The following is a 121,896-nucleotide window of genomic DNA, read 5'->3' on the forward strand; positions in this document are numbered from 1 at the left end:
TGTAATTAAACTCTGATAAGACAGAAGTGTTGATAGTAGGCTCTCAGCAACAAATTGATTTATCAGAAATACATTTGGGGGACTTAACTCCTAATTTGAAGTCTGAAGTGAGAAATTTGGGTGTTATTTTTTATTCTACTTTAAGTTTCGAGTCGCATATTAAAATGATTACAAAAGTATGTTTTTATCATCTAAGAAACATTGCCAAAATTAGATCATTTCTGTCTTTATCTGATGCTGAAAAAGTAATCCATGCTTTTATTTCATGTAGACTGGACTACTGTAATGCTCTTTTTTCTGGACTTACTAGCCAAGCTTTATTAAGGCTGCAGCTTGTGCAAAATGCAGCTGCAAGGGTCCTTACCAAAACCAAAAGGAGAGCACATATAACTCCTGTACTTGCTTCTCTGCACTGGCTTCCAGTGAAATATCGAATTGATTTTAAAATTCTATTGCTTACATTTAAAGCACTAAATGGAATGGCACCAGATTACCTCTCAGAGTTGCTGTCTCTTTATCAGCCTCGGCGTGCATTGAGGTCGACTAATAGTGGCCTCCTCTGTATTCCGAGGGTGAGGCTCAGGAGGAAAGGAGAGGTTGCTTTTTGTGTTCGTGCTCCGCAGCTGTGGAACTCTCTCCCCGACCATGTCAGAGGTTCACCTACAGTAGCTACTTTTAAATCTAGGCTTAAGACCTATTTTTATCATTTAGCTTTTTGATTTTATATATTGTTGTTTTTAGTTGTTTTAAACTGTGTCTTTTTTCTCTTTTTGCGATATATGATGTTTTTTTTTTACCTGTTTAACTTATTCATTAATTTATGCCGTTTTATTAACTTTGATTTTAATCTTTGTGTTCTGTTACCTTCTTTTTTGTTTTTTGTGCAGCGCCTTGAACCTTGTGGTATGAAAGGCGCTCTATAAATAAAGATTATTATTATTATTATAAATGTGCTTTGAGCAAATGCACAGTTCCTGAACAGATTTGGAAGACGCTGCTCAATCAGCGAATAGCAATTAATTGCGGGGTGTTAAAAATGGGCATCAAGTGAAATACAAACTTTAATAAAAATGTTTTTTTTTTATTTAATCAGTAAATTATATTTCTGAGATAAGCGTCATCGATTCATTGTTTATGTATTTATTATGTATGCAGAAAGTTAACCCATTGAGACCGTGGCCTCATTTGCAAGGGGGTCACTAAGAAATTTAGAAGGGTAGTGACCTCAAACATTAAACTTCAAGCGAGTTTGAAATAACATTCATAATGTTCTTGCCTTGTTGTTTAGAAAATACAGTTTTAGATGAAAAAACTAACATAATTCAAAATTGATTGTTTTATTCATGTTATAAGGCACAGTACACAGTATACACAGTATTTAAACTGCAAATGTAAATCCATGTTTGTCTAATCACAGTTTTTTAAGTGAAAGAAAGAAAGAAAGAAAGAAAGAATGCTTATTAACCGTTTAATATTCTCATAAATCGTAGGAAGGGGTGAACTACCACTTTTTAGAAAACAGGTTTTGCAGACCCCGATCAGCACCAGACAGTTCCGCGCCTGTGGAATAAAGACAGAGGCTGCTTTTTGACATATTGAGAGCTCCACTGGGCTACAGGCCTCGTTTTAAAACACCTTTCTGATTGTTTAGATAACAACAGTTAAATCAAATTAGATACATATAAAGAAACCATAATGAGAACTCATTTTAGAAAAATCACAGTTTAGATTTCGTATGTATTTGCATTTGTTTTTGCAGGGCTTGCTGCTGTGGCATTTAGAATTGCATTGAACACTGTTACACACACACACACACACACACACAGAAGCACTTCTTTGTTTGACAAAATTGTTGCACTTGCCAGAAATAAAGCCTTGCATCTTCAAGCTCTGTTCAGGAACTGTGCATTTGCTCAAAGCACATTTCGCAATGTGATTATATCGCTTTACTCAAAGATCGAAGAAGCTGTCTGTTCTTTTCTGTTTCATTCTTTGCTTGTTTAATATTTTCCATTTCACAATTTGAGCAAAATAAGCCTCTCCCCAAAAAGAACTTGCTCACATAACAAAAATGAAAGATAGAAAGGCTGCCACTGCACATTCCTGTATGTTTCATTCTTACTGGATACCTGCTGGGCTTGCCCTCCACAGAAACACACTGGTGGAGAAAACATATTTTGAGATTTTTTCAAAGTATTCCTGAATACCTTCCTGGCTGTGTTTAGGTATTGAATCCGGAGGAAGGATTATTCAGCCTCCTATCTCTGAATCAGTGCAGTCTTACTATTGTGCAGTGGTGACATGTGGGGAGATCAGTAATGGAAATGGAACCAAGAACAACAATAAGGGTAAGATTTTTTTTTTTCTTGCACACTGCCATGCTAAAAAAAAATAACATTGTTAATAAAAAAAATACTAATGGACATTAACAAAACAATGCAGAACGATTAGAACCAACATGTAAGAAGTGATATGATATATATATATATATATAATGTAATATAGCGGGTTGTGAGAGACGGCAGGGAGGGGGTTAACCTCCCTGCAAAGGAAAAAAACTTGTGAGAATGCACCGTTTTGTATTGCTTTGTTGTTTTATTTAATTTGCTTATTGTTTGCTTTAATTGTTTTATTGTTAATTGTCTTCCGCACCTGGGCGTTATTAGAAATTAAGCCCAGGTGCGGGAGTTTAAAAGGAGTGCAAGCAGTCTGCTCGGGGCTGCTGAGTGGAAGGAGGCAGTAGGTGCGCTGTCTCCGAGTAGCCAAGAGAAGAGAAAGTAAGTGCTGTTTAAACCAGTGTGTTTGTGAAGACGGGTAAACAGCTTAGCTGTCCCGCGTTAGTCAGGGTGTTTCCTGTAAGTCGAGTTAGTGCTCAAGAAGAGCTAGGTGTTATTTTGATTTGGTGTATTTTGTTTGTTCCTGTTTATTAAAAAAATTGCGCAAACGCGCTTTTAAAAATCCATTTCTGTGTGCCGGGTCCATTCTTAAAGGGGCAACGAACTCAAGTGAGTGTGTTTCGTTTACATTTGGTGGCAGAAAGTGTGGGCGCCCCTAAGACCCAGAAATATGGATTTATGGGAACTGATCGAGAAGATCAACCGCAATACAGCCGCTCAAAGAGAGCAACTTAAGAGATGGGAGAGAGAGATGGGGTTGGCCCCAGTGAAGAGAAGGGAGCCAACAGAGTTGGAGCTGTTGCTCCAGAAATGGGAGCAGGCTAGCGCAGCTCCGCAGTCTCCCGAGCCAGAAAGGGAGGAGCTGCCGCTGCCAGAGCCCAGAGGGGAGGAGCTGCCGCTGCCAGAACCCAGAGGGGAGGAGCTGCCGCTGCCAGAGCCCAGAGGGGAGGAGCTGCCGCTGCCAGAGCCCAGAGGGGAGGAGCTGCCGCTGCCAGAGCCCAGAGGGGAGGAGCTGCCGCTGCCAGAGCCCAGAGGGGAGGAGCTGCCGCTGCCAGAGCCCAGAGGGGAGGAGCTGCCGCTGCCAGAGCCCAGAGGGGAGGAGCTGCCGCTACCAGAGCCCAGAGGGGAGGAGCTGCCGCTGCCAGAGCCCAGAGGGGAGGAGCTGCCGCTGCCAGAGCCCAGAGGGGAGGAGCTGCCGCTGCCAGAGCCCAGAGGGGAGGAGCTGCCGCTGCCAGAGCCCAGAGGGGAGGAGCTGCCGCTGCCAGAGCCCAGAGGGGAGGAGCTGCCGCTACCAGAGCCCAGAGGGGAGGAGCTGCCGCTGCCAGAGCCCAGAGGGGAGGAGCTGCCGCTGCCAGAGCCCAGAGGGGAGGAGCTGCCGCTTCCGGAGCCTAGGGAGGAGGTGACAAGTGTACCTCCACCACAGCCCCGACCACCACCCCTACGGTCCAGTCCGGTGTCGCTGCGTCCAGTCCCTCACCCCTTGCTCCTGGACACCCTGTCGGTTAGCCTGGACCTCCCTTCACTTGACCTGGAGCCCAGGAGTCGGCAGGATCGGGCACAGTTCTCCACCTGGTCCCCTGCTCCGCTCCTCCCGGACATTAAGACGTCGCTGTGCTGCTCCCAGACGTCGCGTACGCTCCCCCTGGTCGCTACGTCGCTCCCCCTTGCTGACCGGACGTCGCTGCACTGGGTCCCAGCTGCAGACCTCTGCCCGCTACTGCAGCCTCCAGTGCCCCGGTTGTCGTGCCGGTCGCCCCTGACGAACCGGTGGGGTCCCTCGTCGCTGGTGCGCGGTCCCTACCTGGCTGACCCAGGACGTGGACCGATCCACCCTCGAGTTCGCCCGTGGAGGAGGGCGAAAATTGACATTTATGGACTCGAGGGTGGGTGGTTGTGTTTTAGGGGAGGAGGTGGCCGTCTCATAGCCGGTGTCTTGGAAAGACAAGGGGGGGGAAATGTAATATAGCGGGTTGTGAGAGACGGCAGGGAGGGGGTTAACCTCCCTGCAAAGGAAAAAAACTTGTGAGAATGCACCGTTTTGTATTGCTTTGTTGTTTTATTTAATTTGCTTATTGTTTGCTTTAATTGTTTTATTGTTAATTGTCTTCCGCACCTGGGCGTTATTAGAAATTAAGCCCAGGTGCGGGAGTTTAAAAGGAGAACAAGCAGTCTGCTCGGGGCTGCTGAGTGGAAGGAGGCAGTAGGTGCGCTGTCTCCGAGTAGCCAAGAGAAGAGAAAGTAAGTGCTGTTTAAACCAGTGTGTTTGTGAAGACGGGTAAACAGCTTAGCTGTCCCGCGTTAGTCAGGGTGTTTCCTGTAAGTCGAGTTAGTGCTCAAGAAGAGCTAGGTGTTATTTTGATTTGGTGTATTTTGTTTGTTCCTGTTTATTAAAAAAATTGCGCAAACGCGCTTTTAAAAATCCATTTCTGTGTGCCGGGTCCATTCTTAAAGGGGCAACGAACTCAAGTGAGTGTGTTTCGTTTACAATATATATATATATATATATATATATATATATATATATATATATATATATTGTAAACCAGCTGCACTCACTTGGGTTCGTGCCCCTTTAAAAATACGACCCAGAAATGGCGTTTTCAGCGCTGTCGCGCTATTATTTTAATAAACACAAAAATAAAACAAAATACAAACAAACACCTAACTCCGTTTGGAGCGCTTACTGAACAGGTATTTCCCTGACTAACTTGCAGGACGGCTAAGCCGTTTACCTGACACACAGAACAAACACTAACACGCTTAACAAAGCACTTACTCTCAGGACTGCTTGGAAGCAGAGCACCTTCCTTCTGCCTCCTTCTACTCAGCAGCCATTAGCAGTCTAACTGCTCCTCTTAAATACCCTGCACCTGGTCCCAATTCTCAATTACTGCCCAGGTGCAGGGGATAATTAATATAATAAAATATAATAAAAGACAATTAACAAAACTGATTAACTGAAAAAGCAGAAACAATCAAACAAAAAGTTGCATTCTGCACATGTTTCTCTAGCAGGGGGGTTTTAACCCCCTCCCTGCTGTCTCTCACAACCCGCTATCTCAATATATATATATATATATATATATATATATATATATATATATATATATATATATATATATATATATATACACACTCTCACACCCACAGTGTGCATTTAAAATGGACACTGGCCACGTTTTCATTACATTGTACTGTAGAACATATCATTTGAAATGTGAATAACTACTGAGTACAATGCATGTGTTTTACACTCTATTTTTTTACGCATATTTGCATCATAACAGTTTCCATCAGGTTTATGTGCACCTTGTAGGGTATCACACAGTATGTGAGGTTGGATAAGTGGCATGATTCATGATTTAATCCACTTATAGCTTGTATGCTTTAATCTAAAAAAGGTGGATGGAACATTGCCATTGTCCAATAGAATGACAGAATACATGGGGTCTCCTCCTTTGCTGTGCTTGTGGTTTCCTTGCTGAGATGGAAAAGCTGATCCGATGTTTGCCAATGAATACCAATAGCTCCTCATATTGTATGGGCTGATCATTGGACAGTGGTCAAGGCTAGTTTGAAATTGACTGGCCTAGTACCTGCATGGTAGATGACGTTTAGTTTCATCTATGTATATGTTTTGCTCTCAACAAATGATGTTTGTTAAGTATTGCAAATTACATTTCTATGTGTAGAATGTTTATTCAACTAATTGAGTGTCATCAACTGCAAATTATATGTGCATTTTTAAGACAAATCATTGACATAACAAACGTGTGTGTTAGCAATGGAATTCTGTACGGAGAATTAAGAAATGTGTGTGAAACGTATGAATAGTTTTGCATTTGTGTTAACAGTTTCCTTGTTTTTCTTCTAAAAAATATATATTTGTCCATATTCAGGTCAGATAGAAAAACAGTGAATATTTGGTGAAAATATTACAGAAACCAATTTCTAGAAGACATCATAAAAGATTTCTAGCCAAAGAAAAAGTTTTTTGAAAACAGTAATACTATTGTGATGGTAAATCTATCTATCTATAGATAGATAGATAGATAGATAGATAGATAGATAGATATAAAATGTTAAGTCCCCAAGACAAAATATGACCCCATTGGGATTGAGTCGACCCCATCGGCTTGGGGTTAATTTACATTTTACAACCCCGAAGTCTTTTCGTGTTCGGCTTGGGGTTGTTTTGTGAATGCCCCCATTGTGATGCAGAAAATGCACTTTACCCGAAGCTGATCTTGTTTTGTTTTTTTGGGTTTTTTTCTCCCCCAAATAGTTTAACAAAATTCAGGCTACCCTGTAGAATAATTCCATATGTCCCGCTTTTACATGAAGGGATGAAAACGAAATAAACATGGTCTATGGGTAGAATTGTACACAGTTGTTTTTATATAGTTCTATGTAAGATTTATAATTGAGTGTTTTAAAGTATGAACATACTCTAAATACAGTACAGTACATTCCTTTCATAAAGTAAGTTCTCTTCATACAGCATCATCTTCAGTTTCATACAATATTAATAAATTAATAAATAAAGCAGATGGTTTCAAAATTGTATTTAAAAACATAGGCATGCAATGTATTTATTACCACATTAATTTTTTTTGTTTGTTTTTTTATTTCCAAAGTAGTCTAGTTTGACACATTTGGGGCTACCCCAAGAATAATTCAAACTCAGACCGGTAATTCAAAGCAATCTCACTTTGACATCAAGGGATGGTCAGATCTTCTGGCATCAGATAATCTTCATCAGATCGATTTCGGGTAAAGTGAATTTTCTGCATCACAATGCAGGCATTCACAAGACAACCCCAAGCAGAACAAAAAAAGATGTTGGGGTTCAGAAAATGTCAATTAACCAAAAACCGACGGGGTCGACACAATCCCGATGTGGTCATATTTAGGCTTGGGGTCCTAACATATGCACTGTGTTTACAGCAGACATTTCTTCGTAATATACAAAGTTACAGAAAAAGAATTCGGTAAAAACAGGGCTGATGTTACTTTTGTATATAAAGTAGTGAAATGCCAGAAACATGTAATAAATATAGATTATTCATATTCTAAATGTTATCTCTAACCAGCAGGAGATGAGTCCCTTTTTACTACTCCTGTCATTGTGTTGGCCGTGACAAACATCGTGCTGCTGATTTCAATGACTGTGCTTGTGTGCCTGCGCATCAAGGAAGGGAAATGTAAGAGCTGTTCAGGTGAGCTGATTCAAGTGTATTTAAAGTTATATTCCATTACATGTGAAGCCAACATTTAATATCTCCATGAGGAGCTTTTAAGCTAACATACTGACAGTGAAGTGCAGGGCTGTTTACAAACAGAAACTTGGTTTGCTTCCAGTAATGGGGACACAGTCTGGATTCATTCTTTTATTCTTATTGCTCATAGCTGGGAGCTCATAACAAACACCAAGCCTCAGGAAAACCTCCTGATGATCTGCACTTCTACTTGTTTCCATGTGCAAGTGAACATTGTGATAAGATCACTGTGGGAATTGTGTACTGAAATGGCATGATAATCATTACTTCAACATTAATAAGAGGCTCAATACAAAAACTAATACATGACTGAATCTCTCTCTATCTCTCTCTCTCTCTCTCTGTCTCTCGTACATGTTTAACAGATCAGACCGTAGAAGACCACACAAATGTTGACTCAACAAATGATCAGGTACATTTATTCATCTTGGTAATAAAAAAAATGATTGACAATCCATTAAAAAACATTAATAATAGTACAATATATATCTGAGATAACATATGTGTGTAATTACATTGGAATGAACTATTACCATTGTATTACATCATGTAACAAACTGAAGGTCATTACAGTGTAATTACACTATAAATACCACATGGATTTACCCAGTTGGTATAATGTAATTACATGTCTACGCATGCCCTGCTATCTCTGTTAATAAGTGCTACACAAACATTTAATATAACTGATGCAAATGAATTGATAAGGAATTCCATCGGCATATCATGTCAAATACAACAGTTCCATAATGGCCTCTTCTGCAGAATCAGCAAATGCTGGATTACGCTGCCTTGGATTTCGATCAGAGAAGAAATAAACCTGGAAAAAAGAAGAGAGACATGAATAAAGAAAGTGTGTACACTGAAGTGCGAGTGCAGCAGCGGGAATAATAATTCTGTCCACACATTCAAGCTGCAGTTATAATGCCATTCCAGGGTTATAGCATTTCACATTCTCTGTGTTTTTACTATGAAGATAAACTGTGTGTATTGTGTGTTCTATTGGGTTGATTAAACAGTGGGGACAGTATAGGAATGCACAGTTAAAAGAGCTGTCCTGCACAAAATATGGCAGCAGTGTGGAGTAGTGGTTAGGGCTCTGGACTCTTGACCGGAGGGTTGTGGGTTCAATCCCCAGTGGGGGACACTGCTGTTGTACCCTTGAGCAAGGTACTTTACCTAGATTGCTCCCGTAAAAACCCAACTGTATAAATGGGTAATTGTATGTAAAATAATGTGATATCTGTATAATGTGAAATAATGTAAAATGTGATATCTTGTAACAATTGTAAGTCACCCTGGATAAGGGCGTCTGCTAAGAAATAAATAATAATAATAAAATAACAGCATTTGATCAAACTCTTCAATTGGGAGCCAGAGTATTTAATATTGCTGCAGTTTGTATCATTTGAATAGATCTCCATGCACAGATAGCTCAACAATACTGTACTGCCATCTCATTTGAATAGACCTCCATGCACAGATAGCTCAACAATACTGTACTGCCATTTCATTTACTCTCAGGAAATTGCCTGTGTTCAGCTGTTTAAATGTTTTTGTTCATCAAAGTCAGGCTGGGTTAGACTCTGAACATTGACCTACAACACATTCAAAAGATACTGTTATTAAATGAATACCTTACATATTTTTGTTCTATTTCCATTTTGTGTATTGTATTCCATATTTGATATTGTTAGAACATTGTTTAATTTGACTATATCAATACATGATCATGTTTTATATATACTTGCAACTGCATGGGAAGCTTGTGATTCATGTAAATTAGTCGACTTTGACAAAATTAGTTTTATTTTCAAAGGAGATCCGCTTTTTTTTGGAAACTCCTGTTTTTCCCACCGATTCAGTCTTTTCTAAAGCTGTGGAAAACACAGTGGGACTCTATCCGCTAGTTTGGTTGATTAGTTATTCTGACGGTTTCTTTTGGCGGAATACATAATGATCTAAGAATCCAATTATATTTTCTAAAGATGAAAGTGGTGGACAATGGAAACCTCCACCAGTTAGCTTTCCGCCTGCTTCAGCACGGTCAATACGACTATCCACCAGTAAAAAAGACAGACAAGAAGTCAACCCAAGTCTCCCTGATATGTTAGAAGCAGGTGTGTGTGTGTGTGTGTGTGTGCATGTGTGTTATTATCCCAAACTAAAATACAATCCCATTGCAATGCACACAATTCACTTTACCTCCAGCTGATGTGAAAAAGAGCTGACCATCCCTTACTGTCAAAGGGAGACTGATTTGAATTATTCTCCAGGGTAGCCCCAAATGTGTCAAACTATAGGCTACTTACAAAATAAACATTTTTTTAAAACGTTAATGTGATGATGTTTTTTTCACTGTCTGACATGAAATTTGCTTTCCTTTGTTATCTTGTCTAATAACCCATTTTTAAGTTTCTTATTTAGGTGTACAGATTGATGTTACAATGATACAGGGTGCACATTGCTTTGCACTTCAGATATACATTGGGCTTACCTTTGAAAAGTTACGCTAATGAAAAGGTATGTGCAATTTCCATATTTTGCTGCCTTTAAAATAAATCTTCTCCACGGGAGAAAAGTTAACAGCAAACCTTAAATGACAAAACCCAAGTTTTTGTATTTCTTTTCATTTCTAATATTACGTAGAAATAATTATGAAGTTTTAAAATCACAGATACTTCAAATTATTAATAAATGGTATCTTTTTTATTATTCAAGAAAACATAATAAACATATATATATATAATTACAGGTAGATAAAGATAAAGTTACACAGTTACAAGCTAAATTATAACAATATCCCTTTCATGCATGAATTATGGTAACCTTGAGATTTTTTTCAAATGGTTTTTATTAGTCTTCAGGGCCTATAAAAACATAAAAAAAAGTTTTTTGGGTTTTTTTAGTACAAAATTTAAGAACTTATACATGTGTCCACTTGAGAGGACAACATGCACGTGTAACATAACAAATTGCCCTATTATCTTGGAACAGCATATTATGACTGAAAGTCTTTTTCTTTTATTTGGGGAAAAAGTAGGCTAATACAAAATGCAAAACTAAATGGCTGGAACCGTTCCAACTGATATGTATTTGAATGTTTTCTCATATTTTTTTTTTGCCAGAAACAAAAATGTCCTCAAATATAATTTTTTTTTTTTATGCCCAAATATGGACGTATTCACCCAGAAACAAAAATGTCCTCGATGTTTGTAACAAAAATGTTTTCATTGTTGAAACAATAAGATTTTTTTTTTACTTCAGTGTGTCATACACACCATGTTACCATTCTTCCCTCTGTAGTGAACTGAATTTGGCTGATTTTAGCGCTGGGTGTGGAAGTTGGCAAAGCACCCAGGACACAATGACTCAAGACACTGCATGTAGATGTACTTAGTTTTCCATGTACAAGCCTCATCATGGCACCTGTTAGCACTTTTTGCATCAGTTAGCTTTGGCCAGTGATTCCCCACTCCCTCAACTACTTCAGCATCATCCTCACTATCCTCATCTGTTTCACTGCTGCTGCGTGGGCTCCCTGCTTCCTCTCCCTGCGTGTCTGGCTGCCATTCACAATCATCACTATCACTTGATTGTGATGGAATCTCCTCTACTACCCTGGAGCTCGATGCTCTTGATGTCTGGCTAAGAAAATAACAATACTACTAATAAAACTGCGACTACTACCACAGAGCTGCTGCTAATAATAATTATTCAGAAAATTCATTTTCAATTAAAAAACAGTTAAGAGAAGATAAAATGATCCAAATGAGCCTATTTGTGGACCACACTGCAATATATAGCTCTTATAGGACAAAAAATATTTAGCATAGGCCTGTAGAACAACATAGGCCTAATGTGCATTATGAATCTTAATATTGCATGATGTCTACTTAAGTGGACATATGGCTTAACATAAACTGTGAAAAAAATAAAGTGACTATTTGAACAAAACATATACCATATTATTCCCTAAACATTACTTTCTTTGAATATATTTTTTTCCTGCTCTGCTCTTTTTGTGTAAAAGGATTTTACAGAAATTCCTGAGGTGCTCGATGCTGCCGAACTTTTCTCTGCCATTGTACTGTCACCTTTATGTTTTTTGTAGTACCTATCAAACGTCACTAGATGGCAGGCGTTATAATTGTGGTAGACGTCCACTGAAGAGGACACCATGCATTAGTGATGTCATATATATATATATATATATAGATAGTAATACTACAAAAGAATAAAAAAGAAAAATCAATTAAAAAAAAAAACCTAGGGGTATAAATTTAAAATCTTATTATAATATTTTATTGTAATCAGACTTTTACAGTTTTTTGTTTGTTTTAAAGAATCTAAATACTATTTCAATACTTCTAAGACAAATATTTTAAGAACTGTGAAAAATTAGTAAAGTCGGAAAACTGTCTATAGACGGAACTCTCCCAACCACTATATCTCCCATATAAACCATTTCAATGTTTGAAGCAGACAAAAAATAAATGTACTTACATATATTCACAGTGAATGCACTTTAAAAAGTCAAACAGGCAGCCTCACCAAACCAGCGAGAACACAGCATTACATTTTAAACAATGACTAAATACATTGAAAGTCAGTCAATTACTTACCATTGCCTAGTTAGTATCCTCTCGTCTCCGCTCCACCTTACACAGGATAAAGCGTTGGGCTTGCAGTTATATAGTCATGACACTCCAGAAAATCGCACATATCTCTCAATGGACAGCAATTTTAAGCTACTTGTCAGCATTTGGCCAGCTGTCTTAATCCTGTACACTCAAGCCCTTCTACTTAACTAAACTCTTAAAAGTGTGTGCAGATTTGTTTTGCCATGTTCACCGCTGCACTACTACTAACTTACTTTAAAAATGCACATTAAAATAAACGTCTGGGACTTTTCAACAGACTTTTAACAGATCTGCGCCAACTGCCTCGCAAGCTGTCAATCAAACATGGCTTGCACATGATTCGTTGTGTGAGAGGAAGATCCAACCCAAATATTGCATCACAATTACTACTTTGATTTGATTGACTAAAGTCTGCGGCATTTGAAAAAATAGCCTATTTGATCTAAACTTAAACACCCGCCTTCAGGGCGCACAGTTGACGTTAATTATTATTTTTTTTATAAATGTACTTAAACTTGGCATTCACATAGGCGCAGATTTGGGTGGGCATGTGTGTGAACTGGGTGGTCAACGGCCCAGCAGTCTTCTGCTTGTTTTACAGGGCATCAGGACCTCCTGTCAAATTTCAAACTCAGTCGTCATGTGTTTTTGTAGTCCCGTACGAATCGACCATGTCAGTGTTATGTTACAATTAATATCAGTATTTCTGGGTTATTCGCCTCCATGCTTTTTGTAGAAGAAAAGAGTGAAAAAAAATGGATGCATTCAGTGATGCATCTCAAAGTATGTCTGGATATGAACAAATTATTGTTTGTTTAGGGAAAATAATTTAATTTAATTGTATACATTAAAATTAATGTAATGTTAATATTATTATTTTGTGCAAGTTTTACATCTGGTTCATTGTTCACAGATCACGTGCAAAAGCACCTCCCCTGGCCACAATTTTGAATTGAATTAAAAATGTATCGACTTCTCTTGAATAAAACCAGTCCACATCTGGGAGGTTACAGGACATCCTCTGCTTTTGACCAACTCTGAGGACCCCCTGTTATTTAGTCCTGTGCAAATAGTACTTAAGTCTCACTTTGACACGAAGCGGTGGTCAGATCTTGTTCTTGTATTTGTTCGTATTCAGGTTGGCTTTGGTAAAGTAAACTGTCTGCACAAGATTTCGGGTTTCTAAAAATGTCAATGAGTGGACCTCAAGGCGATGGGGTTGACCTGATCCCCATGGGGTCATATTTCGTCTTCGGATCATAATGTAAAAATAAAAAAAAAAGCTTTCCTTCATTCATTTTATTTTTGTACAGTGCAGTTATACCTCCTTTCAATCCTATAACTCCCATAAGTTGTTTCGATCATCTTTGTTTATTTTATGTTGTCCTAATTAAACAAGCGACTGGTAAGACTGAATGTAAATAAGAATGTGCCCTTGTGTTTGCATTTGCGTTTTGACTCATTTTTCCGCAGGTTTGGTACAATTTTCAATATTGCATTTGCTAACACAATTGAACCTGAAGTATTATTTTGGCGGATAAAAACACTTAAATGGTCATAACAAATTCTGCATGAAATGTGATCCTCCAGCGGATAAAACAGAGGATCATGGAAGAAAATAGGCAGATATTTAACCTGTGGAAAACTCCTGCAGATTTTGCCATTTCCACCGAAAATGAAACCCCTTTTGAAAATCGGGCCTGTAATTTGTAACTACTTTGCTTTAGTAGTTGTTTTGTTTAATATGGTTTAACTACAGTTTGATTGTATGGATTTTTATCATCAAGGGCTAGTTTCAAAGATGCCGATAGGCACTAATCATGGACTACCTAATGTTATTGTAGGTAAGGTAGACCAAGATTTGTGCTAATCAGGGTCTGTGAAGCCAGTCATAAGTGATTATTCAGTCAGGACAATCTTGCGTTAAATAACCACCTTTATTATAATAGAAAATCTTACAGATTATCCAAAAACACTGAACCCAAACAATGGGTGTATAAAAATAAAAGGTAGTTGGAGCACAGCCTCATCATTCGGAGCATCCCGGTGCTGCCTGCTAAAAAACAAACAATAAAATAAAAAAATCTATGCGATGTGTTCATCCCGGTGAACAAAAATGATTAGGCAGAGGAGCATCGTATACTCCACCCCTCAAGACGAGGCTGGGAGTGAGGTGGTGGTGGTTGGGGAGGAGGTGGTAATTCGAAAGCACAGCAAGACTGAGACTGCGAAGAGGGTGTGTATATGCATCTTACATGTTAACACCAGCCGGTGTCCATCTCCCCCGCGCTACTCTCTGCAACCTCCAGGCTCCCGTCAACCAGATCACATCACTTTGCTTCACCTTCCACTTCTGTTCAATGTAGCACAGGAGCTCGCTTACCGGGATGGGTTTGGATCTCGCATCTCCCCATAACAACATCCCCTGCCAGGCGGAGCTCTCGAATCGGATCAAAGAGCATTCCAAATAAGATGCTTTTCAAAGATTGGACCATCTCAAAACTGTTAAAATCGTCTACATCATCTTAAAGTAAGAATCCAGACGATTTCTCTTTCAAATTCTTTTCAAATTAATGTGCAAATCTTCTGAAGCAATTCCTCTATTCCCAAGCAGCCATCTTGGTTCCAGGTCAAAGGTAAAAAAAAGAAAACACATATCTGTCACTCAACAACGTACCGAGACTCAAGCAGCATATTCTGCAACGCCAGTGCTCTCCCTAGTGGATCCTGAGCAAGATGTATTGCCAGAAGTCTTCTTTGTCACTCAAGACAGATCCCAGACCGTACTAATTGCCCTTGTAGCGCCAGGGCTTACCCTAGCAAAGTCTGCTCACACTGCACTGCTGAAAGACATCCATCATCTAACAGCCGAGAAAAGATTTGCAGCAACGGGGACTGGATGGATCTTTGTGATCTTCTCTCTTCCTCAATATCCAGCTTGCACTGTGTTTGTTTGACATACTGATCCAGTGTGTGTGTGTTTGTTAGCATGCTGATCCAGTGTGTGTGTGTGTTTGTTAGCATGCTGATCCAGTGTGTGTGTGTGTGTGTTTTCTTATGCTGATTATGAAAGTGAGATGTGGGAGCAGCCACCTATCTGGCTCTCCATGCCAGCCTCTCCAGTCTCAACCATCAATAAAACTTCTTCTCCGAGGTATCCAAAAAACAGAACCTCCATCAACCTTGAAATGCCTGCCCATTACAACAGACATTGCTTCACACCCTATGAGGACATTTTAATGGAGTGCATGCTATCATGCTTCTTTTTGGATTCATGCAGTGTGGAGAATTCACCTGCAATTCCCTCTTCCCAATTCTGAATTATGCCTTCAAGATTGCATCTAAACAGGAAACAGCTTTACCTTTCACCTAGGATCTTCAAAAATAGACTCCTAGCAAGAGGGTTAACATATTCAGTTCCAACATTAGAAACACACATTGCCAGATTTGTATTGAAAACAATATACAAAAATTCATTGACACAATTCAGTATGAAATATAACCATAAAGTACCAATGAGACAACAAAAAAGAAGAATCGTTTACCAATATGAGACACTATCCACCTTGTGAGAAGTATTACTTTCTCTTTTTTTTTTCGTTAGCACCAATGATTTCTGAAAGTCCTGTGCTGTCAGATGTTCTGATTGGTTCTTGTAAAATTGCCAATAGTGTTCTGTACCTGGATCTGCTTCCATTGCCAGTGCAGAGACTTTGTCTTCAAAGAAATGAAAAAGAAAACAAATGATTTTCTCAGATAGCCAGTACATATTCTAGTCAGTTTATAGCAAGACACTTTTGAAGAAATGAACCCTTTTTTGTTAAGATGGCTTTTTTCCATTTCAGAAAAAAAAAATACTGGGGTACTATGCACTCTGTATAAAATAACAGCATGGTCACTTTTTGAAATAAATGAATAAATAAATAGATCAATAAATCAATAAATAAATACAATAATCAATAGTAATTGCTTAATGCATTGAATGGTTCTCAGACCTGCACCTATAAGCCCCAGCTAAAGGCACCTATGGCTAGTGTCCTGCAGTATATGCAGGCTATACAGCTGTTCTTTATAATAGATGCTTTGAAATGTTGTAAACAGGGCATGGTTTTCCTGATTCAGTTACGCAATCACATAAGATGGCCTGCCTATTGCGTTGCTGAGAGGTACATTTTTCAAGTCACATACTGCATTCCGTTTCATCTTTTGGTCACTCAACAGAAAAGCAGTCATCAGATCAGAGGAGCTGCTAAAATGAACAGACTCTTCTTGCTTAATGTATTGTTCTGCATCGTATGTAAGTGTGAACCTGTTTATTTATTCATTTAATCAGTAAACTACATCAAGTAGAAAACTGCTACAGAAAACCATTTTAATATGATATACATTTATTTTCATACAGAAATATTTAATTTGTAACTTAAACAAATGATCAGACACAAAAACAGCAGCCAGCACTTTAGTAGAGTTGTATCTTGCATCTATTTTTTTGCTTGTAATTTGCATAAACATAGACAGAATCTGAATCTGCACTGACATCCAATACTACAAAATAAAATATCAAGGGGTCTCATCCCTGCACTTGTATTATTAATAATTAAAACAGCTCCTGCTAATCCAAACATACTAGGACTGGAGCTTGTTTAGATTAGTGATTTGATTAGTCCTGATCACAATCAGTGCCATGCTGGAAATACCTTGTTTTATGTTTTTGATACTCAGATACTTTGACACTAATTGCCTGAAGACCCTCACAGCGATGTTTTGTAATTTACAGATGAGATTCCAGCACAGCTCATTGTCCAGCCACGTCTCTCAGTGACAGCCCAGCTTGGAGAGTCTGTGACCCTGGAGTGCTCTGTAGTTAGCACTCGTCAAATCATTCAGGCTTGGTTCAAGCAAGTCATTGGACAGCCTCCTATGTGTATACAAAAAGAAGATGGACAAGCAGAGCATACCTTTAATGAATTCGATAATAAATCACATTTCCAAATAAAAAAAAACGAGAGAAGTTTTAACCTCAGAATTTTAAAGATGGAAACATCGGATATGGCTGTTTATTACTGTGCAGCACTGAGAGGCAGTCATGTGGTTTTTGGGAATGGAACTGCACTGCTGCTTAAAGGTAAACTCAAAGGTTTATTAAATTATATTTTGAATGTTCCTTTAAAATGTTTCTTGGGATGGGAGTAAAAACTGAAATATGTTTTATCTGCACTTCTCACAGTCAATGCATGCCATGTATATTATCATTTCTCTTAAGAAAAGACGTAATAACATTTAATTTAAGAATGAGAGGAGGCCATTTAGCTAAAAAATATTATTAGAAAAAGACCTTGGAGAAAAAAGTGTTGACAACAGCAGTAAATGCAGCCAGGACAAGATAGTGAAGTTAGAGAGTTACAGCAGTTGCTAAATGACTTGAAGAAATTCAAATTGAGCATTTTGTAATTACTTTATAACATGGACCTTTATACTAGTAATGTGTCATGAAGATGTTGCTGTAAGCGTCTGTTCCTTGTTAATAATGATCACAATATTTAATAACACATATATAAATGTTTTATAAATGGATCCCTAAACTAAAGTGCAGTCAAACTAAAGTTTAATTCCCCGTCTGTTGATCTTGTCCCTTCTTTTGTCTCAGACATCTTTAAATACAAAGAATATCCAATAGCAGCCAGACCTTCAAGAGAATATTCTATACTGGGTAATGTTAAATGTAATAATTGCTGTTATTATTCAGGGGGTTGTGCTCAGCATTGCATTGAAACAGTCTGGATGGTGATCTTGTTGTGGCAGCAATGCTCCATCCGTTACCATTCTAGTGTTCTTGGACATGGGCTTGAATCCTTCATTTTATACAGTAAACTAATCAGAACTAATCTGTATGATATTTAAATCAGCTAATCTTCAATCAACACATCTCAACACTGCAACTGACATACATAAAAGTTGTTTTAAAATGTATATTTTAACACTCTTCATTGTAAAAAATGTATTTTTTAAATGCCTTTAAAACAATCACAAATATAAAGTTGAAAAATAAATACGATATTGCACATGGAAACTCAACACATACAAAATGTAGTAAATAACTAAACAAACAACACATACCTGTGCTTCAATTTGAAATCACATTGCACATAACAAAGCAGCTGCAGCCTGTGCAGCCCAAAAAGAACTTGCACACATAACAAAAAAGAACACGTGAAAGACTGCACATTTGCAATGTTGACATAAACTAAGATTCTTAATACAGTTATGACATATTTACAGACATGCCTATTGATTATTATAGGTTATTATTATTGTATTGTTTAGTAATAACTACAATAGACAATTACTGTACGTGTTTACAGCAAGCGTACAATCATATTAAAGAACTCCATGCTTCATACAGGTCACAGGTGAATAACCTTTCCATGTTCAAAACTGACTGCACAAGAACATGAAACAAATCATAGAAATGTAACTTGTGAACAATCCATACTGGTATTATTGTATCATTTTCTTCTAAGGATCATTATAAACCTGCTTGAAAAAGCCTGCTTTCTGATTGGTTAGCTGCGTTCTATCAACCATACATTAATCCCACACAACCTTTCAACGCAGACGCATCACCAAAAGGTTTTAATTTAAATTCATATGCCATTATTCTATAACGTTTTATCTCTGTAAATTATCATTAATTCAAAGGAAAAACTTTCGACGAATGGTATGAAAATCAGTTTCCCGAATCCGACAAAGTACCGGTACCAGCAATTTACTTTACTTTAAAGAGAAACGGCACAGTGGAGTAACAGAAACAGAACTAAATCAACTCAAACCTGAACGAAACGAAAAAAAAACACAATAAAAGCTTCCAAATGGGCTGTGAACATCATACAGAAATAGGTAAACCTGTTACCTTTCATTTACTTTCTCAGAAGAACAGTCTCCTTAGGGAATGTTATGCTTCTGTAAGAAATAAAGATGGAGAGCAGTACAGCATTTCCAGCTTTATCGGTCTGCGAGCCGGTATCAATCGCTTTGAATGATCCCCCATACAGCACAAAAGTGAATTTAGCGAAAGATTCTGCATTTAACACAGCTAACAATGTATTCTAGCAGTAATTAAAAAACTGAGATGAAGTGGAAATGACAAAGCAACACACTATCCCCAAATAATACCTGCAGACCTGGAGAAGCTAAAAAAAATCATGTTATCAGACTTATTTATGTAATTTATAAAGTTATATATGGCCATTAATTAATTAGTGAAGGTCTGGAACCAACTCCCCAGTAATGTTGTTGAAGCTGACACCCTGGGATCCTTCAAGAAGCTGCTTGATGAGATTCTGGGATCAATAAGCTACTAACAACCAAACGAGCAAGATGGGCCGAATGGCTTCCTCTCGTTTGTAAACTTTCTTATGTTCTTATGTTCTAGTATAATAGGTTAATGTAACTGATATACAGAAAAGTACTTAACTTTTTAATAAATACATGCTATATTGAACTTTTTTTTTATTTGCTGTGTTAATTTAAAAAGTAAGTAAATATAGTAATTTTAAATCTGATTTATAATAGCATTAAGGCACTCCAGGGGGTGGGTTCACATCGGGCCCCCTGTCGTACCTCAGTGCTTCATTATACAGTATACAGTACGTTTCATTCTTACTTAATACACACTGGGCTTGCCTTACACATACAATTACATTTTGTGGTGAAAAATAATTTTTTGCAGGTATTTATCAAGCCCAATTCTGATGACCCTGAAGATCCAAACATTAATTGAATTATCTTTGTTTTAATAGAGATAGTCGTTGTTTATTTGAATCTGTATGTTGACTTAGCAAACGGGTTGAATAGTTTGTGTATGTGGACCATGGATCTCATAAAGATTAACAGAAATGTTAATAATTAAAAAAATAATAAATCCTGAATACCTTCCTCGCTGTGTTTAGGTACTGAATCCAGAAGAAGGATTAATCAGCCTCGTATCTCTGAATCGCTGCAGTCTTACTATTGTGCAGTGGTGACATGTGGGGAGATCAGCAATGGAAATGGAACCAAGGAGGACAGTACGGGTGAGATTTTGTTTTTGCTAAAAAAAAATAATAACATTGCTAATAAAAAATATATAATAATAATAAACACAGAAAGATTAGAAACATAGGTATAATTCCATTCTCCGGGAAAAGCATTTCAGATGTGTCACACACAATTTTCAAATATTGCTTACAGCTGCAAAATGAAGTATACATTTCAAATGTATCAAACACCTTATCAAACAAAATGTTTAACTCTTTAACTTAAATACAATCACTCTAGTAAACTTTAAACACATGTGTCATTGTTAATTGACACTAGGTTTAAAAATTAATGTTTATTTTTAAGTTTATATACTGTATATTATTATTATTATTATTATTTATTTATTAGCAGACGCCCTTATCCAGGGCGACTTACAATCGTAAGCAAATACATTTCAAGTATATATATATATATATATATATATATATATTAGGGCTGTCAATTAATCGCAGTTAACTTCTGCGATTAGCAGGTTAATTTTTTTGGAGATTATTTTTTTTAACACGTGTTAATCGCATTGCTGTGTCTTTCGGCACACTGTACTTCAATCCCGCCGCAGCAGCATTGGATTGAGTGTCTCAGTGCAGTTACTGTCTAAATAGAAAGTTAGTCACTGACCCGCGTAATGGAGCAAAGCATTAAAAATGAATGGGAGGTTTTTAATTTTTATTTTTTATTTTCTGACGGCTCACTGCACAGAAAGACGCTTACTTGTCTACTGTCAAAGTGAGTTCCAGTATCACACTCGAGTACATCTAGTCTGCTGCGTGCTGAACATGCCTTCACTTCTCAAAATACACTTGCAGCTCTTCTGCTACAGACAGTAGTATGTAAAGCCGACCAATTTTTCTTGCTAGTTTGCAGTTTTTGGATATGATGACAATGTTTTTTTTTATGTTCTCTTCACAATGAACAGTTAATTTCTTAGAAGTGCTTATGTAGGTACATATTTATAATTTAATTTTCTGCATCACGATGGGAGCATTCACAAGACAATCCCATGCCGAACATGAAAAGATTTCGGGGTTCTAAAAATGTCAAATGCCTAACTTATGTACTGTGTTTACAATGCACATTTCTACAGAATATTCAAAGTCACAGAAAAGGAATTAGGTAAAATGGGCTGATGTTACAGTTGTATATAGTGAAATGCCAGAAACATATAATAAAAGTGGATTATTGATGTTATGAATGTTATCTCTAACCAGGAGGAGATGAGTCCCTTTTTACTCCTCCTGTCATCGTGTTGGCCGTGACAAACATCGTGCTGCTGATTTCAATGACTGTGCTTGTGTGCCTGCGCATCAAGGAAGGGAAATGTAAGAGCTGTTCAGGTGAGCTGATTCAAGTGTATTTAAAGTTATATTCTATTACGTGTGTAGCCAGCATTTAATATCTCCATGTGGAGCTTTTAAGCTACCATACTGACAGTGAAGTGCACGGCTGTTTACAAACAGAAACTTGGTTTGCTTCCAGTAATGGGGACACAGTCTGGATTCATTCTTTTATTCTTATTGCTCATAGCTGGGAGCTCATAACAAACACCAAGCCTCAGGAAAACCTCCTGATGATCTGCACTTCTACTTGTTTCCATGTGCAAGTGAACATTGTGATAAGATCACTGTGGGAATTGTGTACTGAAACGGCATGATCATCATTACTTCAACATTAATAAGAGGCTCAATACAAAAACTAATACATGAATGAATCTCTCTCTCTCTCTCTCTCTCTCTCTCTCTCTCTCTCTCTCTCTCTCTCTCTCTCTCTCTCTCGTACATGCTTAACAGATCAGACCGTAGAAGACCACACAAATATTGACTCAGCAAATGATCAGGTACATTTATTCATTTTGGTAATAAAAAATATTGACTATCTATTAAAAATAATATTAATAATAGTACAGTATATATTTGAGATAACATATGGGTGTAATTATATTGGAATGAACTATATTACCATTATATTACATCACATAACAAACTGAAGGGCATTCCCGTGTACTTATACAATAATGATCACAGTTATTACAATGTAATTACAGTTAAACTCATGCCCTGCTATCTGTGCTAATAAGTGCTACACAAATATAGCATATAACTGATGCAAATACATTGATAAATACAACAGTTCCATAATGGCCTCTTTTGCAGAATCAGCAAATGCTGGATTACGCTGCCTTGGATTTCGATGAGAGAAGAAATAAACCTGGAAAAAAGAAGAGAGCCATGAATAAAGAAAGTGTGTACACTGAAGTGCGAGTGCAGCAGCGGGAATAACAACTCTGTACACACTGTTTCCAAACACAGGATACTTTAACACCGAATCTGCAGTTATAATGGCATTCCAGGGTTAAAGCATTTCATATGCGCTGTGTTTTTACTATGAAGATAAACTGTGTGTATTGTGTGTTCTATTGGGTTGATTAAACAGTGAGGACAGTGTAGGAATGCACAGTTAAAAGAGCTGTCCTGCACAAAATAACAGCATTTGATCAAACTCTTTGATTGGGAGCCAGAGTATTTAATATTGCTGCAGTTTGTATCATTTGAATAGACCTCCATGCATAGATAGCTCAACAATACTGTACTGCAATCTTATTTGATTAGACCTCCATGCACAGATAGCTCAACAATACTGTACTGCCATCTCATTTGAATAGATCTCCATGCACAGATAGCTCAACAATACTGTACTGCCATCTCATTTGAATAGATCTCCATGCACAGATAGCTCAACAATACTGTACTGCCATCTCATTTGAATAGATCTCCATGCACAGATAGCTCAACAATACTGTACTGCCATCTCATTTACTCTCAGGAAGCTGCCTGTGTTCAGCTGTTTAAATGTTTTTGTTCATCAAAGTCAGGCTGGGTTAGACTCTGAACATTGACCTACAACACATTCAAAGATACTGTTATTAAATGAATACCTTACATATTTTTGTTCTATTTCCATTTTGTGTATTGTATTCCATATTTGATATTGTTAGAACATTGTTTAATTTGACTATATCAATACATGATCATGTTTTATATTATTATTATTATTATTATTATTTATTTCTTAGCAGACGCCCTTATCCAGGGCGACTTACAATTGTTACAAGATATCACATTATACATTATTTCACATTATACAGATATCACATTATTTTTACATACAATTACCCATTTAAACAGTTGGGTTTTTACTGGAGCAATCTAGGTAAAGTACCTTGCTCAAGGGTACAACAGCAGTGTCCCTCACTGGGGATTGAACCCACGACCCTCTAGTTAGGAGTACTTGCAACTGCATGGGAAGCTTGTGATTCATGTAAATTAGTCGACTTTGACAAAATGGGTGTTATTTTCAAAGGAGATCCGCTGGAGGATCGCATTATTTCAACCGTTTTTTTTTTTTTTGCACTCCTGTTTTTCCCACCGATTCAGTCTTTTCTAAAGCTGCGGAAAACACAGCGGGACTCTATCCGCTAGTTTGGTTCATTAGTTATTCTGACGGTTTCTTTTGGCGGAATACGTAATGATCAAAGAATCCAATTATATTTTCTAAAAAGAGTCAGCCCAAGTCTCCCTGGTATGTTAGAAGCAGGTGTGTGTGTGCGTGCGTGCGTGCGTGCGTGTTACGATCCCAAACTAAAATACAATCCCATTGCAATGCACACAATTCACTTTACCTCCAGCTGAGAGCCGACCATCCCTTCCTGTCAAAGCGAGACTCATTTGAATTATTCTCCAGGGTAGCCCCAAATGTGTCAAACTATAGGCTACTTACAAAATAAACATTTTTTTTTAAAAAAACGTTAATGCGAGGATGTTGAAGTTGGCTTCTTATTCGGTCAGCTTCTTATCCATATGTATTTTCCACTGTCTGACATGAAATTTGCTTTCCTTTGTTATCTTGTCTTATAACCCATTTTTAAGCTTCTTATTTAGGTGTACAGATTGATGTTCAGCAATGATACAGGGTGCACATTGCTTTGCACTTCAGATATACATTGGGCTTACCTTTGAAAAGTAGAAATAAAAACTTCAACAAGGAAAACATGCTTTCTGTATGTTGCAGAATAAAGTAGTAAACTTGGACAGGCGGCTTTACAACATGTTATTAAATTGACTTTCCTGTTGCTGTTTAGTTTTAAGTCGGATGTATAATTGTCTAAAGCAGGGGCGTAGCTAGGAATGGAAATTTGGGTGGGCCCCAACTTCGGGTTAACGGGCAAGTACTAAAGGTCTGACGTCACAGGAAATAGTTTACATTACAAACATTTTTTAAATCAATTCAAACTCTAAATACATCAAATATCTCCCTGGGGTTTCAGCAGAGCAAAGTAGCCAAGACTGAAAATATATGGTGCCGAGTGAAGCCAGGAGAACATGTTTTGCAGTTTATAACAGTAGTTGCACGTATACACTACAAATACAAAGCACGTATGCATACATACAACCCACAGAAACAAACACACTGTGCACAACAAATGCAAAAACCGTTTCATTTGACAAAGTGCAAACAGAAACTAAAAAATCCCCAAACAAAAAAGTTGTATTGCTTTTTTCTTAGCTGTATTGTAATCTCTTAGCTATATTGTAATAACTTGTTACCTCTGTAAGTCACCCTACATAAGGGCGTCTGTCAAGCAAAAATTATAAATCATGCTAAGCTCCTGCTGCCTTCAAACCAAAACTAAAATCTTAGCTGTGCTGAGAATACCTTGTTTCCAGCTAAATATGGCTGCTTTCGTTTCACTGCATTTTCTCAGGTACAGCTAAACAAAAATATTGCGTTGGCTGAAAAAACGTAACAAGCAGACAAAAATAGATTTTTTAAAACACGCTAATGAAAAGGAAAATGCAATTTCCATATTTTGCTGCCTTCAAATAAATCTTCTCCATGGGAGAAAAGTTAACAGCAAACCTTAAATGACAAAATCCAAGTTTTTGTATTTCTTTACATTTCTAATACTATGTAGAAATAATTTTTAAATCACAGATACCTTCAAATTATTAATAAATTGTATATTTTTTTATTATTCAAGAAAACATAATAAACATATTGTAACAGGGCGAGGAGACCTGTACAGTTATTGTTTATTTATTTTTAGAACAGGGTCTCCCCCTCCGCCCCCTGCAGTGTTATTTTGTATGATTTATTTATGACGGCAAAGCGCCGCGGGTTTTGTTATTGTTTTGTTATTTATAAATGTGACGGCATAGCCATGTGTTTTATTTTGTTTAGTAGCGTGGATGGGAAGCCCCATCCACAGCATTTTAAAAACCTTGTGCAGAAAGTGGCCATCTCCCGAATTAATTAAGTGATTAATTTTTTGCTAAATCGGGAGATGGTAACCAGCATAAAAGCCTGCAGCTCGCTGCACTCAAGGTGGGTGTATGAGGAGTGAGAGCGGAGAGAGCGAGGAGAGAGAAAACGAAACTTAAAGTATACAGGAGCACTGACAGCGACTGCCCAGCCTGACCTGTATGGTTTATTATTTTGTGTTCGTGATTTGTTTTATTTAAACCTTTTATTGTCGCTCTGTGAGCAGGTCTTTTTGTGTTTGAATTTTTTATTTATTTTTGTTATTTAAAAATTAAACTGCGCACGCCGCCTTTAACTGCAGTACTGCTTGGTGCCAGTGTTTCCTTCCTGCTTCTGACCTGACGTCACCGCCCAGCCACCCTGTCACACTTGGCGGCAGTGGTGGGATCACCAGCGCCTCCTGGATGCAGGCAGAAGAGGATACTGCAGTTTTGTTTTCGTTATTTTCGGGGGGTTTTTTATAACGTGTGGAGTGAGAAAGGAGAGTGAGGAAAAAGGAGGTTGGGAAGGAGACAGCAACAGCTGCAACTGCAGCAACAGCAGGCACAGGAGGAGATCAGCTGGGAAGCCCTCCTCCACAGCATAAGTCAGGCGTACTGTTGCTGCATCTGTGGGGAGCGGGGGCATTTTCCAGTTAATTGCCCCCTCCCTGAAGAGTGGGATTACAGCTGCTGGAGGAGAGACAAGGGGGAGGAGTAGGTGTGTCCACAGCCCAAGAGGGAGGAGGCCGAAAGTCTTGCGCCTGAGAGGGAGGAGCCCGAACGTCCTCTGCCTGAGAGGGAGGAGCCCGAATGTCCTGTGCCTGAGTGGGAGGACCCCGAACGTCCTGCGCCTGAGTGGGAGGAGCCCAAATGTCCTGCGTCTGAGTGGGAGGAGCCCGAAAGTCCACAGCCCAAGAGGGGGCAGTCTGTGCGTCCACAGCCCAAGAGGGGGGAGTCGATGCGTCCACAGCCCAAGAGGGGGGAGACGGTGCGTTCACAGCCCAAGAAGGGGGAGTCGGTGCGTCCACAGCCCAAGAGGGGGGAGTCGGTGCGTCCACAGCCCAAGAGGGGGAAGAAGGTGTGTCCACAGCCCAAGAGTGGGAAGGCCGAATATCCACAGCCCAGATATCCACCAGCAGAGTACCTGCTGGTTCCACCTCCACCTCCACCTCCGTGGGAGGACTGTGTGTAATATTTTATTGTAATCAGACTTTTACAATTTTTTGTTTGTTTTAAAGAATTTAAATTCTTTAAAACAAATTCTTTAAAAGAAAACTCTGCATTTGGGAATATAATCTGAAAACTTAGATTTGTGTATATGAAACTTGGCAAGCATTAAAAAGAGATTTACAATGAATTCAAGACCCTTGCTAGAATTATTTTTATAAAAGCAAATGATCCCTTTGCCTGTTAAGGTAATGTGAAGACCTGTTCCATAGATATACATAAATTTTAACATCTGACTAGCTAGGTCATTGTAGTGTGACTCGAACACCAATCACGAAGTCGGTATTTGTTTGACCCCGTTACCATAGTAACCAAATGCATGGCACTGATAAAAGCATTAATTCACAGTGTGAAATACTGTAAGGAAAATAAATGCTTATTTTTTCACGGTAAATTGCAAGAAGTTGAAAGCAACTTTAATTTTTTGCTTACGAAATCAGCTCTTGATTCGCCAATGCCCGCCATTGTTACAGTACACATTCCAAACACACACTGATTTTTCACGGTTCCCAAAATATTGATTGGAAAACAGTCTATAGATGGAACACTCCCAACCACTATTTAAAATGTCTGAAGCAGACAAAAAATAAATGTACTTACATATATTCACAATGAATGCACTTTAAAAAGTCAAACAGGCAGCCTCACCAAACCAGCGAGAACACAGTATTACATTTTAAGCAATTACTAAATACAATGAAAATCATTCAGTTACTTACCATTTCCTAGTTAGTATCCTCTCGTATCCGCTCCACCTTACACAGGATAAAGCGTTGGGCTTGCAGTTATATAGTCATGACACTCCAGAAAATAGCACATATCTCTTCAAAGGACAGCAATTTTAAGCTATTTGTCAGCATTCGGCCAGCTGTCTTAATCCTGTTCACTCAAGCCCTTCTTCTTAACTAAACTCTTAAAAGTGTGTGCAGATTTGTTTTGCCATGTTCACCGCTGCACTATTACTAACTTACTTTAAAAATGCACATTAAAATAAACGTCTGGGACTTTTCAACAGACTTTCAACAGATCTGCACCAACTGCCTCGCAAGCTGTCAATCAATCATGGCTTGCACATGATTCGTTGTGTGAGAGGAAGATCTGACCCAAATATTGCATCACAATTACTGCTTCGATTTGATTGGCTAAAGCCTGCGGCATTTAAAAAAATAGCCTATTTGATCTAAACTTAAACACCCGCCTTCGGGGCGCACAGTTGACGTTTATTATTATTTTTTTTATAAATGTACTTAAACTTGGCGTTCACATAGGCGCAGATTTGGGTGGGCATGTGTGTGAACTGGGTGGTCAACGGCCCAGCAGTATTCTGCTTGTTTTACAGGGCATCAGGACCTCCTGTCAAATTTCAAACTCAGTCGTCATGTGTTTTTGTAGTCCCGTACGAATCGACCATGTCAGTGTTATGTTACAATTAATATCAGTATTTCCGGGTTATTCGCCTCCATGCTTTTTGTAGAAGAAGAGAGTGAAAAAAAATGGATGCATTCAGTGATGCATCTCAAAGTATGTCTGGATATGAACAAATTATTGTTTGTTTAGGGGAAATAATTTAATTTAATTGTATACAGAAAAATAAATGTTATGTTAATATTATTATTTTGTGCAAATTTTACATCCGGTTCATTGTTCACAGATCACGTGCAAAAGCACCTCCACTGGCCACAATTTTGAATTGAATTAAAAATGTATCGACTTCTCTTGAATAAAACCAGTCCACGTCTGGGAGATTACAGGACATCCTCTGCTTTTGACCAACTCTGAGGACCCCCTGTTATTTAGTCCTGTGCAAATAGTACTTAAGTCTCACTTTGTCACAAAGCGGTGGTCAGATCTTGTTCTAGTATTTGTTCGTATTCAGGTTGCCTTTGGAAAAGTAAATTGTCAAGGCGATGGGGTTGACCAGATCCCAATGGGGTCATATTTCAGCTTGGGATCATAACAAAAAAATGAAAAAAAAAGCTTTCCTTCATTCACTTTATTTTTGTACAGTGCAGTTATACCTCCATTCAAACCTATAACTCCCATAAGTTGTTCTGATCATGTTTGTTTATTTTATGTTCTCCTAATTAAACAAGCGACTGGTAAGACTGAATGGAAATAAGAATGTGCCCTTATGTTTGCATCTGCGTTTTGACTCATTTTTCCGCAGGTTTGGTACAATTTTCGATTGTGTTTATATCGCATTTGCTAACACAATTGAACCGGAAGTATTATCTTGGCGGATAAAACCATTTAAATGGTCATAACATATTCATTTAGATCCGCAGAAAATTCTGCATGAAATGTGATCCTCCAGCGGATAAAACAGAGGATCATGGTAGAAAATAGGCAGATATTTAACCTGATGAAAAATCCTGCAGATTTTGTCATTTCCACCGAAAATGAAACCCCTTTTGAAAATCGGGCCTGTAATTTGTAACTACTTTGCTTTAGTAGTTGTTTTGTTTAATATGGTTTAACTACAGTTTGGTTGTATGGATTTTTATCATTAAGGGCTAGTTTCAAAGATGCCGATAGGCACTAATCATGGACTGCCTAATGTTATTGTAGGTAAGGTAGACCAAGATTTGTGCTAATCAGGGTCTGTGAGCCAGTCATAAGTGATTATTCAGTCAGGACAATCTTGCGTTAAATAACCACCTTTATTATAATAGAAAATCTTACAGATTATCCAAAAACACTGAACCCAAACAATAGGTGTATAAAAATAAAAAGTAGTTGGAGCACAGCATCATCCTTTGGAGCATCCCGGTGCTGCCTGCTAAAAAACAAACAATAAAATAATAAATCTATGCGATGTGTTCATCCCGGTGAACAAAAATGATTAGGCAGAGGAGCATCATGTACTCCACCCCTCAAGACGAGGCTGGGAGTGAGATGGTGGTGGTTGGGGAGGAGGTGGTAATTCGAAAGCACAGCAAGACTGAGACTGCGAACAGGGTGTGTATATGCATCTTACATGTTAACACCAGCCGGTGTCCATCTCCCCCGCGCTACTCTCTGCAACCTCCAGGCTCCCGTCAACCAGATCACATCACTTTGAATTACCTTCCACTTCTGTTCAATGTAGCACAGGAGCTCGCTTACCGGGATGGGTTTGGATCTCGCATCTCCCCATAACAACATCTCCTGCCAGGCGGAGCTCTCGAATCGGATCAAAGAGCATTCCAAATAAGATGCTTTTCAAAGATTGGACCATCTCAAAACTGTTAAAATTGTCTACATCATCTTAAAGTAAGAATCCAGACGATTTCTCTTTCAAATTCTTTTCAAATTAATGTGCAAATCTTCTGAAGCAATTCCTGTATTCCCAAGCAGCCATCTTGATTCCAGGTCAAAGGTAAAAAAAAGAAAACACACTTCTGTCACTCAACAACGTACCGAGACTCAAGCAGCATATTCTGCAACGCCAGTGCTCTCCCTAGTGGATCCTGGGCAAGATGTATTGCCAGAAGTCTTCTCTGTCACTCAAGACAGATCCCAGACCGTACCAACTGCCCTTGTAGCGCCAGGGATCCCCCTAGCAAAGTCTACTCACACTGCACTGCTGAAAGACAGCCATCATCTAACAGCCGTGAAATGATTTGCAGCAACGGGGACTGGATGGATCTTTGTGATCTTCCCTCTTCCTCAATCTCCAGCTTGCACTGTGTTTGTTTGACATACTGATCCAGTGTGTGTGTGATTGTTAACATGCTGATCCAGTGTGTGTATGGTTGTTAACATGCTGATCCACTGTGTGTGTGTTTGTTAGCATGCTGATCCAGTGTGTGTGTGTGTTTTCTTATGCTGATTATGAAAGTGAGATGTGGGAGAAGCCCAGCTGTGATCTTGTAACCTTTGGTTGCTGCAGCAGTCCAAAGATTTTCAACACTCTGTCTGATGTGTTGTGCTGGATCCTTCCAAATACGCATAAACTAACTTTCGTGCTTACACAATAAAACCTTTAGTTAGCCACCTGGAGGAAGGGCGGTCTGTTTAGCCACGGATTACTGCTTACCCCAAGAGAAACTGGATCACATCAGAATTCTCATTTCCGAATTTCAAATTCGTTCATCCTGCTCCAAAGCAGGTTGAACGATCATGCTTCTTTTTGGATTCATGCAGTGTGGAGAATTCACCTGCAACTCCCTCTTCCCAATTCCGGATCATGCCTTCAAGATTGCATCTAAACAGGAAACAGCTTTACCTTTCACCTAGGATCTTCAAAAACAGACTCCTAGCAAGAGGGTTAACATATTCAGTTCCAACATTAGAAACACACATTGCCAGATTTGTATTGAAAACAATATACAAAAATTCATTGACCCAATTCAGTATGAAATATAACCATAAAGTACCAATGAGACAACAAAAAAGAAGAATTGTTTACCAATATAAGACATTATCCACCTTGTGAGAAGTATTACTTTTGTAAGCACCAATGATTTCTGAAAGTCCTGTGCTGTCAGATGTTCTGACTGGTTCTTGTAAAATTGCCAATAGTGTTCTGTACCTGGATCTGCTTCCATTGCCAGTGCAGAGACTTTGTTTTCATAGAAATGAAAAAGAAAACAAATGATTTTCTCAGATAGCCAGGACATATTCTAGTCAGTTTATAGCAAGACTAAGTTGGCTTTTTTTCCGTTTCAGAAAAAAAAAATACTGGGGTACTATGCACTCTGTTTAAACTAACAGCATGGTCACTTTTTGAAATAAATGAATAAATAAATAAATCTATCAATCAATAAATAAATACAATAATCAATAGTAATTGCTTAATGCATTGAATGGTTCTCAGACCTGCACCTATAAGCCCCAGCTAAAGGCACCAATGGCTGCTGTCATGCAGTATATGCAGGCTATAGAGCTGTTCTTTATAATAGATACTTTGAAATGTTAAAAACAGGGCATGGTTTTCCTGATTCAGTTACGCAATCACATAAGATGGCCTGCCTATTGCGTTGCTGAGAGGTACATTTTTCAAGTCACATACTGCATTCCGTTTCATCTTTTGGTCACTCAACAGAAAAGCAGTCATCAGTTCAGGAGCTGCTAAAATGAACAGACTCTTCTTGCTTAATGTATTGTTCTGCATCGTATGTAAGTGTGAACCTGTTTATTTATTCATTTAATCAGTAAACTACATCAAGTAGAAAACTGCTACAGAAAACCATTTTAATATGATATACATTTATTTTCCTACAGAAATATTTAATTTGTAGCAAATGGTCAGAAACAAAAACAGCAGCCAGCACTTTAGTAGAGTTGTATCTTGCATCTATTTTTTTGCTTGTAATTTGCATAAACATTGACAGAATCTGAATCTGCACTGACATCCAATTCTACAAAATAAAATATGTGAAACATTGAAGGGGTCTCATCCCTGTGCTTGTATTATTAATAATTAAAACAGCTTACATACTAGGACTGGAGCTTGTTTAGATTAGTGATTTGATTAGTCCTGATCACAATCAGTGCCATGCTGGAAATACCTTGTTTTATGTTTTTGATACTCAGATACTTTGACACTAATTGCCTGAAGACCCTCACAGACATGTTTTGTAATTTACAGATGAGATTCCAGCACAGCGCATTGTCCAGCCACGTCTCTCAGTGACAGCCCAGCTTGGAGAGGCTGTGACCCTGGAGTGCTCTGTAGTTAGCACTCTTCACACCACTAGGGCTTGGTTCAAGCAAGTCATTGGACAGACTCCTATTTGTATACTAAAAGATGATGGACAAGTAGAGCCTACCTTTTATCAAGAATTTAATAATAAATCACGTTTCCAACTGCAAAACAATGGCAACAGTTTTAACCTCACAATTTTAAAGATGGAATTGTCGGATATGGCTGTTTATTTCTGCGGAGCACTGAGAGGCAGTCGTGTGCTTTTTGGGAATGGAACTGCACTGCTGCTTAAAGGTAAACTCAAAGGTTAATTTATATATATATATATTGAATGTTCCTTTAAAATGTTTCTTGGGATGGGAGTAAAAACTGAAATATGTTTTATCTGCACTTCTCACAGTCAATGCATGCCATCAATATTATCATTTCTCTTAAGAAAAGACATAATAACATTTAATTTAAGAAAGGAGAGGTTGCTTTTTGTGTTCGTGCTCCGCAGCTGTGGAACTCTCTCCCCGACCATGTCAGAGGTTCACCTACAGTAGCTACTTTTAAATCTAGGCTTAAGACCTATTTTTATAATTTAGCTTTTTGATTTTATATATTGTTGTTTTTAGTTGTTTTAAATTGTGTCTTTTTTCTCTTTTTGCGATATATGATGGTTTTTTTTTTAACCTGTTTAACTTATTCATTAATTTATGCCGTTTTATTAACTTTGATTTTAATCTTTGTGTTCTGTTACCTTCTTTTTTGTTTTTTGTGCAGCGCCTTGAACCTTGTGGTATGAAAGGCGCTCTATAAATAAAGATTATTATTATTATTATAAATGTGCTTTGAGCAAATGCACAGTTCCTGAACAGATTTGGAAGATGCTGCTCAATCAGCGAATAGCAATTAATTGTGGGGTGTTAAAAATGGGCATCAAGTGAAATACAAACTTTAATAAAAATGTTTTTTTTTTATTTAATCAGTAAATTATATTTCTGAGATACGCGTCATTGATTCATTGTTTATGTATTTATTATGTATGCAGAAAGTTAACCCATTGAGACCGTGGCCTCATTTGCAAGGGGGTCACTAAGAAATTTAGAAGGGTAGTGACCTCAAACATTAAACTTCAAGCGAGTTTGAAATAACATTCATAATGTTCTTGCCTTGTTTAGAAAATACAGTTTTAGATGAAAAAACTAACATAATTAAAAATTGATTGTTTTATTCATATTATAAGGCACAGTACACAGTATACACAGTATTTAAACTGCAAATGTAAATCCATGTTTGTCTAATCACAGTTTTTTAAGTGAATGAAAGAAAGAAAGAAAGAAAGAATGCTTATTAAACGTTTAATATTCTCATAAATCGTAGGAAGGGGTGAACTACCACTTTTTAGAAAACAGGTTTTGCAGACCCCGATCAGCACCAGACAGTTCCGCGCCTGTGGAATAAAGACAGAGGCTGCTTTTTGACATATTGAGAGCTCCACTGGGCTACAGGCCTCGTTTTAAAACACCTTTTTGATTGTTTAGATAACAACAGTTAAATCAAATTAGATACATATAAAGAAACCATAATGAGAACTCATTTTAGAAAAATCACAGTTTAGATTTCGTATGTATTTGCATTTGTTTTTGCAGGGCTTGCTGCTGTGGCATTTACCATTGCATTGAACGCTGTTACACACACACACACACACACACACACACACACACACACACACACACACACAGAAGCACTTCTTTGTTTGACAAAATTGTTGCACTTGCAAGAAATAAAGCCTTGCATCTTCAAAATCTGTTCAGGAACTGTGCATTTGCTCAAAGCACATTTCACAATGTGATTATATCGCTTTACTCAAAGATCGAAGAAGCTGTCTGTTCTTTTCTGTTTCATTCTTTGCTTGTTTAATATTTTCCATTTCACAATTTGAGCAAAATAAGCCTATCCCCAAAAAGAATTTGCTCACATAACAAAAATGAAAGATAGAAAGGCTGCCACTGCACATTCCTGTATGTTTCATTCTTACTGGATACCTGCTGGGCTTGCCTTCCACAGAAACACATTGGTGGAGAAAACATATTTTGAGATTTTTTCAAAGTATTCCTGAATACCTTCCTGGCTGTGTTTAGGTATTGAATCCGGAAGAAGGATTATTCAGCCTCCTATCTCTGAATCAGTGCAGTCTTACTATTGTGCAGTGGTGACATGTGGGGAGATCAGCAATGGAAATGGAACCAAGGAGGACAGTACGGGTGAGATTTTCTTTTTGCTAAAAAAAAATAATAACATTGCTAATAAAAAATATATAATAATAAACACAGAAATATTAGAAACATAGGTATAATTCCATTCTCCGGGAAAAGCATTTCAGATGTGTCACACACAATTTTCAAATATTGCTTACAGCTGCAAAATGAAGTATACATTTCAAATGTATCAAACACCTTATCAAACTAAATGTTTAACTCTTTAACTTAAATACAATCACTCTAGTAAACTTTAAACACATGTGTCATTGTTAATTGACACTAGGTTTAAAAATTAATGTTTATTTTTAAGTTTATATACTGTATATTATTATTATTATTATTATTATTATTTATTTATTAGCAGACGCCCTTATCCAGGGCGACTTACAATCGTAAGCAAATACATTTCAAGTATATATATATATATATATTAGGGCTGTCAATTAATCGCAGTTAACTTCTGCGATTAGCAGGTTAATTTTTTTGGAGATTATTTTTTTTAACACGTGTTAATCGCATTGCTGTGTCTTTCGGCACACTGTACTTCAATCCCGCCGCAGTAGCATTGGATTGAGTGTCTGAGTGCAGTTACTGTCTAAATAGAAAGTTAGTCACTGACCCGCGTAATGGAGCAAAGCACTAAAAATGAATGGGAGGTTTTTAATTTTAATTTTTTATTTTCTGACGGCTCACTGTACAGAAAGACGCTTACTTGTCTACTGTCAAAGTGAGTTCCAGTATCACACACGAATACATCTAGTCTGCTGCGTGCTGAATAATGCCTTCACTTCTCAAAATACACTAGCAGCTCTTCTGTTACAGACAGTAGTATGTAAAGCCGACCAATTTTTCTTGCTAGTTTGCAGTTTTTGGATATGATGACAATGTTTTTTTTATGTTCTCTTCACAATGAACAGTTCATTTCTTAGAAGTGCTTATGTAGGTACATATTTATAATTTAATTTTCTGCATCACGATGGGAGCATTCACAAGACAATCCCATGCCGAACATGAAAAGATTTCGGGGTTCTAAAAATGTCAAATGCCTAATTTATGTACTGTGTTTACAATGCACATTTCTACGGAATATTCAAAGTCACAGAAAAGGAATTAGGTAAAAAGGGCTGATGTTACAGTTGTATATAGTGAAATGCCAGAAACATATAATATTGATGTTATGAATGTTATCTCTAACCAGCAGGATATTTGACTCCTCCTGTCATTGTGTTGGCCGTGACAAACATCGTGCTGCTGATTTCAATGACTGTGCTTGTGTGCCTGCGCATCAAGGAAGGGAAATGTAAGTGCTGTTCAGGTCAGCTGATTCAAGTGTATTTAAAGTTATATTCCATTAGGTGTGTAGCCAGCATTTAATATCTCCATGTGGAGCTTTTAAGCTACCATACTGACAGTGAAGTGCAGGGCTGTTTACAAACAGAAACTTGGTTTGCTTCCAGTAATGGGGACACAGTCTGGATTCATTCTTTTATTCTTATTGCTCATAGCTGGGAGCTCATAACAAACACAAAGCCTCAGGAAAACCTCCTGATGATCTGCACTTCTACTTGTTTCCATGTGCAAGTGAACATTGTGATAAGATCACTGTGGGAATTGTGTACTGAAATGGCATGATCATCATTACTTCAACATTAATAAGAGGCTCAATACAAAAACTAATACATGACTGAATCTCTCTCTCTCTCTCTCTCTCTCTCTCTCTCTCTCTCTCTCTCTCTCTCTCTCTCTCTCTCTCTCTCTCTCTCTCTGTCTCTCTCTCGTACATGCTTAACAGATCAGACCGTAGAAGACCACACAAATGTTGACTCAGCAAATGATCAGGTACATTTATTCATTTTGGTAATAAAAAATATTGACTATCTATTAAAAATAATATTAATAATAGTACAGTATATATTTGAGATAACATATGGGTGTAATTATATTGGAATGAACTATATTACCATTATATTACATCACATAACAAACTGAAGGGCATTCCCGTGTAATTATACAATAATGATCACAGTTATTACAATGTAATTACAGTTAACTCATGCCCTGCTATCTGGGCTAATAAATGCTACACAAATATAGTATATAACTGATGCAAATACATTGATAAATACAACAGTTCCATAATGGCCTCTTTTGCAGAATCAGCAAATGCTGGATTACGCTGCCTTGGATTTCGATGAGAGAAGAAATAAACCTGGAAAAAAGAAGAGAGACATGAATAAAGAAAGTGTGTACGCTGAAGTGCGAGTGCAGCAGCGGGAATAACAACTCTGTACACACTGTTTCCAAACACAGGATACTTTAACACTCAAGCTGCAGTTATAATGGCATTCCAGGGATAAAGCATTTAACATTCTCTGTGTTTTTTACTCTGAAGATAAACTGTGTGTATTGTGTGTTCTATTGGGTTGATTAAACAGTGAGGACAGTGTAGGAATGCACAGTTAAAAGACCTGTCCTGCTCAAAATAACAGCATTTGATCAAACTCTTTGATTGGGAGCCAGAGTATTTAATATTGCTGCAGTTTGTATCATTTGAATAGACCTCCATGCACAGATAGCTCAACAATACTGTACTGCCATCTCATTTGAATAGACCTCCATGCACAGATAGCTCAACAATACTGTACTGCCATTTCATTTACTCTCAGGAAACTGCCTGTGTTCAGCTGTTTAAATGTTTTTGTTCATCAAAGTCAGGCTGGGTTAGACTCTGAACATTGACATACAACACATTCAAAAGATACTGTTATTAAATGAATACCTTATTTCCATTTTGTGTATTGTATTCCATATTTGATATTGTTAGAACATTGTTTAATTTGACTCCATATCAATACATGATCATGTTTTATATATACTTGCAACTGCATGGGAAGCTTGTGATTCATGTAAATTAGTCGACTTTGACAAAATGGGTGTTATTTTCAAACGAGATCCGTTGGAGGATCGCATTATTTCGACCGTTTTTTTTTTTTTTTTGCACTCCTGTTTTTCCCACCGATTCAGTCTTTTCTAAAGCTGCGGAAAACACAGCGGGACTCTATCCGCTAGTTTGGTTCATTAGTTATTCTGACGGTTTCTTTTGGCGGAATACGTAATGATCAAAGAATCCAATTATATTTTCTAAAAAGAGTCAGCCCAAGTCTCCCTGTTATGTTAGAAGCAGGTGTGTGTGTGTGCGTGCGTGCGTGCGTGCGTGCGTGTTACGATCCCAAACTAAAATACAATCCCATTGCAATGCACACAATTCACTTTACCTCCAGCTGAGAGCCGACCATCCCTTCCTGTCAAAGCGAGACTCATTTGAATTATTCTCCAGGGTAGCCCCAAATGTGTCAAACTATAGGCTACTTACAAAATAAACATTTTTTTTTAAAACGTTAATGCGAGGATGTTGAAGTTGGCTTCTTATTCGGTCAGCTTCTTATCCATATGTATTTTTCACTGTCTAACATGAAATTTGCTTCCCTTTGTTATCTTGTTTAATAATCCATTTTTAAGCTTCTTATTTAGGTGTACAGATTGATGTTACAGTGATACAGGGTACACATTGCTTTGCACTTCAGATATACATTGGGCTTACCTTTGAAAAGTAGAAATAAAAACTTCAACAATGAAAACATGCTTTCTGTACGGTGCAGAATAATGTTGTAAACTTGGACAGGCGGCTTTACAACAGGTTATTAAATTGACTTTCCTGTTGCTGTTTAGTTTTAAGTCGGATGTATAATTGTTTATAGCAGGGGCGTAGCTAGGAATGGTAATTTGGGTGGTTTCCAACTTCGGGTGAACGGGCAAGTACCAAAGGTCTGACGTCACAGGAAATAGTTTACATTACAAACATTTTTTAAATCAATTAAAACTCTAAATACATCAAATATCTCGCTGGGGTTTCAGCAGAGTAAAGTAGTCAAGACTGAAAATATATGGTGCCGAGTGAAGCAAGGCGAACATGTTTTGCAGTTTATAACAGTAGTTGCACGTATACACTACAAATACAAAGCACATATGCATACATACAACCCACAGAAATAAACACACTGTGCACAATAAATGCAAAAACCGTTTCATTTGACAAAAAAAGTGAAAACAGAAACTAAAAAAATTCCCAAACAAAAAAGCTGTATTGCTTTTTTTCTTATCTGTTTTATTTTGTTTAGTAGCGTGGATGGGAAGCCCCATCCAGAGCAGTTTAAAAACCTTGTGCAGAAGGTGGCCATCTCCCGAATTAATTAAGTGATTAATTTGTTGCTAAATCAGGAGATGGTCACCTGCATAAAAGCCTGCAGCTCGCTGCACTCAAGGTGGGTGTATGAGGAGTGAGAGCGGAGAGAGCGAGGAGAGAGAAAACGAACCTTAAAGTATACAGGAACAGTGACAGCGACTGCCCAGCCTGACCTGTATGATTTATTATTTTGTGTCCGTGATTTGTTTTATTTAAACTTTTTATTTTCGTTCTGTGAGCAAGTCTTTTTGTGTTTGAACTTTTTATTTATTTTTGTTATTTAAAAATAAAACTGCGCATTATGCCTTTAACTGCAGAACTGCTTGGTGCCAGTGTTTCCTTACTGCTTCTGTCCTGACGTCATCGCCCAGCCACCCTGTCACACTTGGCGGCAGCGGTGGGATCACCAGCACCTCCTGGACGCAGGCAGAAGAGGATACAGCAGTTTTTTTTCGTTATTTTCGGTTTTTGTAACGTGTGGAGTGAGAAAGGAGAGTGAGGAAAAAGGAGGATGGAAAGGAGACAGCAGCAGCTGCAACTGCAGCAACAGCAGGTACAGGAGGAGATCAGCTGGGAAGCCCTCCTCCACAGCATAAGCCACGCATACTGTTGCTGCATCTGTGGGGAGCAGGGGCATTTTCCAGTTAATTACCCCCTCCCTGAAGAGTAGGATTACAGCTGCTGAAGGGGAGACAAGGGGGAGGAGTTGGTGCATCCACAGCCCAAGAGGGAGGAGGCCGAATGTCCTACGCCTGAGAGGGAGGAGCCCAAACGTCCTGCGTCTGAGTGGGAGGAGCCCGAATGTCCTGCGCCTGAGAGGGAGGAGCCCAAATGTCCTGCGTCTGAGTGGGAGGAGCCCGAATGTCCTGCACCTGAGTGGGAGGAGCCCGAACGTCCTGCGCCTGAGTGGGAGGAGCCCGAACGTCCTGCGCCTGAGTGGGAGGAGCCCGAACGTCCTGCGCCTGAGTGGGAGGAGTCTTAATGTCCTGCACCTGAGTGGGAGGAGCCCAAACGTCCTGCGTCTGAGTGGGAGGAGTCTTAATGTCCTGCGCCTGAGTGGGAGGAGTCTTAATGTCCTGCACCTGAGTGGGAGGAGCCCGAACGTCCTGCGTCTGAGTGGGAGGAGCCCGAACGTACACAGCCCAAGACGGGGGAGTCGGTGCGTCCACAGCCCAAGAGGGGGAAGGCCGAATATCCACAGCCAAGGTATCCGCCAGCAGAGGGAGAGTACCTCCTGGTTCCACCTCCACCTCCATGGGAGGACTCGCTAGGTCATTGTAGTGTGACTCGAACACCAGTCACGAAGTCGGTATTTGTTTGACCCCGTTACCATAGTAACCAAATGCATGGCGCTGATAAAAGCATTAATTCGCAGTGTGAAATACTGTAAGGAAAATAAATGCTTATTTTTTCACGGTAAGTTGCAAGAAGTTGAAAGCAACTTACGAAATCAGCTCTTGATTCGCCAATGCCCGCCATTGCTACAGTACACATTCCAAACACACACTAATTTTTCACGGTTCCCAAAATATTGATTGGAAAACAGTCTATAGATGGAACACTCCCAACCACTATTTAAAATGTCTGAAGCAGACAAAAAATAAATGTACTTACATATATTCACAATGAATGCACTTTAAAAAGTCAAACAGGCAGCCTCACCAAACCAGCGAGAACACAGTATTACATTTTAAGTAATTACTAAATACAATGAAAATCATTCAGTTACTTACCATTTCCTAGTTAGTATCCTCTCGTATCCGCTCCACCTTACACAGGATAAAGCGTTGGGCTTGCAGTTATATAGTCATGACACTCCAGAAAATCGCACATATCTCTCAATGGACAGCAATTTTAAGCTATTTGTCAGCATTCGGCCAGCTGTCTTAATCCTGTTCAATCAAGCCCTTCTACTTAACTAAACTCTTAAAAGTGTGTGCAGATTTGTTTTGCCATGTTCACCGCTGCACTATTACTAACTTACATTAAAAATGCACATTAAAATAAACGTCTGGGACTTTTCAACAGACTTTCAACAGATCTGCACCAACTGCCTCGCAGCTGTCAATCAAACATGGCTTGCACATGATTCGTTGTGTGAGAGGAAGATCTGACCCAAATATTGCATCACAATTACTGCTTCGATTTGATTGGCTAAAGCCTGCGGCATTTAAAAAAATAGCCTATTTGATCTAAACTTAAACACCCGCCTTCGGGGCGCACAGTTGACGTTTATTATTATTTTTTTTATAAATGTACTTAAACTTGGCATTCACATAGGCGCAGATTTGGGTGGGCATGTGTGTGAACTGGGTGGTCAACGGCCCAGCAGTCTTCTGCTTGTTTTACAGGGCATCAGGACCTCCTGTAAAATTTCAAACTCAGTCGTCATGTGTTTTTGTAGTCCCGTACGAATCGACCATGTCAGTGTTATGTTACAATTAATATCAGTATTTCCGAGTTATTCGCCTCCATGCTTTTTGTAGAAGAAGAGAGTGAAAAAAAATGGATGCATTCAGTGATGAATCTCAAAGTATGTCTGGATATGAACAAATTATTGTTTGTTTAGGGAAAATAATTTAATTTAATTGTATACAGAAAAATAAATGTTATGTTAATATTATTATTTTGTGCAAATTTTACATCCGGTTCATTGTTCACAGATCACGTGCAAAAGCACCTCCACTGGCCACAATTTTGAATTGAATTAAAAATGTATCAACTTCTCTTGAATAAAACCAGTCCACGTCTGGGAGATTACAGGACATCCTCTGCTTTTGACCAACTCTGAGGACCCCCTGTTATTTAGTCCTGTGCGAATAGTACTTAAGTCTCACTTTGACACGATGCGGTGGTCAGATCTTGTTCTAGTATTTGTTTGTATTCAGGTTGGCTTTGGTAAAGTAAATTGTCAAGGCGATGGGGTTGACCCGATCCCCATGGGGTCATATTTCGTCTTGGGATCATAACGTAAAAATAAAAAAAAAGCTTTCCTTCATTCATTTTATTTTTGTACAGTGCAGTTATACCTCCTTTCAAACCTATAACTCCCATAAGTTGTTCCGATCATGGTTGTTTATTTTATGTTCTCCTAATTAAACAAGCGACTGGTAAGACTGAATGGAAATAAGAATGTGCCCTCGTGTTTGCATCTGCGTTTTGACTCATTTTTCTGCAGGTTTGGTACAATTTTCGATTGTGTTTATATCGCATTTGCTAACACAATTGAACCGGAAGTATTATTTTGGCGGATAAAACCATTTAAATGGTCTTAACATATTCATTTAGATCCGCAGAAAATTCTGCATGAAATGTGATCCTCCAGCGGATAAAACAGAGGATCATGGTAGAAAATAGGCAGATTATTAACCTGAGGAAAAATCCTGCAGATTTTGTCATTTCCACCGAAAATGAAACCCCTTTTGAAAATCGGGCCTGTAATTTGTAACTACTTTGCTTTAGTAGTTGTTTTGTTTAATATGGTTTAACTATAGTTTGGTTGTATGGATTTTTATCACTAAGGGCTAGTTTCAAAGATGCTGATAGGCACTAATCATGGACTACCTAATGTTATTGTAGGTAAGGTAGACCAGGATTTGTGCTAATCAAGGTCTATGAGCCAGTCATAAGTGATTATCCAGTCAGGACAATCTTGCGTTAAATAACCACCTTTATTATAATAGAAAATCTTACAGATTATCCAAAAACACTGAACCCAAACAATAGGTGTATAAAAATAAAAAGTAGTTGGAGCACAGCATCATCCTTCGGAGCATCCCGGTGCTGCCTGCTAAAAAACAAACAATAAAATAATAAATCTATGCGATGTGTTCATCCCGGTGAACAAAAATGATTAGGCAGAGGAGCATTGTATACTCCACCCCTCAAGACGAGGCTGGGAGTGAGGTGGTGGTGGTTGGGGAGGAGGTGGTAATTCGAAAGCACAGCAAGACTGAGACTGCGAAGAGGGTGTGTATATGCATCTTACATGTTAACACCAGCCGGTGTCCATCTCTCCAGTGCTACTCTCTGCAACCTCCAGGCTCCCGTCAACCAGATCACATCACTTTGAATTACCTTCCACTTCTGTTCAATGTAGCACAGGAGCTCGCTTACCGGGATGGGTTTGGATCTCGCATCTCCCCATAACAACATCTCCTGCCAGGCGGAGCTCTCGAATCGGATCAAAGAGCATTCCAAATAAGATGCTTTTCAAAGATTGGACCATCTCAAAACTTTTAAAATCATCTACATCATCTTAAAGTAAGAATCCAGACGATTTCTCTTTCAAATTCTTTTCAAATTAATGTGCAAATCTTCTGAAGCAATTCCTGTATTCCCAAGCAGCCATCTTGGTTCCAGGTCAAAGGTAAAAAAAAGAAAACACACTTCTGTCACTCAACAACGTACCGAGACTCAAGCAGCATATTCTGCAATGCCAGTGCTCTCCCTAGTGGATCCTGAGCAAGATGTATTGCCAGAAGTCTTCTCTGTCACTCAAGACAGATCCCAGACCGTACCAACTGCCCTTGTAGCGCCAGGGATCCCCCTAGCAAAGTCTGCTCACACTGCACTGCTGAAAGACAGCCATCATCTAACAGCCGAGAAAAGATTTGCAGTAAAGGCCTTCTACGAGGTATCCAAAAAACAGAACCTCCATCAACCTTGAAATGCCTGCCCATTACATCAGACATTGCTTCACAACCTATGAGGACATTTTAATGGAGTGCATGCTATCATGTTTCTTTTTGGATTTATGCAGTGTGGAGAATTCACCTGCAACTCCATCTTCCCAATTCCGGATCATGCCTTCAAGATTACATCTAAGCAGGAAACAGCTTTACCTTTCACCTAGGATCTTCAAAAACAGACTCCTAGCAAGAGGGTTAACATATTCAGTTCCAACATTAGAAACACACATTGCCAGATTTGTATTGAAAACAATATACAAAAATTCATTGACCCAATGAATAACCATAAAGTACCAATGAGACAACAAAAAAGAAGAATTGTTTACCAATATAAGACATTATCCACCTTGTGAGAAGTATTACTTTCTTTTTTTTTTTTTCGTAAGCACCAATGATTTCTGAAAGTCCTGTGCTGTCAGATGTTCTGACTGGTTCTTGTAAAATTGCCAATAGTGTTCTGTACCTGGATCTGCTTCCATTGCCAGTGCAGAGACTTTGTTTTCATAGAAATGAAAAAGAAAACAAATGATTTTCTCAGATAGCCAGTACATATTCTAGTCAGTTTATAGCAAGACACTTTTGAAGAAATGAACCCTTTTTTTAAGTTGGCTTTATTTCCGTTTCAGAAAAAAAAAATACTGGGGTACTATGCACTCTGTTTAAACGAACATCATGGTCACTTTTTGAAATAAATGAATAAATAAATAAATCTATAAATCAATAAATAAATACAATAATCAATAGTAATTGCTTAATGCATTGAATGGTTCTCAGACCTGCACCTATAAGCCCCAGATAAAGGCACCAATGGCTGCTGTCATGCAGTATATGCAGGCTATACAGCTGTTCTTTATAATAGATACTTTGAAATGTTAAAAAAAACAGGGCATGGTTTTCCTGATTCAGTTACCCAATCACATAAGATGGCCTGCCTATTGCGTTGCTGAGAGGTACATTTTTCAAGTCACATACTGCATTCCGTTTCATCTTTTGGTCACTCAACAGAAAAGCAGTCATCAGATCAGAGGAGCTGCTAAAATGAACAGACTCTTCTTGCTTAATGTATTGTTCTGCATCACATGTAAGTGTGAACCTGTTTATTTATTCATTTAATCAGTGAACTACATCAAGTAGAAAACTGCTACAGAAAACCATTTTAATATGATATACATTTATTTTCCTACAGAAATATTTAATTTGTAACTTAAGCAAATGATCAGACACAAAAACAGCAGCCAGCACTTTAGTAGAGTTGTATCTTGCATCTATTTTTTTGCTTGTAATTTGCATAAACATAGACAGAATCTGAATCTGCACTGACATCCAATACTACAAAATAAAATATGTGAAACATTGAAGGGGTCTCATCCCTGTGCTTGTATAATTAATAATTAAAACAGCTTACATACTAGGACTGGAGCATGTTTAGATTAGTGATTTGATTAGTCCTGATCGCAATCAGTGCCATGCTGGAAATACCCTGTTTTATGTTTTTGATACTCAGATACTTTGACACTAATTGCCTGAAGACCCTCACAGTGATGTTTTGTAATTTACAGATGAGATTCCAGCACAGCACATTGTCCAGCCACGTCTATCAGTGACAGCCCAGCTTGGAGAGTCTGTGACCCTGGAGTGCTCTGTAGTTAGCACTCTTCACATCACTAGGGCTTGGTTCAAGCAAGTCATTGGACAGCCTCCTATTTGTATACTAAAAGATGATGGAAAGGTAGAGCCTACCTTTTATGAAGAATTTAATAATAAATCACGTTTCCAACTGCAAAACAATGGCAACAGTTTTAACCTCACAATTTTAAAGACGGAATCGTCGGATATGGCTGTTTATTACTGCGGAGCAGTGATATACAGTCGTGTGCTTTTTGGGACTGGAACTGCACTGCTGCTTAAAGGTAAATTCAAAGGTTAATTTATATATATATATATATATATATATATATATATATATATATATATATTGAATGTTCCTTTAAAATGTTTCATGGGATGGGAGTAAAAACTGAAATATGTTTTATCTGCACTTCTCACAGTCAATGCATGCCATGTATATTATCATTTCTCTTAAGAAAAGACGTAATAACATTTAATTTAAGAATGAGAGGAGGCCATTTAGCTAAAAATATTATTAGAAAAAGACATTAGAGAAAAAAGTGTGGACAACAGCAGTAAATGCAGCCAGGACAAGATAGTGAAGCTAGAGAGTTACAGCAGTTGCTAAATGACTTGAAGAAATTCAAATTGAGCATTTTGTAATTACTTTATAACATGGACCTTTATACTAGTAATGTGTCATGAAGATGTTGCTGTAAGCGTCTGTTCCTTGTTAATAATGATCACAATATTTAGTAACACATTTATAAATGTTTTATAAATGGATCCCTAAACTAAAGTGCAGTCAAACTAAAGTTCAATTCCCCGTCTGTTGATCTTGTCCCTACTGTTGTCTCAGACATCTTTTAATACAAAGAATATCCAATAGCAGCCAGACCTTCAAGAGAATATTTTATCCTGGGTAATGTTAAATGTAATAATTGCTGTTATTATTCAGGGGGTTGTGCTCAGCATTGCATTGAAACAGTCTGGCTGGTGATCTTGTTGTGGCAGCAATGCTCCATCCGTTACCATTCTAGTGTTCTTGGACATGGGCTTGAATCCCTCATTTTATACAGTAAACTGATCAGAACTAATCTATATGATATTTAAATCAGCTATTCTTCAATCAACACAACTCAACACTGCAACTGACATACATAAAAGTTTAAAATGTATATTTTAACACTCTTCATTGTAAAAAATGTATTTTGAAGTCCTAAGCTTTTTTTTAAATGCCTTTAAAACAATCACAAATATAAAGTTGAAAAATAAATACGATATTGCACATGGAAACTCAACACATACAAAATGTAGTAAATAACCAAACAAACAACACATACCTGTGCTTCAATTTGAAATCACATTGCACGTAATAAAGCAGCTGCAGCCTGTGCAGCCCAAAAAGAACACGTGAAAGACTGCACATTTGCAATGTTGACATAAACTAAGATTCTTAATACAGTTACGACATAATCATAGATATGCCTATTGATTATTATAGGTTATTATTATTGTATTGTTTAGTAATAACTACAATAGACAATTACTGTACGTGTTTACAGCAAGCGTACAATCATATTAAAGAACTCCATGCTTCATACAGGTCACAGGTGAATAACCTTTCCATATTCAAAACTGACTGCACAAGAACATAAAACAAACCATAGAAATGTAACTTGTGAACAATCCATACTGGTATTATTGTATCATTTTCTTCTAAGGATCATTATAAACCTGCTTGAAAAAGCCTGCTTTCTGATTGGTTAGCTGCGTTCTATCAACCATACATTAATCCCACACAACCTTCCAACGCAGACGCATCACCAAAAGGTTTTAATTGAAATTCATATGCCATTATTCTATAACGTTCTGTAAATTATCATTAATTCAAAGGAAAAACTTTCGACGAATGGTATGAAAATCAGTTTCCCGAACCTGACAAAGTACCGGTCCCAGCAATTTACTTTACTTTAAAAGAGAAACGGCACAGTGGAGTAACAGAAACAGAACTAAATCAACTCAAACTTGAACGAAACGAAAAAAAATCACAATAAAAGCTTCCAAATGGGCTGTGAACATCATACAGAAATAGGTAAACCTGTTACCTTTCATTTACTTTCTCAGAAGAACAGTCTCCTTAGGGAATGTTATGCTTCTGTAAGAAATAAAGATGGAGAGCAGTACAGCATTTCCAGCTTTATCGGTCTGCGAGCCGGTATCAATCGCTTTGAATGATCCCCCATACAGCACAAAAGTGAATTTAGCGAAAGATTCTGCATTTAACACAGCTAACAATGTATTCTAGCAGTAATTAAAAAACTGAGATGAAGTGGAAATGACAAAGCAACACACCATCCCCCAATAATACCTGCAGACCTGGAGAAGCTAAAAAAAATCATGTTATCAGACTTATTTATGTAATTTATAAAGTTATATATGGCCATTAATTAATTAGTGAAGGTCTGGAACCAACTCCCCAGTAATGTTGTTGAAGCTGACACCCTGGGATCCTTCAAGAAGCTGCTTGATGAGATTCTGGGATCAATAAGCTACTGACAACCAAACGAGCAAGATGGGCCGAATGGCTTCCTCTCGTTTGTAAACTTTCTTATGTTCTTATGTTCTAGTATAATAGGTTAATGTAACTGATATACAGAAAAGTACTTAACTTTTTAATAAATACATGCTATATTGAACTTTTTTTTATTTGCTGTGTTAATTTAAAAAGTAAGTAAATATAGTAATTTTAAATCTGATTTATAATAGCATTAAGGCACTCCAGGGGGTGGGTTCACATCGGGCCCCCTGTCGTACCTCAGTGCTTCATTATACAGTATACAGTACGTTTCATTCTTACTTAATACACACTGGGCTTGCCTTACACATACAATTACATTTTGTGGCGAAAAATAATTTTTTGCAGGTATTTATCAAGCCCAATTCTGATGACCCTGAAGATCCAAACATTAATTGAATTATCTTTGTTTTAATGGAGATAGTCGTTGTTTATTTGAATCTGTATGTTGACTTAGCAAACGGGTTGAATAGTTTGTGTATGTGGACCATGGATCTCATAAAGATTAACAGAAATGTTAATAATTAAAAAAATAATAAATCCTGAATACCTTCCTCGCTGTGTTTAGGTACTGAATCCAGAAGAAGGATTAATCAGCCTCGTATCTCTGAATCGCTGCAGTCTTACTATTGTGCAGTGGTGACATGTGGGGAGATCAGCAATGGAAATGGAACCAAGGAGGACAGTACGGGTGAAATTTTGTTTTTGCTAAAAAAAAATAATAACATTGCTAATAAAAAATATATAAGAATAATAAACACAGAAAGGTTAGAAACATAGGTATAATTCCATTCTCCGGGAAAAGCATTTCAGATGTGTCACACACAATTTTCAAATATTGCTTACAGCTGCAAAATGAAGTATACATTTCAAATGTATCAAACACCTTATCAAACAAAATGTTTAACTCTTTAACTTAAATACAATCACTCTAGTAAACTTTAAACACATGTGTCATTGTTAATTGACACTAGGTTTAAAAATTAATGTTTATTTTTAAGTTTATATACTGTACATTATTATTATTATTATTATTTATGTATTAGCAGACGCCCTTATCCAGGGCGACTTACAATCGTAAGCAAATACATTTCAAGTATATATATATATATTAGGGCTGTCAATTAATCGCAGTTAACTTCTGCGATTAGCAGGTTAATTTTTTTGGAGATTATTTTTTTTAACACGTGTTAATCGCATTGCTGTGTCTTTCGGCACACTGTACTTCAATCCCGCCGCAGTAGCATTGGATTGAGTGTCTGAGTGCAGTTACTGTCTAAATAGAAAGTTAGTCACTGACCCGCGTAATGGAGCAAAGCATTAAAAATGAATGGGAGGTTTTTAATTTTTATTTTTTTATTTTCTGACGGCTCACTGCACAGAAAGACGCTTACTTGTCTACTGTCAAAGTGAGTTCCAGTATCACACACGAATACATCTAGTCTGCTGCGTGCTGAATAATGCCTTCACTTCTCAAAATACACTAGCAGCTCTTCTGTTACAGACAGTAGTATGTAAAGCCGACCAATTTTTCTTGCTAGTTTGCAGTTTTTGGCTATGATGACAATGTTTTTTTTTATGTTCTCTTCACAATGAACAGTTAATTTCTTAGAAGTGCTTATGTAGGTACATATTCATAATTTAATTTTCTGCATCACGATGGGAGCATTCACAAGACAATCCCATGCCGAACATGAAAAGATTTCGGGGTTCTAAAAATGTCAAATGCCTAACATATGCACTGTGTTTACAATGCACATTTCTACGGAATATTCAAAGTCACAGAAAAGGAATTAGGTAAAATGGGCTGATGTTACTTTTGTATATAGTGAAATGCCAGAAACATGTAATAAATATAGATTATTCATATTCTGAATGTTATCTCTAACCAGCAGGAGATGAGTCCCTTTTTACTCCTCCTGTCATTGTGTTGGCCGTGACAAACATCGTGCTGCTGATTTCAATGACTGTGCTTGTGTGCCTGCGCATCAAGGAAGGGAAATGTAAGTGCTGTTCAGGTCAGCTGATTCAAGTGTATTTAAAGTTATATTCCATTAGGTGTGTAGCCAGCATTTAATATCTCCATGTGGAGCTTTTAAGCTACCATACTGACAGTGAAGTGCAGGGCTGTTTACAAACAGAAACTTGGTTTGCTTCCAGTAATGGGGACACAGTCTGGATTCATTCTGTTATTCTTATTGCTCATAGCTGGGAGCTCATAACAAACACCAAGCCTCAGGAAAACCTCCTGATGATCTGCACTTCTACTTGTTTCCATGTGCAAGTGAACACTGTGATAAGATCATGATGGGGATTGTGTACTGAAATGGCATGATAATCTTTACTTCAACATTAATAAGAGGCTCAGTACAAAAACTAATACATGACTTAATCTCTCTCTCTCTCTCTCTCTCTCTCTCTCTCTCTCTCTCTCTCTCTCTCTCTCTCTCTCTCTCTCTCTCTCTCGTACATGCTTAACAGATCAGACCGTAGAAGACCACACAAATATTGACTCAGCAAATGATCAGGTACATTTATTCATTTTGGTAATAAAAAATATTGACTATCTATTAAAAATAATATTAATAATAGTACAGTATATATTTGAGATGACATATGGGTGTAATTATATTGGAATGAACTATATTACCATTATATTACATCACATAACAAACTGAAGGGCATTCCCGTGTAATTATACAATAATGATCACAGTTATTACAATGTAATTACAGTTAACTCATGCCCTGCTATCTGGGCTAATAAATGCTACACAAATATAGTATATAACTGATGCAAATACATTGATAAATACAACAGTTCCATAATGGCCTCTTTTACAGAATCAGCAAATGCTGGATTACGCTGCCTTGGATTTCGATGAGAGAAGAAATAAACCTGGAAAAAAGAAGAGAGACATGAATAAAGAAAGTGTGTACACTGAAGTGCAAGTTCAGTACAGAGTGCAATAACAATTCTGTACACACTGTTTCCAAACACAGGATACTTTAACACTCAAGCTGCAGTTATAATGCCATTCCAGGGTTAAAGCATTTCACATTCTCTGTGTTTTTTACTCTGAAGATAAACTGTGTGTATTGTGTGTTCTATTGGGTTGATTAAACAGTGAGGACAGTGTAGGAATGCACAGTTAAAAGACCTGTCCTGCTCAAAATAACAGCATTTGATCAAACTCTTTGATTGGGAGCCAGAGTATTTAATATTGCTGCAGTTTGTATCATTTGAATAGACCTCCATGCACAGATAGCTCAACAATACTGTACTGCCATCTCATTTGAATAGACCTCCATGCACAGATAGCTCAACAATACTGTACTAGCATCTCATTTACTCTCAGGAAACTGCCTGTGTTCAGCTGTTTAAATGTTTTTGTTCATCAAAGTCAGGCTGGGTTAGACTCTGAACATTGACATACAACACATTCAAAAGATACTGTTATTAAATGAATACCTTACATATTTTTGTTCTATTTCCATTGTGTGTATTGTATTCCATATTTGATATTGTTAGAACATTGTTTAATTTGACTATATCAATACATGATCATGTTTTATATATACTTGCAACTGCATGGGAAGATTGTGATTCATGTAAATTAGTCGACTTTGACAAAATGGGTGTTATTTTCAAACGAGATCCGTTGGAGGATCGCATTATTTCGACCGTTTTTTTTTTTTTTTTGCACTCCTGTTTTTCCCACCGATTCAGTCTTTTCTAAAGCTGCAGAAAACACAGCTTGACTCTATCCGCAAGTTTGGTTCATTAGTTATTCTGACGGTTTCTTTTGGCGGAATACGTAATGATCAAAGAATCCAATTATATTTTCTAAAAAGAGTCAGCCCAAGTCTCCCTGGTATGTTAGAAGCAGGTGTGTGTAGGTGTGTGTGTGTGTGTGCGTGCGTGCGTGTTACGATCCCAAACTAAAATACAATCCCATTGCAATGCACACAATTCACTTTACCTCCAGCTGATGTGAAAAAGAGCCGACCATCCCTTCCTGTCAAAGCGAGACTCATTTGAATTATTCTCCAGGGTAGCCCCAAATGTGTCAAACTATAGGCTACTTACAAAATAAACATTTTTTTTTAAAACGTTAATGCGAGGATGTTGAAGTTGGCTTCTTATTCGGTCAGCTTCTTATCCATATGTATTTTTCACTGTCTAACATGAAATTTGCTTCCCTTTGTTATCTTGTTTAATAATCCATTTTTAAGCTTCTTATTTAGGTGTACAGATTGATGTTACAGTGATACAGGGTACACATTGCTTTGCACTTCAGATATACATTGGGCTTACCTTTGAAAAGTAGAAATAAAAACTTCAACAAGGAAAACATGCTTTCTGTACGGTGCAGAATAATGTTGTAAACTTGGACAGGCGGCTTTACAACAGGTTATTAAATTGACTTTCCTGTTGCTGTTTAGTTTTAAGTCGGATGTATAATTGTTTAAAGCAGGGGCGTAGCTAGGAATGGAAATTTGGGTGGGCCCCAACTTCGGGTGAACGGGCAAGTACCAAAGGTCTGACGTCACAGGAAATAGTTTACATTACAAACATTTTTTAAATCAATTAAAACTCTAAATACATCAAATATCTCGCTGGGGTTTCAGCAGAGTAAAGTAGTCAAGACTGAAAATATATGGTGCCGAGTGAAGCAAGGCAAACATGTTTTGCAGTTTATAACAGTAGTTGCATGTATACACTACAAATACAAAGCACATATGCATACATACAACCCACAGAAATAAACACACTGTGCACAATAAATGCAAAAACCGTTTCATTTGACAAAAAAAGTGAAAACAGAAACTAAAAAAATTCCCAAACAAAAAAGCTATATTGCTTTTTTTCTTATCTGTTTTATTTTGTTTAGTAGCGTGGATGGGAAGCCCCATCCAGAGCAGTTTAAAAACCTTGTGCAGAAGGTGGCCATCTCCCGAATTAATTAAGTGATTAATTTGTTGCTAAATCAGGAGATGGTAACCTGCATAAAAGCCTGCAGCTCGCTGCACTCAAGGCGGGTGTATGAGGAGTGAGAGCGGAGAGAGCGAGGAGAGAGAAAACGAACCTTAAAGTATACAGGAGCACTGACAGCGACTGCCCAGCCTGACCTGTATGATTTATTATTTTGTGTTCGTGATTTGTTTTATTTAAACTTTTTATTTTCGCTCTGTGAGCAGGTCTTTTTGTGTTTGAACTTTTTATTTATTTTTGTTATTTAAAAATAAAACTGCGCACGCCGCCTTTAACTGCAGTACTGCTTGGTGCCAGTGTTTCCTTACTGCTTCTGTCCTGACATCATCGCCCATCCACCCTGTCACACTTGGCGGCAGCGGTGGGATCACCAGCACCTCCTGGACGCAGGCAGAAGAGGATACAGCAGTTTTTTTTTGTTATTTTCGGTTTTTGTAACGTGTGGAGTGAGAAAGGAGAGTGAGGAAAAAGGAGGATGGAAAGGAGACAGCAGCAGCTGCAACTGCAGCTACAGCAGGTACAGGAGGAGATCAGCTGGGAAGCCCTCCTCCACAGCATAAGCCACGCATACTGTTGCTGCATCTGTGGGGAGCAGGGGCATTTTCCAGTTAATTACCCCCTCCCTGAAGAGTAGGATTACAGCTGCTGAAGGGGAGACAAGGGGGAGGAGTCGGTGCATCCACAGCCCAAGAGGGAGGAGGCCGAATGTCCTACGCCTGAGAGGGAGGAGCCCAAACGCCCTGCGTCTGAGTGGGAGGAGCCCGAATGTCCTGCGCCTGAGAGGGAGGAGCCCAAATGTCCTGCGTCTGAGTGGGAGGAGCCCGAATGTCCTGCACCTGAGTGGGAGGAGCCCGAACGTCCTGCGCCTGAGTGGGAGGAGCCCGAACGTCCTGCGCCTGAGTGGGAGGAGCCCGAACGTCCTGCGCCTGAGTGGGAGGAGTCTTAATGTCCTGCACCTGAGTGGGAGGAGCCCGAACGTCCTGCGCCTGAGTGGGAGGAGTCTTAATGTCCTGCACCTGAGTGGGAGGAGCCCGAACGTCCTGCACCTGAGTGGGAGGAGTCTTAATGTCCTGCACCTGAGTGGGAGGAGCCCGAACGTACACAGCCCAAGACGGGGGAGTCGGTGCATCCACAGCCCAAGAGGGGGAAGGCCGAATATCCACAGCCAAGGTATCCGCCAGCAGAGGGAGAGTACCTCCTGGTTCCACCTCCACCTCCATGGGAGGACTCGCTAGGTCATTGTAGTGTGACTCGAACACCAGTCACGAAGTCGGTATCTTGTTTGACCCCGTTACCATAGTAACCAAATGCATGGCGCTGATAAAAGCATTAATTCGCAGTGTGAAATACTGTAAGGAAAATAAATGCTTATTTTTTCACGGTAAGTTGCAAGAAGTTGAAAGCAACTTACGAAATCAGCTCTTGATTCGCCAATGCCCGCCATTGCTACAGTACACATTCCAAACACACACTAATTTTTCACGGTTCCCAAAATATTGATTGGAAAACAGTCTATAGATGGAACGCTCCCAACCACTATTTAAAATGTTTGAAGCAGTCAAAAAATAAATGTACTTACATATATTCACAATGAATGCACTTTAAAAAGTCAAACAGGCAGCCTCACCAAACCAGCGAGAACACAGTATTACATTTTAAGCAATTACTAAATACAATGAAAATCATTCAGTTACTTACCATTTCCTAGTTAGTATCCTCTCGTATCCGCTCCACCTTACACAGGATAAAGCATTGGGCTTGCAGTTATATAGTCATGACACTCCAGAAAATCGCACATATCTCTTCAAAGGACAGCAATTTTAAGCTATTTGTCAGCATTCGGCCAGCTGTCTTAATGCTGTTCAATCAAGCCCTTCTTCTTAACTAAACTCTTAAAAGTGTGTGCAGATTTGTTTTGCCATGTTCACCGCTGCACTATTACTAACTTACTTTAAAAATGCACATTAAAATAAACGTCTGGGACTTTTCAACAGACTTTCAACAGATCTGCACCAACTGCCTCGCAAGCTGTCAATCAAACATGGCTTGCACATGATTCGTTGTGTGAGAGGAAGATCTGACCCAAATATTGCATCACAATTACTGCTTCGATTTGATTGGCTAAAGCCTGCGGCATTTAAAAAAATAGCCTATTTGATCTAAACTTAAACACCCGCCTTCGGGGCGCACAGTTGACGTTTATTATTATTTTTTTTTATAAATGTACTTAAACTTGGCGTTCACATAGGCGCAGATTTGGGTGGGCATGTGTGTGAACTGGGTGGTCAACGGCCCAGCAGTCTTCTGCTTGTTTTACAGGGCATCAGGACCTCCTGTAAAATTTCAAACTCAGTCGTCATGTGTTTTTGTAGTCCCGTACGAATCGACCATGTCAGTGTTATGTTACAATTAATATCAGTATTTCCGGGTTATTCGCCTCCATGCTTTTTGTAGAAGAAGAGAGTGAAAAAAAATGGATGCATTCAGTGATGAATCTCAAAGTATGTCTGGATATGAACAAATTATTGTTTGTTTAGGGGAAATAATTTAATTTAATTGTATACAGAAAAATAAATGTTATGTTAATATTATTATTTTGTGCAAATTTTACATCCGGTTCATTGTTCACAGATCACGTGCAAAAGCACCTCCACTGGCCACAATTTTGAATTGAATTAAAAATGTATCAACTTCTCTTGAATAAAACCAGTCCACGTCTGGGAGATTACAGGACATCCTCTGCTTTTGACCAACTCTGAGGACCCCCTGTTATTTAGTCCTGTGCGAATAGTACTTAAGTCTCACTTTGACACGAAGCGGTGGTCAGATCTTGTTCTAGTATTTGTTCGTATTCAGGTTGGCTTTGGTAATGTAAAATGTCAAGGCGATGGGGTTGACCCGATCCCCATGAGGTCAAATTTCGTCTTGGGATCATAACGTAAAAATAAAAAAAAAGCTTTCCTTCATTCATTTTATTTTTGTACAGTGCAGTTATACCTCCTTTCAAACCTATAACCCCCATAAGTTGTTCCGATCATGTTTGTTTATTTTGTGTTCTCCTAATTAAACAAGCGACTGGTAAGACTGAATGGAAATAAGAATGTGCCCTCGTGTTTGCATCTGCGTTTTGACTCATTTTTCCGCAGGTTCGGTACAATTTTCGATTGTGTTTATATCGCATTTGCTAACACAATTGAACCGGAAGTATTATTTTGGCGGATAAAACCATTTAAATGGTCTTAACATATTCATTTAGATCCGCAGAAAATTCTGCATGAAATGTGATCCTCCAGCGGATAAAACAGAGGATCATGGTAGAAAATAGGCAGATTATTAACCTGATGAAAAATCCTGCAGATTTTGTCATTTCCACCGAAAATGAAACCCCTTTTGAAAATCGGGCCTGTAATTTGTAACTACTTTGCTTTAGTAGTTGTTTTGTTTAATATGGTTTAACTACAGTTTGGTTGTATGGATTTTTATCATTAAGGGCTAGTTTCAAAGATGCCGATAGGCACTAATCATGGACTATCTAATGTTATTGTAGGTAAGGTAGACCAAGATTTGTGCTAATCAGGGTCTATGAGCCAGTCATAAGTGATTATTCAGTCAGGACAATCTTGCGTTAAATAATCACCTTTATTATAATAGAAAATCTTACAGATTATCCAAAAACACTGAACCCAAACAATAGGTGTATAAAAATAAAAAGTAGTTGGAGCACAGCATCATCCTTCAGAGCATCCCGGTGCCACCTGCTAAAAAACAAACAATAAAATAATAAATCTATGCGATATGTTCATCCCGGTGAACAAAAATGATTAGGCAGAGGAGCATCGTATACTCCACCCCTCAAGACGAGGCTGGGAGTGAGGTGGTGGTGGTTGGGGAGTGAGGTGGTGGTGGTTGGGGAGGAGGTGGTAATTCGAAAGCACAGCAAGACTGAGACTGCGAACAGGGTGTGTATATGCATCTTACATGTTAACACCAGCCGGTGTCCATCTCCCCCGCGCTACTCTCTGCAACCTCCAGGCTCCCGTCAACCAGATCACATCACTTTGCTTCACCTTCCACTTCTGTTCAATGTAGCACAGGAGCTCGCTTACCGGGATGGGTTTGGATCTCGCATCTCCCCATAACAACATCTCCTGCCAGGCGGAGCTCTCGAATCGGATCAAAGAGCATTCCAAATAAGATGCTTTTCAAAGATTGGACCATCTCAAAACTGTTAAAATTGTCTACATCATCTTAAAGTAAGAATCCAGACGATTTCTCTTTCAAATTCTTTTCAAATTAATGTGCAAATCTTCTGAAGCAATTCCTGTATTCCCAAGCAGCCATCTTGATTCCAGGTCAAAGGTAAAAAAAAGAAAACACACTTCTGTCACTCAACAACGTACCGAGACTCAAGCAGCATATTCTGCAACGCCAGTGCTCTCCCTAGTGGATCCTGGGCAAGATGTATTGCCAGAAGTCTTCTCTGTCACTCAAGACAGATCCCAGACCGTACCAACTGCCCTTGTAGCGCCAGGGATCCCCCTAGCAAAGTCTGCTCACACTGCACTGCTGAAAGACAGCCATCATCTAACAGCCGAGAAAAGATTTGCAGCAACGGCCTTCTCCGAGGTATCCAAAAAACAGAACCTCCATCAACCTTGAAATGCCTGCCCATTACATCAGACATTGCTTCACACCCTATGAGGACATTTTAATGGAGTGCATGCTATCATGTTTCTTTTTGGATTCATGCAGTGTGGAGAATTCACCTGCAACTCCATCTTCCCAATTCTGGATTATGCCTTCAAGATTGCATCTAAACAGGAAACAGCTTTACCTTTCACCTAGGATCTTCAAAAACAGACTCCTAGCAAGAGGGTTAACATATTCAGTTCCAACATTAGAAACACACATTGCCAGATTTGTATTGAAAACAATATACAAAAATTCATTGACCCAATTCAGTATGAAATATAACCATAAAGTACCAATGAGACAACAAAAAAGAAGAATTGTTTGCCAATATAAGACATTATCCACCTTGTGAGAAGTATTACTTTCTTTTTTTTTTCGTAAGCACCAATGATTTCTGAAAGTCCTGTGCTGTCAGATGTTCTGATTGGTTCTTGTAAAATTGCCAATAGTGTTCTGTACCTGGATCTGCTTCCATTGCCAGTGCAGAGACTTTGTTTTCATAGAAATGAAAAAGAAAACAAATGATTTTCTCAGATAGCCAGTACATATTCTAGTCAGTTAATAGCAAAACACCTTTGAAGAAATTAACCCTTTTTTTAAGTTGGCTTTTTTTTCCGTTTCAGAAAAAAAAATACTGGGGTACTATGCACTCTGTTTAAACTAACAGCATGGTCACTTTTTGAAATAAATGAATAAATAAATAAATCTATAAATCAATAAATAAATACAATAATCAATAGTAATTGCTTAATGCATTGAATGGTTCTCAGACCTGCACCTATAAGCCCCAGCTAAAGGCACCAATGGCTGCTGTCATGCAGTATATGCAGGCTATAGAGCTGTTCTTTATAATAGATACTTTGAAATGTTAAAAAAACAGGGCATGGTTTTCCTGATTCAGTTACCCAATCAAATAAGATGGCCTGCCTATTGCGTTGCTGAGAGGTACATTTTTCAAGTCACATACTGCATTCCGTTTCATCTTTTGGTCACTCAACAGAAAAGCAGTCATCAGTTCAGGAGCTGCTAAAATGAACAGACTCTTCTTGCTTAATGTATTGTTCTGCATCGTATGTAAGTGTGAACCTGTTTATTTATTCATTTAATCAGTAAACTACATCAAGTAGAAAACTGCTACAGAAAACCATTTTAATATGATATACATTTATTTTCATACAGAAATATTTAATTTGTAACTTAAACAAATGATCAGACACAAAAACAGCAGCCAGCACTTTAGTAGAGTTGTATCTTGCATCTATTTTTTTGCTTGTAATTTGCATAAACATTGACGGAATCTGAATCTGCACTGACATCCAATACTACAAAATAAAATATGTGAAACATTAAAGGGGTCTCATCCCTGTGCTTGTATTATTAATAATTAAAACAGCTTACATACTAGGACTGGAGCATGTTTAGATTAGTGATTTGATTAGTCCTGATCGCATTCTGTGCCATGCTGGAAATACCTTGTTTTATGTTTTTGATACTCAGATACTTTGACACTAATTGCCTGAAGACCCTCACAGTGATGTTTTGTAATTTACAGATGAGATTCCAGCACAGCGCATTGTCCAGCCACATCTATCAGTGACAGCCCAGCTTGGAGAGTCTGTGACCCTGGAGTGCTCTGTAGTTAGCACTCTTCACACCACTAAGGCTTGGTTCAAGCAAATCACTGGACAGCCTCCTATTTGTATACTAAAAGATGATGGAAAGGTAGAGCCTACCTTTTATGAAGAATTTAATAATAAATCACGTTTCCAACTGCAAAACAATGGCAACAGTTTTAACCTCACAATTTTAAAGACGGAATCGTCGGATATGGCTGTTTATTACTGCGGAGCAGTGATATACAGTCGTGTGCTTTTTGGGACTGGAACTGCACTGCTGCTTAAAGGTAAATTCAAAGGTTAATTTATATATATATATTGAATGTTCCTTTAAAATGTTTCATGGGATGGGAGTAAAAACTGAAATATGTTTTATCTGCACTTCTCACAGTCAATGCATGCCATGTATATTATCATTTCTCTTAAGAAAAGACGTAATAACATTTAATTTAAGAATGAGAGGAGGCCATTTAGCTAAAAATATTATTAGAAAAAGACATTAGAGAAAAAAGTGTGGACAACAGCAGTAAATGCAGCCAGGACAAGATAGTGAAGCTAGAGAGTTACAGCAGTTGCTAAATGACTTGAAGAAATTCAAATTGAGCATTTTGTAATTACTTTATAACATGGACCTTTATACTAGTAATGTGTCATGAAGATGTTGCTGTAAGCGTCTGTTCCTTGTTAATAATGATCACAATATTTAGTAACACATTTATAAATGTTTTATAAATGGATCCCTAAACTAAAGTGCAGTCAAACTAAAGTTCAATTCCCCGTCTGTTGATCTTGTCCCTACTGTTGTCTCAGACCAGTAATTTACTTTACTTTAAAGAGAAATGGCACAGTGGAGTAACAGAAACAGAACTAAATCAACTCAAACTTGAACGAAACGAAAAAAAACACAATAAAAGCTTCCAAATGGGCTGTGAACATCATACAGAAATAGGTAAACCTGTTACCTTTCATTTACTTTCTCAGAATAACAGTCTCCTTAGGGAATGTTATGCTTCTGTAAGAAATAAAGATGGAGAGCAGTACAGCATTTCCAGCTTTATCAGTCTGTGAGCCGGTATCAATCGCTTTGAATGATCCCTCTTCCAGCACAAAAGTGAATTTAGCGAAAGATTCTGCATTTAACACAGCTAACAATGTATTCTAGCAGTAATTAAAAAACTGAGATGAAGTGGAAATGACAAAGCAACACACTATCCCCCAATAATACCTGCAGACCTAGAGAAGCTAAAAAAATCTTGTTATCAGACTTATTTATGTAATTTATAAAGTTATATATGGCCATTAATTAATTAGTGAAGGTCTGGAACCAACTCCCCAGTAATGTTGTTGAAGCTGACACCCTGGGATCCTTCAAGAAGCTGCTTGATGAGATTCTGGGATCAATAAGCTACTAACAACCAAACGAGCAAGATGGGCTGAATGGCTTCCTCTCGTTTGTAAACTTTCTTATGTTCTTATGTTCTAGTATAATAGGTTAATGTAATTGATATACAGAAATGTGCTTAACTTTTTAATAAATACATGCTATATTGAACTTTTTTTATATTTGCTGTGTTAATTTAAAAAGTAAGTAAATATAGTAATTTTAAATCTGATTTATAATAGCATTAAGGCACTCCAGGGGGTGGGTTCATGTCGGGCCCCGTGTCGTACCTCAGTGCTTCATTATACAGTATACTACTACGACTACTATTTATTTCTTAGCAGACGCCCTTATCCAGGGCGACTTGTATACAGTATGTTTCATTCTTACTTAATACACAATGGGCTTGCCTTCCACATACAATTACATTTTGTGACGAAAAATAATTTTTTGCAGGTATTTATCAAGCCCAATTCTGATGACCCTGAAGATCCAAACATGAATTGAATTATCTTCGTTTTAATGGAGATAGTCATTGTTTATTTGAATCTGTATGTTGACTTAGCAAACGGGTTGAATAGTTTGTGTATGTGGACCATGGGTCTCATAAAGATGAACAGAAATGTTAATAATTAAAAAAATAATAAATCCTGAATACCTTCCTCGCTGTGTTTATGTATTGAATCCAAAGGAAGGATTATTCAGCCTTGTATTTCTGAATCGGTGCAGACTAACGGTTGTGCAATGGTGACATGTGGGGAGATCAGTAATGGAAATGGAACCAAGGAGGACAGTACGGGTGAGATTTTGTTTTTGCTAAAAAAAATAATAACATTGCTAATAAAAAATATATAATAATTAACACAGAAAGATTAGAAAAATAGGTACAATTCCATTCAAATTCCAATTTAACTTAAATACAATCACTCTGCTAAACTTTAAACACATGTGTCACTGTTAATTGACACTAGGTTTAAAAATTAATGTTTATTTTTAAGTTTATATATATATATATATATATATATATATATATATATATATATATATATATATATATATATATATACAGACGTGCTCAAATTTGTTGGTACCCTTACAGCTCATTGAAATAATGCTTCATTCCTCCTGAAAAGTGATGAAATTAAAAGCTATTTTATCATGTATACTTGCATGCCTTTGGTATGTCATAGAATAAAGCAAAGAAGCTGTGAAAAGAGATGAATTATTGCTTATTCTACAAAGGTATTCTAAAATGGCCTGGACACATTTGTTGGTACCCCTTAGAAAAGATAATAAATAATTGGATTATAGTGATATTTCAAACTAATTAGTTTCTTTAATTAGTATCACACATGTCTCCAATCTTGTAATCAGTCATTCAGCCTATTTAAATGGAGAAAAGTAGTCACTGTGCTGTTTGGTATCATTGTGTGCACCACACTGAACATGGACCAGAGAAAGCAAAGGAGAGAGTTGTCTGAGGAGATCAGAAAGAAAATAATAGACAAGCATGGTAAAGGTAAAGGCTACAAGACCATCTCCAAGCAGCTTGATGTTCCTGTGACAACAGTTGCAAATATTATTAAGAAGTTTAAGGTCCATGGAACTGTAGCCAACCTCCCTGGGCGCGGCCGCAAGAGGAAAATCGACCCCAGATTGAACAGAAGGATAGTGCGAATGTTAGAAAAAGAACCAAGGATAACTGCCAAAGAGATTCAAGCTGAACTCCAAGGTGAAGGTACGTCAGTTTCTGATCGCATCATCCATTGCTTTTTGAGCGAAAGTGGGCTCCATGGAAGAAGACCCAGGAGGACTCCACTTTTGAAAGAAAAATATAAAAAAGCCAGACTGGAATTTGCTAAAATGACAAGCCACAATCCTTCTGGGAGAATGTCCTTTGGACAGATGAGTCAAAACTGGAGATTTTTGGCAAGTCACATCAGCTCTATGTTCACAGACGAAAAAATGAAGCTTTCAAAGAAAAGAACACCATACCTACAGTGAAACATGGAGGAGGCTCGGTTATGTTTTGGGGCTGCTTTGCTGCGCCTGGCACAGGGTGCCTTGAATCTGTGCAGGACACAATGAAATCTCAAGACTATCAAGGAATTCTGGAGCGAAACGTACTGCCCAGTGTCAGAAAGCTCTGTCTCAGTCGCAGGTCATGGGTCCTCCAACAGGATAATGACCCAAAACACACAGCTAAAAGCACCCAAGAATGGATAAGAACAAAACATTGGACTATTTTGAAGTGGCCTTCTATGATTGCTGATCTGAATCCTATCGAACATCTATGGAGGGAGCTGAAACTTGCAGTCTGGAGAAGGCACCCATCAAACCTGAGACAGCTGGAGCAGTTTGCTCAGGAAGAGTGGGCCAAACTACCTGTTAACAGGTGCAGAAGTCTCACTGAGAGCTACAGAAAACGTTTGATTGCAGTGATTGCCTCTAAAGGTTGTGCAACAAAATATTAGGTTAGCGGTCCCATCATTTTTGTCCATGCCATTTTCATTTGTTTTATTATTTACAATATTATGTTGAATAAAAAATCAAAAGCAAAGTCTGATTTCTATTAAATATGGAATAAACAATGGTGGATGCCAATTACTTTTGTCAGTTTCAAGTTATTTCAGAGAAAATTGTGCATTCTTCGTTTTTTGTGGAGGGGTACCAACAAATTTGAGCACGTCTGTATATATATATATATTAGGACTATCAATTAATCGCAGTTAACTTTTACGATTAGCAGGTAAATTTTTTTGGAGATTGTTTTTTTTTAACACATGTTAATCGCATTGCTGTGTCTTTCGGCACACTGTACTTCAATCCCGCCGCAGCAGCATTGGATTGAGTGTCTGAGTGCATTTACTGTCTAAATAGAAAGTTAGTCACTGACCCGCGTAATAGAGCAAAGCACTAAAAATGAATGGGAGGTGTTTTTTTTGTTTTTTTTAATGTTCTGATGGCTCACTACACAGAAAGACGCTTACTTGTCTACTGTCAAAGTGAGTTCCAGTATCACACACGAGTACACCTGGTCTGCTGCGTGCTGAACATGCCTTCACTTCTCAAAATACACTAGCAGCTCTTCTGCTACAGACAGTAGTATGTAAAACCAACCAATTTTTCTTGTTAGTTTGCAGTTTTTGACTATGATGACAAGGTTTTTTTATGTTCTCTTCACAATGAACAGTTAATTTCTTAGAAGTGCTTATGTAGGTACATATTTATAATTTAATTTTCTGCATCACGATGGGAGCATTCACAAGACAATCCCATGCCGAACATGAAAAGATTTCGGGGTTCTAAAAATGTCAAATGCCTAACTTATGTACTGTGTTTACAATGCACATTTCTACGGAATATTCAACGTCACAGAAAAGGAATTAGGTAAAAAAAAAAAAAAAAAGGGCTGATGTTACAGTTGTATATAGTGAAATGCAAGAAACATGTAATACATGTAGATTATTGATGTTATGAATGTTATCTCTAACCAGCAGGATATTTGACTCCTCCTGTCATTGTGTTGGCTGGGACAAACATCGTGCTGCTGATTTCAATGACTGTGCTTGTGTGCCTGCGCATCAAGGAAGGGAAATGTAAGTGCTGTTCAGGTCAGCTGATTTAAGTGTATTTAAAGTTATATTCCATTATGTGTGTAGCCAGCATTTAATATCTCCATGTGGAGCTTTTAAGCTACCATACTGACAGTGAAGTGCAGGGCTGTTTACAAACAGAAACTTGGTTTGCTTCCAATAATGGGGACACAGTCTGGATTCATTCTGTTATTCTTATTGCTCATAGCTGGGAGCTCATAACAAACACCAAGCCTCAGGAAAACCTCCTGATGATCTGCACTTCTACTTGTTTCCATGTGCAAGTGAACATTGTGATAAGATCATGATGGGGATTGTGTACTGAAATGGCATGATAATCTTTACTTCAACATTAATAAGAGGCACAATACAAAAACTGATACATGACTGAATCTCTCTCTCTCTCTCTCTCTCTCTCTCTCTCTCTCTCTCTCTCTCTCTCTCTCTCTCTCTCTCTCTCTCTCTTGTACATGCTTAACAGATCAGACTGTAGAAGACCACACAAGTGTTGACTCAGCAAATGATCAGGTACAGTTATTCATCTTGGTAATAAAAAAATATTGACTATCCATTAAAAATAATATTAATAATAGTACATTGTATATTAGAGATCACATATGGGTGTAATTACATCAGAATTGACTTTATTACCATTGTACTACATCACATAACAAACTGAAGGGCATTCCCATGTAATTATACAATAATGATCACAGTTATTATAATGTAATTACAGTTCTACTCATGTCCAGCTATCGGTGCTAATATGCGCTACACAAATATTGCATATAACTGATGCAAAGACATCAATATAAATATGACAGTTCCATAATGGCCTCTTTTGCAGAATCAGCAAATGCTGGATTACGCTGCCTTGGATTTCGAAGAGAGAAGAAATAAACCTGGAAAAAAGAAGAGAGACATGAATAAAGAAAGTGTGTACGCTGAAGTGCGAGTGCAGCAGCGGGAATAACAACTCTGTACACACTGTTTCCAAACACAGGATACTTTAACACTCAAGCTGCAGTTATAATGCCATTCCAGGGTTAAAGCATTTCACATTCTCTGTGTTTTTACTATGAAGATAAACTGTGTGTATTGTGTGTTCTATTGGGTTGATTAAACAGTGGGGACAGTGTAGGAATGCACAGTTAAAAGAGCTGTCCTGCACAAAATAACAGCATTTGCTCAAAATCTTCAATTGGGAGCTGGAGTATTTAATATTGCTGCAGTTTGTATCATTTGACCTCCAGTGCACAGATAGCTCAACAATACTGTACTGCCACCTCATTTGAATAGACCTCCATGCACAGATAGCTCAACAATACTGTACTGCCATCTCATTTGAATAGACTTCCATGCACAGATAGCTCAACAATACTGTACTAGCATCTCATTCGCTCTCAGGAAGCTGCCTGTGTTCAGTTGCCTGTGTTCAGCTGTTTAAATGTTTTTGTTCATCAAAGTCAGGCTGGGTTAGACTCTGAACATTTACATACAACACATTCAAAAGATACTGTTATTAAATGAATACCTTATTTATTTTGTTCTATTTCCATTTTGTGTATTGTATTCCATATTTTATATTGTTAAAATATTGTTTAATTTGACTCTATAGCAATACATGGTCATGTTTTATATGTTTTATATATATATATATATATATATATATATATATATATATATATATATATATATATATATTTGCAAATGCATGGGAAGCTTGTGATTCATGTAAATTAGTCGACCTTGACACAATATCTGTGACTGCTTTGTTTTAGTAGTTGTTTTGTTTAATATGGTTTAACTACAGTTTGGTTGTATGGATTTTTATCATCAAGGGCTAGTTTCAAAGATGCAGATAGGCACTAATCATGGACTACCTAATGTTATTGTAGGTAAGGTAGACCAAGATTAGTGCTAATCGGGGTCTGTGAAGCCAGTCAGAAGCAGTGGTGTAGTCCTAAATCTTAAAGTACCGGAACGCTAATTAACATATTGATTGTTCTAAAACAAATGATATGAATACACGTTTTATGTGTACATTGAACTTGAGGCAACCTGTAATAGGTCATGCATGCGACTTTGTGGCTACTCCCCCATGATCAGTGCTGCCAAATGTGGCTTGTATTGAAGCATCTAGCGGGTAAATGTTGTCTTTGGTGGTTTGGTTATTTTTTGGTTATTTTTATATTTTTATGCCCTGTATAGTATATCACGTCCTCCCCCTGTCTTTATTCTGGAGTTCTGCATCCAATAAAATTGCAAATCACACAAACACTCAGTTATTTTTTATTCATCACCAATTTAAGGACAGTATCACTACAATTAGAATTGTTTTTAATGTTTTTTAAAGACTATCTGCCACACGTTCTGGACGATTACATTTTACACTACATTCTGAATATCTTTTTTTTCCCTGGCTTACAAGTTTTTTTATTATTATTTAAAATAAATGTAACACTTATTCATACTTTTGTAATATATATTAAATCCTATAAGCAAGGTCAGTCGTTCATTCCAAACCCCGGGTCTCTGCACTGAGCGATATATAAAGCAGCTTTAAACATGTGTTTATGGCCACAGTCATAGGATGCACTTTTGCTGTCTTTTTCGTCAGCATTTTTACTAAATAAATTGTTAGCCTTCTTGGTAACACTATATTAAGGTGCTGCTTATTAATGTTGTATAAATATATAATATATACTTAATAACTATGTTATAGAGTATTAAAAAAGCATTATAGATGGTTCATAACCATGCAAAAGGCATAGACAGAATTATGTTTAAACATCCCAAATTACAATAGGTGGTTAAAAACTGCCCCCTTTATAAAACTGCAATTCAGTCTTTGGCTATTGCATGGTTATAAGCCATCTATAATGCTTTATTAACACTCTATAACATAGTTATTAAGCAGCTCTTATATATTTATAAAACATTAATAAGTACCATCTTAATATATAAAGTGTTACCACCTTCTTAAAGTAGTGCTGTAGTTTGTAATAGAAGTCCCTAATGTTCTCTTCATTCCATCACAAGGACGACTGACTGAAATCAAACAACTGTGTGAGAGATGTGTGTGACTCTTGACTCTGCAAACATTGCGCCAGTTATCAGACTCCAATTCGGAATGTACCATCAAAACTGGGATGTAGGGAATCGGACACTGATTTTTTTGTTCCTAGTACCTATTCAATGGAAAGGCTCATTTAATTTCCCCCACAGAAAACAGATCACTTCATTGGTGTCCAGGCACCGGAATTACACCAGTCAGGCACCATATAAGCATTTTCATAATAAATCAGAAAAGATTATTTTAAAATTAAGTTAATTCTTAAGTTAAGGTTCTGCCTATAGAGCAAAGTACCAGAACAGCATTCCGGCTTGACTACACCACTGGTCATAAGTGATCATTATATTTGAATATACTTTTCAAACATTATTAGTCTAGTCCGAGGGGTCGGAATAACAATAGCTAAGGTGTCTATGGTCTTTTATCTGTAAGCCAGTGTCATAAACTGCTTACAAATTCGCCCTGGGTAAGGGAGTCTGCTAAGAAATAAATAATAATAATGATGATAATACATCTCCCCAGAATACATTATCAACACATCTGTTTGTATATTGAATGATGGCTCCAAAAATACATTTAAAAATATAAGATGTAAGCAACTCATTTTTAATGTAATATGAATTCAATGGTATTATTTGTCAGGGTCTGTGTGTAGGAGGGCTACATACTGGTATAATACAATACAGTGCTCACCCCAGCCATGCCCATGCTGCTGAGAACTGGTTCTGTGGTATAAACAGCTCCTTATAAGGGGAGCTCTGTGCAGAGTAGTTGTAGAGTGTGTTGTGCAGCTCTGAAATGTAAGGCTTGTGCAGACAAAGCACTCTTTCTTCTCAATTCTACATGCTTCAAAAGTGTGCCACTAAATAATGGCTGATGATTCATTCTGTTAAATAAATTATTTTGAAATGTTACTGCACAAGACAGAATGTTGTCCAGCCTGGTTTTACATTTTGTTTTTACGTTAGCTTACTGTTGGTCTGCACCAACCTCTGCTGCTGTGGAATTATTTGTGTTTATTTTATTTTTTTAAACCGATACTGTCCAGTTCTGAACACACACATTCACTGCAGTCTGGTTTGTTTTCACATTAGAAGATCAAACCGCATGCATATACTGATATCCGGTTGGCTTGCAGTCATTTTCCATATGCCTTACCAATCATCAATACCAAGCATTAAGACTCGTGATAGACAGCAACATGCCATATAGACAGTCTTCTTCTACTTTCGTATGGTGTTTCAAAAGCAACTGTTGTGGTAAAACACAAAAAATGTCATCAATTCAGCGACCTCCCGGTCAGAAAAGCAGCTGCAACAATATAGACAGTCGACTGTTAGTTCACATCTGCTTTCAATAGAAGACGTGAGAAAATAAAAAGTGTTTTTCTATTTGTATGTGGTTAAAAAAAGTTACACCGCATACAGTAAAAACACACAAACACAATGCAGGCCTGGTATGAGTGTACAAACATGTTATTTATTTTACTCAATGATTGTTTTTTTAATGATTCTGTGCTTGAATAATTTTAAGACACAGTACTGAATTACATATTAGCCACCATCCAAAGACCTTTCAGTAACACTTTACAATAAGTGTCTCTAGTCACTTTGTATTTACAGTATTTACTTAGTAAATACACACATACACATAATTACAACATTTTGCATGATATAACCCTAAGCCTATCCCTAACCCTTTTCTGATACAATTGTGTGCTTACATTTATCAACAGTGCCAAAGTACATTGTAACTGTGCATAATAACATTGTACTTATGTGTAAGTACACATGTATTTACATATATAACTACTATGTAAGCACACAGTAATTAGAGACACTTAATGTAAAGTGTTACGGACCTTTCTTGAAATTTTTGAGCAGCTCTATACAGTGGACCTGATTTAGTCAGAGTTTGCTCCAGTGCAAAGTGTAATAAAAACACACCCATTCTCACATGTTTGACTGGCCTGTCCTATTGGAAGGGGGAGAATGCAGGATTGTACATTGCAGGATGGGTTTTCAACCCCATCCCTACTAAACAAACATACATGTGCAGAACTCTGCCCTGCCACAGGGTCCTGCACACATTGATATATTTTATTAATTCACTGAGAAAACAGTTGAGCAAAAGCGCCCTGTTCCATCAAAGCTGGGTGGCACAGGGCTTGTTGTATGGAGGCACACATGTCTTCTGCCTCTCCAAGTGTAACCCTGAATATAGATTTTACTTTAACTACTCTTCGTATCACTTGTAATACTTTCTGATGGTGCTGAAACTATTTCAATTATTGTTATGCTCTATTTTTACTGAGTATTAGTGTTAATCCAGCCTGGTTTAGAGATCTCAATCTTATTCGAACATTTCAGTGCAACACATTCCAAAGATATTGCTATTAAAGGAGCACCTTATTTCTCTTGTTCTCTTGTTATTGTTTATTGTATGCCCACTTTTATATTTCTAGAACATTTTAATTGTATCCAATACTGTACAATTATCACTTCATGGTCATGTTTTCTATTCACTGCATGGAGAATTCATATAAACTTGTCAATTGATGTGACTACTTTGTTACTTTGTCATATGCTTTGTTTGAGTATTTGTTTTGTCTTAAAATGGTTTAATCACAGTTTGGTTTTATGTATTTTATCATTAAGTGATAATTATACTTCATATAAATAAATATGTGGGATTTATGCAACTCGGTGGAAGTCTGTCTGTGGGAGTGCTATATGTTGGTATAACATAGCGTAGCTGTACAGATTTTTCTACAGCTCTGAAATTCAGGGGCTGTGGACACAAAGCGCTCACCCTTCTTGTCAGTTCTACATACTTCAAAAATGAGTTCCAGCAGCATAACGTTTGGCTTTTGGTTTAATTCTCTTCTTCAGTTTTACTTTGCAAATACTGCTTGCAAATATTGTTGACTTGCATCAACCTCTGTGGTAAAAAAAAAAAAAGTGCCCAGTTCCAATAATACACGCATTCACTGCAGTCTGGTTTGTCGCTACGTTACAAGACCAAACCGCATTCTTCAAATAAAACCTTTTTTTTCTTGATCAACATGTACTTGTATCCGGTGGTCTACAGCTAATTTTCCATACGCCTTATCAGTCATCAGCCTTCTCATTGTGCGTTAAGACATGTGATGCCCAGGAAATGACGATATAGACAGCAGGCTATCAGTTCACACCTACTTTCAATTAAAAACATATTTGTGTTTGTTTTTCCATTTGTGTGTGGTTCTAAAAAAAGTTATACTTTATACAGTAAAAAAATAAAACAGAACAACAATGTAAGCCTGGGGTGCATGTAAAAAGTTACATATATTTTATTTAAAAAAAAAATATATATATATATTTATATTTATATATATATATATATATATATATATATATATATATAGGGTTTTATTGACTATTTGAATACTTGTAAGATACTATAGTTTGTTATTAGCAACTATAGTATCTTACATAGTAAAGAATAAGTGTGAAATGCATGTCAATGCATTTTGTACACAACCTCTTTTAAAAAGAACTGGCACCATTCTGTTGGCACTACAATATATTTCACTTCACTTTAACCCCTTCAGAGCCAGGGGACTGTGATAGAGAGAGAAAGGATCAATGTTGCAAATATCCCTCCCAATCAGAAAGGGTGCTGTGTAAGGGTGAGGGTATGCTGCCTCCTAGATAGACCACATTGATGGTAGATAGAAACCTGAAGGTAACGATATTAGGAGGAGCGTGTAGTTGCAAGTACTCAGGACGACTCCATTGCAGTCAGCTGCGGGGCGGCCCTCTATTGGAGAAACCATGGCGACGCGTTGATTGCAGGGAGGGGCTGCAGCCACTGAGCCAGCTTCCGACATTTTAAGATATGTGTGGGAGGGTTTAGTCTCTCAAAACCTGTGAATGGTGGATTGATCACGTCAATCAAACAGTGAATGATTGATGCCTAAACTGGCCTATAGGATTTCTCTGTGTCTACAACATTTAGCAGACCCTCAGGAGGTATTTTTGTCAAATTGTATTTTATTTAGAATAGTTATTTTCTGAACTGATCAATCGTTATTGATTGCTGTATACTGTCCCAGGCTATGCTCCACGATCCGCAGTAATATTAATATTATAAATATGTCAGTGCCCTAAAGGCTGCGAGTGAGTGATCGCTTACAACATTTTAGGACACATGTAGGGGAATTTAGTCTTTTGAAATTATATTTTGGATGTAGTTTTTGTCTACATTTAAAGCTATGTATAGTTTACATATTGACCCGACAATGTTTTATTTGAAATGTTTATTATTATTTATTAATACAAATGTTGACTCAGCCATGACAGAATCATACTAACTCCTATTTTTTTTTATCCCTAGATAGTTAACATATTAGCAATGCAAGACACATGCAATTTGTCTAATTACCATGAAGGAAATTACTTTTCCAGGGATTTAAAGTTGCATATAATTTAAAAGAGAATATCATTTTTAATTGTATTTTACATTTAGTATTTTGTGATTTCTCAATACATTAAGTGGATATGCCCAAGTAAATTATATCAACAAAAAGTTCAAATTGTGCTGAAAAAAAAAAACAATTTATAGGTTCCCTGTGTTTCCTTTAGAGATTTGTGAGAAAATTGACTTTTAAATGATTCAGTCCCAAATTCAAGAAAAACCTCTAGCACTGGGCGTTGAAAAAGCCGTAGCAGTGAAGGGGTTAATTGAGACTTGTCAGTAGACATGTGCATATTTAAACAGCACTGACTGTATGAGCAGCCCAGTGAGTGGTGTGATTGTATCTCAGTGCCCCTCTTGCACCAGGGCACTCTTGTAAACAATGTGGAAACACACTGGGGTGTACAAGAACCCGGACTCTGAATCCACACATATTTAGGGGGAATTGTGTTGTGGCCTAAAAAGACACACATAAATATGTCAGTGTCTCCCCCTAGCCCTTAGTTGCCCTTGTGTGTTGTTTGTTACTGTGAAAGAGAAAGGGGGGTTGATTTACTGGATCTGAACTGCAATGATGCTCAATATTTTCTATTAAAATAAATGAAATGGGGCCTTTGCTGTTTTTTAACACTAAACCACCCTGGTTATACTCAGACCTAAAACCACCACTGGCGGTCATTATGACTGTTAAACAACATCAGTATTAAAATGAACAAACTATCAGATACAACTCAGAAGCTTTATTCAAGCACATCATATCCAACATCTGCACAGCTGAAACACTGTATTTAAATGAACAATTAAACATAAAAGGGTTTATTTTCTAAACTTACCACATATTTCAAAAAATGAAAAACTATAGTAAAATAAACAGGTGTAAATAGGTATATGTACATACAAATACATTTAAAACGAAAGTAACATGTTTTCTCTGGGGTGTGTCACTCGGTGCAGCACTGAAGGGTTGAGCTGCAGCACTCTGCTGCTCTGCACTGTTCTGATGGAAATCTTTCTGCAGAAGCGCTGTGGCTTCAAGATGAAATCTCTCCTACTGATATTTCCCCCCTGTGCATTCTTTGTACAAAACAAAAGAATTGATGGCTGCCAGGTCCAGTAGATATAACAACAGGCTTGTATATAAAAAAATAGAATATTATTTATTATTATTAGTTTATTTAGCAGACGCCTTTATCCAAGGCGACTTACAGAAACTAGTGTGTGTGAACTATGCATCAGCTGCAGAGTCACTTACAATTACGTCTCACAAGAAAGAAAGAGCACAAGGAGGTTAAGTGACTTGCTCAGGGTCACACAATGAGTCAGTGGCTGAGGTGGGATTTGAACCGGGGACCTCCTGGTTACAAGCCCTTTTCTTTAACCACTGGACCACACAGCCTCAAAATAAAAAAACGACTGCCGTGGCGGTTCTAGTGTTAAAAACACTACAGAGTGTATAGACACTACAGAGAGTCTGCTAAGAAATAAATAATAATAATAATAATAATAATAATAATAATAATAATAATAATAATAATAATAATAATAATAATGCACCAATCAATGTGCTGGCTTTAATTGGAGCACAGTTTCATGACAGCTACTTTATTCATCTTGTATTTTTCATAAGAGACCAATAAATATATTGGATCCCCTACAAAATCAGCCGTGTCATCTCCTTTCGTGATCAGTTGACCAAGTGCTCATTCATTTCTTAAACAAACCAGGTACTTCAGAAAAGCTATTTTAGCTGTAATTTTTAAAAATAGACTAGTTCACAAGATTACCGTTACTGTATAAGATGTCTTCATGCTGAATAGCCACACATTACATATCCAGAGCATAGGTCTATATTGATATAGAAATGAAATGGTTTATAGGCTAATGGTGAGCTCATTGCTTTGCAGCTCTTTTTCTGACCACAATGAGTACTAAAAATAAAAAAACTAATCTCCGGTGAGAAACCAAGACAGGGTTTAAAAAAAAAAAAAAGCTTGGTGCTGATGACAAGAGCGAACTCAAAAACACCAAGTTCTGTGCACAGACTGAACAAACTCCCACCCACACACACTCTACAAAAGCACCTGCAGTAACTCCAGTAGCAACCTAAGGTCACTTGCATGGAAATTGCTGAAGCCTGGCTGGAAACAGACTGACACAGTGGATCAGTGGAAGAAGGTATGTCATGTAATATCCCATGAGGAAAAACAACACTGCATATGATGCATTTTTATAAAACCCCTAGATTTATACAGGCATGTTTTACATGAGACATTTACAGAGTGAAGCTCCATTAAAATGAAGTCAGTCTGAGGCAATGCTGTATAAAGCAGCTGAGATGCACATTCAAAGACTCCTTTAATGTCACAGAGAGAGAAGACTGACAAAGTGTCCAAACCCTGCATTACAAAATATGAAATGACAGTGTGTGACCCTGCATATCCCTGATACCTGCATACACATGTGAAGCACATATAAAATGCTCATATTTGTTCTTGATCATGGAAGTGAGCTTGTCATGCATACCATTTTATTACATTATTGCCATATTGCAAATGTAATGATAGTAAGAGGTAAGACAATGGGTTGGGTAACACTTTACATCAAGTGTCTCTAATTACTCTGGATTTCCATAGTAGTTACCTAGTAAATACATGTGTACTTACACATCATTACAATGTTATTATGTATAGTTACAATGTACTTAAGTGTAAATCTTTTTGCATGGTATAACCCTAACCCCACTAACCCTAACTCTAAATCTAACCCTAACCCATTTCTGATACAATTGTGTACTTACATATATCATGCAAAATATTAAGTGCATTGTAACTATACACAATAGCATTGTGATGATGTGTAAGTATACATAGATTTACTATGCAACTACTATGTAAATACACAGTAATTAGAGACACTTAATGTAAAGTGTTACCATGGAGTTTGGGTTAATGCTCCTTCAACAGCAATTCTCTGTAGTTCCTAAACATTAATCTATAACTTTAAACCCTCAACCTTAACAAATTCAGTAGTATTGAAAAGGAACAAGACAACATGTTTCTGAGAGGCCTTTGTCAATGTGTTTCCTGGACCCAGTGTTTTATTTCAAGGAGAAGTGTTCTGTAAGGGGGAGAAAGGAAGGAAGGTAACCATTGCTCAAATATTACGTTTCAGAAAGCTGTCTGAAAAACACCCAGTTTTTTCAGTTATAATACAACCAGACTGACTGAGGTCAGATACAATATGATGAATAGACTGTCTGAAGCTTGTGGTCCCTCTGAAACTGACTTCTATGATTTCCTCAGTACAATTCCACACATTGTATTTAACTTCAGGCTAGCACAATATTACTGGCTGTAGAATTTGTATTTTTTTGTCACCTTTGTGTGTGGTAGGTTATTCTCTGTAACTACTATAGTCACACCCTTACTCTCTATCTTGCTTTTTCATTTCCTCCATCCTCCCTTCCTCCTCCACTAGGCCTCGCCACCTGTGCAACGGTCTCCCTCTGGGGGTCAGTGAAGTCATTGATGCATGCAGCTGCCCTCAAGCCTGAGCAAAATGTAAAAAGAAAAAAGAACAAGTATACTGCACTGTGATTGCTTTTCTTTCTGCACAGCTGAAGAAGGTCTTTTGAAAGAAACACTGAAAATAAGATCCAGTACTGGAAAGACACTGAAAATGAGATCCAGCAACAGCAAGACACTGAAAATGAGATCCAGTACAGGCAAGGTACTGAAAATACGATCCAGTACTGGAAAGACACTGAAAATGAGATCCAGCAACAGCAAGACACTGAAAATGAGATCCAGTATCGGCAAGGCACTGAAAATGAGATCCTCCGGTACCAGCAAGGCACTGAGCCTTGATGAGAGGTGATGTTAGGAGAACTGCTGTGGGGGAAATGGAGGGGTCCAACATGACAAGAGGTAAGAAAGAAAGAAAGAAAGAAAGAAAGAAAGAAAGAAAGAAAGAAAGTTTAGCCACGAAACTCAAGTGATAGATTATTTATTAAAACACAAACTAGACAACATTGACCTTTGGCCTCTCCTTTCAAGGTACCCCTGCCCATAAATTAGCTTGCAGATAAGTGGAGAGGTTGACCATAGGGAATTCGTGGGCAGGGGGGCAAGATAGCTGCCCTCCCCTTTAGACGAAGCCAAAAAGCAGGTGGGGATGGGGAGGAGGAGGTGAACTCTGGTGCACAGCAGGGACGCAATGGATTGAGATAAGATATTATTATTTATTTCTTAGCAGACGCCCTGTCACAAAGACGGCCAGAGTGGGTTGCGTCAGACCAGACAGGAATTCAAACACAGACACTGGTTGTGATGAGCTGAGTGCAATGGCTGCACTCAGCGTTTATTAACAAATAAAAGGTTTTAAACGGTACACGAAACACAGGACACGGCACTGGTAGCCAAAATAAACAGACAAACAAAACGAACTAACACTTAACAAACGGTGCACGGAGAGACAAACAAACAAACACGGTGAGTGAAAACAACTACTAATTCTTGCTCTTTTCATTAACATTTACCTCCGCTCCAATCCCGTTCTCCACTCACCGAACACCTAACCCCGACTGAATGAAAATGTGCATCTATATATACTGTTGTGCTGGGATTCAATTACTAATTAATTATTCACTTGAATCCCAGCACGTGAATTAATTCTGTGCAACCCCGTGCTCGCATATTACATTTAACCAGCACGTGAAGTGATTTGTGCCCTCCTCGTGCCTAAATATAAATCTACACTTTTTAAATATACGTGAAACACAGACCCGTTTATATCCCGTGTACCAATCTATACACCAACATTAACATACGCACGCATACATACAACATAGAACACACAAATGCACACAGGGGCGGGGCACTTTGCCACACGCCCTTATCCAGGGCGACTTACAATCACAAGCAAATACATTCAAGTGGTACAATACAAGTAATACAATAAGAGCAAGAAATACAATAATTTTTGTTCAAGTGTGACAAACCACAATTCAATAATACAGCAATACAGATATAAATCCTTTCCTTGCTGATCATTGGACTTATTGTTTATCAAAGAACAAATAAGATACTAGCTATTGCATTTACGATGGATGTTTATGTGATTTGATCTAAGGTTAAAGTACTGAGTTCCCTGTCTGAACCACCGCTTTGCTTAATAAAAAAACAAAGAAAGAAAGTCAGCTTTCCCTTCTGCTCTCTAGCACTCCCAGAGTGGAGCCGGACACTCAGGACTGCACTGCACTCCCCGGCATGCTAATGCCTTGTGAATATGAGTCTGTGTCTCTCCATGTCTTCCTCCTGCAGTGAACAGTAACCCTCCTCTTGCAGTCAGTCTGACAGCATGCCCAGCACCAGTGAGAGACTAGGGGAGTGAGTTTACAGTTCTGAACATCTCTCTCCCTCCACAGCCTCGGTCCGGTGCTGGGGGTATGTGATGAACGGCAAATGCTACAGATTCTTCCAAATGAAAAAGGATTTCAGGGAAGCTGAGGTATGTACAGTACTGTAGATCAGTAATCAGATCTCGATATTCAAATATTCAAGTACGTTTTCAAAATTGATCAACAATTATCTTCTGCAACACACAGGTGCAACTCTTCTTACTCTGGCGATTGAACCCTTTCCTAGTTTAGCTGCTGTGTGGTATGCTTCTTAATATACAAATACACATTCCTCAAACTGCTAGTGGACTGGAATGCTTAAAAACGTTCATTATCTTATAATTTGTATTATTGTTTCTGGGATGCATGTGAATTCCTGGATTCACAAATGCATGCAATTAATGTATAATAATATATAAATTCACACTGCAGTGTTACGGGAAATGCATATTTACTGTGCTTCCAGAGCGAACACATAGACATTGTAATTCAGAATGGTAAAATAAAATCAGTTATGGCAGCTGATTCAGGTATGTTTATTCATTTAAAAGAAGGTCAGGTGTTTTCTTTTTCGTGCAGTCATATTCATAAAGCAGTAGAATGTTAGTAAATGCATTGGGCTTCAGTGCATTTGCTGGTGCATTAATGCTTGATGAATATAGCTGTTCTGTTGTCAAACCACTAGAGTGTGCTGTTGTACACCCTGAAGGCCAGCATAGCAATAACCCAGTTTGACTTTTGTTGTGAAGAGTTTCTCACATATGTAACCAACTCTGTAGGGCCACAGCTTTATTCAAAACAGCACACCCAGAAAGCACACTGAAAATCAAACCTGTAGGGTCATGACTTTATTTAAAACAGCACACCCAGAAAGCAAACTGAAAATCCTACAGAAGTACACACTTACATGTGGTTAGAAAATATACTGTACATAGATACACACACACACACACATACACACACAAAGGTTGTGTACCAGTGGTGTAGTGGTAAATAAAAAAGTGGGTACACTGCCCTGTTTGGTAGAGTTGAACAGATAGATTGAACAGATACATTGTTCTAGGCCCTCACCAATCAGAGCCACCCATACAGCCCTTTACCCTTTCAGGTGCTGTTCACATGAACAGTCACAGACCTGACAGTGCGCTTCACTGAACAGTTCTGTGAGAGTCCTTTCATGGGCTAGGATGAAGGCTATTAACACCACCCTGCATGTCCAGTGTTCCTAACAACATAACATTAACAGAACATAAACAACCAATCATACTCGCTCACACACACGTCCACACACATGCACACACACACAGACACAGAACATGCAGTCCAGTGGCCACGCCCCCCCCCCCGCTCACACAGTTCTAACTGAGAGCTCTCAGCTGTCAGTCTCGCGCCCAGCAACGCAACAAAGACGCTCACCGTTAAAATGTCTTTAACCCAGGATTTCCACATCACTGGAGAGCAGAAGTGAGTAAAATCTGCATCTCTTATATGAGAAGTGGGTAAACACTATATTGCCCAAATTAAAAGTGGGTAAAAGTCATTTACCTGCATATACCTTCGACTACACCACTGGTATGAACCTATTATTAGTCAGTTACATGACAACTATTATAGGTGGAGTTCCACAAGTGAAATGACATAAGAACTTGAGATTCACAAACAAGGGATTCATTGTGCGCTGTTTAGTAGTAGTATAAACCCTTGAATAAGTTTACCACAGTAAATGTGCAGTCTTCCCAAGCATGACTATACTATGCATGGTTTAACATGGTTTGTCATGTTTAAATATGCTTCATCATAACCTCTGTGGATTTTACAATGCTTTACAATGCTTTTAGACAGTTTTCAATAACAAAAAATGCCACCACGACACAGATGTCACGCACACATGCACACATGCATTAATGCAGGTGCCCTCCTTCCCTCCAGGTGTACTGCAGGAACTCTTTTGCTGGTGGCCACCTTGCCTCTGTGAACAGTGCCGCTCAGCATGACCAGCTGGTCGGCTTGGTGAAGGCAGCCAACGGGGAACCCACCCTGACCTGGCTGGGAGCATTCGCCTTCATGGAGGTCAGTGACCTGCACTGCATTGCTCTGCCTGGAAACCTTGCCTCTTATCTCTCTATCGTCTGGTTGCACTGACCCTGAGAAGCACTGATGTTGGATCGCCGTACTGAACATTATAGGAGGACGTCCAAGACTGAGCTGAACCAGAGATTGTCTTTATTAAGTTAATGCACACACAGCATTACTGGTGTGGGAGTCACTTTGCCATGGTGCCTATGCATCCCTTAGTAATCTGTCTAGATTAGGGATATTCACAAATGAATGAATGCAATATTCCAGATTGCTGATTCTCGGAAAACTGTAAACCAATATAAATTTGGCAGGCAGGTAACTCCCACAAAGCCCTTTGTCTGTCATTCGAGGTTAATTAGAAATGTGAACAGGCACTGTGAATGTGAATTGATTTAATGTGCTCTCCTTGTGTTCCGTGTTAGCTGCACTCAGGTTATCAGGCACAAATGGCTAACCGTATTAGTTAATAGATATTACCTATACTATATTTACTTACTAAGTTAACAGTAGACTAAACTGAGAAAAAGTTTTAGGCTAGTTTCACAGATAGATCCCAGTCAGTATTAATCTTGGACTACATAATGTTACCTTTGGGACTGAAGTCCAAGATTAGTGCTGAGCGGTGACTGTGATACTGGCAACATGAGTTTCAGATTTAAGTGAGTTTGGATAGGCATCTGTGGCTGGTATGCTTTGTGTCCAGCCCATTCTGTCCCTGTGTCCCTCTTAGACTGGACAGTACATATGGACTGATGGGTCCAATTGGGGATACAGCTGCTGGATGCCCGGAGAGCCCAACCATGACAAGAAGGGTGATGACCAATACTGCCTGCAAATGTTCATGATGGGTGAGCAATGCCATAGAACTGTAGCATTAGTTTCACAGTATGTTTTATTTACTTGCTGCATGTGGTGTTTATTTTGTACAAGCAAAATACACTACAGAAATGCACTTCCATACAGTTAATTAATAAATGCTGGATTAAAACCATTAATAGATAACCCCTTATGTTCTGTATAATACTTATACTAATACTAATAATTATAATAATAATAATTCATCACTTGTTACCTGCTAGAAGTTGTACACGTTATTTACCACAAAGAAGTGTTTCACAACCTCTCTCTCGCAGACCTGAAGTGGTGGAGCCTTGCGGACTGCTCAGAGAAGAGGTCCTTCATCTGTTCCTACCCGTACCCAGCCTGATGAATCACTAAGCCACGGGTGCAGCAGGAGGATCAGCTGACTCCTACCCTGCAGCCTGCCAGAGAGACCTCCCCATGCCAACTCCTTTGCTTTTCACACCTTTGATGGGCATCAGCTCTAGATTAGCTGATCTGCTGGATGGTCCTTATGCAAGTGACTGTTGATTTATCTGTATTTCAGTACCTGTTCATTATGATTGGGCTACATCAGGATCATTTTTGTTTGGCGTTAATAATAAAACTCTCAATGGCAGTTTTATAATTCACTGATTCTGTTTCGAATTTTCTTTGGTTTATTCTGATCTATTAAAGTAATAAAGAACAGCCAGTGATGCCTGTTCACTACAAGACACCGCTGTGAAGCGTAAATACGTTTTCAAAACTGCTGCTTGTCCCAATCTTTCCAACACCGTGTCTCTTTGAATATGATTGTAAATATTCATACTGCAGAAGCTTTCTCAAAGTATTTGTTAAGCTATCACTTCAGTACAATGGCAGTATTTACCTTTCTTTGAACCAACACTAAACATCACATTATCTGTATTTAAGACCTGATTCAAATCATTGTGTCTTTACTTGGAGGCTCTTTGAGATGCTTTGAAAAAAGGTATGCTTATGAATGAAAAACTAAGGAACATATTTTTTTAGATAGATTGATAACATGTGTATTCAGAACATACATATTTATCATGGCAATGTGAACCTGCATTACAGTATTGCAGAAGAGGTGTTATTTATAAGATGACCTTTAAAAAACAAAAGTGATGCACGCAAATCCTGTGAAGTTTTTGATTCCTGGCCAGAAGTAGTTAATACCTGGATAGGATTTAGACGGGCAAAGTTTGTTATCTTAGTAAATACAAATGGTCAGGTAGGACAGAAAGTGAAAGCATGTTTAAAAGTGTATGAACATGTTCGTGAAAATACACTTTCAATGACTGTGTTTTGAAAAAAGAAGTAACAAGGGATAAGGTTATGGATCTCTTCAGAAGTATGAAATGAAATTGTGCATGTCGGATCTCTTCAGAAATATGAGAACCAAAGACACTGATCCCTGGCAAGCTTCTTTGACCAAATAAGAATAAATTTATGAGATTACAGATTTCTTTATTATCTTCACTATCAGCATAAACTACATTGATCCCACTATATTATTTAAAAAGACAATTCCAATATAAAACAACAAGCAGAGATATTGTATACGGTGATAAAACAATGTGGGAGCTGTGTCTAAATGGTCTCTAGATCAAATTCCATTGAAAAGAATAGTCCCTGAATCCAGGAAGCATCCCATTTTAAGAAAAACACACCTACATTTATTACTTTAGTGATGGCTTACAGTGTAACATTTGTTTTCTTAATCATTTACATTTTTTGGAAATTAAGTGTTATCTTAATATCAGTTTGGATTTTTCTCAAGCTTCTAGCCTTTGCTTCTACAACAAGCAGTGTGCATCAATAATGTAATCTCCAGTTTGATTTCTTTTAAAACTGCATACACTATAGTACATCTACTTTTAACTTCAACTGCAAAAATCGTCTTCTGTTCAACAATTGAAATCAATCAGCTACTTGGACTCGAACGAGCCTCCTCTCCTTGTTCTTCTGATCTTCTGTTCTAACTGCGACACCCCTGCAGGTCTGTTGTCCCGGGGGGGGGGGGGGGGGGGGGGGGGGGAGGGAGATGGGGGGGGGGTGTTGTAGGAACCAATTATGGGGGATCATTCTACATTTGTTTGACTGCCTATCAAAAAATACAACAAAACAGTATTTGAGAAATTGAGATATGAACCACTCAGAATCATTGCAATGCAAAATCCAAATATGAGGAAAAAAACTCGGAGAATGTAATTTGAATTTCTTATTTTCTTACTGTCTACGTTATCGTAATTATCTTGAGGGTGTATGTTTGCAGGTGCATGCCTGGCAATGATTGATCTGTGCCAAGCTAAATGTAAACTGGAGTAACAAATGAAAATAATTTGCACAGCCACCTGTTCAGAAGCTGTCTAAGATCCATCTCTTAAGTGTAAACTGAGCATTAGAATAGCGAGTGGCTCTTACTGACTTCAGATATTCCTCCTTTAAAAAACTAGATGATGCCCTCGGACCCTCTGATATCACTGTGTAACACAATTTTTGTTCCTGGGTAGTAAGTGTTATTTCATAATTGCTTATGCCGCAAAAGTATAGAAAATGGCTATTATTCCCCACAAACTTTGCTTTTGTGACCAGGACAGTGATATTTTGAAATGTACCTATTTCCAATGAGAAATCGGGTGAATTTGTGTCTTTTTGTTCACATAAAGTCAGAAAAAAACAACATATGAATCCAAATTAACATGTATTTATACTAAAGTAATACAAAAATGACTACAAAAGATTTAGAAGTGAGTAGTTTTTCGAGATTTACGATTATACTGTAAATCACTTTCACGAATCAGCCCCCAAATGTAGTCTCCCATCATGTTCTCGTTATACTGTCCTTGGTAGCGGCGTTCAAAGTCCAGTATGTCCTGGTGGAAGCGCTCGCCTTGCTCCTCTGAGTACGCTCCCATGTTCTCCTTGAATTTATCAAGATGAGCATCAAGGATATGGACTTTGAGGGACATCCTACAGCCCATTGTGCCGTAGTTCTTCACCAGAGTCTCAACCAGCTCCACATAGTTTTCGGCCTTGTGATTGCCCAGGAAGCCCCGAACCACTGCGACAAAGCTGTTCCAAGCCGCTTTCTCCTTACTAGTGAGCTTCTTGGGGAATTCATTGCACTCCAGGATCTTCTTTATCTGTGGTCCGACGAAGACACCGGCTTTGACCTTTGCCTCAGACAGCTTAGGGAAGAAGTCTTGAAGGTACTTGAAGGCTGCCGACTCCTTATCTAGAGCTCTGACAAATTGTTTCATAAGGCCCAATTTGATGTGCAGTGGTGGCATCAGCACCTTCCGGGGGTTCACCAGTGGCTCCCACTTGATGTTGTTCCTCCCCACAGAGAACTCGGTCCGCTGTGGCCAGTCCCGCTTGTGGTAGTGCGCCTTGGTGTCCCTGCTGTCCCAAAGGCAAAGATAGCAGGGAAAACTTGGTAAAACCGCCTTGGAGACCCATCAGGAATGCCACCATTTTGAAGTCTCCTATGACCTTGATGCCATCTCAGAAAAATGCAGATATGTATCCACTTAGGCAGCTGGAACTAAACTGAACTGGTGGGCTTAAGGCCCCTGTATTTATACTACTATTTATATTACTGGAAAGTTCTAGAAAGTTCTAGAAGTTACTCCAAGTTTACTCAGCACTGAATCTATCTGGAATGTTCTGGAAAATAGGTAAATTTCAAAATATCACTGTCCTGGTCACAAAAGCAAAGTTTGTGGGGAATAATAGCCATTTTCTATACTTTTGAGGCATAAGCAATTAGGAAATAACACTTACTACCCAGGAACCAAAAAAAAAAAAATTGTTACATGGTGTATTCAGTGTCCTGCTTCTTAACCAAACAGCTGCTGCCCAATTGACTGACATGATTAAAAGCCAGCCATTGTGGCTCTTGGAGCCACATCTTACAATCAGAAGAGGAAACTAGAGGAGCATCTGTATGGAAAGGCATCATAGGAGACAGCCAACACAGATTCAGAAAAGGGTGCTCCTGTCACTGCAAGGATTAACACACAGATATAGGAAGCAGAGAGTACTTGTAAGAGGGGACACCTCAAACTGGGGCCATGTACTCAGTGGTGTGCCACAGAACCCCATGCTTGGGCCCCTGCTGTATCTTAAATACATCAATGACTTTCTTTGGGGGATATTTAGCGAACTTGTCACTCACCGAAGTTAATTGAAGAAGCATGTCTTACCTGATAGTTTGAATTACAAATAGAGCTCCTCTCCCATGGTATTGTGGAGAGTAGATCAATAACCGTCTTCACTGAGTCCTTGTTTTCTCTGCTTTGCACATTTTTCGCTCACTGTTTACTTCAGACCAGTAGCATCCAACTACTGTCGAATGTGTTTGTGATTCCAAAGTATTTTGTATGAGTAAATGATCACAGGCGTGTGCAGTTTCATCATGCGCCCAGCCAATCAAAGCAAAAAAATTAAAAACGTCCAGCAGCCCAAGTGAAGAGGATGACCAAGCTCCTCTAGCAAGGCTACTTTTTTTTTTTTTTTTTGCAGCTTGGAAGGGGAGAGTGAATACGAAATTTAAAAAGTGATCTATAAGCAAAATTAAGTTACATCATTTTTTTTCACTTGCTGAGCGAGTGAGCGAGTGAGTAAGGGGGAGGGGGGTAGAATTTTTGTTTTCCTTAAGTTAGGCATGTAAAAAAACACATTTGCATCTTAAACAACAATAACTAAGTCCACTTTTTTTTATTATTGGTCCGCATGCGTGCCAGTTATGTGAACCAATGTCTATAAGGCTTTGTCTGACCTGCCTGGCACTTGCAGCATCTGTAACCTCCAACACTGGGGCTTCAAGTTCAGCATATGCTTCCCTCAAACCCTGTAATCTTTCCTCTGTAAATTCAACATCCATTATGGAAAGATATGTTGTGTAAAACACAACAAGCCAGGATGATATTGCTAACCTTCGGAGGAGTGCGCTGTAGTGTTCCCCCAGAGACATCCAAACATTGAATTCACATTCTGAGGATTCCAAATGTTTGCTCATTTATAGTACAAGCACATTTAAAGGTACAGTTACACCTCTTTTCGACAGGGTTGAGCTGCGGTGTCAGTAGCCACCGCTTCAGTGGATACCCGTTGTCCCCTATCAACCAGCCTCTCAGACTGTCCTCCTACTGAAACACAGCTGCCACCTGCGAATTAGTGAGGATAAACAAGTCAGCAACGATAGTTTGCATACACATTTGTGATGCAGTTGTTGGCATCACAGATCACACATTGCTTGCACGTTGACAAGATAGGTCCCCTTACGATTTTCGTAGAGTTGCCTATTCTGTGTTGGTGCGTGTACCTTAGTGCCACAAGCAAACAGTGTTCTCTCTACGTAAACTAAGGGGAAGCAAAATGCCCTTGTCTAGTGTCAGAGAGCAATCGTGTCACAGTGTGCAAGGCTGAGCCTGGGGACAGTAGGACTCGTTGCAAACACCTACTGTTTGCAACGAGTCCTACTAAACAACAGATGAATGAACGGGCTTAACAATTGATCCTAGGTGTACAGCACTGCTAACCATCTGTGTATATTGCCTGATTAATTGACTTTCATTATTTTTAGTTGAATAGCAAGCCTATTCATAGCAGTGGACACAAGAGGGCGCTGTTTGGTTATTAAATGGTACTTAATCATCAATTTATAAAAATAAAAAAAACTCTACTACTTAAAAAACGTAACAGTTGCAACACACTTTTGAAAATATGTTTATTTACTTCAAGTACATATACCACGGTTTTAAAATAGCACCAAGCTAGTCTGAGAAGCATCACTATATTTCCCTGTCAGTCCTTTACCAAAGTCAGCGAGACCTGCTGTCTTGCCCATTGTGACTGAAACTGACATGCAACATGGAGATTCAGCTTTTTTCTTAACACCTCAGGGATACCATTTCCATTAATTTACATATACCATACATAGAAATACTGAGAGAGTACAGCATGAATCAGTAAAAACACTTAAGAAAAGCATGTTTTATTGTAACATGCTGGGTGTCCAGCTGCTGTTTACCCCCTTGCTTTGGTATATCATCCTTATAAAGGACAATAAACTTATAGTAAACAATTAGTTACTTAAAAAGAAAAAAAGTCAAATATTTCACAAACTTTATTTGCAGTATAGACATTACAGCAGACTACAATTTAAATGTTGAGATATTACATAATTGAAATTGTGTATTTAAAAACATATATATATAAAGTCAGAATATTAACACATACATTTTATTCAGGATGTTATGCAATCTACTGCTACTTACATTCCTAATTTGCCATTTCACATGATGGCAAAGCGTGTGTTGAGCCCTCTGCGATGGTTGCTAAGTTACGGGCTCCCACATTCCTTTCTCGTGGTGAGCAGTGGCTCGACGGGTGACGCTCAGTACGATGGGCTTCTTGGTCTGCAGCAGTCCAGTGATTGACAGCTCAGGAGGGATTTGTGTCTCACTGCAGGGGGAGAAGGTGAATTCCTGTAGAATCTGAACCAAAGCCGCCTTCATGGAGAGCACAGCGAATCTCATCCCGATGCAGTTGCGGGGCCCGGCTCCGAAGGGCAGGTAGGAGTAAGGGTCCAGGCGCTCTTTGTTTTCTTTGCTGAACCTCTCAGGGTTAAACTGCTCTGGCTCGGGCCACAGCTCCGGGTCCCGGTGCAGGGCGAACACTGGCACAGTGACGGTGGTGCCCTGGGGGATGGTCACCCCGTTGATCTCAATGGTTTTTTTGCACACCCGCTCAAGCCTGCCCGCTGGAGGGTAGAGTCGAAGGGACTCATTGAGCACCATATCCAGGTAGTCCATGCATCGCAGAGCCTCGTAGGTGACAGGGGCTCTGTTCGGGAGGACCTGGTCTATCTCCTGCTGCAGCCGGTGCATGCACTCGGGGCAGGTGGCCAGGTTGTACGCCACGAAGGAGAGAGAGTTGCTGGTAGTTTCATAGCCGGCCATGATGAAGACCATGGCCTGAGCGAGGATCTCGCTGTCAGTCAGAGCCTTGTGGGGCTGCTGCTGCTCCTCGTGGTCTTGGGGGGCTCCCTCGGAAACCTGGGAATCCACCATGAGCTGCAGGAAGTCCACACGATGACTGCCGTGAACGTTCTTCTGGCGGTTTTCCTTTATCTTCCTGATGGATCCTATGAAGAAGTCAGCCAGGTCCCTAGGGAAGAAGCTGATGTCCATTTTCTCCATCAAAGGGATGAGAAAGGGAAACAGTATTAAAAGGATGAGCAAAGGGTTGAAGAGGCTGAACTTGAGCATCTTTTTGATGTTTGTGAAGAAGGGGTCCTGGGGGTTGTTGAGAGAGTCGATGTTGACGCTAAAGGAGGTGCTGGTGACAACATCTACACTGTACGCGCCAAAGATCTGCTTCATATCCACGACCTGGTTGGCTTCTGCCTTCTGCCCAAGGTTCCGCACCAGCACAGCCCCGTGGTGCTTGACGATGGGAAACATCTCCCTCAGCCGGCCGCTGGTGAAGGTGGGGGACAACACTGAGCGGATTCGTCTCCACTTCTCATCCTCCACCACCGTCAGCGCCTCATTCATGGGCCCGTTAATGCGGAAGTTCCTTCGGTTTGTGAAGATGGAGTGGCATTCCTTCACCAGGATGGTCTTAATGATCCCCATGTCCATGACTGCTAAAACAGGCTGCCTGCCATCATAGAAGCCCCAGATTTTCCCATATCTCTGAAAACACTCTGTGTCGAAAGCGAAAAAGCCCTTCCTGTATTCCAAAAGGGTTCCAATAAACGGCCATGGTCTGGGTCCTGGAATCCCCAGTCTCCTAAAGAAATTATAAGGAGCAATGCCGTAAACCATCAGCAAAAATAAAAAGACAAAAATCAGAGCCCAAGTTTCTCTGCACAGAGTGATCAGGAAAGCCATTGTTACTGTAGCTATATAAAAATAACTCTCCTTGCAAAACTTGCCAAAATATACCCTATAAATACAAATATAAAAACTACTTTTTTTTCGGTTTTTAATTAGGTGTCCTTTATGGTCCCCAAACTGAAATATTTTCACTGAAGACCACAGTTCACTGTTTGTGTGTTCTGCACTTATTTCTCTTCCTGGAAAACCTGCAACAACAAGCTCTCCGATATGTTTGGAAAGGGATGTCGTAACTCTGCTGAAGTCGGTCATGTAACTTGATGTGAGTCATCTAAAGCAGCCGTGCCAGTAGTGACTCGTACGACACACTGTATTAACATGCGCACTACGTTAAAGACAGAGCAAGACACAGAGGAGTACATATATAAGCTCTCCTGCTGTAGGTGTTACTGGGAATTCCTAAACATCATACAATAACGTGAACTGCACATAAAACAACGCAGGGGGAAATGGCGAAACTGCCATTTATTTATGTATGTATTTATTATACTATAGCAAAACCACCTAAAACCATAATAAAACATAATACGTGTTATCCCTCAACCATCTAATAGTTGTACTTTTACGGTACTGCAAAATAATAAAGTCACTTCAACATGTCCGCAGCTGACTTCAGCCTATACTCAGTAGCGCGAGTTTATACTCTCAGCGAAATCAATGTAACTTGGTAAAGCAACCCCTTATTTTAAACTCAGGCAACTGGTGTATGAATGATATCTATTATAAACGTTGTTTACTGCTCTCCGCTGTGATGCGGCCTTATGGGAACGTGGAGGACTCACCGAAACGTTTTCGCAATGCATGCTGGTACCGCGCAACTCGGGATGCTGGGATAGCGGAGGACCTCGCGTCTTGCTCTAGGTGTCATGGCGACCAACATCGAGCAGATTTTCCGTGATTTCGTAATGAATAAAATCAAAGAAATTCAAGACGAAGAGCAACACACCGGGTAAATATTTGTCCGAAAAATATTTCTAACCACGCGTGGTTCGTTTAGAAATGAGCGTGTTCGTGTTTTCTGTTATTTCCCTAAAAGTGATCTGCACGTACACGCAGTGTTTAAGGCCGGTTAAAAACTGCGGGCCTTTGTGTTTGTTTTAAGAAATCTGTCTGTCTGTCTGTCTGTGTGTGTGTGTGTATATATATATATATATATATATATATATATATATATATATATATATATATATATATATACATATATAATCATAAGCCTCGGTGCTGTTATGTTAACAACACGCATGCATATATTACCGGATTGTGGTTTTGATTTTTGTTGAATCGGCGTTGCTTGCAGTGCAGATTGTCAACATTAACGGCCAATATATAAACGAATAACTGAAAAGTATTACAACTCTACAACAAACGCTTATTAAACTTAACACCAGCCCAGCAACCTTGTTTTGCAAAGCTGTGATCAGATCTAGTTAATAAAAGCAATGTGTTGTGGAGCACAGTTCCGTGAAAAGCACAATTCAAATAAACTTTATCTACATCGCAGATTGATTTTGTTAGTCCATAATTGAAAATTAACGAAAGCTTCTTAATTTAAGCTTTCAGTTTTATTTAATAAAACCGGTAACTTGCCAGGACTGACCAGTTGTATTTGCCACCACACGCAGCACACCATGTGTTTCACGGATATCTCCTGCACGATGTAAGTGAATCACATACACTGCCGACGATGCATTCTAGCGTCAAATCTCTACACATTTCATAAATCATGTAAACAACCGTTTAAGAAAAAAATTATCCAAGAGCCCAACTCATAGATAGGCCTCTTGTACCGCTTTCTTACCTGTACATTAACAGTATTGCGGCCTATGACAAATGAAAATGCGCCACAGTGTCCGTTAATTATTAATACTGAAAATAATGCAACTACATTGACTTCGGTACGCTAGTTAATAAGGTAAATATGCTTCAGATTGACGGAGGTTGTATTGCACTGTTTACATTATGTAAACCCTGTGGTTTCTGAAATATATCAATTTATTTATATGTATTACTGTGCACTATTTGGCATCATGCTTCTTTCGCGGGTCCGAGTCTGTTTTTTTCACTGAGTCTGGCTGATGCTCTGAGGTTGAAAACGTCTGCCCAGGTCAGGATGACTTGCTTTATGAATCACAGTAAGTCCGAGTTGTATTATAAGAGCGTCTCGAAATTGGCATCGGGATGTTTTCTTGACTCCACACATTGATATATGCAAAGTAACAACATTGAAAGAAGTGTGACATTGGGCATCGTCGACATTTCTGATGATAGCATACGTCAAAACTGTAAGAATGTGTTTAACAGAAGGCATATTCTGTATCTAGTATTAGATAACGGAAAGCACTTTTTTTCTTGTTTCAAGACTGATTCTAATGAAATAACATTGATAATCATAAGTTTCTCCAAAGTTTATTTTTTTAATACAAGAGTAAAATACTGTAGAATATATGAATATTTCCATAATACAGTAAATATCCTTGCATAGGGACATACTGGAAATATGTGTGCATTTCGATGTCAAAGTATCAGCACTTTCAGGTGTTCCAGTGGGTACCTTGTGCAGTAAAATGGAAGCTAGCTTTTAAGATGTGATCAGTGTGTGTTGCAGTTTATTAAAATGTTTTGCATCATAAGTGGGTTTCTGATTTTCAGTGTTTTACTCTGATTTTGCTATTCTCCTTTAAATTCATACCCGTTGAGACAGTCATATCTTAATTACAATTGAGAAACGTGTTCATAGTAAAACATTTGTTTTCTTTGAAACAACTAAGTGGACTTTTAAGTCGGTCAAGCGTTAGTTTTTCATTTACAAGCAGAACGTACAAACAAAATCACAACATGTTAGTAAGCGACTGATCTTTACTAAAGCTATGATGAAAAATAAAGTATTTTAAACTGGACACTTTATTACAATCGTATTTTCATTAATAAAGATGAGTCACTTCTGCTTTGAAATGAAAAAGTAACTCTTAAGATTTAAAAGCCCATTTAGTTGTTTCACAGAAAATCAGTTGTGATTGAGATACACGAATGGCTAAACAGTTATCAGTTAGGGTCTACGTTTTTAAAGCAGAGTAGAAAAGTCAGGGTAAAACAGCGACAATCAGAAGCAATAATCATAAGGCATTTTTGATGACTGTTTTGATCTGTTTTTAATTTAACTAATACACACCATCAAATTGTGGATGGCTTATCTTGCATTGCATTAGGTAAGATAATTTGTCTTTCGAATAAATCCACTAACTGGGTAATTCCGAGCCATATCAACAAACCCAGGCACATTTTCCAGGGTCACCATCTTAGACTTTTGTCATTTCAATTGTCAGTTCATCCTATTATAATTCACAAAACCAGTTTCCTAGCAGCACAGCCTATGCAAATGTGTGTAGGCTGAACTGGTTAACATGGTAATACAGCGTGTGAATGGTGTTCAGCAGGGTGTCCATGTTTGAAGAATATAACATGGAGTAGAATGTAGTCAGTAGTACTATAAGGAGTTACATTATGAAATGTGCATATAAAAATACTGACTCTCCTGTGTTTGGTGTAGTGTGGAGAGCGATGCCCAGCCAAATGGAGGTGTGATCCCTGATTTGGATAAGAAAGATGCCAGCGATGAGGCTTCAGGCATCGAAGGAAACCAGGAAGAGCTGACTCAGACAACAGAGAGCGTTCAATCTGGAACTGTTGAGGCACAAGAGAGCTCTCAGCCTGGCAAGTCTGCTTCTTCAGATAGTATGCCTTCCAGGGCAGACCAGCCCTGATCCGTGTGTTAGAGTGCAGGCTTTTGTTCTTCTTTCCACTACATATATCTACACACATACGCATGCATGACACATTTAAAGGTCCTGGTTAAATCAAAAACATATATTTTATTATATATAATCAATTTGTTCTTGGGCTTTTTTATTTTGTAAATATTTTATAATCGGGTTCACATAACTGGTACGCATATGCATCAATAAAAAGCAGACTTCCGTATTGTTTGACACAAATGCGTACCGTCGGTACGTTTTAACAGGAAAGCATTTTTCATAAAGTCAGCGAGGGTGCTCGCATTCGCAAGGTCAAGCATATTATCTGGCTGTGACCCACACCTGCCTAACCTCCTGATTTTCTGTTGCATCTCAAAGTCTCTGGGATCTGTTAGCGATCTCCGGGTAGCTGAGCTTATTATCGCTAACCATAATTAGGGAGGGATGTGATTTTTGTCAGGGTAAAAATATATAAAAAACACAGCGCAGTCACCGCTAAAAATAGGCAATTTCACAGAATGGTTGTAAATGAGAATTTTACAATATCCTTTTTGTTAATGTCTATTTAAACACAGCTGTGGTGTTGGTATTACAGGATGTACATTTAAAGATTAGAAGGATTGTTTTCATTTACAGTGAGGACAGGTTAAGCACCTCAGGGAACAGCTGCAAATCGGGGTTCATGCTTCTGCAGAACTGTAAACCGTCCTCCCTTTAGGCTTTGCATTATCAAGTGTATGCAGAGGTATATTTTCTGCACAAAAGGCTTCGGTTAATTTGAAGTTTGTTTCTCCTTAAAGCCGCTCCCTCCACTTTCATGAAATTGTTTGGCATATTGCAATGCTAGTTCCTTAGAACTTAATTTTGCCACTTTTTTTGGTGTTTGGATGTTTGGTAACCGCTTTAACTTTGCAAAAGTCAAAGTGAAAACATATAAAAATTCTTGGGTTCTGTGACCACCGTGACAAAATCACATCCCTAACCATAATTAAATACCAGTCCCCATATTTCAGTTATTGCTTAAGGGTTCCAATTCACTAAAAAGTCCATCCCTGGTATCGCTGTCATTGGCTGCATCAAGGTTTTATATAAAAAAAATAATAATGGAGTGCGATAGGTGGAATTGTGTATTTGCTTACGATTGCTAAGAAATAAATAATAATAATAATAATAATAATTGAGGTTGCATCTTTGTAAATGCAGCTTTATTTTGATGTTTAATTTTTTTCAAATTGAGGGTGGGAAATTTGGGCTGCGTCTTAAATTTGAAGGAATATATATATATATATATATATATATATATATATATATATATATATATAACCGCAAATGGATCTTTTTTGTTAAAAAGATCCATTTGCGGTTTGTGTAGAAATACTGTACCTTATTGGTTGATTGTTTATTTGCAGATACAGAAGCCAATGTGATTGCAGAGAGCTCGCAGGCTGGAGAAGAGAGTGGCAGCAAAGAAGGGAGCGAGACCCCCAGGAAGAAGAACAAGAAGCACAAGAGACACAAGAGCAAGAAGAAAAAGAAGAAACGGAAGGAGGAGAAGAGGTCCCGCTCCCGGTCGGGTAGCAGCTCGGAGTCTGGAGTGGAGTCTGACTCGGAACTGCGGTCACGCTCCAGGTCTGCTCTACTTAACATCATTTCACCAGGCATCGCTTTCATACACTGTACTATTAAATATATAGAGTTAGTAGTATCCTCATTTATTGTAATGTGGAAAAAAAAATGGTGGTGGATCCCTCTTGGTTTCCCTTTCTATCCTATACTATGAATGAAGCTTTGTGGGGAGAGATCATTTATAGTGCTATGCAAGGCAGTTTGTGTATGTTGTATGTGTTAATGTATTGCCTTCTATTTCTAAGAAATGTCAAAGTAATTTTTTCTAAATCAGTTTTAGAACAAATATCAAGGTGATCCTGGACACTCAAACAATAATAAAAATAAATAAATAAACACAGAAATGACATGAAAACCAGGATTTCTGTATATATGCTTTCAATTCATTTTGTCACATGTTGTAGTTGGCAGTCATGCTAATGGATTTCTTTGCAGTATTATATTGCATTCCGTTATGTAAGTTACATTTATATTGCATGAAAACATACTAAAATTATTTAAAATGCTCCAGTGCTGCAGTACTTTTAAACTGTATTTAGTAAATACAGTGTGGTCGGACTGACTCTTATGAGCACTGGAAGACCATCATGCAATGTGACCAGCTACAGAAGTATAAATGAATCTTGATACTCGAGCAGCTTCTCTTTAACCTTTGTGCCCAAATAGGAAGTCTGTCTCCAGTTACTGTTCCCATGACTAATGAGAATGTGATTTGTCCCCATTGAGCTTAAGTAATTGAAAAGTGTTCTTTTCTGTAGTGTGAAGAGTGCAGAGGTGATTCCTACTGTGAAGGAGTCTGGGGCCAGCGAAGAGGCTCCCATCGCACACAGGGCACAGAAGGAGGGAGAGATTGAACAGAAAATGGAACAGGACTCATCTGGGACTGTAGAGGAACAAGGGAACACAAAGCCAGGTAAGTGCAAGAGAGCAAGAATAAGGAGAGCAGATTCGTGCTGTCACTTTTGGAGTATTCTTTAGTTAATGACTGGGCTGTATTATTTTTCAATGTAAAAATGGCTTATTTCTAAAAATGGTCCTATTCAATATTGATAATTTCCCTTTACAGTTATTATGCAACATGTTGTTAATTCCAGAATTTTCAGTTTCAGTTCCTCTTTTAACTACATTTGATTTTCACCCAGTGCATTATCAGACAAAATAATAAAAAATGTAAATAAAAATATCCCCAGACAAATAAATTAAATGTCCCTTTCTTGTACTGGACAGAGTGATATTTACCAGAAATATTTCCCATCTTTGCTGCCCCTGGTGTCTTTTTTTTGGTGAAGACATTTTAAAGAAATTGTTCATCCCTATGCAATGTGTTCAATCATTTACTGGAAGCAAACTAAACCGACTGCCATGTTCCTAAATGTGAAAGGTAGTGTGTCGGTAAAGCAAACGTTTGCTGTATTTTTTTTGTTTTTAAGTGATACAAAATATGTATATTTACACTACTCTTTCAGAAATATGGCTTTTCATGGGGAACTACGTATTGTACAGCAGTGGGTACGTTTCACTGGAATTGTGCAATTGGTGATAACTGGGATAAAATACAGCCTTAAAGACATTTAATGTAGGCACTATTTATTTTTGGCATTTGCCTGTTCCTTTTTTTAATGAATATGTTTATTCTACAGCTGGAGAAGAGAGTGGTGGTGAAACACACAGGAGCAAAGCCAAGAAGCAAAAAAAGCATGCAAACAAGAAAAAGAAAAAGAAGAAAAAAAAGGAGCAGAAAGAAGAGAAGAGATCACCATCTCGCTCCAGATCGGTGAGCACTTCAGGATCTGGGACAGATTCTGAATCTGAATTAAAAAGGTTTCCGTTGGATTCTATGTTAAACTCCACAGACAGCCAGATGGACAGGCCTGTTGCTGCAGTTGATAAAGTGGTTGACACTTGTAAGTCGCTGGAGCCAAGGCCTGAGAAGGATTTAAGTCCTCCAACAGGGGTGCTATCTGACACTAGTGTCAGTGAAATGCAACTTCAAGCAGACATTACAGAAGTTTCCACCTCAAAACAAAATGGTTGTTCAGCAGGAGAGATTATCATTGCCCCTATTCATGCAGATATTTTAGACTCTACTAAAGGTAAGGACTCTGAAGAATTTGTTGTGAAACCTGAGGAAAAGCAAATTGAACTTGTTAAAGAGACTGAAACAAAGAAAGTTATGAGTAACCTGTCGGCAAGAGAGAGTCTTTCAAGGTCTCGATCCCATTCAAGATCCAAGAAACGCAGCTCTAGACAGACCCCATCTAAGAAGAGTCGCAGCCGGTCAAGGAGCCGGCAACGTGCTTTAGGAAAGTTTAGCTCAAGAAGGGGTCGTTCCTCATCAAGGAGGCGATCAAGGTCGACTTCCAAAAAGAAGCGAAGTCATTCTTCACCCAAGTGTAAAAAAAGGCATTCCAGATCAAGATCAGTCAAGCGTAGGTCGAGGTCCCGGTCTCGCCTAAAGTTAAGCCGTAAGTCGAGATCAGTATCCCTTAAAAGATCTAAGCGCTCAAAATCTAGATCTCGCACAAGAAACAGAAGGTCTAGATCTAGATCAGCCAAGCGTAAGCGTTCAAAATCTCGATCCCAATCACGAAACAAACGCTCACGGTCAAAATCAAGAAGGTCTAGGTCACCAAGACGAAGAAAGCGATCACGTTCTAGATCCCAGCATAGAACCAGACGGTCAAAATCTAGATCCCACTCAAGAACCAGACAGTCTAAATCTAGGTCCATCACAAGGAACAGGCATTCAAGGTCTAGATCACCCAGGCGAATCAACCGATCCCGTTCCAGATGCATAGTAAGAAACAGGCGTTTGAAATCTAGGTCACCCAGGAGAAACAGGCGGTCTAAATCTAAGTCACCTTGGCGAAGCAGGCGCTCAAAATCTAGATCCCTCAAGAGGAGTAAGCGGTCAAAATCTAGGTCCCCCAGGAGAAACAGGCGGTCAAAATCTAGGTCCCCCAGGAGAAACAGACGCTCAAAATCTACATCCCCCAGGAGAAACAGACGCTCAAAATCTACATCCCCCAAGAGAAACAGGCGCGCAAAATCTAGATCCCCCAGGAGAAACAGGCGCTCAAAATCTAGATCTCCAGCAAGACGCAGGAGGTCTAAATCTCTTAGGAGGAATAGATCTAAATCTAAATCACCCAAACAAAAAAGACACTCAAAATCTAAGTCTCCCAAAAGAAACAAGCATTCAAAATCCAAGTCTCCGACAAGAAACAAACTCTCCAAGTCTAGATCGCCCTCAAAGGACGAGCGGTCCAAGTCTAGATCGCCTTCAAAGGACGAGCGGTCCAAGTCTAGATCGCCCTCAAAGGACGAGCGGTCCAAGTCTAGATCGCCCTCAAAGGACGAGCGGTCCAAGTCTAGATCGCCCACAAAGGACGAGCGGTCCAAGTCTAGATCGCCCACAAAGGACGAGCGATCCAAATCTAGATCGCCCTCAAAGGACGAGCGGTCCAAGTCTAGATCGCCCTCAAAGGACGAGCGGTCCAAGTCTAGATCGCCCACAAAGGACGAGCGGTCCAAGTCTAGATCGCCCACAAAGGACGAGCGGTCCAAGTCTAGATCGCCCACAAAGGACGAGCGATCCAAATCTAGATCGCCCTCAAAGGACGAGCGGTCCAAGTCTAGATCGCCCTCAAAGGACGAGCGGTCCAAGTCTAGATCGCCCTCAAAGGACGAGCGGTCCAAGTCTAGATCGCCCTCAAAGGACGAGCGGTCCAAATCTAGATCGCCCTCAAAGGACGAGCGGTCCAAGTCTAGATCGCCCTCAAAGGACGAGCGGTCCAAGTCTAGATCGCCCTCAAAGGACGAGCGGTCCAAGTCTAGATCGCCCTCAAAGGACGAGCGGTCCAAGTCTAGATCGCCAGCAAGAAGCAGGCTCTCAGGAAGTAAATCACCAACCAAAGAGTTCACAAAGTCTAAATCTGGATCCCCTGCCAAAGACCAGTGCTCCAAATCTATAACCCCATTAAAAGCGGGAACATCTACTTCCCCCAAACCAGAAAGGACATTAGGATCAGTGTCTCCAACAACAGATATATCTACAGGACCTCTCTGTGTAATGATGGAAGAAGATTCAATGCCACAATCTTTTGTGGCAGACAGACTTTCAAAGTCTGGATCTCCCATTAAAGTTGATTGCTCAGAATTAGAATTGCCAGTGACCAATTCACTGTCTCTTGTGAACAGAAAATGCATAGAAGATTCTTCACCGATTAAAGACACAAAGTCTAATATTATGACAGGCCCTACTTGGGCAGCATCATCCCATATGACAGCAAACTGTTTAACAACTGAAAGCACTACAGTAGATGAGCATCCAGTAAGATCGGCATCTCCCTCAGTAGATAGTAGTTACAAAACCAATTCTTTGTTGAGAGAAAAGTCCCCACCATCTGTGTCCTCAGAGATTTCTGAAAGTGGGTCTCCAAAACCACAGCAGCGCTCAAGATCACAATCCCCAATGACAGAAAAGGACTTAACTCCTAAATCGCCTCCATCTATAGACAGACCTTTAACATCCCAGTTGACTCTCACTTTTGACCTGAAACCTGAATTTCCCATGTCAGACAAGTGCTTTAAATTTGAATCTTCCCAGTCAGACAGTAACTCACAATCCAAATCTCCTGCAACACAGAGTCATTCAGTAAATGTTGAGTCCTCTAAATCTAGGTCCCCTGCATCAGATCGGTGTTCAAAATCTGAATCCCCTACAAGGGAAGATACTTCAGTATCAACTCCTGCTGACAGACAATCTGAGTCTAAACCTCCAGTGGCGGATGTTTTTACAGGGTCTAGCACTCCCTGTATAGATCAACCTCAAAATGCTTGCCCCCCTGCAGCAGAGATGCCTTCAGAATCTTTATCCCCAACTCGAGACACTTGTTCACAATCTCTATCTCCGGCAGTGGAGGATTGTCCGACATCTGTGCCCGAGACAGACGGATGTCCAAAATCTCCCATTACAGAAAAGCATTCAAAATCCCCAGGGCTAGAACAGAGCTCAAAATGTAAATCTCCTGCAGAATGTGCATGTACTAAACCTGAAGTACCTACAAAAATGAATCGTTCAAAATCTCGGTCTCCTTTGACGAACACTAAATCCTCCACTAGAAACAAGAGTTCAAAATCTAGATCCCCCTCAGTAAAGAAACACTCAGAACCCTCCAAGCAGAAGAAGCGTTCCAAGTCTGGATCTCCTACTAAAAAGTCAAAATCTCTGTCAAGGAGGAAGAGATCTAGATCCCCGGTGAGAAAGAAGCGTTCCAAATCTAGATCTTCCAGTCAGAAGAAGAGGTCTAAATCGAGGTCTCCTATAAAACAAAAGCGATCCAAATCTAGATCGCCTGCAAGAAAGAAGAGATCAAAGTCTAGATCCCCTACAAGGAGACGATCAAAATCTAGATCCCCCACAAGAAGAAAGCGGTCTAGGTCCGCTACAAGAAAGAAGCGATCAAAATCTAGATCCCCTAAAAGGAAGCGATCAAAATCGAGATCGCCTGTTAGAAAGAAGCGGTCAAAATCCAGGTCCCGTGGAAGAAACAGACGTTCAAAATCGAGATCACCTGCAAGAAGAAAACGGTCAAGATCTAAATCCCCTGCAAAGAAGCGCTCAAGATCAAGATCAGCCACTCGAGCGAGGCGCTCAAGGTCCAAGCACAGATCAAGGACTCGCTCCGTCTCAAGACCCCGAAGGAAGTCGCGATCAGTGTCTCGAGGCAGGAGGTCTCGCTCTGCAGAAAGGAGGAGGAGAGCCAGGTACCGGAGTAGGTCCATTGAGCGCTGGAGGAGGTCCAGGTCCTTCAACAGGAGGAGGGTCTCCAGGTCTCCGGTGCTGCTGCTGAGGAGGAGAAGATCAATATCCAGGACCCGGAGGAGCCCCAGCAAGACCCCTCCACGCCTCACAGAGCTGGGTAAGGACAGCCTCCTCAATACTTCTCTAGCCACGTGACAAGATATGACAAGTCTGACAAGGCTTAATCTGCCTTGACCAGATAGACAACCAAAGTGTGTCTTCTGCTGTAGAGATGGACATGTCCCATTTTGTCATGTGGTTTTTGTAATATACATCAGCTGGGTTTGATTTGGTACATAATTAAAAATCAGGGTTTTTGAATTATGGACACTATGTTAAAAAAAAGAAATATATATATATATATATATATATATATATTATAATAATAATAATAATAATACACATTCACCCTTGGTTGCACTCCAGTATGCAAGTGTCCATGACTAGAATTATTTTCCAGCTCAAGTTGAACTTGTTTTGTCAGCCTGATTTGAATGGTCTTCTTGAGCAAGCAAGGCAGAATTAGGAAACGAAGCCTATGCATCGGCAATCCAGTGACGCATTCATCAGGAGGTAAGGAGAGAGAAAACATTGACTTGGGGATCTCTTTTTTTTCTGCAACTTCTGTAAAAGAATGGATATAGTTTTAATGCAGGTTAATGGCTCTGTATGGCCCCATTCACAAAATAAAACTGGGAAGCAAGGTGAAAAAAAGACTGGAAGTTGTCGGATCCCTGAAAGCCAAGAAGCAGTAATTCAGGTTGAGTGCCAGGCAGTCCATGCACTGTGGGCAGGTTGCTGAAGGATTGTTTTTCTCAGTTTTCAAAGAACTGTTTATGAAACTCAAAAAGCAGTCCTTAAAAAAAAAAAAAAAAATAATAATAATAAATAGATAAATAACATTCCTTGGAATGGTCCTAAAAGTTTTGTGAGAAAGACCGATATTTCTGGATGAAGCGCAGATTTATAACTAAGTTTCAGGAGTATGCTGGCTTCTGTATAACCATTCAGCCTTTACGTGAAATTGTTTGTAATCTGAGAACAAGGCAAGCACTGCATTGTGGTAGAACACCAAATTGATTTTTGTGTTTTCCTTGACAGATAAGGCCCAGCTGCTAGAGATAGCGAAAGCTAACGCTGCTGCCATGTGTGCCAAGGCTGGTGTGCCCATACCCCAGAGCCTGAAACCTACTGTCATACTGCAGCTGCCGCTACCACTGCCAATCCCCCCGCCTGTTGAGGAGAAGAAGAAGATGGTCCAGAAAGTGACCAACAGCACCATTCTGGAGCTCACAGAGGTACGCTGTCAGGGCTCCAAGATTAGGAAATTTGGTGGCACCTGTGGCAATTGTCCTACCAAATAAATTACTGCAATAAAGAGTTATTGTGCTGAAATGTAATACTGCATAGTTTAGGGGAGACAATAACAATGTTTCATTAATGCAAATTGAAAGTAAAGTGTAACACATGCACAGAAAAAAAATCTAAATCTGTGTGACTGAGCAGCTGTTGAGTGGCGAGGTGTGGTGACGTCACGGACCAGGAAGTACCGGAACCAAAACAGTGGATGGACGGGTGAAACTGAACGCTACTGCGGTCAGCGTATTTAATAAATAATAATACAAAACAAATGATTTGAACCAAACAACAAAACAGAAACCAAGGGGCACTTTGGCCAAACAAATAAACAGAAACAAGTATATCTAAATATAGCAATTGTTTGTTATATTCTCCACGCTCTCTCTCTCCGCTCCCCGTACTCTCCTCTCTACACTCACCCTCGCAGCACGGACAGCTGCAGGTTCTTATACTCTGGCCGAGGGGTTAACTAGCTGTTAATTATCTTATTACCCCTCGGCCACAGTCTGCACGAGTTTGTAAGGATGCGTGACTGTCAGCTAGTTAAATAATCAGTAGCTGATCAGCCAGGCATCCTCACAAGGTTTTTAAATATAAACACAATAAGAAATACGCGGCGCTTTTATCCGCGCCGCAAACAATAATATAAATAATAATAAATAAATATATAGGGGCGGGACACTCCGCCACAATCTGTTACTAGGTTTATAGCATTGAATATTCAAAATGATCGGTCACCATGACCTGAGCATTTTCAAAATGAGTTGCTACTACAGGCTTCCCTGCTCTACGCAGTTTCATGGTGAATACATGCATTCAAAAAAAAAAGTGAATGATTCAGTTCTGTTTACTGCAGTATTTTAGATTTAAAAAAAAAAAAAAAACATGGGTTATTAGGTGACAATTGAACTAAAATCATGGCTAGTTTTATGAAGGAAAAATGTGTTCTGTATTGTGAATTTCACAGATTTGTGTCTTTAAAAAAAAAAAAAAAAAAATGTACTACAGTAAAATAACATACAGAATTGCCAGTGTTAATAACTATTTTGTTTGTGCTTTAACAGAAGTGCAAGCAGATCGCAGAGAGCAAGGAGGATGAGAATGAGGTGTTGAACAAGCCGCACGTGTCTGATGATGAAGAGGAGGATCAGCCCTTCGGAGGCCAGGGTGCCAGGCTGGGAGAGCTTAAGGGCATTTCCTTCAGTCTCAGTGTAAGCCTGCTGTTCTCACTACTGCATCCATAGACTGCGGTCCAATCAAGTGCTTGGGTCACAAAGCAGGATCTGTCTTTTAAATGTTTTTACATGAATGGAAAAGCCATTTCTCTTGCTGTCTTATTTTATGGTGCAGTCTTGCTGGGTGGTTCTGGGTTATGTTGCTCCATAGTTGTCATAATTGAACGGTCACATTGTCACTTGGCTTGAATGGAATGAGGAAGACTTTTTTTCAGTCCAGTCACCTAGGCTTCTCCAGACAAGCCCAGTAAAGACAGATTTAGAGAAAAGCGAGAAGTCAATATTGGAGCAACAGAACCCAGAACCACTTGGAAGGATTGCAAACCCCATACAATAGCAACAGAAGTTACTTGCTCTTTTAAATAACTCTTCCCTGTATGTTGCGAGAGCCTTGCCTGTAAGCTCTGCTTGTCTCTGCAGAACCCCTCAGTGAAGCCGGCTGCCAGGACGGAGGTGGCACTGACCAAGGATTTCCCAGTGTCTTCGGGCTCGCAGCACAGGAAGAAGGAGGGAGATGGTGCCTATGGGGAGTGGGTTCTTGTCGACAAGGGGGCCGAGAAGGAAAGCAAGGACGACGTCTTCACAGACACACCTGTGCAGGTGGGAATCACACCTCCGCTCCTCCCCCCTGCCTCTGCAGGCTTGCAGGGGGGTTCAGACTCTTAGATCACTCATCCCCCTTAACAAACAAGCACTGGTAGAGGCAAGGGGAGAGTCCTTGCCTGTAGGACTCACTCCCCTGCCTATAAAAATTCACAAGGCAAACAAAGCGAGAGAGAAACCCACACATGCAAGTACCCTCTTGGAACTGACAGGCTGATTTTTGCAGAGGTGGAAAATAACCCATACATATTCACACAGCTTGTGAACATGCACGGCATGTTAGAGACTCATGAGAAGTCGCAGTGAAAATGATGTTAAAGTTTCCCTGGAAAATACACAAAAACCCACACGCACACAAACACACACGTGTACATACAGGGTAGAAACTCAGAGTAACCAATGGATAAACCAAATGCTGTTTCCCTCCTTCCCAAACCATTGGACATTTCTTTGTTAAAATGGTTACAATGCAAGTTTTCCTCCTCGCCAGTAACTAGACAATGTTTTTGTGAAAGCTGTTTCTGTTGGTTAGTTATTTTAGGGATAAAGGGTGTGATTTGATGTTCCTGCAGTTTAGGAATATATATATATATATATATATATATATATATATATATATTTTTTTTTTATTAAGATTTTTTTTTTTGTTATCACAGATTTTAATCTGCGAGCGTCTGGGCTCAATGGCTAGTGTGCTGCTTGCTGAACCACCAGCTGCCCAAACTATTGTAAACCTAGTTGAAAACATGGCAGGGTTGCTTTTTTTGCAAGATTCTTGAGTCTAAAGACAGTATTTCTTTGTAGAGCCAGTGACTGACGTTTTTTCTGTGTGGACTTTAAAATCAATAATGCTTCAGTAAATCCCTTCAAGGCCAGGTTATGATATTTGCCAACTTCAATGATGTATTAATACTGTCTGTGTCTGGCAGTAGACATTGCGTTCTGTGTTTTGATTGCATAGATTTTTTAATGTAATTCTTTCATGTTTTAGATGTCTTTGGGCTATGAAAGGTTGATGAAGGACGCTAGATAGAACTGGAAGGTCATCCAAAACGTTAAACTCAAGCTATATCAGTGATATACAGCAGAACTAAAACAAATCTTAGTAATATAATTGGACAAACGTTTGGACAAGAAATCGTCTTTCTTGTTATAATGGTTGATGGCTGAGACAATTTGACTGAGCATGTCATTTTTACTTCCACTAAGCAGACATTACAAGTGTTGTGTAATGTGAAAGAAATACAAAATGTTTAAATCTCAGCCTTAACAAAATCAACAGGAATTAATTAAAAAAAACACCCAGAAAATATGAGCTGTGCTTGGCTGGTGTTGGTCAATACACCCTGCTTGACTGAAGACTGATTGCTGTCATTAAAGCCTCCAGAGCTGAGGTGCACAACATGTAGAGATGTGAGGCCGCTTGTTTCTTTGGGGTTTGTAGACCTTTGGGTTGACCTGCCTATTTGAAGTCTATACATACATACTGTAAACACTGAGCCACAGATAGAATAGGTGTTTAGAGTGATGTGTAGCCTAAATGCTCATTCTTTGTAATCTCAAGCAGGGAGTCACACTCACAGATGTACACATCGTTTGTCAATTCTCCTCTTTCTGCATTGCAGTGTTGTGAGCACTGAGCTCTTGTTGAATTCAGTACAATAATGAAATGGTCTCCAATAAATTACTTATATCCGTATTTGTGTAAACAGGTGCAGCATAGAAAAACACATTCCTGTAGACCCCCCCCCCCCCCCCCACCCTCCCCAATGTAACCACATTTTTGTCTTTTTATATAAAAATGACCTTTTAGTACTTTTTTTTTTTTTAGTCGGCTGTTCTTTTGTTTGCTTTGTACATAATGCAATGTTGATTATTAAAGGAAGCTCCTAAAATCAATCTAGCTGGTTTTTTGTATGATTTTGTTCAGTTTCTTTGTAAGACGACTTGGTTCATTCCCCAATAAAATCTGCAGTTCATAGATTGTGTGCAAGTCATCTGATTGGCTACTTAAGCGGCCCAGAACTACCTGAAAAAAAGAAAGACATTGGTTGCAAAACATTACCCAGGACAAGTTAGTATTGCAGTCTTCCACAGAGTGCTTATCGGTTGTGTTACAGCCGGTTTTCAGGAGTGGAACATTACTCTTCAAACCGAATGTCTCAAAACTACAGAGACTCTGCTCTTTGCAATGTGGTCTTCCTGTTATACTTAACCTGTTTTGTTCATGCGTTTCGATGGAAGCAACATCTCTTGGTTGAAACGGTGCCTGTTGAGCTTTTTACCTGGGTTACTTTGGAACTGTTACGAATGCTCTTGGGAACCATTTGCACTTAATGGAGTGTGTAAAAATGAATATGAAGTGATATTCCAGCTGAAATCCAGTTTACTAAACTAATACAGGTTAACTTGGAAGTCCTATTGAATCTCGTTGACTCATTTCCACTGCCTGGCGCTGCAGGCTTCGGCTGCCCACAGCTAGGCGCTGAAATCAAAACAGCTTTTCGGTGCTTTTTTCCAAACCTGGACAACCTCGGAAATTCTTGTCATGCGTGAAATTGTTCAATTTAACAAAGTGCTTTACCAGTTTGCCTACAGAGTATGATGTAGCCGCTTGGGCGAGCAGTGCAAACACCCTGTTTTGTTGCCAGGAGCACCAGGCAGTGAAAACGAGGTCTCTGATTCAGGCCATGCCCACTTCTCTATCCAGTTGCACACAGGCTTGTACTAGAGCCTCATTGTGCTTCAAGGGGTTTCCAACTCCACTTTCAGTTAAAGACATCATTGTTTGTGTGAGTGTGCAGTGGTTTATCAGTAAAGATGGAGACCGCAAAGTACATGGCTTCAATTCTTTACTTCACGTAATTCACTGCAGGGGCACAAAGCAATGACATCAATTCAAAATATCCTGGAAAAAGGTGGAACAAAAAAAGGGAGCAATTGGGAACCAGTTGGCGTGGAGGGCAATTGAGATCTTCAAAAACGATACTGACAATCCTCTGGAACCAAAGCAGGGAGGAGGAGTTGGAAAGCGGTTTTAATTCTCGCTGTAATGCAGATGACTGTATCCAGCAGAGGGAAAGCCTCTTAACATCAGTAACACTAAAAGAAAGTCAGACAAACATGTAGTTTCTTTCAGTGTCTTTTAACTATAGCACAGAGCAATGCTATATTACTTGAAATTGCATTAGTTCAATGGACCTCTTGAAACCATTCAAGGGCAGTCGTATTTTCTTGTACATCTCTTTAGAACCAGTTTTTTATGAGAGGTCTAGAAGGTCAATATAGCGGTCAAGTGGTTAATTCAAATGTAAGTGCCAACACATAAAAGTGCCATGCCTGATTGTGCATTAATAGTATCTATTGAAGCAGGCAGCTTGGTGAGTCTCCTGGCTACCCCTTAGCTGCAGTGTGTGTGTGTGTGTGGCACTGAGCTTGATTTGAATGCCATCTTGACTACTGAGGGGCATCTTCTGTTGTACCGTGGAAACAATTGGTTGTCTTCGTGCTACACAGTTTTGCAAAACACATGAGGTACATATGCATTGCCCCCCCCCCCCAGGTACTTTGCAATAACAATCTACAACTCCTGAAGTATAAGGGATGATCTGCACAGACGTGTGTGGACTGCACTGCACTGAAAGGTAACGGCTCCGAAGAGACATCATGTTTATGGGTGTGATGTGTACCCAAGCCCTTGCCCAGTCATCCTTGACAAGCTGTTCTATAAAGCATCACAGTGTATGTGTGCTTGACCTGATTCTACCCCAAGCAGTGGTGATGCTTGGTGCGTAGAGCCCCGTGCCGGGAGCCCAGCGGGAGGAAGGAAGTGGATCTGTTTCCGTTTCTTTTAGTGATTCGTGGTGCTTTCTCTCCCAGCCTGTGGACATCACGCTGGCAATGAACGAGAGAGCCGTGGCACAGAAGAAGCTGGCAGAAAACCCCTTCGATGTCAACGCCATTTGTATGCTGAGTCGAGCACAGGAGCAGGTAAGCCCTTGACAGCTTTTACCATGTAGTTCTTAAATTGTGGATATTTCTTTTATATTCTATGTTAATTACTTTTTTTGTTAAGATTACAAAAAAAGGAATTAGTTTGCCAAATAGTCATGTCAACTACTGTACATTGGTAACGTAGGATACTCTGAACTCTCCATAAAACAAATACATGCCATTACCGTTTCTCAAAATGATTGAAGAAACTGAAGGCATTGGGGAAAATGTTAAATTATGCTAATAATGTAAGCTTTACTTACTGTGCTGTGTCCTTTCTGAAATGAAGCATCAAAATACACTTATAGATTGTTAATTAAATAAAAAAGTAACGTGCACAGTCCTTGGTCTGTCAGCAGATTCGTCTTTAAACAGGTGAGTCAGTATGATCCAAGTACAAATATATTCTGTCTCTATTCAATGTATTTTGTTAGCAATCCAGTAAGAGTTAATTTAGTTGCAGCTCTGGGTTGCAACAAGGTGAAATTAGGATTGGTAGTTCTGCTTCATTTCCCATTGCAATACATTGGTAATGCCTTTAGTCCAGATAAATTGATTCTTACCTACTATATCCAAGAATAATTCCAACAAAAAGGAAAATCATGCTAAATGAATCTGTGTTGTACTTTATAATGTATGATGTTATGTGCAGACGATGACCTTGATAGCAATTAGAATTACCTATGTATAAACCTGTGTTTACCCACTTGTTGTTTTTAATGGCAAACACAGCTACAGTAATGTGTCGAAGCGGTTGTGATGTGAACGGTCGGTCTGCTGTTGCCTCCCCAGGTGGACGCGTGGGCCCAGTCCAGCAACCTGCCGGGCCGCTTCACAGGTAGCACCGGCGCCCAGGTCCTGTCTGCAGAAGAGCTCTCCTCCAGCGGACCCCAGGCCTGGATACGAAAGGTAATCCTCCACTCCACAGCCAGCCAGGCTTCATAGGACCTTTGATCAGTAACCCCCCACCTGCAACTCGCAGGGCACCTCCAGTGGTTGGCACAGCCCATAGGCATCTGGAACAGATCTTCAGATGCTCAGTAAAGAACAGGGCACACATCTTGAAAACAGCAGGGAAGCACAGCTTGATGACACAGGCAGCACACAGTGCTTGCCATGCAATAACTACATAATCGTCTCACGAATTTAGTGTTGGTGCAGTGAAATAATAATAATCTTTATATTGCCTTGTGTGAAACGCATCCTGTTTAAAACGGGTTGCTTGTGCACACTAACATTACTAAGTTGGAACTGGCAAGATTTATTATAAAACCTGTCTTTGTATAGAAGAGTACTGGTAGTGTGAAATTTGTGTTTTTACTCCTTTTAAATCTGGGTTAATATCTCTTGATTTGAAATGGGATTTTGTGAAATGAATTGGGGTGAGAAAGTAAGAGGGGTGGTGAAGGGGATAAATCCTTCCGTCCAAATAATCTGTTACAATACCTGCATCTCACTGTGTTTTAATTACAAAATCAATTTGTGATCAGCAGCACACATTTAGATTTGAGAATAGAAACCTCTTAGTTTTCCTGTCTCAGTTGAGCACCCCACAGCTGTACCTCAGAAACATTCACTTCAAGTTAGTTTGTTCTGTTTTTACCCAAGCTGGGCCTCTGCTCAGCAGCATGCTGAATGCTACCTGAACCCAGCCCATGTTCAGTGGTGTTAAACCCTGTCTTGAGAGCGTAAGGATCTCCTGATGTCTGTTTCAGATATTTTCATTGATGTAAACACTTCACTAATCTCTGGATGTACTTCAGTTTATTAAAAAAAGTCAATTTAAGTTTGGTTTTCATGAAAGAAGAGCAGAACTCTAGAACTTTGGTCAAATATTGCACTTAGGTTGTTGCCAAGTGCATTGAGATTCTATCACTGGAAGCAATTGCATGCCCCTTGTAAGCCTTCAGCATATTACAGTTCAGTTCCTGTTAGAAGCTGAGCTGCTAACGGCCAAGTTGAAATATTTCCCTTGGTTCTTTACGAATAATTGGAAGCAAACCACACTATTACTTATTTGACTCATCAGTTTAGAACTGATTTGAAGGGCCCAACTGAAACAACTATAATCTTTTTAAAGCTTTAACCACAGAGATTAGACATTCATGTGGGTGACATTCATGTGCCACTTGATGCCATTTTAAAGATGCGTCTGTGGTTTCATGAAGACCAACATTTCTGATCTCCCAGAGATGTTTTACTTTGTGAACTGGCTACACCACTGAAGATAATAAAACAGATGTTGATGTTGAAATTCTATCAAAGCAGGTACAAAACAGGATGGGAACCCCTGGGCCCCTGTGACTGGGGGTTTCTATCAGGCTCTGCATGGTGGCCTCTTTGGTATAAAGAGGTTCCTTGGGAAAGAGAGGGGAGGAGGAAAACTGGAAGTAAGTACCCCCGTAGCACCGCCCACTGCCAGCTGTACTGACTGAGGCTACCGCAGCTGCTGTGAAGATGACGGGGTTCCTAGCAGAGCGCCAAACTGGGCAAGAGGTGGACCCGACCTGAACTGAAAAGGCATCCTGTGTTTCCATGAGCTCTGATCCTCCTAGTATTCCCTCCCCCCAAAACAAAGATCATCCAGGCTTTTTGCTTTATGCTTAAGAGAGTGTTTTATATGCACACCTTGTATTGTGCACTCAGCTTTGCACCGGTAACATGAAGACCTTAAAATCTAACAGACATGCACTATAAACAGCTTCACTACGTGCGGTTTATGGAGTTTTCAATTAAATGTGGGTTGTCCGCGTGTATGACTATAAAGAAGAGACGCCTGGCTACCTGGTAATTTTAGCAGTGGTTTCTAGTAAAGGGGGCGTGTGTCTGTTTGGGGTGGGTTGAGTAGAGGAGAGAGGTGAACGTTCACAGACTGACCTGTGAACTTTCACCCCTCTGTATGGAAACTTGTTGCAGGGTCAATCCTTGTAGCTGCCTTGTTGCCATGGTCACTGTCAGGCCCTTCTAATCACAACAGACCACGGCCGTTGAGGCCTAGGTACGTACGCAAACAATAAATCATTATATATATATATATGTGTGGATGTATATATATAAATTAATAGCTATGCATTTTGAGGATTTGTGGAGTGCCGTTTTACTGTGTTAAGACTTGATTCAAACATGTCTGCTTACAGTATTGCCACTTGATGCCTGGACCCTCTCCTTCCCCCATGAATTCCTCTTTCCAGCCAGGACAATGCTGTAGCTGTCTGTTTTTTCCGGTTGTATCTCATCTGGATTCAGTAACTACAGTAGTCTGTCGCATATCCTACTGCGGTGGGACCAGATTAAGAGCGGATATGTCAGATAAATGAATCCTGTTTTAAATACCATTATACACAGCTGTAACAACTACTATATTTACACAATTATTGTTTTGAGATTCAGCTTTCATTAGGTAGCGCTCCAAAATCCTTTGTTTAGAAAGATACAGGGTATTAATGCTTGTGACAGGGTAGCTGTCTGCCATGTGGGTGGGTGCATTTGCTGCTGACTCAGAGGCAGGAGATCGAGACGGAGGTTGAAGCTGATATACCCCACAGGCAAACAAGATTTATTTACATGTCAACACACTGAACAGCTCACGTGACACTACCAGCAATGGTAGCGCACAAAGTACATACAACACGGTGTATGAAGATTTTGGTGCGATCTACAATCTCTGAACTAATCTTCTCTGTTCAATAGTAAACTAACTCTGGCTACTCACCCAGCTGTAGGCGGTTTCGACTCGCTTACTCACGCTTCGGTATCCAGCCCTAGTTGTGGTTCTTACTTGCTCTCTCTTACACACACAAACACACATAGGCGAATTTCAGCATTTTGTTTAGCCCAGCTGGCTTTGGTTTCGCAGTAGCCACAAGGTGAATAAGTGGAACCTTTTTTATACGTGATGCCTCGCTGTAACAGACCTACCTGCTGATTTAGAGTCCACACCTGGCAATCACACACAACAGGCAGGCTCTGCCAGGAGCGTCAGGTACTTCATTCATTAATTACAACAAATATACACTATTTACAATATACATTTCCCTACATGGACCAGGGCTGAGATCACTCTCCGGGTCATAGATGTGTAGCCACATCTTTATAATGATCTTTATCCCTATATTGCAGCCCTCCTCTTACACTGACTTGTACACGCACACAAAAAATATTATTCCAGCCGATGCCACAGAAACATAAGGAATGATGTCAATGGGAAGTAAAGTGCAGGAATTCTATCTCTAAGCACTGAGCTGTTTGCAGTAATTACGATGCCTGTCTAGACATGTGATCCCAGGGTCAGGAGTGAGAGGAGGGGAGAGAGGTCCTAGCATCAAGGACGAGCTTCCATACTGACAGCCAGAGATTCTTTGAGATTAACAAAGCAGTGTCTTGAAGTAGCAGCTCTGCTTACATTGTAGGCAGCAGAGTGTAAAGCACTGACCTTTGAAGAACAGTGGCTTTGTTCATTTTAAATGAAGAGTTCAAGGTTTAGTTAAGTAAAAAAAAAAAAAAAACCCTAGTTTTGCGGTTTTTACCGATTTGAAATATCAGGGCCGCCTAAGCTTCACTTGCATGTTCTCCCAGTCTGAAGTCATGATTGTAGGTGGAGAATTCTATTGAGCTGTGGATATGGGTGAGGAGCAGTTCTGATTTTAATATTTCAGCTTAGTTATTGCATTGCAGTTCAAGGTGAATGTTAGCTCTTTTTCTAAGGAATCGCAGAGACAGAATTTTGTGTCAAAGTGCTCTTGAATTGCTCTCTTTCCCCAGATTGCCCATTGAAAATTTAGCAATTGAATACACTTAGGTGTTGATTGATAAAGCAAAAAAGCAATCGCCAGGAGCAGGCTTAATATCGAATGTTTGAAACTTTGACATGAATCTCTGAGCCCGTATGAACCCGATTTGTAGAGGTGTGTGTGGAGACTGGCTGCTAACTTTGTGTTTCTTCCCTGTGTGCCTCTCTCTCTCTCTCTCTCTCTCTCTCTCTCTCTCTCTCTCTCTCTCTCTCTCTCTCTCTCTCTCTCTCTCTCTCTCTCTCTCTCTCTCTCTCTCTCTCTCTCTCTCTCTCTCTCTCTCTCTACCCCACGCTCACCCACTCAGGACCAGTTCCTGCGGGCGGCCCCAGTGGCTGGAGGGGTGGGCGAGTTCCTCATGAGGAAGATGGGCTGGCGAGAGGGGGAAGGTCTCGGCAAGTACAGGGAGGGGAACACAGAGCCCATCCTGATAGACTTCAAAACCGACCGCAAAGGTGAGGGCAGCCAAGCTGGAGCCACACGGTCCTGCTGTTTAAAAACAAACCCATTAAGAAAACGTTTTTCAAGTTATCTTGCGCATGATTTTGGCTGAACTCAGAAGAGGTGTTTAGACTCATCTTTCAGCAAGCAGGAAGTGTGTTCCTGGCCACCCTGTTAGACTGCTGCAGGGAGGCTGACCTGACTGTGCCTAACTAGGCTGTGGAGGGCAGCCATGGTAACTAGCCGTTTCCTGTCCATGCAGGTTTGGTTGCTGAGGGGGAGAAGACTCAAAAGTCTGGTAACTTAACCGTCATGCAGGATCTCTTAGGTAGGTGCTGTTTCTATTTGATTTTATTTCCAGTTAACACTGCTGTCTGTACTATTGTTACTGTTCTCAGTGATTTTAAACAGGCCACATCAAGGGCACTGCTAGTAGCAGGCAGTGTAGATTCATGAAGCCAGTCATGTCAATGTAAATAGAGGAACATGTCCAAACAGGATGCTCTCCCTAATAGCCTGTCTTTGCTTTAATGGAAATCCAGTGTGTTAAAATGCTTAACATCTCCATTTGCTTTTCTGTGGGTTACTTTTCTTTCAGAACCCCTTAATAATCGCTTCTCAATTTTACATCAAGTGTTAGAATTTGTTCGGGAAAGTGATGTGAAAAATGAAAAAGCAATCCCGAGATAGTGAGTTGAGATATTAGGGAGAACATCGTGTTTAGTTCCCGGTCTGTCTCCCCTCCTCCACTCCAGGGAAGCACCCGATCTCTGCACTGATGGAGATCTGCAACAAGAGGAAGTGGTCACCCCCCGAGTTCGTTCTGGTTCATGACAACGGCCCTGACCATCGCAAGAACTTCCTGTTCAAGGTGAGCAGCTTTCCATTCCATTCCAATAATAGAAAGTATGTGCAACATCTACAATATAAACCCCAGGTGCTGGGTCCTAGAATGCAAGATTCCATCCACTGCAGTCTTAGTGTGTGTGATTTTAAATGGGTGCATTACAGGGACTGTAGTGAGTTGCTGACTGGGTTACATCCATTTAAACGGGTGCATTACAGGGACTGTAGTGAGTTGCTGACTGGGTTACATCCATTTAAATGGGTGCATTACAGGGACTGTAGTGAGTTGCTGACTGGGTTACATCCATTTAAACGGGTGCATTACAGGGGCTGTAGTGAGTTGCTGACTGGGTTACATCCATTTAAACGGGTGCATTACAGGGACTGTAGTGAGTTGCTGACTGGGTTACATCCATTTAAACGGGTGCATTACAGGGACTGTAGTGAGTTGCTGACTGGGTTACATCCATTTAAACGGGTGCATTACAGGGGCTGTAGTGAGTTGCTGACTGGGTTACATCCATTTAAACGGGTGCATTACAGGGGCTGTAGTGAGTTGCTGACTGGGTTACATCCATTTAAACGGGTGCATTACAGGGACTGTAGTGAGTTGCTGACTGGGTTACATCCATTTAAACGGGTGCATTACAGGGACTGTAGTGAGTTGCTGACTGGGTTACATCCATTTAAACGGGTGCATTACAGGGGCTGTAGTGAGTTGCTGACTGGGTTACATCCATTTAAACGGGTGCATTACAGGGACTGTAGTGAGTTGCTGACTGGGTTTTCTTCTTCCCTAGGTGATGTTGAACGGAAGTGAGTACCAGCCCAGCAAAGCAAGTCCCACCAAGAAGATTGCCAGGGCCATGGCGGCCACTGTGGCTCTGCAGGCCATGGGCGAGTTGTCCAAAGAGGGCATGGGAAACGGGCCAACCTTCACTTCTGCCAGCAGTTAAGAGCCAGCTCCCCACACACACACACGGGGTGCAGCAGGGACACCAACCCCCACACATGCATCGCTCCTGCTCCTAACAAAAAGGGAGAGCCAGGGGATTATGACTTTCAGTTATTCCTTTTTTTCCAAGTTGAAGCATTGTTGTAATTATCATGCTTTGTAATGCTCACATCTGCAAGAAAGAATAAGATTGTTTTTTCGTAGATCCCAGGTGCATACAGTGTTTTAAAATTACAGTTTTTGTTTCAGTTGTCCGCTTGAGAGGAAAAGCCACTTGACCGTGTGTTGTGGCTTCGATCAGGCATCGTCAGTAGAGGTAGGAGAGAAAGAAATGCACAGAAATCAGGGTCAAATGATGATTTCAGACCTTTTTATGCCCTAGATTTGTGTCGTTATACCGCCACCTTGAGTACACACAGTGCAGTCAGATCTGTGCATATTGTGTTGGGAACCTTTGTACTCTGAATTCTCAGCACTTTGCTTTTTCCTCTGCTAAGCTGCAGTGACTTTAACTCTGGCTGCTGCATGACCTAGACTAGCCTGTCTCTGATGTACTGTGCCAGCAACTTATTTCAGCCTGAATATTTTACCTTTGTGTGGCTGTTTCACCATCTTCATGTGTAGAGGATTTTTACTACCTGTGTTTTGAATAATCCTCTAATTTCTAGTTGTTTTGTAAATAAAATATGTTGGTGTTTGTAATGTCCCCTAGTTCACACAGTGGTTTTAAATAAGGAGTGAAAACAAAGGAATTCCCTTTACCAGCAAGTGATGGTTCTGTGTAAGGGCTTGGGATGACTAGGGATCAGTCTGTATATTTTGTTATCTTTGCAAGTGACAAAAAAATTAATAAAATCTTGGTAGGTCTTTGAAGGCTGCCTTTGGAAACTGCACATGTGTGTTATTTTTGGAATCTGTTAACTATAAATAATGTAATGGTTTTCACCCAGAAACAGCTCATTGCAGCTTGCTTTAAGCAGGCAGTATGATTAAAATATGCAGAACTAGAGGTTGATTTGTTCAACCTGTACGCGGATAAGTCACTACACCAGGGAATCATCATGGATTGCACCAAACACCATCTGTGGATTACTAAAAATAGGTGCTAGATGAAACTCTAACAGTTCAGACTTGGATAATCTGTGCAGGTTTTAATTTAATCAAAAACCTATGTCATTTAGTGCTGGTGATTAGATTAAATTGTCTATTTGACCGTGATAATCTAACGTAATTCCAAAGGGTGTCATTTTGAAAGTAAATGGCAGTAAAGGTTATTACAGTAGTGTGTTTTTTTTTTTGTTGTTGTTTTTTCCATATTACTTATGTCCAGAAAATCTTTGTAGGCCAAAAATGTGGTCTTAAATGCAGTTAATGGCTGTTTTCCATATGATGCCATTAGCCCCACTCCAGTTTGCTTTATGGCTGTACTGGACAGTGTACAGCATGTTTCACACATGTTTAATTGCACACATTAGTTATGTTTGTCAGTCTGTTTTGTTAATTTGACTACTTTTTAAAGGAAATGTAGGAGAGCAGCAAATTCCAATCTCTGCTGCAGTGCATGCCACACATCAAATCTGTCTTGACTTTCCACATTCTGTTTATCTGGAATCATTCTGTCGCTATAGACATATTATGTAAATATAGAAACTGGTTTTAGCTTCTAGGGAGCTGGAATTGCATGCATTCAGCACCAGAAATCACAACTTTCCACCATGGAGTGCCTCATACTGCCCTGTTTTATCGCAAGACATAAACCTCAATCGGAAGGAATGAGAAGTACTACAGGAGCTTAATGGAAAAAGGAAGATGCCCTTTTAATTATCAAAAGTAAAATGATGCAGTAGCACTGTACAGTGTACAATGACATTATACATGTACAGTCCTTTCAGTGAGAACGTATATAAATACATAAGCATTGCTGTATGTATAATTCTTTCAAGTGAAAGCTCCATTATGCAGCAAGTTACCAGAACATCAGATCTGTTAATAAACCGATCATTAGCAGCAGTGGGACTAAAATAAAAACACTCCCATTATTTTATAAAGAAGTACTACTGTAACTGAAAGAAAACTGAATTCTAGCTTGCATCCCACAACAAGGGAGTTTAAATAAAATGAAAAACAAGCAGCAGCTCCAGGAGGCTGTTCAATCACACAGATCGACTGAATCATCCATACCAGAGGCACTTCTTCACCAAAGCATTTCAGAAGCACAGAGGAGTGGGAAAGTATTTAGTTTAATTAAAATATACCCAGATGATGAACAGGGCATGTGAAATCAAATACAAATTTCATAAATACGAAAACAAAAGTGAGTTAAAAAATTGGATTGGAGAACAAAGACCTTCCAAGTTCATTTTAAGACTGGCATGTTCTTCAATTCCAATTCACATTAACCACCTGCTCTATTCATATGTGCCCTGGGCTTCCAGGAGGCAGGTTCTAATACCAGCGTGCACAGGATGTAAAAAAAATGGTGGTGTGCTTTGAAGAGCAGGTTTACTGGGCAGGTCTCAGGTAAGACAGCCAACACTAGCAGGCAGCAGTCCAGTCAGTGAGAATGCTACAGTATACGGCAGTATGTAGTTCTGTCTGGGAGAATATCTGCTGGTAGGTCCAATTTCATACTGGCAAGCAGTAAGCCTGCCTGTGGAAACACCTGCAGTCAATACATCTACAATACAGCTTGCAGTTGATCTGCCTGGGAGAACAGCAGCTAAGCAGTAAACCTGTGCTTTAATTAGTCTGTCTGGCAGCTGGATTTACCATTCCATTGGGAATACTGGCTGTAAGCAGCTCTTTCCACCGCTTTGGCGGGCAGTCTGGCATAGCAGTTTGTCACATTATAAAGGCAGTGCTAAGAAGGGAAAGCCAGTTGATTGTGTGTCTGGCAGGAGCTGCTTCTGGGTGAGCACCGTTTGGCAGTGTGTATTCAGCATAGGAGTTGTGTGTGTCTCAGGATTTCCAGCTGTACTTGTACTCGTTCATGTCAAGCTGTCTCAGAGCAGACTTCCCCAGTACGGCCGGCTCCACCAGCTTCTGCAGAGTTTCAGGGTGCAGCCCGCAGCCCCCCAGATCCTGCAGCACAGACTCCTGCAGGGACAAGAGGAGGGAGACACACTCAGTGTAGCACTACAAACTGTTTATTTTGAGTGCAAGGCGATTTCTTACTGCACCACAGGAAGAAACACAATATAAATACAGGTTTTAAATTAAGCTTAGTACATGGTAATTCCCAGAATGTCATGTGTCCCGTTATTAAACATTGCCCGTTCTAAGGCTCTCCCCCATGGATCATGGCTGTTAAGTGTCACCTTCGTGCATTCTCCTTGGGTGCGGGGGTCTGTGTTGAAGACAGCGGTGGGTTCGTGAGTGTACAGCCCCGTGGAGAAGGCTCCTTGCTGGGCTGATTTCAGGAGGAGTGTCAGATTGTGCAGGGAGTGAGGCATGACCGGACCTGTGATTTCCAAGCTGAACTGGTCCCTGTAGCCAGTCTGCACCTGCATCTTCACATTGGAACTGCGCGCCTGCAGGGGAATACGAGGTACCGTCACACACACGGCACCAGACACCCACAACTCAGAGAGACATAGCATTACATTGAAAACATGGAAAATAGCATTTGAGAAAAGTCATAGTCTAAGTAAATGTTCTTGAAAACTTCTGTGTTGAACACTCGGTCAAAAAAAAAAAAAAAAAAAAAAAAAAAACGCATGCTACATTAACATTCAGACAAATATTCAGATTTTCTTCTGTTTAAAAGGAGTTACAGAATGGTGCATTCAATGGGAAAAATACTATTTGCCACAAACAGTCTATTACAATTGCCTGTTAGCCTTACTGAATGGGACTGACAATATATATGTGTATGTACATATGGTTTTGGTGTGTGTGGCGTAGCTGCTTACCTTGAGGGTCTGCATGGTGGCTCCTCTGAAGGCAGCAGGAGCCAGCAGGGTGGGGGGCAGCCCTGCCTGTGCCCCGGCCGCTGCCACCACGCTCTTACAGTTGATGAGGAAGTTGAGCAGAGTGAAGGTGTTGGTCCCTTTCACCAGCACCACCGACTCAGGCTTGTGATCCAGACGAACCTCGCTGTGCTCTTTACAACTGGGGGAGTGGGGGTCAAGGAGGAACAGCTGCACAGGAACCCATTCAAATCCCACAATGCATTGCCACGGCACATACAGAGCCCTAACAATGCTTGCATCCCCTCGTTCTCATGACATCACACAAACACCTTGTGCAGGAGCTTCCTTTTTAAAAGGATACAGTTTGATTGAAATGGTGTCAGGTTTCTTGATCTTATCCTGAACCCCCATCTCCTCCAGCCAAGAGAATCCACCGTCGTCCTCATCATCATCTTCATCACTGTTCACTTGGGCCCTGAAACCAAACCAAACAAAAAAATACAACCTGAATTAGACATGAATGTGGGGATATTAAAATATTGTGGTAGTGTACGGCACAGCTTAACTTGTAGTTGTTAGTACAAAGCAATACGCAGGGCTTTCATGCGACTCCACCAGAACGGTTTCTACTGCATGTACTCACGGATTGCCGTCTCCATCCTCACTCTCCTGCTCTCCGTCTAGGGAGGGCTCGGACCCCCCCGGGTTTCTGCGCTTCCTTTCTTCCAGCAGAGGTAGTGTGAACTCTATACCTGCACGGAAACACACAGGTACAATCTTTTTTTTTTTTTTTGATGGACGCCAATTTGATATTTGGAGCATCACTTCTTTCGACCGGTTTTGGAAATAGCACCTGCTAAGTAATTTAAGACTGACAGATTATGATTAACATAATATTTTATTGGAGTCAAAAGAATCAGAAACTAAAGCCAGTTGTTGGTCCTCAAGGAGTTCCCAATGATTTTGTGGTTGGACTCCTCGCTATGCATAAAGAGCATTAATACTGCAATAAGACAGGTCATACTAAACTGAGACGACACGTTTAAGGACATGCAGTACACTTGCCTGAAGAATCAGCCACTGGTTTGTAAACTTTAGAAGAAAGCAAACGTGTACAAGGTTCAAATAAAAAGCATGCTGCAGCAGATCCGTGACCTGCAGACACAACTAATTAAGAACACCCCAGGTGTCACCCCTGATCCCAACCTGGCCGCCCAGCACTCACCCTCCATCTTCATGGCTTCCCGGAGGCCCCGGGTTGTGGGGGAGATCAGAGCGGTGATGCCCTCGCTTCCTGCCAGCCCTGCTGCTCTGAACAGCACAGTGAACTGGTAGGTGCAGAGGTAGAAATAGGGGCAGAGCCGGGACCGCAGGAGGTTGTATAGGGAGGTGAAGCTCACAGACCTGCAACATAAACAAACCACTTTAAAATGGATAATGAGATCAAATATAAATAGTACATTATGTACCCTAAAATAAAAAAGGAAGTATCGGGTTATCTTAATATAAATAAATGATGCAAAGGAATTATCTAATGAAACACCCTCTCCTAGTCCTCAGCTTCGCCAATGCTCTCTGCATTATGCAATGCTGCAGTCTGGTACTGCTGAGAGACAGCCCTGTGTTTCTTACCACTCGCTCATGAGCAGCTGCTGCAGCGCCTCGTCCTGAGCCCAGGTCGCGCACTTCCCGGCCAGCCTGCGCTCTGCGCCGATGCGAGGGAAGAGCTGCAGCCAGGGCAGGGCGGGGTGCTGCCAGTACACCAAGCTCTGCTGGAAGGCACAGCGAAGCTCCGAGCTGCTCCGAGGCTCCTGCAACAAACGTCCAGTCAGTAACTGAGGACCAGGGCACTCATTAAGCCTTATTGCTGTAAGAGACTTTCCACTAAGGAAAGCACCCCCCAAATATAACAGTAAAGTAATTAAGCTGAGTTATAGCACAAGCTGCAAAACAAAGTAAAACAAATCAAGAATCAAAACGGCTCGTGCACAACGAGGGACTTTGTTTGTAAGGCTACAAAATATTATCCAATGGACGAAGTTCACCAAGAATCGCTTTTCTCCAGTGCGAAGTTACCAGTTTGTACAAAAAAAATAAAATCACTTGTACAAAAGTTGAATTACAGTAAGTGATCCTATATTTGTGTATCTACTTTGACAATGTTTAATGTACATACTGTTCACAGGAGTAAATCATTAATAAGCCTGTGCCACTGTGCGAGCCGGCCCCCTCTCCCCTGGTAGTACCGGTATGCTGTGTGGCAGGGTGCTGACGGCTGCCCTGCAGTGCTGGCTCAGCCCCTGAGCCTCCTCCTGTGCCTTCAGGTGCTCTGCCCAGGTGAAGGGCAGCTGGGAGGTGAACAGCAGGCGTGTCTTCAGACTCCAGTCAGCCGGGAACTCTGTGCAGCCTGAGGGAAGCTCCTGCAGGGCTGGGATTGGGACTCGGGGGCTCTGAAACAACCATCCACTGAGAGTTTGAAACAAGGCTTCAAATGAGTGCCCCATGTGAGTGTGCCATTGACTCTGGGATTGCTGTCGTTTCCCACGGGCGTACTATACATTTACCATCGTTTACCATAGTGTGCCATGTTTATTAATATGCTTTACCATAACTCGCTGGTCTTTGCCATGCTTTCACTGTGCTTCATTGCACTGTGCTATGCTTTTACTATAGTCACTTGTATAAGAGTCAGATGGCGCAAGCCTCTGATCCTAACACAAGTATGATTAACAATATATTAATCTTTTAGTAATAAGACTTGACAATGCCATTGTATAACTGCTATGGCCAGAAAGCTTCAAAGGCTCTAAATTGTATTTATTTTTACTATAATGAAATTTGACTCATGAAGGACTGCACTCATCAGATGATCAGAAATGGAGGTCCTTATCTGTGGAAGTACACAACTTAGACAGCAACATCACCAGGTATAGGTCTTTTAGAGCGTCACAAACACACAGAGCTTCATTATGCGCAACAAGTATGAAATAAAAGCAGGCTGCTACTTCTGCCTGTACCTGGGCATCCCAGGAAACACACGTTACGCCTCGGTGACTTCTGAAACACTTGTGAAGACAATACATGCACATGTAAAAGACTTACAGCTATAAGGGAAGGCGCAGTCTGCGCTTCGGAGAACAAATCCTCTTCGAAAAGGGACTCGTCCTCTGGGAGAGAGCAGGCTTCCTGGACCTGGAAACATAACAGAAGCTATGATCCACTTGGACATTAAGTACCAAACAACGTGGTCACCCATAGAGCTGATAAACACAGTCTCAAATAGGAAAGGGTGCTTATTGAAACTATAATAATGTCACTAAGAGAGTTATATTGTCAGGCAAAAACAAGAGTCCGAGACAATCCTACCGAGTACATGCACTCTTAAACATGACATCAGCAGGTGCTATGTGTAAAATGTAAACATAGAGAGTATGTCAGCGAGCCACATGCCTCGTGTAGTTACACTACCACGTTGCTGACGCCGTACCTTTTTGATGTCTTTACTGAGAGCCTCGGCTCCGAGTAAGCGTGCGGTGAACGGGTCCAGCTCCTCCGGTTTTGTTCGGTTTGGATTCCGGCTGAGAATCCGCAACGTGGCGTTCTCACCCTGTGACTCCACGCTGCCCCTCTCGGGCACTGCCTCGCTGACGCACTCCGGGGTGGTCCTCTTTCTGGGGCTGCTGTACGTGTTCTCGATGTTTGCGAAGGGGTTCCTGCGCTTCACCCCACCGGCCCGGGACTCGGAGCCACGCAGAGGTCCGGGGGAGAAGCGCCGGACCCCAGACAGCCCTCCTCCGGGGCTCGATTCAGAGTTGCTTCGGCCAGAGGCCAAACCCGCTTCACTTCGGGCTCTCTTCCGTCTCAGTCGCATAATCTCCGCCGGCCTCTTGAAGCTGGGCGAGTACCCCGCTAGTTCAGACATTTTAAATTGTGTTCACGTCAGCACCGAACTGACAGAAAGTTCTGGTATCGTATGTATTTGACGTGTTTGACTGACACCTTACTGATAAACACGTGTCTATTGTTTTCGGTACTGCTGAACCCGCGAAACGCATCAAATACCACTGAAAACAAAGCAAACCACAACTGCAGTGCGATCTAGTGCAAGCAAATCGATCACTGAATTTTGAAAGTCTATATAAAAATACTGCAACAGCGACACAATAAATACACAACACGGTGCAACAATTACCAGGTCGCTGAAGTTAGCTATTTTTTTAGCTATGAACGCAGTTCTGTCCTTATCGCTCCCTGACGAGTCCAAAATACGAATTTGGCGCCTGAGAGACTGAGAAAAACAAAACACTGACGCGCTGACGTCAAACCCGCGCCAAATAATAAACGTCAGAGATTGCGTGGGCGTCCACGTTTCGAGCGCGCGCAGCTGGCAGCGGTATGGTATGGTTGCGTTCTGTCACGCAGAGCGTGCTGCGCCGGCTGCTCTTGGCTGCTGTCTTTCTGACGTCACACGCAGATTCTAGAGAAACGCCGCCTCCAAACCTTGCAGCGCAGCACAGTGAAGTGCTTGAAAACACAGCACTGCCCCATAACACTTGCAATGCGTTGTGACTTCAAAGTCATGACTTTAATGACGTGGAATTATTATTTATTGATTTTAT

General features: G+C 39.6%; 5 protein-coding genes and 1 gene segment (V, D, J or C); 4 read left to right on the forward strand and 2 right to left on the reverse strand.

Moving 5' to 3' along the window:
• LOC117406051 (uncharacterized) overlaps window positions 1-9,907 on the forward strand; it is a 12,056-nt gene extending 2,149 nt beyond the window's left edge. The window contains exons 3-6 of the mRNA XM_059030331.1: window positions 2,226-2,348; window positions 7,493-7,615; window positions 8,041-8,087; window positions 8,441-9,907. Of these exons, the coding sequence (XP_058886314.1) occupies window positions 2,226-2,348; window positions 7,493-7,615; window positions 8,041-8,087; window positions 8,441-8,566 (419 nt within the window). The 3' untranslated portion in view covers window positions 8,567-9,907. The remainder of the gene's footprint in view (window positions 1-2,225; window positions 2,349-7,492; window positions 7,616-8,040; window positions 8,088-8,440) is intronic.
• Window positions 9,908-58,606: 48,699 nt separating this feature from the next.
• LOC117407037 (Ig kappa chain V region K-25-like) lies at window positions 58,607-64,418 on the forward strand. The segment is given in 5 exon segments: window positions 58,607-58,677; window positions 59,156-59,506; window positions 61,292-61,399; window positions 64,098-64,199; window positions 64,405-64,418. Coding segments are annotated over 5 exon segments (618 nt in total).
• Window positions 64,419-76,989: 12,571 nt separating this feature from the next.
• On the forward strand, window positions 76,990-80,819 carry LOC117405219 (lectin-like). Its single transcript, XM_034008095.3, has 4 exons — window positions 76,990-77,238; window positions 79,058-79,198; window positions 79,938-80,055; window positions 80,341-80,819. Exons 1-4 carry the CDS (start codon window positions 77,182-77,184, stop codon window positions 80,412-80,414), a joined length of 390 nt encoding a protein of 129 aa, XP_033863986.3. The 5' UTR covers window positions 76,990-77,181; the 3' UTR covers window positions 80,415-80,819.
• Window positions 80,820-85,770: 4,951 nt separating this feature from the next.
• LOC117405680 (cytochrome P450 3A30-like) lies at window positions 85,771-88,852 on the reverse strand. Its single transcript, XM_034008928.3, has 2 exons — window positions 88,746-88,852; window positions 85,771-87,856 (listed from the first exon to the last, which is right to left on the reverse strand). The coding sequence occupies exons 1-2, from the start codon at window positions 88,841-88,843 to the stop codon at window positions 86,398-86,400; spliced, it is 1,557 nt and encodes a 518-aa protein (XP_033864819.2). The 5' UTR covers window positions 88,844-88,852; the 3' UTR covers window positions 85,771-86,397.
• Window positions 88,757-114,259, forward strand: LOC117405679 (protein SON-like). Of its 2 annotated transcripts, none has more exons than XM_059030332.1 (14): window positions 88,757-88,912; window positions 91,511-91,674; window positions 93,125-93,344; window positions 94,100-94,254; window positions 94,982-99,265; window positions 100,249-100,445; window positions 101,571-101,717; window positions 102,162-102,341; window positions 106,224-106,334; window positions 107,130-107,246; window positions 111,432-111,579; window positions 111,828-111,893; window positions 112,321-112,436; window positions 113,212-114,259. In XM_059030332.1, exons 1-14 carry the CDS (start codon window positions 88,830-88,832, stop codon window positions 113,365-113,367), a joined length of 6,144 nt encoding a protein of 2,047 aa, XP_058886315.1. In that variant the 5' UTR covers window positions 88,757-88,829; the 3' UTR covers window positions 113,368-114,259. The 2 variants fall into 2 exon arrangements, with proteins under 2 accessions (XP_058886315.1, XP_058886316.1); XM_059030333.1 differs by having other exon boundaries at window positions 93,131-93,344.
• An 899-nt stretch (window positions 114,260-115,158) lies between these two features.
• Window positions 115,159-121,639, reverse strand: LOC131737947 (protein downstream neighbor of son homolog). The gene is made up of 10 exons (XM_059030334.1): window positions 120,765-121,639; window positions 120,380-120,469; window positions 119,524-119,727; window positions 118,910-119,088; window positions 118,503-118,681; window positions 117,921-118,029; window positions 117,639-117,752; window positions 117,278-117,476; window positions 116,684-116,896; window positions 115,159-116,462 (listed from the first exon to the last, which is right to left on the reverse strand). Exons 1-10 carry the CDS (start codon window positions 121,197-121,199, stop codon window positions 116,325-116,327), a joined length of 1,860 nt encoding a protein of 619 aa, XP_058886317.1. The 5' UTR covers window positions 121,200-121,639; the 3' UTR covers window positions 115,159-116,324.
• Window positions 121,640-121,896: the final 257 nt, after the last annotated feature.

Source organism: Acipenser ruthenus, chromosome 9, assembly GCF_902713425.1.
Source record: "Acipenser ruthenus chromosome 9, fAciRut3.2 maternal haplotype, whole genome shotgun sequence".
In the NCBI taxonomy this organism is placed as follows: domain Eukaryota; kingdom Metazoa; phylum Chordata; class Actinopteri; order Acipenseriformes; family Acipenseridae; genus Acipenser; species Acipenser ruthenus.

Coding starts and splice junctions, on each gene's coding strand:
- LOC131737947 (XM_059030334.1), bottom strand. CDS start 121,199: ATGTCTGAACTAGCGGGGTACTCGCCCAGCTTCAAGAGGCCGGCGGAG. Junction 119,089..119,523: donor CCCTGCCACACAGCATACCG/GTACTACCAGGG, acceptor CGTTTGTTGCAG/GAGCCTCGGAGCAGCTCGGA. Junction 117,753..117,920: donor GAGGATGGAGACGGCAATCC/GTGAGTACATGC, acceptor GTTTGGTTTCAG/GGCCCAAGTGAACAGTGATG.
- LOC117405679 (XM_059030332.1), top strand. CDS start 88,830: ATGGCGACCAACATCGAGCAGATTTTCCGTGATTTCGTAATGAATAAA. Junction 91,675..93,124: donor ACAAGAGAGCTCTCAGCCTG/GCAAGTCTGCTT, acceptor GTTTATTTGCAG/ATACAGAAGCCAATGTGATT. Junction 100,446..101,570: donor CCATTCTGGAGCTCACAGAG/GTACGCTGTCAG, acceptor GTGCTTTAACAG/AAGTGCAAGCAGATCGCAGA.
- LOC117405219 (XM_034008095.3), top strand. CDS start 77,182: ATGAACGGCAAATGCTACAGATTCTTCCAAATGAAAAAGGATTTCAGG. Junction 77,239..79,057: donor AGGATTTCAGGGAAGCTGAG/GTATGTACAGTA, acceptor CCTTCCCTCCAG/GTGTACTGCAGGAACTCTTT. Junction 79,199..79,937: donor GAGCATTCGCCTTCATGGAG/GTCAGTGACCTG, acceptor TGTCCCTCTTAG/ACTGGACAGTACATATGGAC.
- LOC117405680 (XM_034008928.3), bottom strand. CDS start 88,843: ATGTTGGTCGCCATGACACCTAGAGCAAGACGCGAGGTCCTCCGCTAT. Junction 87,857..88,745: donor TGCATTGCGAAAACGTTTCG/GTGAGTCCTCCA, acceptor TAATTTCTTTAG/GAGACTGGGGATTCCAGGAC.